General features: G+C 38.3%; 2 protein-coding genes across 6 annotated transcripts in view; one reads left to right on the top strand and one right to left on the bottom strand.

Annotated features, from left to right (window-relative positions):
• The window catches only part of PPM1H (protein phosphatase, Mg2+/Mn2+ dependent 1H), a 71761-nt gene extending 48435 nt beyond the window's left edge, over positions 1–23326 (top strand). The window contains exons 7-10 of the mRNA XM_008926569.3: positions 2834–2897; positions 4552–4659; positions 13168–13319; positions 19336–23326. Of these exons, the coding sequence (XP_008924817.1) occupies positions 2834–2897; positions 4552–4659; positions 13168–13319; positions 19336–19483 (472 nt within the window). The 3' untranslated portion in view covers positions 19484–23326. The remainder of the gene's footprint in view (positions 1–2833; positions 2898–4551; positions 4660–13167; positions 13320–19335) is intronic.
• A 38220-nt stretch (positions 23327–61546) lies between these two features.
• MON2 (MON2 homolog, regulator of endosome-to-Golgi trafficking) lies at positions 61547–120716 on the bottom strand. 5 transcript variants are annotated; one of them, XM_018080354.1, is made up of 36 exons: positions 120696–120716; positions 117345–117408; positions 112723–112850; positions 111783–111914; positions 110060–110189; positions 109421–109518; positions 108655–108780; positions 107722–107916; positions 106862–106986; positions 106329–106468; positions 104160–104313; positions 101425–101657; positions 100061–100142; positions 99214–99395; positions 97884–97996; positions 96658–96762; positions 96324–96404; positions 96163–96236; positions 95999–96089; positions 94624–94725; positions 92666–92668; positions 92346–92456; positions 91474–91649; positions 88708–88870; positions 88008–88301; positions 87050–87248; positions 85231–85859; positions 80108–80251; positions 79568–79585; positions 79173–79301; positions 77169–77359; positions 68348–68408; positions 66938–67061; positions 65944–66151; positions 65062–65144; positions 61547–63197 (listed from the first exon to the last, which is right to left on the bottom strand). In XM_018080354.1, the coding sequence occupies exons 3-36, from the start codon at positions 112807–112809 to the stop codon at positions 63034–63036; spliced, it is 4947 nt and encodes a 1648-aa protein (XP_017935843.1). In that variant the 5' UTR covers positions 112810–112850; positions 117345–117408; positions 120696–120716; the 3' UTR covers positions 61547–63033. The 5 variants fall into 5 exon arrangements, 4 of the variants coding, with proteins under 4 accessions (XP_017935843.1, XP_008924781.1, XP_017935844.1 ...); XM_008926533.2 differs by lacking the exon at positions 92666–92668; XM_018080355.1 differs by lacking the exons at positions 79568–79585; positions 92666–92668.
• Positions 120717–129434: the final 8718 nt, after the last annotated feature.

Raw genomic sequence — 129434 nt, forward strand, 5'->3', positions numbered from 1 at the left:
CCCTGTGCAGCTGCTGAGCTGCTAGCTGAAAAGCTGTCCTTCATCCTTCTCTTGCAGCAAACCACACACTCGTATATTATTAATTCTGTTTCTCTAGTAATGCAGGACAAGGGTACTTTTGGAGTGTGTCTCCAGTTGCTTTTCAGTGTGTCTGTGCCAGCTCTGCTGCTGTAGTTGCGGTTCTGAGCATTGTTTCTTCAGTGCTAATAATTTTTCAGGCAATAGCAACATCAACAGAAAAACATGTTTGAGTTGAGTTTGACACCCAAGTTTTGAGCCCAAGAGGTGACTTCCTGTGAGAAACCACAAAACAAATCACTGTAGCTCTCTGTACCTCCCTCACCTAGATGCATAGCTTCAGGAGGTCACAGCTGCTCTTCCTAATCTCCTGACGGAACAAGTTAGCTGCAGCCCTTGCAACAAGGCCTCTTCCAGCGTGCTTGCACCATTGTGTCACAGTTGAAGGCCCTAGAGTCAGTGCTCCTTATAATGGTTCCATAAAAGATGCTAGACTCAGCAGTGGGGACCATTCCTTTGAAGGACACCAGCCTAAATGATACTTTTCCTTCTTCCTAAAGTGCAGTAGCTGTGAGGTGTTATGCAGGAGAATGTAAGGAAGAAGGGGAGAGAGGTAAATAAATTTGGTCCGTGTTTTTGGCTACTTACAGGGCAGTGTAAAGTGAGGGCTTTGATCTTAAGTATTTGTAGTTATCTTGCAGATAATATAGTTTTTTGGTAAAGAATAGGTGTATTTTTCCTTTAAAAAGGGGACCGCAAATAGTTAAATCACATCATCTTAGTTTTGTTTCATATTTTAACAAATATGTACAAAATTTGAAAATCCAGTAGGAATGGTTGTCTTCTCGGGCTTCTGGTTTGATTAGTCATTTGACTCTGATGCCCCAAACAGACTCAGCTGATATTCTTTTTCTTGGTGTCAGAGCGCATCTGGCTCTATGCAAGGAATAGTTCAGACTCCTCAAGGAGGTTTTGTCAGGGCTCCTTGCCCTGTAGGTCCATCTGGAAGCTTTGGAACATGAGTAGTCAGGGATAGTAAAATCTTTGCTCCACATTCAAACAAGGGTATTCAAGTTAGTCAGTGAGGCAGAGATGTTAGCTATTCCCTCTTGAAAATAAAGGAAGGAACAAGAGCAGAGTCCATGACTGACTCATCCTTCCCAATAAAATGCTATTCCAGGATTTAAACATCAGGGAAGTATTATCATGTTGGCTACTTGTAGTGTTTTGTTCCTCTTTGTTTGGTTTAAGAGCTAATTTATTTGCCATCTCCAGTGCAAATTGCCATTTAAATGCCTTCACTGTATTGTGTTTTGTAGAGATGCCCAGGTATTATGGTTATATACTAAAATATTCTTAACTACATGATCTCCCATGAAGCACCCACTGTGTTTTGCAAACCTCACCTGGTTTTGTTTTGGGGTTTTGTACATAGTTATGTTTTGTAGTATGGAAGGAGAGTCCTCCACTACTGTTTCTTCTATGTATTTTGGTTGCTTTTCCCTTTTTTCTTGCCCTTCCTCTCACGCCCAAAACCCAAATAATGAGCCTTCCTGTGATTACTGGGAAATGTAAAGGTAGGGCTTAAATGTCTGTGCTGTCTCATTAAGCCCGAGGCTTGCCTGGGTGATGCAGCATGTACAGCTGTGTAGTACAGCACCATTTATTGATCACAGGGATATGCCATATTTTGGTGAAGCAGGGGGCAGTTCAATTACAATATAGGATTTCACCCTTAATTTTTGATTTCCTGCTGGTTTATGTCATGGTCTTAACATTGCTTAAACCTGATCAAATGTGACTCCCCAGAGCTCAAGCAGCCAACCTGGAGAGCTAGGGAGCTACACAGCAGGGGTTGGAAGTGTTGGCAGGGAACCTGCCACAGCACCTTCCTTCCTCTCACAAGTCCCTTCCACTTCTGTGGAGAGCACTTGCTCTGGGGCAATGTGCTTTCATGAAAGAGGCACCCCAGTACCTCAGCTCAGGTATGTGTTACACAAACCACAGGACTCTACAGCTTATGAGAGTGACTGTCATCTTTTTTTTTTTCCTCACTGGCAAAATTGTTAACCTTCTCACCTCATCAGTGTCAACAGCTGGATGTGTAAAAGGTAGAGTATGCAGGTATGCAGTAAACAGAATCAGAGCATGGGCATTTACTTCTCTTGTCTCTTGTCCATGGGAAAGCTGCTGTGAAATGTGAAACCTCTGACAACCTTGCAGTCAAGGTCAAATGAGCACTAAATATCCTAAGACTCTTCAGCACATGAAGCTTGTCTCAGTTTAAGTGGTCCTGGAAGGTGAGAACAGGATCAGAAAGCTGCTTCACACCATGACTGTGTACATGTCCTGTTGTTGCTCACCTTTTCACGTTAACAGTGTGAATATAGGCATTGATTAGTTTCTTGATGGGTTTGGGGTTGTTTTGTTTGTTTTGGTTGGTTGGTTGGTTGGTTGGTTGGTTGGAGTTGGTTTATTTATTTATTTATGTATTATGGTATAGCTGCTACCATATCTAACCATATCTTACCTCATTAGGATGTTATTGCAGTCCACTTCTTTCTTTGCAAGCAGTAGGAACAGCCTGGTATGTTAGATATTTCTCTGTCTTCACTTTTCCTTTAGGTGAAATGGATAATTATTTACAGAAAACCTTTCTACAGAAAAAGAAATTTACAACTTGGCTCAAAGACAGAGTCCCTAGGAAAAATAATGATTTTTTTTTTTCTTTTTCAAATCACAACTGCTTGTTTCAGGGCGCTGGGTCACTAATTGAGTGCAAGCTTTATAAGTGTTGTTTGTCCTCCCCCCACAGGGCATACAAAACCATTGAGGAAGATGACTTGAAGTTTCCCCTTATATATGGAGAAGGCAAGAAGGTGGGCATGTTTGCTTTCCTCAGACCAAAGGAAGAAGGAATTCTGTGCTGTTTACCACTCAGTTTAGCCTGTGGCAGTCCAGTGTTTTCCACTCAGTATCTCTTTATTTTATTGTTTTGACAGCTTTAAAGAATATTTTGATTCTCTCATAAATCAGTTTCATGTCTGGGGGCGGCAGGGAGAGCTCAACATACTAAAAAGCAATTTTATAGCAAACAGTCATTTGTTGTCAGTTTGCTTTTGTTTTTCTCTCATTGTAAGTAGGCTGCAATGAGATTGTCTTAATAATTGACTTAAAATGTTCCTGTTTCATTGTAAAAATAACTAGACTGGATGAAGATAGCGACATACCTTATGTTTGCTGAAACAAAGCAGGAAGATATTTAATAGTGCTTGAGATGCAAAACTCTAATTTAGGAAGGGGAGGGATCAGGGCAGGATTTGTAAAGTACAACACCCCTTCTTCAGCTAGTGCATGTGGAACTCACTGTTGAATTTTTCTGATTCATGAAGGTTGATGGTTTTTCTTGAAAGGGAGAAACGCTGTTCCATTTAGGTATACTTTGTTTCCTGCTCTGTGATTAGGAACAGTGAGATCATTAGTGCTGGTCCTAGCAAGCTTAGCTGGATGCAGCAATAGGATCAATATAAGGGCGCAGTGGTGTCAGTTTGCTAATTTTTGTATGCTTGCTGTGTTTCTAAATAGTGCTCCTGCTGCATTAGATTCTTAATTCATGGATAGACATTCTTCAAAACTAGTCAAAGTTTTATAGGTTCAGACCTGCAGCTTATCTCTGAATTTGGCTAGGTTTATAATTATTTGCAAAATGTTTCACGCACATCTTTTTAATTTACTTTCTTATTACCTTATGGAGCCAGGATTTAGTGAGGCAAAATGATTTCGAGTCTGTTGCTCGCTGCTATTGGTGCTGTGAACACCCTTGTTCAGAAGCTGCTGTGGCTAAGCTAGACTTTGGGGGAAGCGATAAGCAGGCCACAGAGAGCAGGGCTCACTGTGAGGCAGCTGCCTGGTCAATCTTTGGAGAAGCATGAATGAAATAGAGCCCAGCACCTCTTGGGAGACGAGTCATGTTGCTTGGGGGAGGAAGTAACAGACCTGGGGTACCTGCAGACCTGCTGTAGACTGACTCTTCACAGCACTATGGTCAGTGCCACTGTCACCTGTGTGTTCAGCAATTTAAGGTGGCCCTTGACACTTTTCCTTGGGGGAGGGAATATACAAAAATATGTCAATAGGAAGATGCCACAGATTCCTTATGTGAGTAATTAAGCTCCTTACCCTCTTTATAAAATCTGTTTGCTAATATAATTTGCTGAAGGAATGTTTCATAAACTACTGGAGAGTGGGGTGACTGGTTTAGGTTTCCACAGTCCCAATCCCTTACAGATGGTCACGGTCTTAAATGGGTGTACACAGAGCGGGATGTAGATGAATACAAAGCTTGGAATAATGAGGAAAATTGAGATGACATGAATGTGAAAAGCTTTGATGTTGATTAGCTCTCTTGAATCTAGAGTTTCTGGGAAATAAAATGGAATTCATCCCCAACTGTAGCAGTTACAGGGTAGGAATTTCCCTGTTGACACAGTGCATGTAACAAGATTTTATCCCATCGCTTTTCTTTATTTCCAGGCTCGGGTTATGGCAACAATTGGAGTGACCCGAGGGCTGGGAGACCATGACCTGAAAGTACATGACTCCAATATATACATCAAACCTTTCCTGTCCTCTTCTCCTGAGGTAAAACGGCCAAGGTTCAACTGTCTGATTTGTGAGAGGGAAATAAATTTACTTAGTGTGCTTATTTGTTCTTCTCAATTGTCCATTCTGATTGTGGGTCCAGTACAGGTAACATGCTGCCCTTTCCAAAGGTGCAGCATGACAGTAACATCCACATAGCAGGAGCATTGTAAGTTACCGAGCTATGTGCCCTGGCTCTGGTTGCTCCATATCCCTGGCAGAGCATTGATTCCTTCTTACTCCTGGGTCTGTGGTTATCTCATAGCCTTGCCATTCAGTGTGACAGGCACCCATCTCTCCCCCCACCTTCATGTGCTCCAGCTCCCATCGAGGCCTACATCATGGTGCCTTCACAGAAGATGTAAATCCGTGTACTCCAGATGGATGTCTTCCATGGCAGTGTAGTATCCTGCATTACGCAGATAAACTCTTAAGCAGGAAAATGCCAAGAGCCACAGGAAGCATACTTTATGCTTCCATCTGTCTGCTCCTTAACCTTCAGTTCTAAATTCATTATGATAGTTTTGTGCAAACACCAAATAATGAGTGTGCATTCCCAAATGCTGGTGTAATGAGAAGATTATGCAGTATTCAGGTTAGGGGTAGTTTTAAATGCCTCCTTCATTTTGAATTGCTCGTCACAAGCAATTCCATCCAGTTTTTGACCACCAGAGACCTTGCAGTGAAGGATATCAAGCCTTCCAATGGGATTTGAATGTATTTGTTAACAAGGAACATGCAAACCTTGCTCTTTTTTCCTTCTGTAACTGCATTCCTGTTCCTATGTCAAGGAACAGATGTCACATATTTTTCATAAAATATTAAGCAAGGGCAAACCAAACGATGACAGCTTTGCCTCCGTGGCCCAAATGCTGAAAACTGTCCACTGTTAACGGGCTTGCTGAAGTTTTAAACATACCCGGTACTTGACCTTGAATTTATTGCTTGCTATAGCAGTATGAGAGAATGAAAACACACAAATGACATCATACTGCTAGGAAGGAACAAAATCATTAAATTAACCTTGCTTAGAACATCTTTAAGACCAGTTTGTTGTGAAGGAGTGCTTTAGGTTGTTCAAAGAATTGCTGGCAAAGCTATTGACAAAAGCAGTTTAATATTAAAATAAAAGTGCAACAAAATTGGCAAGGTTCACTGTACTACTTACTAGATGGTTGAAACACACTGAAAAATTGGAATAAAATCTATAATCAATCAATCTAAAACTAAAGTCAACTAAAAATTACATATGTGGAGGCTGGAGACAAAATGGATAAGGATGAGAAAGGGTAAGGATAAAAAGGAATAAGGAATACCTTCCCATTGAGTCACAAGGTTCAGAGTGGACCCCCTTGCCAAACTTAGCTCTGGACTTGACCAACAGTTTAGGCCTAAAGGTTTTAACAGCACTTAAATTTAACAACACATAATAGATAGTCTAACTTGAACAATTTAACAAAACATTCTATAAAATTTACTATGAGCACACAGTAACTCACAGGCTTAACTTACATACAAATGTAACATACTTAAGAATCTAAGAGAGCAGCATTCATAGTACATTTCCTACAGCATATTCACACTGATACACACACAGACACAAAGGAATATGTACAGAGTATATACCTGTGAAAAATTCCTAAATTCAGGGAAGTACTCATGTTGGATGCTTTTGCATCTTCTCAGCAGGCAAAGGGTTGAGCCTTGAGGAGTGGGATTATCAACCCAGGCTCTGTCATTGGTGTTCAGCAATGGTCTTTCCAGTGCAGCAAACTTGAGAGTTCACTGGCTCTGAGAGGTCCCACTCAGAGAGAGATTGCCGGTTGCAGCCCACTGCCATCCCAGAAAGCTCAAAGGGTCTTACTGAGGACCACTGTTTATAGAGTTGCAAGAGAGCTGGCTTTAGTCATAGTAATTTTCTGTTCTGGCTGCAGTTTGGGTTGGTAACTTGTTATAATGTTGTTCCATTTGAGTTGTTATTCAGGCAAGAAAAATAAGTTTCCAAGGCTCTTTGAAAAAAACCAGCAACTTATTAGGCAGCGTAAGTTCCTGGGAGCAGGCAGTGTTTTTGATAAGCTCAAGAGGAACTTAACCCTGATACTGTTCAGCAAGACTGAGGCCTAATGAGCATTTCTGACATTATAATGTAGCCTGAGGAGGGGCAGGGAGGAAGGATGCACCACCACAATCCACCCTTTACTCATGGAGTGGCACTGTGGTCGCCTCTTGCCTCTGTGCTTGCAAACAGCAATATAAGAATTATGTATAGTTATTATATATAAATTATATTTGAAATTTCAATTGTAAAAGTAAAAATTAAAAAAATGCTGAGAGATTCTGGCCCTGAAGAAACGGCAGCGATCTACAGATAGCCCCTTCTTCATGTTTTCTTGCTATCAATCGTGTACCTTCCCTCTCTCCCTCTGAATGTGTGGTGTCCCTCACTTAAAACCTGCTCCTATTCTCCTCAGACAGACAGGCAGTAGTTCTGGCCTCATCACTCTGATGGATTTGCTTATTGCCAGAAAAATGATGCAATTCTACCTATTTATTTTTCTTTCTGACATGCTGAGACCCAGTGTTTCTGGGGTACATAATGGCTGCAGCACAGCATCCCTGCAGTATCATCTCTGCCAATTGCTGCTGCAGTATTTGTCTGTGTGTATAAACCAAAGCTTCTCATGGGCTTTTCTGATTTGTGTGGAATGTGTCCGTATGTGTTCAAATTCTGGAATATGACATCCAGTTTGTATGCTATCCACGTTTCAGGATCTCTTAACTGCTTTGTGAAAGGGAAGCAAAATTGGTTTTTTTCCACACCCCTTTCACAGCTAAATTCAGCAGAAATGTATGAGGGCAGGAGGAGGAAAGAGAGAGCACCAACCATCTTAATTTAGAGATACTGGCAAAAAAACCACCAACCCTGAGTATTATTAGGAAGTAGCATTATGTTCCTAGTTGCTTTCCATTGTACCTCCTTCTCTTATTCATCTTTTCCTTCTCTTCCCGGAAAGAGCCCCACTGCTTTAACTCCTCATGTTTTTCCCAGACATGTTTTGTCCATATGAGGACAGTGCACCTTGCACAGAAACCAGCATTAAGAAACTACATCTTTATGCTGCCATCTGGGAAGCTTGGCACTTGGAAGCAAAGGCAGTGGCATCAAGCAGCAGTCATATTTGGCCCTTGTGCAGCATTGGATTTCAAATTGTTTATATAGGAGTAGGGGAGCACATTGTGTGGTTTCCAGACCTGGAAAAGGGGAGGCACAGGAAATTAAGACTCACGGTGAGTCATGACAGAGGGAGGATCCAAGTCCTCTGGCTTCTGTTTCTGTGCCATAATTACATTGTCCTTTCCCAAGTCAGGAGCAATGTGGTGAGTTTTCAGAACAATTTACATCCAGGGTGACAAAGCTCTGGTATGTCATGTCCACCAAAATTTAGCTCAAGAAAAGGTAAACGTCTCTGAGACCGCATCCAGAAATAGGCATATAATAGTAATTTGAAGGTGGTGTGAAAAGATACTTTGATAGAGTGCCAGGCTATGGGAGGAGAAGTCATGTAGCCAAGACTGACAAATGTAATCAGTATTCAGTGGCTCAGCTGTTATGAGACCAGATTTGGAGGACTTCTGCAGGTGGGTGAGCTCTAGAGATTTGAACCTCTTATAATGAGTAGCACAAAGCAGGCAAACCATGACTGAGGCTCTCTGGCATGGAATTAAATATTTATTTTTCATAATGCTACAGTTAATTTGAAAGCTTTCAGCAGGAAATTCTGCTTTTCAAAACTTAGTAAGAGCTACCTTGTTGCAGCTGAAAAGCAGAATTTTATCTTGAAATTTTTTGAACGGGAGCTCAGCCATTTGGTGAGGAGAGATGTGGCTCTGATGGCAGCATTTGGCCCTTGCCAGCGATGAACCCGAAGCCAGCCACCACAGCAAATGATAAGAAGGTAATGAAGGAGAATTTTTCTTGTTCCATTATGTTCATAAAATCTTTCTGACAACTCTACAAATATGTTCAAGGAGACTGTTTTAGTTTCACATCTGCCTTCTGGAGAAATCTTTAGGAACTATACCATTGAAAGGAACAAATAAGGTAAGTACACAGAGAAGTACAGTATGATCAAAGGGAGTCAAGGCGGTTTCAGGAAGCAAACATCACACTTTAGTGGCTGGAGGTCCTTCAGGTTATGTCTACAAGAGAATTAAAAAAAGAATAATAAATGCAGTAGATGCTCTTGTAGGAGCACTTTGATTTCTCAGAAAACATCTGTGAAACTGCTCTGCATCACAGGTTATTAATATAAAAGATATGAAGCTACAGACTAAGTGGAAAGTTGGCACAGTCTGCTGGAAATTGGCTAAAGGGCAGGAAACAAAGGGTGGCAGTAAAAGCTAAAAGGAGATTAATTGGTGAGTGCTGCAGGGAGCAGTGTTGGGACCCACTTTTTATTATTTACATATAAATTACTTGGAGGGTGGTATTGAAAGATCTTGTCGTTTGCCAGCAGTGCTACACTGGATAACACTGTGCATAAAAAGGGATGATACAATTAAGTATGGGCTTAATTTATTGAAGTAGCCAAGTTGATCAATAGTGCAGGCGAGTGAATGCAGGCTCGAATTCCCCCGAGGCTGGCACCTCAGGTGGCTGCAGGCTCGCATGTCACTGTTGTGAACGGTTTTTGAGCTGCAGGGACTCTTAAAAACAAACCTGGCAAACGAACCCCAGCACCTTTGCAGAGCTGCCGTGGTCCCTTTCAGCAGCCAAAGGCAGGTTTTGTCCAGTGAGTAGATCCATTTGTAAATGTGAATATAAAACCAGCCCACCTGTTTGTTCATTGCTTGCACAGAGCGGTTTTCTCAATGCTCTTGACTGCACGTAGGTGAGTAATATGAGAAATAAATACCTGAATTGAAGAAAGACATTACGTGACAAACTGCATAACGCACATTCAGAAAGATGTGTGTGACCACGTGCTCCAGTGGTGTGTATCCACTGTTACCTATCAGCAGGTCTGTTAACTAGTCAGGTTAACCAGTATTGTCCTATATATAGGATATAAAGGTAACCCAGTGCTTGTATTCATGGTTGCCTCTGCTGGTGAGGTTCTGCTGTTTCTTCCTTATAGCTGGCTTTTTACATTTTCTGGTTACAAATGTCAAGTTTAGCTAGTTAACAGGTCAGCTGCTTTACATAAGTAAGACATCAGTGGATAGTAGAAGTATGGTGACTAAACTGGACTCCTTTGAGGACTGCCCTGATCCTCCAGAGAGATTAAGTTAAAGAGTGAGAAGCTTTGCCAGGGCAGCACAGAAGGAGCTGGTAGGCTGGACGGAGTTGCTGAGAAGGCTCTCAGGGCAGCATGGGAGGCAGAGGACAATGCACAGGTAGCCCAAGGCATTTGGGGCAGAGGACACAAGTTCAGTGGGCTACTGTCAGGATCGATGTCTGGCTGCAGAAGCAGTGATTCATGAGGGAAAGACTGAAGATTCATGATGGCATTGTTAGAAAATTTGTCAAGGGTGCAGCCTTAGTCAAGGAAACCTTTGCACTGCCAGTCATTGTCTGGCCAATTGTCACCTGCACAAATGGGGCTATTCAGTGCTGTTTTGCAGTGTGTGCAGCTTTGTGCAAACTTGTGTCACAGACAGAACATGGCTTAAACCTCACTGTTTACACCCTGAAATATGGCTACAGAAGGGAGGCGGTCATGGGGAAGGTTGACTCTAGAATTTAAGAAAATAAAATCGTCGTTTCCATTGCAGTCAATGAGCTGTGGGATGTGTGTGGAGAGGGTGTTCACTGAGCCCTGCTGGTCTGAGCTTCCACTCCACATGCCTTGGTGGTGCTGCCCAACCTATGTGCCTCCGACAGCTCTGCTGTCACACTGATCCATGTCCAGCAGAAGGCACATATCACTACTGTAAGAAACCCTCACTGAACCAAGTAAGAACTAGAACAAAGCTCCTTGCAGAAAAATAAAGGGTTAGGAGCTGGCTACTTTCTGTGCCTGAGCAAGGTGGTCTGCGAACATAAACTGTACCTGCAATAGACTGGACAGCTCTAACTCCTTTTGTTAGTACCATACTAGGGGCACCTACAACCGTATTTTAGAAATCCAAGGAAAGGACTTAAGGTAATTAGAATACAGACAAAGCTGCATTTCAGTAAACATTTTTTTGCATGTCCAACTGGTCCCTTGTATACAAGAATCTTACCTGAAGTTGCCCCAAGCTTGTCTCTTGTCACCTTGGCATTCTCTTTTCCTTAGCCTAGAGACCAGCCTAACATCCCTTATTGCTCATCCCACTGTTCCCTGCACCATTTCTGACATCTAGTTCCTTCTCAATGCATGCCTTTCTGGAGATGCTCGGTTCACAGAGCTTGTCCTTCTTGGACAGATTACCCAATAAATCTGTTCCCAGATTACCCAATAAATCAGTGATTGCATTTTTTTTCCTTTTCCCATAAAACAAAGCATGTTCTTAGTATTGCTCTTACCTTTCGACCTGTGGATTGGCTGCAGCTAGCTTTGACAAGTTTCTTATCTGCCCCAGTGCTGCTCTCCAGTCAGACAAGATTGTTCATTTCAGGAGGATTCAAATCAGTGATGCATGGCTTTAGTTTCACACCTTTGCCTTGGCTGGAGAGCCATGGCAGAAATTTTTTTCCCAGCACTGACGTTCAAAGCTTGGTTAGCCCTCTGAGGGGCTTGGTGCTGAGTGCATTCCTGAGCATTAACCCTGATGCTTTCTCAAATAGTTTCTAGTCCCCAAGAGATCTTACCAGAATGTGTGCTGCATATTGATGGTTGTGTTGGCCCACTTACCCTCCACACCCCAGTGATTTCCAAGCTGAAACCATGGGCTTTTAAGAGGCTGAACTAAATTCTGGGAATGGAGGCTATGACAGCTACTGATTTCCATGCAATGAGCTCGAGATGAGAGCTGTGCTGCATATAGGGATCTTTTCTATATTACCACTCAATCTGAATAAGGAGATATGCTCTAATAAAGAGAGTATCTTGCTTTGAATTTAATCCTCTCCAAAGGCCTTATTCAGCTGCTACCTTAGATAGTGAAGGTCATATTTAACAAATGACCTTCTTGTGCTTTTGAGTGAAAGGCAAACTGGTAAGTATTAGCAGCCTGGTCTTGGTGATTTTTTTTTATTTTTTTTTTCCTCCAGTACTTGTTGCAGTCCCATAAAAGCATAATTACATTAAAAGGTCCAGGCATTTTATGTGTATTGCCTGTTCCATGGCTCCTAAGGGGAGAGGGCACCATAAGAGAGAATAAAACAGCTCATATTTTCTAGTTATGCCAAGCGCTTGGACTGACAAATTTCCCAATTGCCACAGCTGTTTGTGGAGTCCAAGACTGGAGCAGGGTGCGTGACAAGGTGCACCACTTCCAAACTTCAGTACAGACGATCCTTTCCTCCTGTGTGCCTTGCCAAGGTTGTTACAATTCTTTCAATCTGTGTTTGTTGCTGGTGTAATTAAAGTGCTCCGTGAGTGCTTGGTGATTGCTCCCCATCACAACCTGGGAATTGGAGGCGGTTTGTCAGCTGGAGCACAGCAGGCACTGGAAGGGGAGTTACACCAAAGTAAAGACTTGTTTTAAAACACTTTCCATGGCCTTTGCTTGTATTCTGGATCAGCTGATGGCCTTGCAGCACCCCTGTGACTGCCCCCCTCCACTCCCAGCTTTCCCCAGCCTCTCTGGGAAGAGGATGGTTGAAGTTGTTTTAAAGGCAGGGTGTTACAGAGATGCCAGCAGTGATCACCCTGACTGGAGCTGCAGACAGACAAGTTGAAGTCAGTGGACAATTTAATAGTGTGAATAAGCTTCACTTTTGTGCAGATCTTGAATCAGTCTTTAGCTGTTTACAGATACATGTGACTGAGCAGGTAAACAGTTTTTGTCCATTTCATGGAACCACTCGCTTGCTCAGGCACGACACTTTAGTGCAGCAGGTGCCTCAGGTTTAGAAAAGTGAATGCAATGCCTGGTGCCACACAGATATTTCCAAACATGCAATTTATCTGGCAGAGTTAAATGGATCTAGACAAATAGTGAAAACAATTATTTGTGAATATTTTATTAGAAAATATCAAAAATTCATCAAATAAATTATTCAGCTTCCATATGACTAGTGCTGCCAATGATAGGGAAGAGCCTCACACACTGAAACAAGGCAGCTGGGTGGGGGAGGCTTCAAGCCCTTCTGGCAGCAACAGCAGCACTGTACTTTAGAGCCTGGCTTAGGAATGCTTGCATCCATCCTGGCTGGGGTTAGCACCTGAGCCATGCTGAGCTGCAGCAGGAAGGGTTGCCATGTTGGGAGCTAAATTGCAGACAGACTCCATTAGTGCCTTGGGAGGTATTTCAGTGCCTTGGCCGAACCTGCTAAACTCATAGCCAAGCCCAGCAATGTTTTGCAAACAGATCTGACAATCTCCTCCTTCATGAATCTCTTGGATTTTTGTGTTTTAGGTGAGAGTCTATGACCTCCTGCAGTATGAGCATGGGCCAGATGATGTTCTGATCCTAGCTACTGATGGACTCTGGGATGTGCTGTTAAATGAAGAAGTGGCAGAAGCTGTCACTAACTTTCTACCAAACTGTGACCCCGATGATCCCCACAGGTTCGTGCTCATTCCTGATTTTCTAGCTTCTCCATAGAAGAGCACTTTCTGGTAACATATTTTTGTAGAAAGTATGATATGAATAACATTCAGGAAATATGCAACACTTATAAGAAAACATTTTAATAAGTTGGATGGAGCCTCTACAGCAAACACGGGCATTTGGGGCGAGAGTCTGTTATAACTCAAAATTGGCAGCCTTCAAAGGAATAGGTGTGGGATCACAGAATCTTGGCATAGGATCCACTTTGTTGGCTGTACAAGGTCCTGTGAAAACTGTAGGAGGCTGAAGTCTTAGAAGATATATGGCAACAAGTCTGTTTAGAGCAGTCACAGGTTTCCACTTAACTTTCCTCTGGATAGTCCCTTAACACTAAAGACTGTTTCTCAGTAGGACATACTGAGTGTCTGTCTCTCTCTCTCTCTCTGTGTATGTATAAATACTGCATAGTGGAGTTCCTACTCATTCTTGCTCATAGTATAACCCTGAAACCCACCTTCAGCAGGGAATGATTAGTGCTACCAGGACAGGTGTGGTGATGGAAGAGGTGGAAAGTCTGACTCCATTTAATTGGATTCTGTTTCATTTCACAATTTTATTCTACCTCATTCTTTTCATTTTCCTGTCTTTATCGCCTCTTAAATTATATGTTTCTGTCTTTAAAACATACCACCATGCAAACAAGTTCCCAAACAACTATCTAGAGGCAGTCTGCCTTGAGTGAGTCCACAGGTCTGCCTGCTACTGAGTTCCATGTCACTATGATTTAAAATATTATGCTAGAGATCAGAAGTCTCTTGCTTGTAAATGGGAGGACTGTGAAAGTGGGAAGAGCTTTATCCTTCCCTAGGGACTGTTCAGGAAGGGAAGTTTGTGTTGCACCTGAATTCAGGCCTGTCTACCACTGTCTTCTGCCTCACCCTGGGCTAAGAGGGTGAAAAGAGATTTTACATATCCCCAGTTGGTCTGTGGAAAGCAGAGTTTCAGAAATAACCCTTCGAGAGCCATCTCAAAATGCTTGGTGTTTCTCATATTTCTAAGTCATCATCTTCACAGGGTCAGCCCCATTCTCTGTCAGCAAACAAGGAAGATAAGTAAATATGGACACCCTGACAGACACTTGGGTTTTAAAGTGAGAACAGCTTTGCAATAGCTCAACAATAGTATCTTCTCACCCTGACACTTACAAACATGGAATGCAAAAAGAGGTTTTGTTGCAATCATCAGAATGAATGATTAACATGAAGCTGCAACTGCAATATTTTGACCTTGCCCACCTCCTTGCGCCAAAGATGAGATGTGGCATGAAAGACAGCCAGGACTGTCTCTGCTTCAGCAAAACATGTAGGTGTGTCTGCCCTCTCTCTGGGAGGAGATCAGGCAGAATTAGGGAGGGCACTTCCAGGGCATTTGGTACTATGCTGTGCAGACATGCCATTAATTTAAGGTAGGAGGAGATGACCCATCCAATCTACTTTCAGTTATGCCCTGACACCATTCAGAGATGCAAGGGGCTTCTGCTCTCATTCCTGCACCCCTGAGTCTCTTCTTGCAAAGGCACTTCTTGCAATACCTCTACCCTGCTCTGTCTCCGTTTCTCATCCAGTGTTTGGGCAAAGTTGTGCCTGCCTACCATCCTCACCAGTCCTGTCTGTTGTGAATACAGTCAGGGTGTGTTGAGTCTGTCTAGTTCCTTTTGGTCTTTACTGAGCTGGTGATGGCCACCATGTTTGCTGCAGCAGGAAGGGGAATTCTTTGTTTGATCTTTTCTACTTTTTAGGTGAGTAGTTTTTTCATCCATTATAGAACACTCAGCAATCAGAAACACTAAAGCAAAATGAAATTTTCTTTGTTTCATTTAGATTTGCTTGTACCGGTTTAGCTCTAGTAATTGTGGGGAATTAGTTGCTGTTTGTGCCAACGTGAGTGCCACTCATTCCAGAACTGAGTCTGCTGTTTGTAACTTAGAACAAACACATTTATTGGTATTTGACCTGCTGGTCTATGAATGGGCATCTGAATTGAAAATCAATTTGTTCTTTTAAGCAACTTTGTGCTAGGTCATTTAGAGGCTTACAAATAGCAGGGACAAGACATTTCTCATGCCAGCATACAAAAGGTAATTGGAGCAGTCCCTCATATAGTTTACAATGATATTTATGAAAATTACCTTTGTGGAATTGCTCTTGCTGCTTGGTTGTAAAGAATACTTAAAGGTTTTAAAGTACTATGTGAGAGGTTTTACGTAATTACTTCACAGTGGTCTAAATGAGGTATAACTAATGAACTTACAGTAGCATAGCAGGTCAGGCTGTGGACCTGTGTTCATTCCTCTCAGTAGTCAGTGACAGGAAAATCTTGTTTGCAGTATTATCAGTGTTATGTTTAAAGGAAAAGTTATCCTAGAAAATGTCAGGTTCTGTGATGGGGGTAGTGACATAGTCTGTGGTGAGGTGATCAGCTGGAAATGTAATATCTCTAGGGATATAGAAAACTTGTCAGAATGTAAGAGACTTGCACTCTGGGTTTCCAGAGAACCAACCTGTGGAGCAAATCCTGGATCCTCCTGACCCAATAGCCTACTTACTCCCTGACAGCAGTATATTAACAAGGAAAAACAAACAAACAAAAGACAGGATTTTAGAGCTACAGAGTACTTATCTGTTACATAATTAGTTCCTTGTGGGAGCAATATTCCTCCCATTTGGATTAAAATTTACTTTATAGCCTCATGGGTAAGAGCTTACAGCCCTCGGCAATGCTCTTGGGACTCTCTCCTGCTGATATTTACTGTGAGTGTTTGTTGCCCACATAAAAAACATCTCTGAATCCTGTCAAACATAGCATATGCCTGGACATCTCCAAGTGCAGGGAGAGCAAAGTCCTCGGGTCTGTCTTCATCCAGCCATGCAGACACAACCTCAGGGGATTTGGAGCCTCAGTGAATGATAGGCACAGACTTGTTTAGAGAACAGTTCCTGGGTGACTACTGTGATGGAGTGAAGAGGCTGGGGTGGAGCTGGATTTCTTAGCTAGCTGATTTCTTATGGGTATTGTGGCAGATGAGCATTAAGGGGACTCTGAGTGAAGAATAGGTGGTAGTGACACACTGCTGCTTTCCATACATCAGTTCTCTGAAGAGGTATGAAGAGGGAAAAGCATGACTCTGCCCTTCTCCTTCAGTTGCACTTATGCAGGTTTACCCCCTGATCTTGGGAACCTTCTATTTCTCATCCTTCCTCTTGTCCTTTCTTGTTCCCTCTCACTTTCTGTCTCACACTAGGTAGAGATTTAGGAGGATGCTGGGGAGCTCCTCCACCTCTGCTGGGTGTGAGAAGATAAGCTGCTCAGACAGCAGCACAATTACCCCTGTCACCATTTCTCCTGCAGTACTTTCACAGATCAATACAGAAAGCTCCAGCAGAAGAAAAAAACCCCACATATTTATTCTTAAAACACAGAAGTTGTATTCCAGCAAGGCTATTCATTAGGAGGAAGTGGATACTTTAAAACTACTTCAGCAGTTCTCTAATGCTGTCTCTAGAGCTGAATCCCAATTTCACAGTGCTGGAGAATAAAACATTCGATAATGGACTGCTGCTCCTATTCATCTCCAGGTACAAGAGACTCACCCTATCTTCTCTAGTGCCAAGTTGAACACCATTGCTTCAATTCAGCTCTACACAGGAGAGGAATATGTTACTTCACTGCTGCCTTCACCTGTTCCTTTTCCTTTGCTTCATTGTGTTGGTTTTCTTCAGTATTTCACAGTCTGTCTATGAGAGAATTTCTGGTTTATTAAAATTCCTTTTTTTTATCTTGCCCTTTCCAAACACTCAGCAGCAAAACCCTAACACAATCAAAAGCAATACTCATTCCTTTGTACTTTTCAGATGTGGGGAGCCCTTCTTAATTAGAAAAAGCAGGAAAGCAAAGTTTTCTTGCAGAATGATGGGTGTTTCTCTCTTAAGTTGTGACAATAGCTGAAAAATCCTTGGGAAGTATGTTCTTGCCAAAATTCACTCAGAATCAGACATGCTGTGAATAAATATTTCAGTTTCTTGCTTGCCACATGGAGTCCTTTTGTTCCTTAGCCCTGCATCTGATTTGGGAACTGAGGAGTACAAGTATGTGTGTTTGGTTTTACCCCATTAGAAAAAAGGATTTGATGTTGCATTAGGGCAGTAAGGCCAGTGCTTCTTGTTATCTTGCTATTACAGCTCAAGGTTGTTGGTACAGACTAATCTTGGAACATACAGTGTGCATGTGTATGTGCAAGCGTGTTGGATTTTGTATCTTTAGGTTGTTCTCTTATGGCTAAAAGTAAATCATTTGTCAAAACTAGTGAAGGCTGGAAATTTTATCACTTGGTACCATTAGTAGCAGGGGTGCATTGCTGCTGTACAACATTACTTGAATTTAGCATCAAATCTTATGAGTAATCAGGTGTTGATTCATTTGCATTGAAGAAATCTTTCTAGTAGAGCAAATATATCTATTCCTGGTTCAAAGGAGTCATTTGAGTTAAAGCATCGAAATTCTAGAAAGAGAACATAATTGGGTATTTTTTATTCTTTCATCTCCAGAGACTGAATAAACTCTCTACTGATAGAAATTACCACTTAATAATGCATTCTGTGGTGAAAAATTCTGGGGTTATAACAGTCCTAGGTAACTGATAAACTTACACACACAGACCTTCTGATCATTGGAGTTATTGTTCTTTCCCATTCCTCAGATGAGATCTGGGCAGATCATTTCAGGTCAAGGATCCTCCTTAGAAAAGGAGATATTGAAATACAAACACTTCTTGTCCTTCCTGGTTTTTGGAAACTACAGAGGTGTGCTTTAGTTCTGGAGGCCTGTGTGTGTGGCTTCATAGAGTCCTGCATCATCTTGGAGATTGATACTTATGCTTTAAATAAAACACATGCAGACACAATATTGAACTGTTTTTTTTTCTTGTCAGTCTTTTAACTATTCAAATAATTTTTAATTATCTAATAATAGAAAAGTTTGCCTCCACCCAACTAATTCAGAAAATCTTGGACTGATGAAGTAAAAAGTGACAGTAGCTGTTCACCCATAATGAGATTTCTTTCAGAGGAAGTTTCTGAGTACACAGATGCGTTGATGTAGTAACAGCAGCTAAAGCAATAAGGGAGGACATATCAGCACACGTGACAGGGCACTGTCTATGCTCCACTTTCGGACTCTGCCCCCAAGCAGCATGTGGTATTTTTTCAGGACAGAAAAATAACTCCCATAAATCCAGTGACACTCAGCCCAGCACAAGCTCGGAGTTTTGAAGGAATATGAGCCTTAATATTTCACTAAATTAAGCACTTGACAACTCACATTCATGCAGTTTTCATTGAACTTATAAATGTGAAAGAACTGTGGGATTCTGTTAATCTGGCCATATTAACTGTAAGTTTCCTTTTCCAGTTTCAGAATAAAAGAGATTTAAAAATCATTCCTACAGTCAAGGAAAACAGACAAGTTAGTCTACTTGGCTTAAAGTGTAATTTGGATTTTATTTCTCATGCTCTATTACTTGCCTCCAAATTACTTTCTTTGTTGCAGTTCATCTCTGAAGTAGTTCAGATATGATTACCTTCAGGTGTGTCGGTGAACAAGTGTGTAGTTTTCAACAAGTAGTGTTATTTGGGGTCCTCAATTTTTCAGACTACTCCTAGAAAGCCAATTCGTTAAGGCAAGCGTGTTTAATATTTTTTTGAAGAGTGGTGAAGCCAGGCACCCAGAATGGCCGATAACTTTTGGTCAAGTGGTGTCTGTCAAATACCTTTACATTCTTATTCAGGAGCTGTCACTGAACTGGAAGGAGTTGCTTTGTGGGTATGCCGTGGTTTGTGTTTTTCCTGCCTGCTTCTAAAACACTGGGAAACATGTCCTGGTAGGTCACAACATTAAATCTGCCAGGCGGCAAGCTGTGAAAACCCACTCTCCTCACAGAGGCGAACACACTCTGGCTATATTCTGCCTTTTCCACAGGTACACGCTGGCGGCGCAGGACCTGGTGATGCGAGCCAGGGGAGTGCTGAAGGACCGGGGCTGGCGAATATCCAATGACAGGCTGGGCTCTGGAGACGACATCTCTGTCTACGTTATCCCTTTAATACATGGGAACAAACAGTCATGAAAGTAGCATCAAGAGTGATTATAGGATGGGGATCCTTTTGGGAAGGGCCTGTAAGAGACGTTATGGTTTTGGTGGTCTGACCAAGACACTTCCAATTGATGTAATGCTGGAGGGGTATTTTTCTGCCCGAAAGGTAGGGCTCTGCACATATACTGTATATGATTAAAGGTAACCCTTAAGATTCCAATTTCCCTATAGAAATGGGTTTGGTGCTTAACAGGAATGGGATTTAAATGCTGCTAGCATATTATGGATTCTGTCATCCCTCCAGGTCGGGTGGGGAATTAATTTTTTTCTCAGTTTACCATGTAGCTTGGAAGAGCCATTTCAGTTGTGAAAGTAGAAGTGGGTATCAGAAGCCAAGGAGGTTCCTGAAGTCTACCCCCAAATATTCAGAAGGTGGCTTGGGTCACATCTCATTTAAATATATATATATATACACGTACATATATGAGACTCAAGAGTTTTCTTCTTTCAAAAAGTTGTATTCATGACTTATCTATGGACAACTTCAAACTTGTGTAATCCTTTGAGCCCCCATTTTCCTCTCCCATCTCTTCTTCAGTAGATACCTCCTGTATTTTAGTAGGAAAACTGAAACTGTTTTCAGTGTGACTATGCCTGTTTACTGCAGCTAAAACAGCCGCCTGCAAAACTGTCCAGGAGAAATAGGTCACAGTCCTGTATGGCAGAATTTATTCTGCTGTGAGGAGTTATTCATCCAGATTCCTTGTTGTGTGTATACCATGATTATACAGAGCATGCAAACTCAGCTATATGTGATATTTACCTGGAGGCTGTGGGTTTTTTGGGATCAGAGATTTACATTCATTGAATGATTCTGCCTGCTTTATCCTGTTGAAAGGATCCCTGATCATAAAGTTTTTGCATCAGTTGGGATTTAGTAAATTTGTTTGGGCTCCTGGGTGTATTTTTAGTTGGATTCCTACTTGGAAGTGGTGGTATTGTTCTCATTAGCAATTTGAATACCCAGGTAGTGATCTATTTAAAATGTGTTCACTTCTTCCTGCCTCACTTATTATTCAGTATGCCTTTGCCTGCTTGACTTGGGTGATCAGAATGTGACAGCTTATAACTTTCTGTCCTTTTGGCATTGAGAACTGTAGTCAAGGATTACAGTATGACTGTGATAGATTCAAGTCCTTGGCTAGCTTTAGCAGCATTTTTCTTAGCAGTGATAAATCAATTTAAATAAAGAAAATTTGCATAAAACATTATTGAAGTGAAAGCAGTAGTCCGGGAGAGAAACAAGTGAGCAAATCTGCAGTGTAACCTTGCTGTCTAGTCTTCAAGCAGACAGCTCTCCTACTTCACTGGCAGAAATTTAAGAAAAAAACAAAACTAGAAGATTCTAGCCTATAGGCAGGTATATTGGCTGGAGAACCAACTTTCACCTAATTTGTCCCCAGACCACATTCATGTGGAGCTGCTCATCTGGTTTGTACTTCTTTGACAGGAAAAAAGGCAGGAGCTGATGTAATTGTACGGCACTGACTAGGGAGCTTACAAATGTTGTGTCCTTTCCAAAGCAGAAAGAGGATGCTGTGCCCTTTGCAGACTTTCTTCTGAACAGGTGTGACCCAGAGCTTGCCAGTTTTGTAGTTTATGATGTGCTGTGTAAACACGACGCAGCATGAGTGCGATGTAGCTGCCCAGATGCTGTATTTGATTACATCTTGAAGTATATGTGCAACAGTTTGGTGGATTTAAACTACTTTTGCTCTAAATCTCTAGACCCAGAATGGGTTTCAGGCAATGTGGAGTGTGTAACGGCTCAAACATGCAGCAAGCTGCATGATTTTAGCCTGAAAACTGTTCCACAAGTTCCCCAGTGCCTGCATGTGATAAAGCTGTGCAGAACACAGACGTTTTATATTCTAGAGCTTCAGCATAAATCAATGGCATATCTGATTATGTATTGTCATGCTTTATCTTTTCTTTCCTTATTTTTTTTTCTCTTCACCTCTTTTTCTGTGTGCATCTGGGTAAAAAGAGAGGTCTGGAGTCTAGAATATTTTTCCCATGGCCCCTCATATGTTTCAAATTTTAAGCAAGAGAACTTCTCTTGCACTTCTTTTTGGCCTAATAAACTTGTAAACGTGCTTTTCATGCTCTATGTAACTCCTGTTGTCTCTTCGCAAATGCAGCTGTATAGTCATCTAGCAATTCAGATCCTCTTTCACAAAGAAACTAGTGCTGGCAAATCTGGTGAAACTGTCTGAACAGCAAAGAAACTGGTGCTTGCTGGTACCAGCTACAAGCCTGAGTCAAATATTTCAGTGCTCATGCACTGTTGGTCTTCATTATTTGGTAACATGGTGTCAACACACATACCAGTCTTTATAAAACCACTGAGTACAATGTGGTGGAAATAGATTTCCTGTGTAGCATTTGCCAAAATTTAAAAGCAAAACTTCAAGACAACTACTCATTCAGGAGTGTTTTTTAAATGTACCCCTGAAGAGAGGGGTTAGCAGATTGCATGACTTGGTGGGAAGCAAACTGATGGGTGACTTCTCAGACCATGATCTGGTGAGTCCTTGTGAATCAGCCTGCACAGTGTTTGTTTTTCATCTGAGGCACTGCCATATGACTTCTCTGCAGTGGCTGGGCCCAGGTCGAGTTGTGTTCTCACTGTCAGCCTCTCTCCTGGAAAGGGCAGAAGTATAGTATTAACAATTAGTATCAATTAGCATCAATTAATGAATTCTGAGAACTTTAATAAAAGGTTTCAGTATGTGACTGAAACTATGCTGTGATGCTTTTTGTTTTGCTTTTTTACAAAGTATCTTTTACACATTTAGGTGCTTTTCTCCCTGGAGTTTCTGGTGCATCTCTGACCTGCTGCTTTAGTACTCGGGCTTTCACTTCTATCTGCTTTCTGTAGGAGCTTCTTACATCCCCTGCGCTGGGGTCAGTGCTCTGCTTCAAGGCATGGTATAAAGACATATACACACCTCAACCTCACAGAAATAGCAGGCGGGAGTTATTTATTGCAGAGGTATTGTGCAAGAAGCAAGAATAATTAAAAGCATTTCCAATTCCCTTTATAGGCTGAATTATTTTGTGAATCACAGCATTAGAAACCACTGATGGCAGGGAGGATCTGTGGTGCAAAATACTATTTTTCAGATAGGTGAAGATGGGTGCCACGTAAAGACTTGTAGGTGCTCCAGGACTCAGTGAAGCTCACGAGTTAGGAGCAGACAGCTCATGTCCTCAAACTGGAGCAAGTTAGGCATCAAGTCCAAATTTTAGATCCTTGGCATGTCATTTTAGTTACTACCTGAACTAAACCAGTGCTGGGTTTTGCCAGGCGAGTTCCCTTGGTATCCAAAACTGTGTAAGCCTTAGCAGCAAGGAAGCTCAGTCCTGAGTTACATCTGCACTCATATTGCTGTTGTGTAGTGCTGAGCCTTGCCTGCATAGGCATTGCTTAGAAAGTTGAGCAAGTTCTTATCCTTCCTTGGATAATGGCAAGGGAAGGCGCTAATAATGGAGTTCCAGTTAGCTGATAGTGCAGTGTAACACTGTTTTGTGGTGCCTAGTCCAGTCCCACTTCTAGAAAATCAAAACCAAGAAGCTTCTACCATTCTCCTATGAATACTGTTGAAGAAGATAGTACAGACATTTCAGACGCTTTCCTCTTGCACTACAGCCTAAAATTTTGTTTGTTTAATTTATTGAAGAAGGTGGTTAGAAATTTCATTTAGACTTTATTATGTGAGGCACACAACCATCCTTTGGTATGTTAAGGCAATAATGCTTCCTTCATCAACACAAAAGTGTATTGTCTGAGATGTTCAGTGGCATCATGATGGAGAGAGAGAGAATTTTGTTAAAAAATTCTAAAAAACAACAGGGCTAACAAGCTAAAGGAAGAGTGGTCAGAGTCTGCTGTTATCAGTGGATTTCCATTTACAGTTATTTCCATGTTAAAATATGATGAGAGGTCTGTGAGGTACTGTTGACTCTGTGCCTCCAGGATGTTTGGGCAAATTTTGGCTCTGAGCTTCTGCTAAGTTTTCAAAGAACACTACACGCTCTGAGCAAATCTGCTGTATTTCTTCCAGCCTCAACGTTTTGCTTTTATTTTATGTTTTATGTCCAAATACTTTCAACAGTTTTATATCAAACATGAATGGCAAACTGTGTGGAATTGTTGTTTGTCCCCAACATTTTAGGTGTGTAAAGTTTTCCTCCATGTGTCTTAGATGAAGATTCAGTGATGTGGCTACTACAGAGAGAGTGACCAAATGATGCTGTAACTGTGCTGCTGTATTTCTACCTGTGATGTACTTGAAGGAGGATGCCCTTGTCCACCTCCATGCTCATTTTGCTTTTTTTTTTAACCATTACTGTTGGTGTTCTTTTATAGGTGTCTTATTTTGATTTTATTTCTTTCTAGTAGCTGCCACATTTTTCTTTCCTTCATTGGACAATTCATCTTAGTATCTTAAGATCTGTACAACTGTCTGAGATTTATATGTTCTGAGGAAAGGAGGACCTGCTGAAGGAAGATGTTTTGGACCAATGTACTTCTGCTTTGTGACTGTGAAATGTTCATCTTTTTGTAACCTAAGAACAAAAAATGTTTAGTAAAGGGATATATTTTGTGTTTTTTGAAACTTTTCAGTGCAATGAACAAAAGAGGAGGATACTGAAGAAGTGTATGTGCAAAGTTTTAAAATAAAATTTTAAATTATATATTATATATATCCATCTAGATCTATAATCATTATTATTTGCCTTTGTCATGAAGATTTCCTAAGTCTCTTTATGTGTATTACCAATTGTGCAATATGGACAAGTAGCACACTCTGCTTTGCAAGGGAATGAATGATTCGCTGACAAAAGGTCTCACTCTTCAGTTAATGAAGTAAATTCCTGTGAGGTGCATTAGCCTATGGGTTGATTGGAAAGAGTTCAGCTGTAGATAGCTGTGTGCTGCCATTGGATTATGATTCATTGCTCAGACTGGCAGTTGCCATGTTCTGACTCAATGAAGAGCTGTGCAAAGTGATCAGCTACCAGCTCTCTGAGGCATTGGGTGTAATTTTGGAAATGATAACAGAGTTGGAGTAAGTTTTCCCTCATCCCCAATTCCTTAGGAATCACTGTCTTAAATTCTGTTCTGAGTTTACGTTCAAGCAAACCCAAGGATGAATTCGTAGATTCCAATGAAGCAAGCGTTCAAGGTTATTTAGTAACCAAAGATGCTTTTGAAGGTACTGAAGATGCAGGAAATAACACCAACCTTGCACTGTACCAGCACAGCCATGGACAATGCCCACCTGGGTTGCCAGCAAGAGAATGAGAGCTGGACAGGTATCTACTTGTTATATTTTGAAATACTGCATTATAGCACAAGCAATTCTCCTGCTTCTTATTTCACCTCACACTAAGTAGGAGAGCAGTGAGAACATCTGTTCCAGCACTACTGCAGTTTTTAAAGTGCTGCACATGTCCATTGTATTCACTGAGCATAATGGAGAGTGCAGAGAGAAGCAATGTGTTACTTTAACTCTGGTTCTTCTCACTCTCCTGTTAAGTCCTACAGTCTATTACTGCAATCCGACCACAGTGTCAAGCTTACAATTGCTGTGCAAATAAAACTTCAGCACAGCTTTACCTGGCTTGCTGGTGTCAGCTGAATAATAAGTGTTGATAGCATGAATTGACAGGGAACTGCTGCACATCAACTGAACCTAAAGGACCCTGCTCCACATCATCCTCTTGCTTTTGCATTTCCTATGCCCTAAATTCTGTAAGCTTGTAGGTCAAGTAAGGCTTGTTATTTTAATTTTTTTTAGGTAATCAATGCAACTCTTCAGATTTGGACATCAGTTTCTTTAATTCATGTAGGCAATAAATCAGTCTTTTGCCAAATAATACATTCATAGTATCCTACTGAATGTACTCAGTTGACATAAGGGAAAGATCCAAGTAGTTTATTGTATTTTGTACAGTTTCTGTAAAACCAAGGCCTGAAATTTTGTCTTCTTAACATATCCTGGTAGAGAGATGTACCTTCACAAAAAGTTGAATTCTTTATGCTATTACACTGCGGCTTTTACGGATTTTAGAGTTTCTCTTATGCTTTCCAGGAAGGCTTATATAAAGCAAACTTTTTGCACATCCTGTTCTTGTTAGGAGGAAGGATGAAGGCTTTTTTTAATCCCCCACTTTGCAAAACAAAGGATGCCATAACCTTTTGGGGACATAGAATGATTTCGGGGGAAGTTGTGCTTTGAGGGCGAGGTTATTGAAAAGGAGTTTGATCAAGATACACAAAATGTATCTACAGGTAGATAAAAGACACATGATTTGGAGACTCTTCATAATTTAACAACAATTAGTCATAAATTTGAAGCTGCAGAAATAGTCCACAGCACTCTACCACAAAATACTAAGGGGAGAGGGAGGTAGCTGCAGTAGAAAAAAGTAATTAAATTTTTAATGCAGTTAATTTAAGACTGATTATTTAGATGTGTAGACAGATGAGATCTCTGAACCTTCATGAATTTGAGGCTGCCTAAGATTAGAATTACATTCTTTTTCTTTGGTGTTTTAGTGCATAATGTCTTGGCTTCTAAGGAGTCAAAATGTCCCTCATCTTTACCCCCCAAGCATTTATTCCTTTAAGCAATAAAAATCAATCCCTTATGGCATTCCTCTGTCAAGACAACCAGCTGTACTGGTTTGGCATTGTCTCTGTGCTTCACAGTCATCCCTGGAGTTACCAGTCTGTTGGTTGGGTGTTCTGCTTGTGGTAATTTGAGGCCTTTCCCAACAGACTGTACTCCAACAGAGTATCTTCCTGGTTCATTTATGCTATTGGTGGTGGTTTTCCTTCCTTTCCTCTCCTTACTCTGCCCCTCTCTGATTTAAAACATTTTGGAGTCGTTAACTGCTGTTTGAGATGTACCACTGAGTCCTTGGCCATACACCTCCTCTCACCACTTGCTTCCTATGGGTGCTGACACCACCAGCATCACCAGCAGTGCAGGAATTACTAGTAGCTAAAGGGAAGACTCATAGAAAGGGAAAGGGTGTCTTCTTTAAGCTAACATTGCTTATTACCTCCAAATTAAAACTTCTGCAAGATATCCATGACTAAAATTACAAGAAAAGATACTGTTTTCCCATGAGAGTTACTGGAGAAGACAAATTACTAGGCAGTCACCTCATCAAGTAGCACAAATTGTTCCTAAACAAAGACCATTTCTCTGCCCAGTATAATATTCAATAAAGCTCAGGGATGTAAAAGCAGCTGACAACCCTGCAGTCATTTCAGTCTGTTCAGAATTTAGACTGACTCTGCCCATCCAGGTCTCATAAATGTATATCAGTTCAATTTTTAAATGCACAGCCCTCTGCAGCAGATGTGGGCTGAGACAGCTGCTTCAGGGTAGGGTGCAGTATCACAGCACATACTGGGATGAGGAAGGGGAGACAAGAAGCCAAATCAAGTTGCAGTTCTCCAGGATCTAAAAGCAGGCAAAGCAGTTATTTAAACAGGTAATTGCCATAGAATGCACAAAGAGCAGGGAATTGCTGCAGCCGCAAGCAGTTTAGGCCTTGATTCTCAAGAATCCTCTCATCCCCACATTGTGCCTGTTTACTTTCATTCCTGGGTTGGTACCGCAGCTAATTGCACCAAATGTCTTATTTCTTAGCATCCACCAGCTTTCCCTAGAGCTTTGTCAGCCAAATGTCAACAGCAACTCATCTAGCTGAGATCAAGGTACTCCATGAACAAGCTCCTAATACAAAGTTCTTATGCTGCATTTTCTGAGGATTGTGTTCACTGTGCTCCCAATTAAAAAAATAAATTTACTTTGCTGGTCTTTGTGCCCTCTCTTAGTGCTTGTTTTTCACCAGCCCTCATGCAATTGAATTTTACATCTGGGAATTTAGAATATGTTAGAAGAGCTGGTCTTTGTGCCCTCTCTTAGTGCTTGTTTTTCACCAGCCCTCATGCAATTGAATTTTACATCTGGGAATTTAGAATATGTTAGAAGAGCTGGAACATCATTCTTACTCCTTCTCTGCTTGAGCACCAGCATAGAAGCAGTTTAAATGAGCCAGACAAGAATCAAAACACAAGCTTCAAACTAAGTTTCATGTCCAGACATATAAGTATTCTATGAATAGGAAAAATATAAAACACAATGCTCAGACAGTAAATCTTTCTGTGGTAACATTTTTCTAAGAAGGGTGTTTTAGGGAAGGTCTGTTTAGTGCCAATAAAAAAAGGAAGGAGAGAAAAAAAAGAAAAATATTTACTGTTATGTAAAATTTCTCAGTCATTCTTTTCTGCTACCACTCCTGCAAGATTTCCCTGGTGCTGGCTTCATTAGGAAAGCAGGTAGCGTGGGACTCAGATACTCAGTCAATCAGAAAATGGGAAAAACAACACCCAACTAACCTGGAGTCCTGAGGTTAGCTATATGGCACAGACTGAGTTCTAATAAATAAGCTTTTGTACAATATTGAAATTGAATTTATAATAATTATATATTTTATATATGTGTGTATATATATATATATATATGTAATGTATGTATCTAGGAAAAAATAACTTTGAGCAGCAACTAACATATTGGAAGATGTGATCTGTTGGCGCCTGTTCCAGGAGCTGAAAGCAAGCGGTATTCTGTAGATACACCTCTTTTAACTGTCAGTCACTCAGAATACAGCTAAATATATATGTTTATGCTTTTGTTAACAAACCCTCTACCTTTTAGGAGGACTAGTGAGGAAGAAATAGCAAGGCAATCCTATCTCCAGGTGTCTCATACTCAATGGAGACAAAATCAAGTTTTAAAAATTGAACTGGGAATAACTCAATTTTGGTCATTCTTTGGAGGATTCAACAGCTACTTTTGTATTGAAAAGCCACATATATCTGCCACTCCTGGGAATGCACCAGCTTGAGCCAGTGAAGTTACCTGCCCCTGATCACCAGTAGCCTCCTGGTGATGAGTGGAGCCTACATTTCTTGGGGACCTGCAAGGTTAAGTAGTGCCTAAACAACAGATGACATAAACATCTAAGTAAAGAGTTAAATCCCTCAGAAAATAGCCTCTTTTTTTGTTGGGGAAGGGGATGAATGCTTCTATTTTGCCCCCTACCAAAACCAAGGCTCAGAAGGAAGAACACCAACCCTTGTAAACCTCTCAGTAGAGTCAGTGCTCCTCCACTATGGAAAAATGGAAATAGACTCATCTCTCCTGCTCTGGAAGCAGGAGAAGAGGGAAAAGTGTGGCTTTGCTAGCACTCAAGAGCCACCATAGCTGTTGCACTTCCAGTCATGGGTTGCCTCACAAATAGAGCTTGATAGAGAGGCTTGAGGGTTTGAGGTCTCCTGCTTGTTGTGCTGGGCTATAGTTGGCACTTAACAATGTTGGTTGTTGTCTCCTAACATCTGAGGTGGATTTCCTTGTCACCAGTCCTGTGTTCTTAAAAACAAAAGTGCTGAGGTCTCTGGAGAAATATTTATTTTTTAAATGTATCTAGGGCCATAGTGTGATGACTGCATGCCAGCCTCCCCCACCCACTGGTCATACTCTCCCTTGCCCTCTCCAGTAACATAACATGCTGTGTGCAACGAGCTGCTTGGTCCCAAGAAAGTGATTCATTTCTCAGAGGCATATTTGTAGGAGAAGAATGCTTTGAGGGTGTTGCTATGGCTCTGTGTGACCTGCATTGGGGATGAAGTAGAAACCTCAACATCGCAGATGTATCCAGGGTTGTGTTCACAAGGCACAGGGTAGCAGTGGGGGAAGGATGTGAGCAGAGCATGAGCTCTGTAAAAATAAAGTCTAATAGCAATTAAGAGAAAGGAGTAGGAAATTAGCAAAGCAGTAAAGATTTCTCAAAATTGATCACAAACCATTGGTTTATCCCTTGAAAAGCTCAGTTGACAAGGATTCTCTCATCCCTTTGTCCCCCTTTCTCTTTCAATAATCATCCTTCTTCATGCAAATATAGATGGAAAGGGGGAACAGTGAAAGGTTAAAATGGAAGCAGGCTATCTTTCATCGACATGGTAATTTTGCTGCTTGGCTCAATGCCAAACGCTTACTGCAGCCACTAGCTGCCATTCCAACATGAGTGAAAGGATCTTTAATAAGAGTGTAAATAAAAGCCAGGCTGAGAAATGAGTTTTCCATCCCAGCAATCACTGGCCTAACCTCGGCTGTAAATAGTCTCTCAGAGCAGCACAGATGGAGTACCAGCACCTGGGGATCAAGGCAATCTCTGCACAGTGCAATTTAAACAGCTGGGTACAATTGAAACATGAATTAGCAGGGATAGATGGAGGGATTCCATTTTGTGTGCTAGGTAAAAACAAATAATTCAGTCCTTTTTTTCCCTTAAAAAAAAAAGTGGTGTGTAGGGGGAGAACTTTTGACATGATCTTGTGGGAAGTGCTCTTCACTGCAGCTGTTAGATTAATTTAACCATGAGAATTTCCCACAAGGTGCTGTAAAAACAGAGCCCTAATTTACGATCATTGATTTAACAGCTTGAAAGTGATTTATCTGACCTCAGTAAAGATAGCGATGACACCAGAAGAATGATCGGTCATTCTGGGCTTTGGGTAGCTGTGATTGGCCTTATTAATTTAGAGCAGAAGGTCTGTTTCAATGTCCTATTGAGACAGTCAAAGGCAGTTGGCAACTGAACTATTTTAAATACTTTTTTTTAAGCATTACTAATGGTGCTAAGAACTAAGAGTTTATTCCACATGGAAAAGATTTTCATTAGTAAAGAAAAGGTAAGGCTTCATTTAGAACCATACAGAAACAGAAACTGGTCTTGGATTTGCAAGTTGTTTTTTCTTAAGTAATTTAAAGCACACTGTGAAATGGAATTGTTAAGCATTACAATAAATGAGAAAAGGCTTTGCAAGAGATAAAAGAGGTTGGCACAAGGGATTGCTGGCTCTTGCTCTTTTTTGAAGCATAGATTTCAGAAACATCTAAATGCTTCACATATTTTACTATTTTTATCATTCAGTCCTCTTTATGGAAGTTATAGAGATATCTGTTGACAAGTAAATATATCTAGGTTTTACTTCATAAAAATATGCTTTCAGTTAAAATGGTTGTAGCATCCACTACTGAAATGTCACAACTGAGTGATACAATTTCTTCACACAAATGAGAGGAGAAAGGATGAAAGGCAAAGGTGCTCTCTTTCCAGAAAGTACAACTCTTTTTAAGAGGAGTGTGAAATGAAATTCAAGTGCTTTAGAAGTTTACCTGAACCAGAAAATTTGAATACAGAATAAAGTGTGTTTCCACAACTGTGTGCACATGCGCAAAAATCACATTGGAGGTGCCAAAACTGTTTCTTGTATTAGGAGTGCTAACCAGGAAAATGGGCTGGAAACAGCTGAGTACCAATTTATCTTGCCACCTGGACTGACGTGTGGTTAGGCTAAATGTCACTGATTTGTATGGTTCTGCATTTCATTCACCACTGGATTACGCCCAGTTTTAAAGCCCATCTACAAGGATCTAAGTAATTGTCTTTTCAATGTGGGAGACAGAAATGCTGCAGATTGAGATTTCATCCACAGGGGTTGAATGCTTGCAGTCATTTCGCTGTCCTGATGAAATACTATCTGACTTGAAACTAAGATAGTCCACTTAATCTTCATGCAACAGGGGAAAAAAGCAGAAAACAATTCAGCCCTCCAAAATATGACATAATAGCAGTTATTTTAAGAAGTGAAAAGACTAGAACAATAGAATAAATGATGATATATGTACAACTTCCACAAAAATCTCATACACATTTTAAAGAGATTGTAGAATAAATACACAAACAGCTATCAGTCTCACTAAAAGGTCTGAGGGACCAATGGTACCTATAAAACCAACCTCAAAACCCCATACAAATAAAACAAAGCCAAAGCCCATGTTATGGGCCTGAAGAATACAGAAAGCTATATCTTAGCCTGTGCATCTACTTGCCATCATCTTGTGTTGCCATCAATACATATTGTTCCCTATAGCACACTATGGAGACATTATGAGAATTTTATAAATGATGTGCAGTATTGCTTTGCCTAAATTCAAATATGTGGGGGAAAAAAATTAATGAAGAATCACAGAATCAACTAGGTTGGAAAAGACCTCTGAGATCATGAAGTCTAACCTATGATCTGGCACCACCTTGTCAACTAGACCATGGCACTAAGTGCCACGTCCAGTCTTTTCTTAAACACCTTCATGGACAGTGACTCCACCATTTCCCTGGGCAGCCCATTCCAGTGCCCAATCACCCTTTCCGTGCAGAACTTCTTCCAAATGTCTAACCTAAACCTCCCCTGCGCAGCTTAAGACCATGCTACTTGTGGCTACAACTGAAAAGCCTGGGAGAAGAGCTGAAGACCGTTGTGTCCTATTTTTTTATATTTGTTCTCCTGTTCCTAACTTGGCAGAAGAACTACAGGAGACACCAACTTGGCTACAACCTCCTTTCAGGGAGTTGTAGAGAGTGATGAGGTCTCCCCTGAGCCTCCTCTTCTCCAGGCTAAACAGCCCCAGCTCCCTCAGCCTCTCCTCATAGGACTTGTGCTTGAGTCCCTTCACCAGCCTTGTTGCTCTTCTCTGGACCTGCTCCAGCACCTCAATATCCTTCCTAAATTGAGGGGCCCAGAACTGGACACAGGACTCGAGGTGCAGCCTCATCACTTCTATGGCCAAGTGCAGGGGCAGAATCACTTCCCTGGTCCTGCTGGCCACACAGTTCCTGATCCAGGCCAGGATGCCATTGGCCTTCTTGGCCACCTGGGCACACTGCTGGCTCATGTTCAGCTTCCTGTCAATCCAAACTCCCAGGTCCCTTTCTGTCTGGCTGCTCTCCAGCCACTCTGTGCCCAGCCTGTAGCGCTGCAGGGGGTTGTTGCAGCCAAAGTGCAGGACCCGGCACTTGGTCTTGTTAAACCTCATCCCATTGGATTCGGCCCATCTATCCAGCCTGTCCAGGTCCCTCTACAGAGCTCTCCTACCCTCCAGGAGATCAACAGTCCCCCCCGACTTGGTGTCATCTGCAAATTTGGTCATGGTAGACTCGATTCCCTCATCCAGATCATCAATAAAGATATTAAACAGAACCGGGCCCTACACTGCTCCCTGGGGGACACCACTAGTGCCTGGCTGCCAACTGGATGCAGCACCGTTCACCACCACTCTCTGGGCCCAGCCCTCCAGCCAGTTCCTAACCCAGCACAGAGTGCCCCTGTCCAAGCCATGGGCTGCCAGCTTTTCCAGGAGTCAAAAGTTTTGCTGAAGTCCAGGTAGACCACATCCACAGCCTTCCCCGCATCCACCAGGTGATCACCTGGTCATGAAAGGAGATCAGGTTGGTCAGGCAGGACCTGCCCCTCTAAATCCATGGGTCTGATCCCTGGGCCGTCCTGTAGGTGCTGTGTGATTGCACTCAAGATGATCTGTTCCATAACCTTGCTGGGCATTGAGGTCAGGCTGACAAGCCTGTAGTTTCCCAGATCCTCCTTCTGGCCCTTTCTTGTGGATGGGCATCACACTGGCCAGTTTCCAGTTATCTAGGACCTCTCCCGTGAGCCAGGACTGTTGATAAACAGTGAAGTGTGTCTTGGTGAGCTCTTCCGCCAGTTCCCTCATTAAGGTGAGTAGCACACTATCCACACGCTGTTTTTACCCATGACAAAAGTCTCCTAAAAAAGTAAAATAAACCTTCTCCTTCAGAGTAGTGACCTGCATACTGACAAATCTTTGTTCCTCCCAAAATAATGCTAGATATTTCTTCCCACTTAAAGCCCATTCTGGATGGGTTCAGATCTAATTCTGGAAAATTACAAATAAGCATCCTCAACAGCAAAGACATCACAAACACTTTGGAAGGAATTTTTAGCAAATAGTGGTTTGCCTTTTTTTTCCCTATCCCTTAATTTACCACTGACTTCATTCTAACACTTGACATAGATGTAAACAAGTCTTACAGGTTAGTTTAAAAGCACAACTATTTTTCATTTATCATCACAGAAACAACAACGTAAAAGGCATTCTCTTTTAGGGGCTATATTCCACATGACATCCTGGAGTACTGTTCATCTAAGACTTCTCTTGTTTAACATTCCTAAGGAAGGCTTAATTGGCATCTCACGTATAAACTATGATGTGACTTGTTTACTGCTGAAGCACCAGCAGTTCAGGACTAGAATAGAGATTCATATTTGGCACCTTTTTTTTTTAGGGGGATGGTGTTGGTTAAGAAAAAAGCTTCAGTTACCACATTCACAAAAATATTTGTGCCTTAGCAAGAGACAGAGAGACAATTTGACATGACTCAACCTTTAAAAAAAATGTTAATAACTGATGAGCCCAATGAGGTGATCTTTTACACATCCTCCTCCTCCATCTCTCTGAACTTCTAAGAACCATTTGCATGAAAAGGTGTCTTTAATTACTGCAGAAGTGATATGCAGACAAATATGCTGAAGTGCCAATGTGTTTACCATTAAGACCCTGAAAGAGACATCCTCTTCCTTTGATGTCACTTGACCTTCTTAGCTCTGGATCAACCCACGACCTCCCGCTCCTGTTTATGGTCTCAATAACAAAGACCAGAAGCAGACTTCTCTTGGAAAACACTAGAAGGAAATCACTGACTGCCCATGGCTGCGATTAAAACCACTCTTACATAGTTGCATACAAAACACAACAAAAACTGGTGTTGCAAGTCTCTTAAAAATACCCATAGCTTAAGAAAGGACACTGCTTGGGGGTTTGCTGGACTCAAATTATGTTCATGACCAAGAAAAGTCCAATTCTGCCTGAGGAATGCACAGCATAAACAGAACAGGCTTTGTGAGCACCTCTCTGCAATCCGCTAGTCAAAACACATCTCACAGCAAAGTATTCTGCCCGCAGAAACACGAAATGTACTTGTGAGAGTTAAAATTGCAAGCTAAAAGCACTGCATGCCCTGACATGGGGAGGTTGACAAGGTACAAGGAAGTGTTTGGAGTGAGGAAACGGCATGTGCGCTCAGTGACACCCACAGCTCTGGGCACACGAGCTCTGGCATGAGCCCACACAGCGCCACGGTGGCACAGGCAGAGGTGCAGGCAAATGCCACTGTGGAAGGCCAGCCACCATCACAGCGGGCAGAGCACCAGCAGCAGAGGAACCACAGAAGCTCAGAACAAATCTACCTGTGACAGCAAGCTGAGGTTGTGCTGCTTTGTGAACAAATCTCTCAAGCTAACTCCAGCAGCTGAAGTGAATGCTGTGCTCATATTCGCTTCAATGCTAAGAAAATTGCAAGAAAGAAGTTTATGGAACAAATTAAGATATGGGTGGGGTTTTATTTCTTTACCTTTGCAGAAGTTTTACCATAACTTGAGATGTCCCAGGAGAAGGATCAGGCCCAATAACTTACCTAGCCTGATTTGGTCATCAAAAAAAAAACCTGTTAATTATCGGTCAGGTGTACAGCATATTGCTTAGAAATGCAGAGGTAAAAAAAGTCTCCAAGTAGAGTCTTGAAGCTGCAGGACCATAGTAAGGAAAGTCCTTTATGAAGCCCCATTTTGCTCCCACGGGATTGAATGCATCACAAAGTCACTGGCAATTTTGTTCGACATTGGTGATGCTATCAACAGATATATGAGAGAAACTGGGAGTTTTGCTAGAAAGGGTATAAATCATCAGTTGCTAGTATGCAAATGCATGATGCTGCAGTACACAACTGGCTGGAGATTAGCAAACAAAGTGTGGGTTTGTGACATCAAAGATTTATGATCAATCTTGTTTATTTTAGGATGAAGGTGCTGATTCCATCTCATATGCAAAGAACTATCCATTGGATTATAGCTATTACCAACAGATGTAAAAGTGCTACAGTGTATATGTGTGAGTTATGCATAAAAACAGTATTGTAGATGGGAAGAAGAAAATAGATTGTTTACATGGAATGCACTTGTGTAACAGAAAAATGCTGAATACTGTGTTTCCTGCTTTCAGCCTCTTTCCTATGGAAAGGAACTAATTGCTCATTATCATCATTGATAAATACAGTCAGAGCTATTTAACTTAAATTTCAGTCTTTAGTGGAAACATGTTTCATCTGTAATGTCATTATCGCTACCATCATGGCATTCATAGTCATTTCTTGTGGCTGGCATTAGGCCACCTTCCGTCATCTGCACCGATGGGCAAAGGCAGACATACCGGTTTTCAAGAAATTACTCAGAAGAATTAAATTCCAAAAGTCATAACTTCAAAATAATTTCCCTGTGTTCTTAAAATCACACTTCATGAAAGGACCACCATGAAACAGTCTTGTTCACAACATGTTCTCTTTTCTCCTAGCAGCAGAATTTTTATTTTTGAACAGAGACTGTTTGGATATATGTTGATCATTCACTGCTGCTGAGAAACTCTATGCTAGTTTTTAGCATGCTTTTTTTCCTGTACGTACTTTCTTAGTTGGGGATGAGCAGTAATCCTTTAAAACTGGGACCAAGAATGATTCATGTGTGTATCCCATTAGTTTAGCAAAGCTCTAATTTCATGTGCTTTTCTTACACTACTGTTTCCAACCTGGTTTCCTCAGGATTTGTGCCTATAGGATGACTTCCCATGTGGATTTTAATTTAACTGACAAGATTGAGCCCTTACGGCCTTTCCTCTAGAAGGCTCCCTTTACCCAGTTGTTTAGATAAAGGCATAATTTTTTCAGAAACTTAGTATTTCTAATTTTTCTTCCTATTGGTTAAATCTGGATGAAATAGGCCAATGAATTCAAGGTTCATAAGGAAAGATTAGCAGATGCACAATCACATAAACCTTGTTTTCTTAAAAAGTCAGGTTAAAAGTGTTCAGCTATAGCAAAGTAATTGGTTAAAAAAGCAAGAAAAATTACCTTATAAGGCAAAACAAGCTTTTGAGGAAGAAAGAACAACAAAAGACCATGTGGTTATGGATTTATTTTACCTCTCTGTTTCAAGAGACCTTGGAAAGGCTGAAAAGCTTAAAAACTACCACAATGTTAAGTGTGTAATGGTGATATGACACTATGAAATGACAGTTAACAAAAAGAAGTTGTCATAAGACAAGATGAAGAGAAACAGTTAGAGACCATCTAGATAAACATTTAAGACCACAAAATAGGAACGGGCTTTTGTAAACCCAGATTTCTGGCAGGTTGTACAATAGCCTCACATAAGCTTTCTCACAAGTTTACAAAATGCTTCTTAAAACTAGCGTGTTGGGATTTTTTATCCTGATCCCAGAAGTCTGCCTAGGATGACTGTTGCTCTAACAGCACTATGCCTGTTTTGCTCCAGGTCACGCTCTGTGATAAGCTTTCATATCCTATGCCCTTCCATCCTCCTTCTATTCATGTAGGCATCGTTTGTACATAAATCTAGCTCTATCTCAACTTTATTGCCCCCTGCATGGGTCTAAACTGAATCTCATAAACTATCCATAATATTAGCATATCCATTATGAAATATTCTTTTTCTGTACTGTTCTCAGTAATTCATCGATCTTAGCACCAACTCGAGTTATCTGTTGATCATCACACTTTTGCCCTTCTTTCTTCAGGAAATGAGAAAACTCCTCTGGATGTTTCTAGGAAATATGTACACTTCTGTTCACTGGATTAGAAGTTTCAGATCTTTAACTTTTTTCTTAGAAAACATACTTCTGGATCCATTGTCATGACAGCCCATCCCTTTTTCTTCAGAAGGGAGTACCAGTTACGTATGTGTATGTTTTCTTCCTGATGCTAATTGAATATTCCTTAAATTTCCCAACTTCTCAGAGCATTTGTTCATCCATTCCCTTTCACAGTCCATTTATTATGTTTACTATTCCTTGGGCACCAGACATTATCATCACAATTTTTTCCTCTTTTCTGCAGATCCTGCCTTCTGTCCTCTGCTCATATACTTTTCATTCTTTTATCTCCTTCAGTAAAAGAAACTTGTTTAGCAACTTTATTTTTCCTTTGCTAGCCAGTCCTGTCAATTTGAATTATGCTTCAGTTATTCAAAACGTCACTTCCACTATTTGCTTGCCCTTTTTTCCCCAAGTGTTCTCTTTTGGTAAATGCCTAGAAAAATCTAATCTCTTTCACTTCCATCTTGCTGTTGTCTTCAAGAATCCATCTAAACCTATGATGTTGTCACAAGCTGTAGCTAGAATTTTTCTTGGAAGATATCTGTGCCTATAGATTCTACTGAGTCTGGCTGAGATGCAGTTAATTTTACCCACAGCAGCCCTCACAGTGCTGTGTTTTGCATTGGTAACTAGAAAGGTGTTGATAACACACCAGTGTTGTGGCTACTGTTGCTGTCTCTCCAACTTTCTGCCCCCCAGCAGTAGGCTGGGGGTGGGCAAGGTCTTGGGAGGGGACACAAATAGGCCAGCTGACCCAAACTAACCAAAGGGATATTCCATACCATAGGAGGTTAGCTCAGATATAAAAGCTAAGGAAAGGAGGAGGAAGGGGAGGCATTCATTATTCACAATGTTTACTTTTCAGAGCAACCACTACGCATGCTGAAACCCTGATCCCTAGGAAGTGGCTGGACATCACTTGCTGATCGGAAGTAGAGAATAAAAATACATTTATTTCTCTTTACTTGTGCACACACAACATTTCACTTTTGCTTTAGTAAACTATAAGTTGTGTTCATTCCTGCAACATGCTTCCCTATGTCATTAACAACTGTGAGTTGGAGCAGGGAAAATAAGATTTTTATCAGCATTATTTGAAACAAAAGAGTTAAAGTCTAGTCACTATAAATTCAATATCATGTTGATAAAGAAATACAGAATACATAATCATTGAGGTTGGAAAAGACCTCTAAGATCTTTAAGTCCAATCTTTGACAGATCACCACCCTGTCAAACAAACTATAGCACTAAGTGCCACGTCCAGTCATTTCTTGAACACTTCCAGGGATGCTGACTCCACCACCTCCCTGGCAGCCCATTCCAACGCCTAACAACCCTCTCCATCAAGAAATTCTTCCCGATGTCAAATGTAAACCTCCCCTGGCACAGCTTGAGGCTATGTCTTCTCATTCCATCACTAGTTGCCTGGGAGAAGAGGCCGATCCCCAGCTCTTTACAGCCTCCTTGCAGGCAGTTGTAGAGAGTGATAAGGTTTCCCCTGAGCCTCCTTTTCCCCAGGCTAAACAATCCCAACTCCCTCAGCTGCTCCTCATAGGACTTCCCCTGTAGACCGTTCACCATCTTCGCTGCCCTACTCTGGACATGGTCCAGCACCTCAACGTCCTTCTTGTAGTGAGGGGCCCAGAACTGGACACAGGACTTGAGGTGCCACCTCACCAATGCCAAGTACAGAGGAACAATCATTTCCGTGGTCCTGCTGGCCACACTGTTTTGATACAGGTCAGGATGCCATTGGCCTTCTTGGCTACTCTGGCCACTCATTTTCAGTGCCTGTTGACCATGCCCAGGTCCTTTTCCACTGCGCAGCTTCCCAGACACTCTCCCTCCAGCCTGTAGCACTGCATGGGGTCACCTTAACAAAAGAAGTCACCTTAAACAAACAAAAGTAGCTGTGATAGGAAGAAGTAACCAAATTCAGAAAAGGAGGAAGGGATTAAGTTATAAGACCATTGGATCAGGAGATATATTTTATGTTCATTACATGGTAAGGTAATAAGTTCCAACAAAAATAAACCCTATATATTTTATGCAAGATAAATGAGGTCATTAGTTTATGTTTGAAACTGATCTGATTTCAGTCACAGGCCTAGGATTCTCTCTAGTACAGTGTATTTTTGGGAAAAGCTAATGGAAACAGTCACATGGAAATGGTCAAAATAATTAAAAAAAATAAAAGGAAAATAAGATCCATCAGACAAAGGTGTGAAAAAGTGCCTGAATAGTTGTATTCATTTTAAGAAAATTATTTTCCACACGTATGTAAAGATCCGTCCATTTTTCAACCTGCTAAATCACTTGAGAGAGAATGGAAGTTACTTTTTAAATGCAAAAAGAAAAACCAGCCAAAATGGAAATTCAGTAAAGAAATGGAATTATTGCTGGTTTAGAAAATGATCATACTTCATCTTACATTTGTGCAGTTTTTAAGGACTTGCTTACTTACATATTTCTTCATATGAAATAGCATGTTCTTACACTAAGCAGTATTCAGTCACTAGCAAGTCAAAGAGTGTAAGAACTCCTAATTTCTTTCCATCATTTGCAAATATTGACATCAATGCAGTAATTTACAACCCATCCTGCAGATTGCCAAGTTGAGGTTATAGTGGATAAAAAAAAAAAGAAGGTGAGAGTGGGAGAAAATATAAGTGCATGGGTTGCTTTTTAAGCAGTTCCTTCTTTTGTTTTTGTAGATAACAAGAACAGGGATTTCTGATAACCTCCATAGGACAGTGAGACAGAGAGATTATTTGCTCCTTTACCTTTTTCCTGTATCTTTTAAGACAAGTAAAGCTTTACAGGCTCTTACTAGAAATACAAAGGCAGCTGAACAAGCTGTATTATACAGCAACACACCTGAACTACAAACGAGAAACCATGTTCTCAATCAGGTTTAATATCAGGTTTCAGAATACTGTCTAACAATACAGCAAACGCAATAGTCTGTGGTTTAGGTCACAATACCATGGCAGGTGGCTGCAGACTCATACGAGTACATACAGGTTTAACAGAAATGGTTAGTAATTTTTGGCATAGCATCAGACTACTTCCAAACCACCAGACCATCTGTGTACCACTGTGTTTGAGTCTCTGTTCTCTCACTGGTTTCCCAAGTTCACTTTGGGCAGCTGAAAAAATCTCAGTCCATGTTTCCTGAAAAATTCTGTGAACGGCAGTTTTCAAGTGTTGAAAAAGGCTGAGATTCAGTTTAGTTGGTTAGCCTACAGCAGACCACAGAGGAGGGTCCTTGGAGAGGAAGAGCAATTTCTCAGCACTAGGTTAAGAGAAAAATCTGTTGGCACAAACACAGGCACTTTAAATGTATCATTCCTATACAAAAGAAGGAGAAATCTAAGGAAATTAGCCTTTATCAAAACTTTTTTGATTTTGTTTTTATTGAAAAGCAGATCATAATGTAGATTGATCTAATGGCCCACTTCAAGTGATAGTTTCTTGCTGTAGCAGCAGCTCAGATGCTTCTGTAAATGGAGCGTATGATCTGTATTACTTCAAAGGGATACTGACTATACCAACAGTGGATCCATGAATTCCCTAGTTGCCTTCTATAGCCAAAAAAACCCATACATGGAATATCTCCTGTTGAATGAAGACGGAAAACAAAACCTGCTGGAATTAAGATTAGAACAAAGAAGGGAGAACAAAGGAAGTGTTTGAGAATACTAACTTTCCTGAAGCAGAGAACTCTAGTTTGTTTGAGGGGTTTTTTTTGCAGCTGTACTTGAATAAGCACCCCAAGAGAAGCAATGTGCTATTCACAATCAGAGCCAATGATGACAGCAAAGGAAGTGAAGCTTCAGTGAAAGCAAAGGAAGTATTCTGTTAAAGACACACCAAGACACTAAAATGATTGTAAACTACTTGTCAACACAGTCCCACTGTCAAGCAAGTGAGGTTTTCTCATAGCATAGAAACTCTCCATTTGTAAGAAGTGATTTTAAATTGTGACACCAACAAGTATTTACACTAGGTGTTCACCAATTATTAAAAAAAAAAAAACACCAAAACCAAACCACAACCAAAGAAACCCCAAACAACAAAATAAACAACACCCCCCCCCATTCCACCTACAGTCCAATCAGTAGTGCAAAGACTGTAACTTGTGGAGATTTTCTGATTAGCCCTTTTCCTTTAAGGTGACATCATAACACCTCCTGAGTGAGTTCACACTCCAGCATATAAAACCAGGCAAAAAGAGCTGCAGGGCTGTGAAAAAATGAACAAGAGGAGTGCCTTTCAGTATCAGCCACTGCTCCTCACCCTTCCCAGGTCACTAGAGCAGTAGCTGTGTAACCTTTTGGGTAAGTCTGCAGCAGCTGGCCAATCATGGCAGGGAGTGGGTTTCAATCACTACCACCCTATAGGCAAAGCCTGGCTTTTGGTGACAGGCAGAGGAAAATGAATTCAGTAGCTGCTCAAGAAAGGAGTGGAATAGAATAACTCTCTCTGTACAGATTAGGATGGGCAGACATTGCTACAGCTAGAAGGAAAAGACACCTAAGGACCCCAGGCTTCTGCTGACAAAGCTATGGCTGGGTGCTGTTGCCAGTGGGAGGCCGAAGGCTGCCCAGATGCAGAGAAGGAAGACAGGACCCAGAAATAGTTTGATGGTTGGACAACTCTGAGCACATTCCATGACCAACATACTTGTCAGATATCTTTAGATGACCATCGGAAGAGCTACGTACAGTAGAAAGGACAACACTAAAGATGACTCAGTGTCATCACAGAAAGAAGCAACTCGTTCTAAAGGCCAAAAGAACGTCCCTAGCTAGAGGTGCCTTGTAAACTAGAATCAGGAACATAAATTTAGTATGATTTCTAGAAATATGAAGGCAACAGGATGTGCAGCCAAGGAAACACTAGTTGCAGGCATGCAGTAACTGTATTTCATAGCGGAAACAGTGGTGTAGAATAATGCAAAAGTGCATTGTTCATGATTGGATTTTATTTGATCACAAGAGGAAAACAGAAAGGAAACCACTGACTTTGAATAATCAATAATAGCTATAGGCATTCTGCAGATTTGTGTACTACAGGAAGAGGAGAAGGACCATCACCATAGTAATTCTCTTTTTTGGACTCAGTGGACTACAGAATTTAAGTACAGCAAGGATGGCAGGACTACTGCCTCCTAAGAAAGAGCGGTCCAGGGCCCAGAGCACCAAGTAGAAAGAGCTGACTGTTTTGATGACCAGGCTTTGAAATCATTACAAAAGCTAAGTCACTAAGTAGCCATGGAGTTTGATGCTGAAGACAGTCATTCCCAGGTACTATTTTGGCCAAGCAGTACCACTGTCATCACTTGTTCTATACGACAGCCATGTAACTTTTTCAAATGTCAAACATCAAATGTGGATCACTGTATTGTTCAAAGAGACAGTTGTTAAGACCTATAGCATGCTTCAATTCTACTACTTTTCTGAATCAACTGCTCATATGTATAAATTAATAGCATAAGATACAGCTGCATCTTCTGTGACTTAATTATTATATATTATATATATTAATTATATATATATCTTATTAAAAGGTCACCAGAATCAGTGTACTTTGCCATATATGAGTGCTATATTATCTTCCATCCTTTTCTTTGATCTGCTGACTACGTATATTGTGTGCCTTAATAGCTTTTCCCCAAACACTTTATTATTTGAATTCTCTCCAATAGCCCCATTTTCTTTCTGAATTAAGATGATCGGTTTATCCATATACAATAATCAAGTGCTGTATGATGGGAAGATCACTTTGTTCAGCTTAATAGCTTTCTTTCTGTACAGTGAAGCTATGTAACAGAAGTCCACTTCAAGGGAACTACACCAGCCCCTTTTCTAAATCCTTGCTTAATGAGATGTAGTCCCTGTGGTGACTACCTTGGTCTGCGAGTACAAAGGAGCTAACACGATGCTGCCTTGTATCATATGAAATGTCAGGGTTACGAGCCAAGCAATTTCATCCTGCTTAATTGCACTGCAGAATAGCATATAGAAATGTGTGTTTTATAAAGAAAGCAGGCGATGCAGTAGCAAGTCCTACCCAGTTAAATTATTTGAAGGGTCACCTAGATCTTCAGTTGTATCCCTTTCTCATTATTTTATATATACAAAATATAGAACATAAATAACACTCCTGTTTTCACAGTGTTGACAAACCAAAATGTTGCTAATAGTGTTAACAGTATTTTTAGGGATGGGAAAAAAATTGAAATAGCTTAGAGATTCACAGTGTGAAGCCGAAAGGGATGTACAAGTGTAACAAGAAAGAAAGGGAGGAAAAAAAAATTGAATACTAAACAAATAAGAAAATGCCATTTGGTCTTACTAGGTACTCCCATACCAGCCACTATTAATGAAAAGGTGTGTCATCTTTCAGTCATTTCAAGCTCCACCAAAATATTATAACATCAAAGACATTGCTTTGTACCTGGTCACAAGGTTGCAGAAGGCAAGTTTTTGGCTAATTAAATAAGACTTGATTAACATAAAGAAAAAAAATCAGAAGGACTAGAAAAGAAAGAAGGAGAAACAAAAGCACAAAGGGGCAAAAGTAGTGAAATCTTAGTATTCTGAGTAACAGCTGGGACTAAAGCAGAGTCAGTAAAGATGGTAAAATCACCTCAGTCTTTGCTATCTTAGCTTAGTCTGAGAACTCTGGGATTTCAGTGCATCATGATTGAACCCTGAAGTGTGGTGACCCACACTGGTGTTCACTTTGGAGGTAAATGCTGCACATCTTTTTACTCAATTGACAAATTCCAAAGGAGATGAAGAGAGCGGAAGCCCTCCTCTTCTACTATTTAGGCTTAGTTTCAAGCCACTGGGTCCACTGCAATAATTTTCCTGTCAAACACTCCTATTACCCATCAAATACAATCTCAGTATGTTCTTTAAACCTGCAGGAGTTTTTGACTGAATTAATTCTATTTTTATCTTTTTCCTGACATTTGCAAATAATTTTATATAACAGACCGAGAGTTGCCATCTGTTACCTGAAACTACTTTTAGGTCTCTATACAACACATCCTGCAGATGTAGCCTAGTTTTTTTGCTAGTATATATGGTACTTATGGTTGGCAGTACTAAATATGTTGGACTGTGACTAAGGAAACAATTTGTATTGCTTTGCAACAGTAAATGCTCCATGTGTACTGTCCCATCAATCACTGTGTCACCTGTAGCAATGACTATGGATGGTATTCTCCCTTCCTGAGCATTGATAACTGGGATGAACAATACTGGCATCCATATACAGAACTGCAAATTTTAGCCTTGAGTAAGTTCTGCCAGAGTTGGAGTGCCAGAGTAGACAGGCCTTAGGAAACAGCCTTGTACACAGCTCAGTTCCAGTGGTTCTGCCGATTGTTGATGGTGGGCCCTGCTGCTCCACAGCTGCCTGCAATCCCTCCTGCCGCACAAGTCAACCGAGGGTGTGGAGGGTACCACAAAGACCTCAGAATTACCATAAAGGATTTTCTGGGCAAATGCCAAGTCTATCCTTGGCACGAGCTGACCACAGCCATCTGGGCAGGATTACACATGATCATCATGACCAGCTGAGACACCTACATTAGGGCTTCCTGAAACAGAGATTCTAATGGCACCTGAACTGTTTGTGCACTGCCTCCAGATTCAACTTCAGCTAGCTGCGGCTCATGTTGTGGCTGCTGGAGGCTGTTAGAAGCCATGAGTTATCCTAAGCATTCCACCATCACGTTGTTACATCAGCAGGGCCATAGGTACTACAAGGCTGGGAAGGTGAGGGGAGAACATACTGCATAAATATTTAAACACCTCTGCTCCCACTAGATTGATAATTTTATTTGTGTTTTGATTAACATCACTACTGTTTATCTATTTTCTTTAAGCCTTGATCTTCTTGCCTGATTAGACCACTTTTAACTATTCAACTATTAAAAAAGGATTGGTAAACCTAAGCACTTGTTTCCTCTGCCATCGTTCCCTATTTTCTTTTCTACTCTATCCTATAACCACGTACTAATGTAGCAAAGGCAGCAGCTGTGTACAGGACGCATGACAGACCATGTACAACATCAGAGACTAACATGATGACAAAGCAATCTTTCAGGTGCTGGAAAGAAGAAAGACATTCATGAAGCTGGGGAGTAGGGAAAAGTTAGGCCACAAGAGAAGGAAGAAAACCTGAGAGACTCGGAAAATAATGGCATCTGAGCTGGCAGACTGGCACACCTGTAAACATTTAAAGTGTATAGCACTGGTAGCTTTCACTTTATGCCAGTTTAGACCTACCTTCCTCCAGGCGTTCTAGCCAAACTTACGTGAGGTTATACAAAAGTCACGTACTGAATTCCTTGCTGACAGAAGCCTTTCTTTGGTCCATATTCAGGTTTTGCAGCATGAAAGGCCACCATGATACTGACGGCACCAGTAATGAATGTTACTAAAATGTTAGCTAAAATGATTGTTGTTACACCACTGCGCTGTATCTCTACACTGCCAAATATCAGCATCTGACTGAAATCACCGTGTAAATCAGATAGGGTTACATGACACAAGATAAATACGACAAGATAAATAGGATAAAAAGGACTGTGACAATGCATGTGTACATCCTGACAGCACTTACAATTATCATCTTGGAAAGAAAGCCTCTGAAACTACAGATATTGCATATTCAGTACAGCTCATTGCATATGTAGATACTGGCCACTAATAAGGTAAGCAGGTAGGTAAGGAAGTGATTTATCTTCTACTTAGCCTGAGAACTGTAGAGAAAACATCATGCGGTAAGTTTTTGCATCATCATGATACAAACTGCCCAGTAACATGGATTCAGACATCAGACATATCCATTCTAAAGTAATGGTCCACCAGGCGACCAGAATTAGATGCAGCAATCCTGAGTTGGAAGGGACTCACCAGGATCATCAGACCACTGCCTGATGAATCCCATGGTACTGTACAAAACCACAATTCATCTCAGGTATAACTTTCCTGGACAAGAGTGATATAGCTTTCACTTACACCTATCTAAGAAAAAAGGTCCCACTTAATACTTCAAATACTGAAATATAATTCACTATCATAAGCAAAGATTTTAATAATTAAAACATACTATTTTTAGGTTTATTTTAATCTTGCAGAAGCTTCCTTCTGGAAGCCCCTCAACTGGACCAACCCCCCCTTTAAGAGCATGGTGCAGAAACTCCAGGAGGGAACAAGACCCTTTTTAGACTGAAAACCAAGCTTCAGCCTGAAACACAAGGCCTCAGCAAAAAACACACAAACAAACCACACTGATTTTTACCAGATAAACCAGAAACCAGAGTTGAAAAAAAACAAATTTCAAAGGAGCTGAAAATCTGTTGCCATATTTTATTTGCCTCCATATCTACTCTTTTTCTTTGCAGGTGGCACACGAAAGATGCTCCTGCCTTTCTGGTCAAAAGCCTCAGCAACAAAGTAATGTTCCTTCTAGGAACATGTGCCACAGGTCACTGGGTTATAATTTGAACAGTCCCTCCTAATGTGGTACTTCCAAAGTTAACTATCAGCAGAAGTATCCCCTCTTCTCTTCCAATACATCCTCCACACAGAAGGTAGGCTCTTGCCTCATTCAATGAGGCATACCAATTTTCATACCAATTCCTTCATCTCATTTTTGTGGGACAAGGCTGGATAAATATTAAGCAAAATCCTCGCTTCTTGCAAAGGATGAAACAGAGGATAGATAAAGCACCCTTCAAAATGGGATGAGGAATACTCCAAGTTCTCTTCAGGTGAAAGGGGGAATTGGGAAACATCACACTACTTTAACAATGAGATGTTTAAACCTATTTTCATGGAAGTGAGAAGTACATAATTTTTTTAAAAAACATCAGCCTTCTTTCAAGTGGCTGAAAACAGTTCCTGGCTTGAAAAGTCAGTGTGGAAAGGGTGGAAAACAGTAATAAGGTAATCAGGGACCAGGAAGGGATCTGATAACCAGGCATCATGGATGTTATTTTCTTAAGTGGCCTAGAACAAGAGACTTCCAGCATTTACAAAAGAAGGTGCAAGACTGGATTTTTTTTCCATTTGTGTTCTGATGCACTGGCATCACTAAGTTCCGGATGTAGCTACTGTCATGCACCAAGATACTTCTTTGTTGCAGTCACTGCAAAACTTCACCAGAAGCCTAAAACAGGCAGGCAAACTGAGAAGATACAAGCAGTTTTGCTTGGATTGCAGGGTATACAAACTAATAAGGCAAGAACAAGAACTTCAGGTACAAGGAAAATAAAAGACAACAGAAATAAGCAGACTTATGAAGAGAAACTGGAAAGCCAGGTAAGAGAGCCTTTTCTGCTGGTAAAGTCTTGACCAGGGAGAAGAAACAGAGTTCACTTCCAGTCTTCAGATTTGCTTCCCAGAGCAAACACAGCAGCTTTCACTGTAGCACTTTCCATGTCTGAGGAAACACTCCTGACCCTTTCCATTAAATGCAAGCCTTTCACTTCAGAGATTCCACTAAATCCCCAGTAAAGTAACTTTTTCTGTTATATTTCTCCTTGCATCTAACACCTTCAGTGGCAGGACACATGTTCATTTTGGACAGAAGTTCACAAAGCCTGTACATTAATGTAGCTGCAAGGCTAAAAGCTAAAACCTCAGTTTTTCAGCTAAAAAGATTGACTACTAAAAAAAAATTATAAATTTGTATAAATTATGATCCAAATACATATTATAATGCTAATATTCAAGACATCCTAGAGAACTGGAATCTGGATACTTAAGACCAGTTTCCCAAATATTCATACTTCTGTTTTGAATAGCACTTCTATTTCTGCTATAGAATCTCTCTAGAGGCATAGACCATGTACATATATACATACGAGATATAAAACCTCCTCCAGAACCAATGTTCTAGAACTAATTTTTATAATTTCATTGAGCAACACTTAAACACAGGATAGTGGAAGATGCAAGTAAAGTATTTAAAGAATGTGGTCCACTTTCATTTGTAATTACTAGAGTAAGCATTTCCTTATGTTAACTTAGTACTCATTCTTACAGAGAAAATATCAAATGAAAAGCTGCAGACATGACTTATTTAATGCATTGATGCATTTTAACTGTTTATGTATTTACAGATGTAATTCTCTAGAAACTGGTATTTCCTCTTACTGTCTCAAGCTGCTTCCCAGTGTAAAGCATGAGGTCTCAGTCATTATTATGTGCATGGTTCAAGACCTACCAAAGTAGAAGACCCAAGCCAGCTCCCAGTGAAGACAAGTTCTCAAATATCAATTCTGCTAGCATGGGAACACAGCACTCTCCTTGGTGACAGAGAGGGCAACTGCACCCTGCAGGGAAGCAACTATCTTGAATCTAAGATTTTAGGTTGATGCATGCCAGTATCTTTAGAAGCGGCATTGACAGACAGTAGCTGGAGGGGTGAGCAGCTGGTGACTGTTCTTCACAGAATAGGTAAGACAATAGTGCAAAAAGACATCAAACCAGGGAATAAGAGCATCTAAAGCTTAATCGACTATGCTGTGAATCTCAATGCATTTTTATTATTCCGTGAGTCAAAAGAAGTGCTCAGAAAAGCAACAGAGGAACATTTCTTGCAGCACTTTCACCCAGCACAGCAAACAATACACAATAGGGATACTATAAACTAAGTAACTTTGCAGAGAAATTCTATCAACTCAGCCATGTGCCTGTTTTAGTGTTTCTACACAAATTTACACAAGAAGTTGTGTGAAAACCTCTGAAGAATAGAGGGGAAAAAACTTCAGCATGAGACAATGCCATAGACAACAATGTGCCAGCAGTACCGCTTTTTTAATTGGCGTGATGCAATTTTTTTCCCGACTAATTAATCACATCACAATAAAGAATCATTGAATTTGCAAGATACGGGCTACCCTTGCCATTTTCCGTGTTCACAGATTCAGAAATACCAGCTTTGACTTTTACGACCTCACTAAGATAAAGCTCTCCATTCCACTGAAGAATTAAATCTTTTTGCCTCAAAGCCTGATGTTGCAACCTTCTTCATATAAGTATGCTAAGGAAATCGGACTTAAACAGTAAAGACTGATACTTGACTGGACCAACATCTGTATTCTGAATCCAAGACTGAGTAGTGCTCTGAACCAAGAAATGCATGGATAGCCCCAGAGCAGAGCTAAGCATCTTGTATGCAAGTCCCCAAGAAGTAATTCACTTGTACGTACCTAAAACCTACTAAGCAATACATAATCAAGACCAATGTGGACATGAGGACAAACCACCTCATCTCACCAGTAGTCCCCCATCTGCATTATTTCAGTAGCACTACCTTACTTACTTTAAGTACAGGTTCTTAACATTCTCCTGAACTCTGAAGTCACCATCCAGAGCACAAAGAACTAACTGTTCAGGTGGCAAGTAAAATTTACAGGAGATAATGTACACAGAAAATAAAGCAACTAAGTGCTTAATGGCAGTATACTTGAACACATTTTCTCTCACTGATTCTCTCCCTCAAACCCAAAAAGCTACAAAGGGAGCCAAGATCTAGTCCTACCAAGTTGCCTAAGCATAAGGCAAAGCAACAGGGAGGACAATTTCATGCAACCCACCTACAGGCACTTAGCTGAAGGACCTTCACCTCCTTTAAAATCAACATACAGAGACAGGCTCCTTGAAAGGCCAATTCAGATCAAATAATATTAAGGTACTTAAAAGTGTGATTTGTATCAGCAATATATCTCTGCCTTCTCCACTGAAGAGAGAGGGATCGGTGGCCAGTTAAAATAGATGCCTAAAGGTAGATTGTGAAAATACCATCCTAACTTCCAGATCAAACCTCAAGAGCCTCTCTCTGCTTGAGATGTGCTGTTAGGATGTGAAAAGCAGGCAGCTATAGCATCCTTTTTGACCCTTCAGTTAAGCTGGGAAAAAACCAGGATATGCTTTAAATTTGCAGTCAGTCAACAACTATGATCACTATTTAACTTCAAAAAAACCTCTACTAGTAAGAATACTTAATGTGTTAGTTTATTAGCGAGCATGAGAACACCTAGCTTTTAAAAAGTTTAGTTTATGACAGAGCTTGAATTACCAGAATAATGCACTGCACAGGGCAGAAATGAAGCATCATCAGATTAAACTTCTCTGTGTTCTGCAAGGCACTTTACATTCAGCAGACGTACAAGAGCAACCTCTGCATGTCTTCTAAACACACAGAGTTCAAAAAATTAAAAGAGACAGTTAAACATCACTATGTTCTTCCCAATATTATAAATACATTAGAACTGTGAATTAGAAGCACTACTAAGGCACAAACTTAATTTCAAGTGTTTAGCTAGAGCTTTAACTTTCAGTATAAACTCAACAGATTAACCACAACCTGTTCATAGGTCTTATAAAGACTGAAAAATTAACTTTCATTTTTAAAAACATAGCAGACAGTTGTGCACATTTATTGTAAACATTTTAATATATTCCAAGTTTAAGCCATTATAATAACGATCAACACATTAAAATTCATATGAAAAAGATACCTTTAGCCATCACTATAAATATACTAGCAGTTTTAGTTAATTCACAATAGCAAATTCATGGCTTTGCTTTTCACAATAAGTCAAAACATACAGGAAAGGTATCTCAGAAGTTCACCTAAAAAACTGTTAGCACCAAGCAGTACAATGGCAACTATACTGAAAAGGACTCTTACCAGTGTAGGAAAGTAGTAAGTACATATTTTTGCTTTTCTTAGATAAATATTTAAGACTTTTTACTATTCAGGCAAAAGCACTTAATACTACACAAACAAGTTTTGCATATTAGAACATAGAAAATACAAGTCTGTCACTGATTTCCATCTTCACAAAACAGAAAATCCACCTCTTTCAAGGATGTCATGTGAATAATAAGGTCTGAGAAGAAATGCAGACACTTGCTCTTCAGCCCAAATTCAGGTGCCCTCCAGCCAGCGTGAAAGTAATGGTTTTTCATCCAGCTCTGTGAGAGAAGCGGCATCCTACTGATGCGGTCGAACACCACTACTCGTCTCTGTGGCCAAGGCTAGATTCCTCCTGCAGAACTAGGAGAAGGAATTGTTGCCACCTCAGCAGTATGCAATCTCGGAAAACAAAGGGGATTCCCACTGTCATTGTCTTCATCTGCAGCTGATCATCACCAGCACTAGCAAGGCAGTAGCTTGCGCAGTTATCTCCACAGCGGGCAATGTCACAACCCGACCAACAGCACAAACTACTACCTCAGCCAGGGCCCTGGTGCTCCCGACCCCTTCTGAAGGGGGAAACGAGCAGGTAGACAACACAGCAGCGATACGTGAAATTAGAAGGAAAAACAGCAGAAAGACAAAAGGGCTCTGGGGTCTTTCGATGATCCTCGTCTCCTTTATCTGTTGCAGACATCAACCAGACTCCTCTCGCCTGACTGTGAAAAGCAAAGGGAAACCCCGCCCAGCTCCCTCCCCAGCTTTGCCCTTTTCCTTGCATGACCTGAAACCGACGGGAAGAGCTTCATTTATCAGATACATTACAGACCCCAGCTGGTACAGTAAAGATCACGTTTAATTTCAAACAGCTACAGTTCCGCAAGCCTGTAACAGATGGGGCGGGGAGGGGAAGGAGGGAGGGAAGAAAGGAGAGACACGGGGGGGGAACAGAAACGCAGCAGACAGACACCTTCCACCCCCCAATCCCCCCAGCCGCCCCCCTCGCCCACCCCGCGGGCCGGCAGGGCACAGGTCCTGCCCGCGCCGCCCTCCCCGCAGCGCGGCCCCACCGGCGCGGCCCGGGCAGCCGCAGAGGAAAGGGGGTGCGGGGCGGAGAGGCGGCGGCCACCGGCCGCCCTGACCTCCGCCGTCCGCGGGCCGTCCCGCCCGCTGCCCGCAGAGCCGGCGGCCACGGGCCGGGGCGCGCCAGACACGGGCCCCCTCGCCGAGGTCGCGCTGTGTCGCCGGCGGGGCGAAAGGGCCGCGGAAGGACCCCGCCCCGGCCGCCCAGCGAGGAAGCCCTCGCCGCCTCTCCCGACAGGGAAGAAGAAGCCGAGCCCTCTATCGAGGGCGCTGAAGGGTCGGGGAAGGGAAGGCGCTCGCCTTGCCGAGGCCGCAGACAAAGAAGCGCCGCGCTCCGCGCGGCCCCCGCTTCCCGCCGCGGCTCCGTCCGTCCGTCCGGTCCGCCGCCGCCGCCCGTGTGGTCCGGCTGAGCCATGGAGAGCGTGTAACGCGGGGGGAGAGGGGCTCCGCGCCCACGTGACCGGGCATGTCACTCACCCGGCCGCCGCCATCTTGCAGAGGGAGGGGGGAGCGCTGCCCCGGCGCGGGCGCCAAGAGGCGCGGAGCGGTGCGAGGCCGCTCCTCAGCGCGGCCCCGCCCGCTCCCGCCGGCAGCGCGCGGGGCGTCGGGAAGAGCGCTATTGTCGCTCTCGATCGGGGGCGCTGCGGCCGGAGCGGGGCCCACGGAGGCGCAGGCGGGGGCGGGAGGGAGCAGACGCCCGCGAGCGGGGGCTTTTTCCGCTGGGAACGCACTCCGGAGCGGCGCGGCAGCGGCAGGCCCGGTGGGGCAGGAGAGGCGCCACCGCCCGGGGCCGCGGCGGCACCAGCAACAGGATGGCGCTGGGATGTCACCGCACAGTCCCGTGTTCAGGGAGGGGGATTGTTACAGCCTCAGCCCGAGAGGCAGAGCGGGCACGGGCTTTTAGAGTACCAACAGTGCCTGCCTTGGCTCTGCACTTTAACTTGGAAGCTCTTTTCCTTCTAAATGGAAACAGGCTCCAAGACAATTACTCCCCACAGAAATTGACCTCAAAGAAACACTGGGAACCTCATTACAGGTTCACCAAAGTTAAACTAACGTTCTGGTCGACCGTTCTTGCCCTTCACCACCAACTCATTTATGAACAAATTTATTGAAAAAACAACTGCCAGCACACAACAGGGATTAGACTGCAAGAGTTTAAAATAAAATGTGTAACTGCGTTTACAAAGACTGTATTAACAATAATCAGTGATGCAAAATATGGAAATAATACACAATAGTCTTGGAGTTTCCAGTGCAAAACTATTTGCAACACGGGTTAAGAATGAAATGCAATGCCTCTAATGACAACTTGCAACAAAGTTGTACTTGAGAAAGTCACACTAGAAAGAAGCCAAAACATTGCCACCTTAGAGACAAAGATAAAATTACGTGGTTTCCCATTTTTTAATTGCTACCTATCTTAAGCATCAGGCACAATCAGATCACTGATCGCTTGTTTAAAAGACTTTTAAACCAAACATTCTGTTGGAGAAAACATGCCAAGAGTTTCTGTATGCTTATGAAGTACGTATGTTTTTGATACTGCCTGGCACATTAAAGAACATTCTACAGCTGAGAAAATGGAAGTACCCAGTAACTCGGAGTCCTTTACTTCTGGTACTGGAAGGGACTGTTTGATCTCCTTCAGACCATTTTATCTCAATTCCTGTTTTCCTCGGTAAAGCCAGGTAATGCTATTTCTCACAGGGGCAGTGAGACTTAATTGTTGGGTATTTGAAGTCAAATAAGGAGAGGCAAAGTATTACAAATACAGACGCACCAAGGAAATGTATGCTCTGTTCCTACTCAGTTAAGTTGTCATACACATGAAAACCCAGTTCTGAAAAAGAAACAATTTAAAATTGGGAAATTTTAAGTGTTTATTAAAAAGAAAAAGCAAAAGCTAGGTATTATAATACTGTTTTTCCTATAAAATAATCAGATTTATTTTAACTATATTACAAAATATATCGGTAGTGGAAAAAATTCTTCCATATGTGGAATATTAAAGTTTTTACTTAATTCTGGGTTAATTTTTTTATGTGCTCCCTTCTGTTCTCAAGCCACTTCAACTATAATGTAAAGCAACTTTTACACAAGACTATCAGTATTTCACACTTCAATGACTTGTTTTCCTGAATTAAGGTCTCTTTTACACTCATTAACAGACTGAAACCCATCTTAACATCATGAAAACATTTAGAAAGTTTCTTAGACAAGAAGTTAGCAATTTCTATATTAGGAAAATCAGCACTTCTGGGCAAAAGTAAAATGTAAATTTAAACCACATCATTTGGATCAATTTAATTATTTATATGAAGGGGAGATAAACAACAGTAGAATACTGTTTCCTCTTGGAGGTTGTTAAGTTTATTAATTGAAGTATTTGTCATTTATCATGTACAGGCAGAAATTATAATCAGATATCAGTACAAAGTACTGGCAGATACTTAGAGTATATCAGAGTTTATTATATGGCAAATCAGAACACCTATACTGATATTTTCTTTCTGGATTTTCATTTATCTAAAAACAAGAACTCCAAGAGTCATTAAAGCAGATCCTGGAAAGCAATGAAAAAGGACCTAAAAGGTTAGGAAATATGCAAGGCTGCAGATGGATACAGGTATCAATCTGCATGCTTCCAGATCTTAAATGTTTGTTGGAGCCACCCACTTTTCTGATTCCCTCTCTCTTTCCCACACCCTGTAATGCAAAGCTTGAAAGATTTTGAGGATGGGAGCCCTTAATTACTTGGAGTAATTCAAGTCTTTTTAGTGAGAGTGTGAATGTGTAGGGGCTTTGAAAGAACTCACTCTTACTAGATAGTATTTCTCATTTTCCTCAAAGATGAGAAATTCAAATGACAAAAATAAGCTGTACATATCAGAAGTAACTGTACCCTTGCTGAAACATTTGGGGAAAAAGCAGCAGTTAAATGTAACATAAAAAACAAATGGAAAAATTCTCTGATGAGTGTACATAAGTGTAGCAGGACTGGAAATGTTTAGTTCAGTTTACTGAGTTCATGAAGACAATAATGTCACATACTTGTCCAGACTGGGGAAGCAATGGAAAACCAAGACAGATCAGTAGCAAGGAGAATTTAAAGTTCAAAAAGAGCTCAGTGTTCTACACTAACAGTAACTGTAGATCTCTTAACTCTTTGTCTAATTATTTAGACTAATGCCATGACAACAAGGAAGTCACAGCATGTTATCCCTTGCAGACACAGGGTACAACAAATAAATATTTAAACATGATCTCCGAGGGAGGGGGGAGGAGGGGGGAACAGGCAAGCCTTAGAGTAAGCCCCTTGCAAAGGACATATAAAGGTCCAAAATGCAAACAAACAAAAACCACAAAGATGCTGTTAGGGGAACTCAGAAAAACTGCAGCACCATCAACACATGGCAATAGCAAGGTCAACTGCATTTACTGTAGCTCTCTCATCTCCATTTTGAGATGTTTAAAGTAAACTTAAAAAAAAAAAACCATGAAACACCAGACATCTAAGCCTAAAGAAGTTTTCCTATGCTCTGGTAGCAAGCGCTGTCACTACCACATAGCAACTTACGTGACCTCTTTTAGGACAGAATGGTTCTCCTGCCAGGCCTGCCTATTTTGTCTTCCCTGATTGCAAATGAAAATCAGGTTATTTAATCTTGTGGTAGACCTCAATATTTTAGTTACTGAGATCTCAGAAAAGAAATCCAACTTGTGCATCTCAAAGCACATACTACTTACTGCCTCTCCTAAGTTTGATTACAGGAGGAATGATTTCTGTAAAAAGTTACTTCTTTTTAATAATGACTTAAATAAACAAAAACCTATGTTTTAAGCCCGATTTTGCATCTATATTTATCTCTTCTAAAAGATTATTGTTACTTCATTAGCAATTATTTCAATGTTTGTTTGCAATTAAATATAGTCACTTCACAACGATTGGCAACCTTTTAGAACTAGGGAATACATTTTTCATAGTTAAGATTCTATAGCTTATAAATGCTAAATGGTTACATTTTATCTGAAAATGTCTGCATACATTTTCTTATTATGTAGCACTTAATTAGTTTGCCAAGAGCTCTGTTTGGATGCAAAGTGCAGTAATACAGAAAATGGCACTTAAAATAATTTTTAGATTAGATCTGTTTTAAATGGATTGGAAAAATCCATGAAATACATTTTGTTAACAAAGAGGACAACTGATTGTTTCTGGTTGCCACTGCCTTCACCTTTTAGATAACAGTGGATTTTACCTTCATAGGTCTATCCTGTGTATGGAAAGAAAAAAAAACCCAAAACTTTTTCAATTCCTAACCCATTTCCAAATTTGACCTAGTTGTTTGAATTGAGCTGATTAAAGTGAAATTAAACTGCAAGAAACAGCTACTGCTATTAGACTGTAGTTTCATCATCATCATCATCATCATCATCATCATGGCCAGTCTTTGCGAACGAAGATTTGGGAAAGGTCATTACCCTTCGAGCCTGCGCAGTGGATTTTTTAGGTGAGACACAGTGTGCGCTGAACTGAGCCCACCCTTTAATCCTGAGGTTCATCTACTGGGGCCGAGCGAGCTCGGATGGTGGCAGCGAGGTCCTCAGGACGTAGGTTTGTTTAGAGTGACCTTCTCTTAGATGGATGGCCTTACAGGGCTGACGAGCTCCATCTGCCCGGAGGAGTCCCCTGACTGGGAATCGAACCCGGGCCGCGGTGGTGAGAGCGCCGCATCCTAACCACTAGACCACCAGGGGTCCTCTGACTGTAGTTTAGCACTTCAAGAACTTGCTTCCCACTCTTAACTCTGTAAAGAGGGAGGGGTTTGTGCTACTCCATCGGTTCAATGCATTCTCTTTGAGACTTTGGCAACACATAACTGCTTCAAATTTTAAGATATTATGGTGCATGCAGCTGTAACGTACATTATTAACTTCATATTTTGAAAGAAGATATTTAAGTCACTCTGTTCTAAGACAAATGTTTCTCTTTCCTCATTTGTTTTAGGACAGTACTTTGTGCAGACTCTGGGGGTCATTTTAGTGGTAAGGCAGTACCATATTATGCTATGCCAAGCAAGGAGGCATGAAGAGATGTTCAGTAAGTAAATCTGCAAGTAATACTTGTGATGTACTCCAGAAACCAGGTCTTTGTACATGTACATGCCAGCAGTACTATGCACTTAATACTCCTGTCCTCTTCATGTTTTCTTATGAGAGAGGCTGATCAAAACCAGACTGCTCTCTCTGCTCTCTGAATTGATGGCAATCCAGTTTTGGCTGCCATTTTTCTATGGAGCCTTTCAGTCTCTCCCCTCATGACCAGGCATTAGTTTGTGATGTGATGGGGGAAAGAAGAGTGAGTCTTCTGGCAAGGAAGCCAGAAACATAAGCTGTTCCTCGGCAACTTTAATAGTTCCAAGTAAGAAATAGTTAACATTAAAAACAACAGACTAGGCAATGTAAAGTTTGGACAAGTTTCAAGTTTCCAACTGTCACATCCTCACAAGCCTCTGCAGTCTTAAAGCTATCAGCTTTGGAGATACCACTGGCCATGGAGACTCCTGCCAAGACTAAGACAGATGTTCTGTGCACAGAGAGCAACAGGTATGACTCCACTTTGAAGATCAGAGTCTTCGGTAACGAAACTGTGAAGATGCCAAACCGAGACCTGATTTCCAAGGGATTTTCTTTCTCATTGGTAATCTCTTCTGAAAACAAAACAGACTGATGGGATGATGCCTTTGAGTATGCTTCAACATTGCAGTATTTTTGATTGAAGAAAAAGATGGTAGCTGTACTTAACTCATTCCTTCCATAAGGATATCATGCTTCAGGTAAAAAGAAGATAAATGAGATTTCTTATGAAGTTCTTAAGGCAGGCATCTGGACCACCAGTGGGAATAAACATGTTAACATGGAAAGAGAAAAGTTTATCATACTGATTTCAAAAATAAGCTTATCTGAGAGCTCCTTTAAACATAGATAAGAAATTCAAGCAATGGTCTCATCTCTTGCTAGTGAAGTCCTGCAGTTAGCACAGTGAACACACAGCTACCTTATCCTTTTTATCAAAGTTGTTTCCTAATCAAGACAAAAATGGTTAAATAAGGAGCTCAGAAATAGAAGGACTGTTTTTTAGCATGTTACTCACTAACTGATAGGACAGAAGGACATCACAAAGATGATCTTTAAAATGCTGAAATTACTCAGATTAGTTCTTTAAATACCAGGAAGAAATTTGTCCGGCTCAGTCAATTTGACAGGATATAACCATTTTCTATGCTGTTTTCCTTTTTCTAGGCAAGCTTCTTCAATCTTTCTCACTCATATCATTTGCACAAGCAATACTCTGGCAGTTGACAGTGACTTTTTGGATCAGTCATCACTGTAACAAACGAAATAATTCAACAGAAATTGCAGCTTTGAACCAAACACCAATCACCTGTTTCAACAGCCATATTCTTTTAAGTAGTCAGAACTTTTGTTAGTGCAAATCTTTTACTATTTATGCATTTATTCTGTCAGCTGACTGGTGTATCTCATCTACTTTCATCCCTATCTATTGACACTGTTCTTTGGCGTTATCTGAATTTCCACCTTCCATGGTCCCCTGCTCATTGTATTTGAATTCAATGAAATTCCTTGTTTAACTGAGTTGGTCTCTTATTACAGCTAGTCTGGTACATATTTTCAGTTAAGACCTTCACATCTCCAAGGAACTGTCTTATCTCCTCAGTTCCTCTCTTAACTCAAACTTGTCTTCTGTGAGATCTTCCCTATCAATTTTCTGGGCTGCCTTCTTCAAGTCCAGTCATTTTTATTTTGAGGTTCTCCCTCCTCCCTAAGAATCATGAGTATTGAATTTCACTTTCTTTCTCACACAAGTTGTCTTAAACCATCCATGCAGTATTTTGCTCACTTGCTGCTGCTGTAGTCATTCTTGATCCCAGCAACTGGTTCCTAGGCGGTGTAATGTTGTCTGTCTTGAATTACACAGCAGTCAGATACTTTGAATGTGACATAAACCTGAACACTACAACTCAGCTACGAACCCTAAAGAGTATGTACTCCCCAAATGAAATCTATCTTCTACATTGACTTTTTACAATCATTGTTATAGGACTTATACTTGCCCCGATATACAAAATGCTGTATAGACGAAGAGTCCCTGCCCCAAAAACTTACACCTGAAGCACACACAGAAAAGTACTGTCAGAAGGTAGGGGTGGAAAATCCATGGAGAAAGTAAGCTCTTTGCAGGGAATAAAAATATAATATCAATATTTTGCTGATGGTTAAATGGTTTACACCTACGGATATAGGCCATATCTATGCACAATTTTGGATTCCAAATTAAACAAACCCTACACACTAGCTGCCTTATTTGGAATTTTCTGATGCACCCCACTTTAAACATCCTTATGGGCCTGTAGCAGTCAGAATACGCGCTGCTCACAAGGCAGCTGTGGACAGCAATTCCTTCTCTCACTGATGACTAGTACTTGTGCTTGTCATGTGCTGAGGAAAAGACAGGCATTAATCTCGCTAAAAATATCTTGCCTGAAGAGTTCAAGGCCAGCTATGAGAAGATTTGCTGTTTGACAAGAAGAAACAACTCAACCCAAGTAAAGAAAGAACCCCATCTGCAGAATATGATGAAAAACTACTGAATTTCCCAGATGTACTCTTACTCTTGTAAATAATTTACAGTGACCATGTGTTTCATGTGGTTTAATGTCCAGTAACATTCCACAGTTCACCAATAAAAGAGGTGGGGAAGCAGGCTCATGTACAAGGGAACAAAACAGATTCCAGTTAGATAACCATCTCTGAAGATAAGCAAATAACTACTGTAGGTTACTTCTAAGAATAAGATGTTCTTTAAGAAGTTCCCAGCTTGAGGCCTCTTTCTTTTTTCATAATCAGTTACTATGCAATCTTAAATCCTTGAGTACATTAAGGCAATGGTCATGGCATTGAGATGTACAAGTTTTCCCAAGTAATCCAAAGTCTTGATATGAACATGCTATTAATGTAATAATTTGAATTCCCATCCATGTCTTTTTTAAAATTGTAGACAAGAAGGAAAAAGGTGAAGACTGTAATTACATTCAATAAGCAATTAATGCTTATCTTCTGACTTCCAGCTGACACATTTCTATATAGTCAGCTGTATCCCTCTTCTAGCTGCCTTCAGTGACACACTGCAGACCCCAATCCTGAAAAAGTCCATGGGTTTTACTTCTCGTGAATAAGCAACCCTACAGACTTGAAAAGAACTTGGACATGGGTCTACTCAATAGGTAATGTTAAATTAATTCGATTTCTTCCAAAGCAAGATTTACCTTGCTAAAAACATGTAAAAATGTGAAATTTAAACATTCAAAAATGCTGTTTGCATCAAAGAAACCCTAAGAATGTTTAGCAGAAAGTACAAAGAGAAAAAAGAAACTGATACTTCAAGTTGGAAGAAATATTTGAGTGATAGACAAGAAGGCACAGTAAAGGGAATAATTCTTATTCACAGACAATCAGTTCAATGAAAACACCTTTTCTAAGCTAAGTAGCTCTGTTTTTAGTTCTCAAAGTATTTATACCAAATAAAAGAAAGCAGTTTTACCAGTCAACCCAAGCTTGCATGTCCAAAACACACCTCAAATAGCACAAATATTATTAATTTTGTAATTAAGAGGAAAGAAAGGAAAGTTAGCTCATTGGTAGTTTATTTCAAAATTTTTGGAAGATTAATGTCTATAGGTGGTAAAATAGCCTCAGTTTTAGAGTCAGGAAAGACTAACGCATCCCCCTTTTGAATTACAGATAAAAATGAAGATTTACCTCATTGGACAAATGCACCTGTATTACCACTGAAAAATCAATTAGAAACTAATTAGAAACAAATTTACCCACAGCTTGGTCTGCACACCTCTTTTCAGAAATTCTGGTTAAGATAATATATTCCAAAACAAATTAATTCCCTTCTTTCCTGTTTTACGCTTTGTTTCCTTAATAACCTCATAGACTTTGACTTATCTTCCACTAATTAGGAGAGCAGTTGTGAGGTTTTCACTTTCAGAGTATGGATAATGTTGTTACCTGTATGCGAGACCCAGTTCTGCAGTATACTGGAACTGCTCCTCCACAGAAGGTATTTTGACATAAATTCTATTAATGAGAAGAACTTGTTTCTTTAATGTAAACTGTGTGTTCTCTTAAAACTATCCACGCTTCACAATTAAGTTCTATGCAACTTTGGTAACAGAAATGTGCAAGGTTTGAAGCCTCTTTAATATTTACTGTACTTTGAAATAGAAAGCTTTTAAAAAGGACCATAAACTGGAGCCTTGTGGGAGCAACCTGTCCAAAGCCCTGCTTGAAGAACATTATTCATGCAGGGCAGCCCTGACCAGTTCATCACACCTTCAGCTTGAAGCTTCTACAACTTTTACACCTGTTCATATGGACCAATCAATGTCCCTTTAGCCATGAAAGTGCAAAGCAAACAGATGTAATACCATTTCTTATGCATGACAATATCTTTTAATATCTACAAAAGACTTGAAGAAACAAACCCCTAAAGATAAGCTCTGAAATCCATAGGAAGGCACCTGTCTTTTTTTTATATATATATTTGGCCTTTGTGCTTTCACATCACAGATTAAAAATATGTGAATACAGGTGAAACATTACTGAAATCAAAATGAATTAAATAAGGAGTTTAAATGCTAGATCACAAACTTTAAAAACAGTACTATTAAAAGTGTTTTACTTCAATTGTGTATTACGTGAAAGTGAAACATTCACATTTACTTAATGACGAATTTTACTGCATTTCTAAATGAGTAACTATCTTCAAAACTACACTTCTCGCGGTTTTTATCAGACACAGTTTATAATTAAAAGATTAGAACAATTTGTTTGGGTTGAAAAGACATTACAAAACAAAGCACTTAGAATTACTGAACACAGTATTACAGCCAAGTATTTTAGATACTTGAAATCACCTTTCTTGGGTCATGATTCAAAGACTGTGATACTTGCCAAGAAGGCCAAAAAAGACTAACAATCCTCAAATATGTTTGGGTTTTTTTTTAAAGCAAGGCTGCAACTACAAAAATGGACAGAGTTAAGTAAAACAAACATCTTGAAAAAATATATTATGAAGTGAGGTATGGTAGTCTTGAAGTGCTACAGTGGATTTCTGCATATTCAAACTTAGTTCAGGTCAACTGCTCTGAAGTTTGAGATCAGCAGACTGTGACTGCTTGCTGCAATCTTTTGTTATATGACCCTTTGTAGATGTCCAATGGCCACAAAGAAGATACATTCAATTAAGCAAAAATTAATAACATGATCAGATATGAATGAGCATATCTGGCAATTTAGAAGGCAAACTGTAAGTAAAAATGCAAGCATACAACTTATTCATAATAAATACATTTTCAAGCATTTGACATTATCAATATTTTAAAAAGAATTTAAATAATAAATGCAACTATTTTATACAGAACTGTACCATTTATTATACACACAAGTATATCAGTTCCCTTTGTTTACAAAGGCTGGTTACAGATATATGGAATGTTACAGTACCATCTTGCATAAAATTTTAGTACAATTCGTACTTCAAAAAAAGGGTGCAAAACACCAGCCTAATAAATCTGACTGAATTGAAATATTTTTAATTACATCATTAACACATACACAACAAGCTGTACATAAGCCCACTTTTCAATCACCACTTCAAGATACTGTAGCAAGTACATTAGATTATAAATGATTCCAACTAGTCAGTTAAATTTATTAAAGGTTTGCACTGCTACTCACTCTGGAACCTTTGAGATATAGCCTATATTCACGACTTACTGAGCTCTTGTTAGTACAGTTAAAAGGCAGTCAGCACAGTTGCCAAAGTACTAGTCACAAGAGATTTCCTCAGAGAAACTTCACCCGGGAACAAACATTTTTGGATACTTTTTTTCCCTTCAAGAATAAAAAAGAAGTTTTATGGGGTCAAGACTCTCCATTCTGTACCTTGGATGCTGGTGGATGCATGAAGTCCTTAAAAGGAACCAGTGCCTCCTTCAGAGCAGAGCACACTTCCGAGGATGAGCAGGTAATACATTCTACTAAAGTCGGGTACAAGGCAATAACTTGTGCCCATGTGCTAGCATCAACTGCAAGGAAGAAAACAACAGACTGAATCACTTACTGCTGTCCAAATTCTTACAACAAATTTTTTTTCAGTACTTGTATAAATAAGGGCACACTCAGCTGCCTAAACATAGGTAGCCAGTGCTATACAGACACTATGGCATCCCCACAGGGCACTCAGATATAAGGTATGATTTCCGCAGGAGAGCCATATTCTTTTTTTGCAGCCACAACTGGAGGCCAGATGGGATAATATCCATAAAATGGTACTACACACCTGTGTTTCTACATATGAGTAATTCACTGTGTTTTCTGGATGAAGAACTGACAAATTTAAGATAATACTTTTATTAAATCTGTAATCTATGTGCATTTTCTGCCCGCTTTTCTCTGCTACAGACAGAAAACTGAACTGGACACATATCTCACTTCTGGAAAATTGTCACCACTGAGACTTGCTTTTGATTTCAGATCATTCCAGATTACAAGAGCTATAGAAAGCAGAAATAGAAACGCTGGACCAAGAAAAAAAAATATCCATAGTAAAGTTTGTTACTCCAACAAGTGAAATTAAACATTGAAGCATGAATCTTATTTATTAATCTTATTGCTTATTTCTGTTTTAGCTCTGCTTTTAAAAGAAAACAACCCCTGATTTCAGACAACATTAATAATTATCTTAAATAAATAAAATTATTACAAGGTAGAAGAAGTGGGAGTGAAGTGATTCTGTAATTTGTCTAGTGGTTCTCTTTATAAGAAAGTGCACAGGAGGTTTGGCAAGCACTGCTGCATATGTCCAGGGGAAGAATGCCTCTCATTACAGGAAGAGGGATGTGGGGAACAGTCCAGCTGAGCTGGCTACTCTACCCTTCTAAGAGGAAGACCCACCAAAGTAGTACTTCTGTTGCCTTCAGGGTTTGCCAAAAGGCTTTATGCATCCTGGCATAGTTCTGCCTGCACCCTTTTGCCATCAGCCTTGGAAAACACATTATCATAACTCTGGCTGCTCAGTGATGCTGTAAATGAGGCACTGCCTCTTTGCAGAAACCCACCTGCCTGTGTTTTTCTGGAAAGACTGGTTTGTTTGTTTATTTCAGGGTTGAAAAGGGGTTTTTTTCTGTTCTTTGTAATATCAAAAGCAGGGAAGTAGAGGGAAGTGTTGCATATGCAATTCTGCCAGAATTTCAGAGTCCAATACCAAGACTCATGACTAGGTTTTCTTGCAAGAACTCTCCACACATACGCTGTAGGTGCAGCTTACAGGAGGAACAGGATACATGATTATAAATGAAGTTGAGGTCTTTCATTTAATTCAACCTTTTAAATACATCTGTCAACCATTTACTTGGGCATCAATGAGCTAAGACATCTTTCTCAATCCAGGGCACATGAGATACTTAAGCAGGAAGAGAGCTATAGCAAGACCACAAGTTTAAATATCTACCAGCCTGTCTGTGCATTTAGCTTGTACACCCGCTTCAACTACAGAGGGCACCTATGTGAACAAGATCCATAAAGACCTACAAAGGTATCATGGAAAGAAAAAAGGATCTATCAAGACTTCATATATTTAAGAATTCCACTAATGTTTTATGGCAGCTTTTTGGTTTCTTTGTTTTTAGAAAAGGACACCACAAATTGAGGTTCTCTTTTATTAAATATATTTTAGAACCTTATGCTTTTAGGCATACTGGAAAAACTTTGTGGTTTTTGTTTCTGTCTACCTGCCACCTGCAAATACAAAGAATTACAAAACACTGAATCTTACAGACTACACTTTTCTTTCAAATTTCTGGGAAAATTACTACAGGAAATAATAAATATATCTTTGTGGCAGATGTAACATTACCTTGTTTAGAACCATGTTGTTTAACAGTAACTTACCATTTTCAGGTTGAGTTTTTTTAAGTGAATCTATGAGAGTGCTGACAGCTTTTAAAACAAATATGATTTCTGTTACTTGCTGCCTAGAAATGAAAAAATGCAAACAGTCAACTACTCATTTTTGCCTTAAGAATATAAGTTTTCTATGAAACTTACACAACATGAAAACAACACCCAATGGCAAACAGCTGCAATGAAGCCTGCCATTAAAAGGATAGTTAGAGATTAATGTTATCATTTTTCTTTAACTTTATCACCATCATTGCTGTTGTCTCAGCTAGGATAGCTTTAAATTTGATCCTCTAAACAGTAACACCATACACATCTCAATCTGAAAATACTCATATCAAAATACATGATTAAAAGTAACATAATAATCAATTTCCACATTCATGATCAAAACCTTCAAAAGTTAAGTGAATTTCAAATAAGTTCCTATTTTAAAGAATTTCTTAGTACTTCAGTCAAATTTTCCATTTCAAGAACAGTTACTTGAGTAATGATTCACAATGTTGCTATTGGGATATTTTATCTTATTTTTGGTAAGACTCCACATCTCAATTTAGTAACTACACATAGCTCTATTGGGAATAAAAAGAAATCAGATTTCAGAAGTATTATGCTATAGATATCAGATATGTTGTTTCAGTAACTGAAAATGTAAAAGCACAGAATACGACCATTATTATTTAAAGGTTTTTCAACAAAAAATTGGTACCAACATTTTCTTTGAAATGTCTTCCCCACAAATATTTCACTGGCTTTTACATTTCAACACACCCCCCCTTATTTTTTTCATGACTAAGTATTTTTTTCATGAATGCAGCCTTCCTCTCATAAAGTCCTGGTAATACCTTCAGTTCCTAAAGAAAACACACATACCGTGGAAGAGGACATTTGCCACTCAATCTCTCATCTTCTATGTAGCGATGCAATACATCCTGGGACCTTTTCAAGAGCACAGAAAGTGCCATCCTAGAAATGTAGCCTTCCTGAGGAGTTGTGACTTTATTACTGAATGAAAACTGGAGCAGTGTTTCAAAACACACCTTAGAAAACTCCTCTCTCATTCGAATATCTATTTCAGCTTCTGTCAAAGTAAAATGACATATCTAATTGTCCAGTGCGCATGATGTTGCATTTCAGTCGGTTTATTATACTTTGAAAAAAGGCTATCAATCCTCTAGTATTAATAAATATTAACAGTGATAAGAACAAATATTAAGAATACATTCTAATAAAAAATGACTGTGCAAAAATCACAATACTTCAAAAAATAAAAGATGAATTACGCAACATGCTCAGTAACATGGCATATACTTGACATTGCTTTAGTAATAAAATACATGAAATCAATTAAACACCCAGCAACCCCAGTTCTTCAGCATAAATACTAATATTTAGTACTGTACATTCCAAATATTTTTCTATGTAATGGTTTATGTTCATTTTTATCTTTCAAAAAAGACCATAGGTGATTTTTTCTTAAAGGCAGAGAAGGCATCTGGTTAGGTACACCATATAGTTATGCTAAGGTCATTTTGTTTTTCAGAACAGGATATTACATCTGTCTTACAATTGTCTGAAATTTTTGTTAAAACTGGCACAAAGTAAAATAAACTATGTAGAAACTAACACAAGTACAATATTATATACGATACTAGCCAAGCAGTAAGGAAATAATTTTTAAAAAATTGCAAGGAATGCTTGGCAACTTCCACAAAATATAGTTCATAAAAACAAGCTGGATATCAAACAGTCTATAATGAATACATGCCATGGAACTTAAAGTCTTTATCAGAGTAAGTACTCACAACATTTTAATTATTTTCTAGTAGACTTAAATACCATAGCTTTTGTCATTCAGGTACCATACCTGTAAAGGAGGAGGATTGAGAATGTATTGAACCTTTGTTGAGCATAGTCATTATTTGACCAACAAATTCCTTAGGAATAAAATTAGCATATGGCAGTATCTCTGTGCTGATAAGCTGCACCACCTAAAATAAATTAAATATATTTATATTGGCTTTCTGAATATTAAAATTGTAAATCTAGTATGAAGACAGAAACATTACACAAGAGGGACAGGCCTAATGAAACTACAAAATCTTCTATTGCTTAGCTTTTAAAATTTGCAGATACATCCCAAATTGTGGTCTTGCATGGAACATTAAACTTGAAATAATAAACCTTTTCCCCCCACTTCTGCCAGAGTTTCTGAAGGAGTTATCACTGAGATTTCCACTGACATTTGAAGTATATTCTTCAAATCAAACTTATGGTATTGAAAAGAGAAAATCTAACATTAGGAATTTCCCTCTCCCTCCCCACAATTCAATATCCTCAGTACAACATTAACACGCATATCACATGCTTACAGTGTAACATCTGCAAAGCAGAACAAGTGAGTTTATTGCCTAAACAAGCTTAAGGCAATACACATTAACTGAAATGCTTTCTATCCTTGTCTTGATACTCCCATGGAGGAACAAAGTGGGTTTAGATCTCCATAAATTAATGCATTAGATCAGAGAGTTCTGCTCACTGCAGGCAGAACCACTCCCGCTTTTCATCCAGAAATCTTTGTGTCCCAGCTGCCACTCTGGAAAGATGACAGGGAATCAAACCCATACTTCTCTGCCACTCCTTTTGCTTTGTACCCCTAATCCCTGTTCTACCACATCTCTTTGTCCTGGAGTGAAAGGGGACAAGTCCCTCTTCATTTCAAGTATCATCTTCTCTTCATTTTCTTCAGTCTTATCCAACCAAACATTATCTCTCTACAATTACACCCGTCTCTGTGCTGCACAAACACAACATCATTTCTTCATTTATGCAGAAGTTTCTCAGTATTGAGAACACATCTGAAGGGCAACGATTTCATTGCTGACTGCCCCCTTCAACACAGAAAGCACTCACTTCAGGTTTAATTGTCAGCTTTCTCTGTGGTTTACAATTACCTGTGCAATTGCTTGGCAATAACACAATAAGTAAGGATCATGTAATGTGTTAGAGGCAGAAACATTCTGGTTTAGCTGCTGTACGTTGCTTTGAAGTTGAGAGGACAAGAAGTAGTTTTTGGCATTCCACCTTCTACTTTTTGCATCACCCTGAAGCAGATGAATTTTGGGCCTATAAATTTCCTGTCTTATTTTCAAAAAGGAATACAATATCACAGAAAAAATACTGAAAGGGTAACTTTTAAAAAAAAATATTTCAGAACCAAATGCAACTTGTGAATGTTACTCTTTATGAGATTCAGTATATATTATAGGCTCCTTACCTCAACATCAATACTCTCATTCTTCTGAAATTCTTGAATTGAGAGATTATCAGGAGGTGTACTAAAAATAAACATACTATGTTATACTTTTAAATTCACAACATGTGTAAGGAGATAAGTATGGGAAAATGCATTGCATTTGAAGTCATTACATGCATCAAGTTGGTACTATTATATGGTAATAATTAATGATTGCAAGGCCAGGTTGGATGGCCTTTGAGCAATCTGGTCTAATGGAATTCTGTGATTGATATTTTCAATCACTGTGCAAGAAAGAGACTTTTGATTTTCAGTGGTACAACTGTAAAAAACTTTATTTTAATTTTACATTTTCTTCTACATTAATAAAACACTTTTCATTAATGGAACATTACTTTCCTTGATAACTGAAATGATATACTTGTTCTTATTCTTAATAATTTTTATTAAAATAAAACCCCATTTTATAAACAATAGTTTTGAAGAGATTTAGAACTTTCTGCAGTTCTTCCATTATATATAAAAATTTATTTACAGATGAAACGTCCAAAAGTGATTCAACCATGAAAATTACCCAATACTTCACAAGATCCTACCTGCTTGTACATTTGGAAATCTTGTATCATTTGATTGGAAATTTTATGCTAGCTCTCAGTCATGAGGTTTTCTCTAGTGACATTTTATCTCATTTATGGAGTCCTTCCATGTACTTACTGGACTACCCGTTCAGTGAATTTCCTTTACTTTGCTGGATTATGCTTCTTTTGCCTCATTGGGCCAAGTTCCTCAGCAGGGCAGAAAGAGTAAAGGCCTCCTACTTAGACAACAATCAACTATTCAGTTGATGTGCCTACATGGGTGTTTTACTTTGGATCAGACATGGGCTTTTCAAGTTAAATTTTCAGACATCCCCTTTTATAAACCTTGGTTCATGTCTGGTATTAAGAGTGCATAAAACTGGATTAATTTTCAATGAAACTAAACAAAAAATATACTCCAAGCTTTCATAGATGCTTGCCACTCTAGAGCTACTCTGAAATAAAGGTCATGGGTCCTCATCATGAACTGTTTTGCTTTACAGATATGCTTCTACTGCACTTTGAGGAGGGGAAAAAAAAAACCAAAATCAAAGAAGATACTTCACACAATACGTAAACTCTGAATTACCTTGCTTATAACCCCATAATCATAGGATTGCCTCCTAAAGTCTACACAGATTTAAGACACAGTTAGCACAATTACTAGAAGAAAAATGGATTATGAACTAAGGATAACTTGTGGTATGAGAACTTTCTGAGTTACATAAATTGAGAGACTAAAAGAACAAATCATGAAACTATTACAGTGTTGTCACCTTGCACCCTTCCTTAAGTATCCTTAAGGAATACTGATTTTACTTCTAACTTTTAAAAATAACTCTATGACATCTTCAAGCAGAGGAACAGTTTGGAAATTTGACCACTTGAAAGGAATGGTTAGCAATAGTGGAATTAAGATTGTCTGTGATACTTCAATGCACAGGTACTGTGTATGGCTGTGTGTTACAATGCATCTTAAATTAGACTGCCTTTTTTTTTTTTTTTAAACTCCAGAGAAACCATCCAATTAAGTACACAGGATGGTCACTGCTGAAAAGGAAGGAAAATGATAGGGTCAATCTGACAAAACATTCCCTGCCTAATTTATGGCAGAATAGGCAGAGGTAAGGAAAACAGTGCTCTGGACTGAACAAGGAACCAAGCACTGTTGTAGTGACAAGCAGACCAGCATCCTTTGGCTTACTTCCAAACTCCCAGCTTTTCCTCTACCCCATGTCCCCCTCCCTGGGAAACAACAGACGTGGTGGGTAGTTCAGAGCTAAGCACATGCTCACAGGCAAGGCAGCTGCCCAATATATGGCTGTGGACCTGTGCCAGCCTTGTCTCAATAAGGGTACTTACCTGGGCCTGTCTTCTCCATCCCACCAGTTTTAATGGAAGGTTTAAGAACTTTGGAGGTTTTGAAATCTCATTCAAATATGGTTAGCTTAGCTGGCGGTTGTTTTGTTTTACTACTTTTGATTTCTTTTCCAGTGTTCCTATATGTTGCTGACCAAGACAAATAAAATTTTTCCAAGATAACCTTTTTTCCCCATTTTCTGGGTGCTTAGCATAAGACATCTGAAGATCAGTCTGCACACGTACAGCCAATTTTCAGTTTAGACAATTATGACAGTATGTACCAATGTTCCTGCGTGAAAAATAAATATATCTCCCCTCCTCAAAGAGGCTTCATGTAGATAACGTCACCCTTTCTATGAAACAGACAAGTGTTACATGTATGACTAGAAAAAACACAAAATAAAATATGAAATACTGTATTTATTACCAGTTTGTATGTTAGGCAGACAAGAAGTTTGGGGTTATATGTTTGTGAGACACTGAAATGGTTTATGGCTGAAACGTTCTTAAAATCACTGGAAGACTTTTGTCCACTGTAGTAAACTGTGCAAAGAAGCAGCTGCTCACCGAAGCCTACCCCTCCCTGAATATGCCTACTCATTTGGACTGTGACAGGAACTTGAGAAAGGTGGTACTATTGTCTGGTTATCCTCTGAGAAGAATGTATCCACAGGTGTGAGTGACTGCAATGCTGAATCCAGTGTAGAACTCCCCACCCCAGGAGAGGTACTGACGGTGTTCCCACCAAGCCTAAGCCCAATAAGAAACCACACACGGACTTCACTCAACACTTGGTTTTCTTCCCTTACCACATGGGACTTTCCCTACCACCTTATACTTCATTTACCAACGGACTTCTCTCATCACATGAGACTTCCTTCACCGCCAAGGTCTTCCCTCACCGCCCTCGGCTTTGCTCACCAACAGACTTCTTTCCTCCCCACACAGGACTTCCTCCACCACCACGGGCTTTTCCCTCACCACCCTGGGCTTCCCTTGATGGATCCAGACTGCAGCTATCACTGACAAGACTGGGACTCTCTCCACTGGGAAGACCACAGGAAGAGGATCAGTGGCACGCTGTTGGAATCCATAGAGTGGTGATATTTTTACTTAATCTGTCTCTCTGTCTCTTTCTCTCCCCCCTCTCTCTTTTCCCTATTTCTTTCTATCCCTTTCTACCTCACATTTACTGCTATAATAAAAATCTGTACTATTGACTTCAGCATATGGTCTCATTTACACCTTTCTTTGGACAGAGGCATCTCTGTAATAATTTGAAAGAACCTGATCATAACAATGTTGAAAACAAAGAACAAAATAAAATAAAATGTTAAATAGCTGTTCAATCAGTACCTTTTGTGACAGAGTTGTCAACTATTAAAAACCTTTAAACAGTAATGTAGACTTATGTGTGGAAATGTGTGCCATGTTGAAATACATGGGAAGCTTTCACTCTGACACTTCCTTATCTATGACTAACTTTCTGAGCTGAAGTTTGCTTAAAGAGGTGTTAAGACATTTCTGTTTAGTCATCCATATCTGATCTGCCATATATGCTACAGATTAAGCTACATACTTGTTCATGTAGCAAAATACTCCCAAGTAAATATATTTTTGTAAGGTGTCTATATGAAACATCTGTCTAGGGGCGAAAAGCTTTGTTGGTTATGTCCAAACTGCACTGGGAAGGTCAAGAGGCAGGAAAGATAAGAAGCCATGTGATGCAGCAACTTCCATAGGTACGGAGCTCCCAGCCACTGCCCACTGTCTAGGCAGGGCTTCAGAGCCAACAGGCACTTGGAGTCCTGCTGTGCACAGCAGCACTCTGTTCAGAAGCATCTTTTGGGAATGTATTGATTTAATTCCCTCATGTGAGCACAGACTTCTACTCTAGTAAATTATATATATACACACATTCATTGAATTTTATTTTATATAATGGCTTGACATGGTTCCATGAAAGCCTCTGGGAAAATGGTATGAAATAATAAACAGACCAGCTTCTTACTAGAAGATAATTTTGTGTAAATTAAGTTACATGAAATGTATTAATTTTAAATGTCATTTTGATTTATAATAAAAATCAAGATTGTTGAGTTTCCTCGGCTGTAGCTTGCTTTAAAAAAAAAAAACAACAGAAAAACCAAAAACTGAAAAACCCTGAAACTTATTTCTTGGAAGCTGTTAATTCTCTAAGACAGTAACATTTTCCTTTTTCATTTACCTGGGCTCTTTTGGCTATATGTGAAATTTCTTGATGTACAAAGCTGCAGAGACCAATTCTGCTGTGCTTTTGTACTTTTTAAACATCAGTGAGTATCCCCTCTCATTCAGCTCCATACCTGGCTTGAAAGCCTGTTCCTGTCCCAAAGATACAGGTGGGGCCATGCAGAGGAGGTTCACTATTTGAAACACAGAGATTCACAGTGCTTTAATTCAAACCACAGTGACCTCTTGTCAAACCAATGCCAACTCAGTTTCACTGTCAGAAGCAATATTAGGCTATCTACACATGTGATTTCTAGGGCCACAGTGACTAAAAGAGTTACAAGTTAGACTAGAAAAACATTTAAAATATTGATTAAATATTTAGAACATCAGTGAAATAGTTTCATCTTAGCCAGGTAGAAACTTGGAAAATATGCATAGAAAAATGAGACAATATGCAACAGCATACTTTAATGAACACAGCTAAAGGTAAAAAACCTAACCAAACCTGTCATGCAGTGTTGCTAGGAGGACTGACTGCATTAAGGCATTAGTGACTTTCACTGAGATGCAGGTGTTTCATATTTAGAACTATCCCAGAAGTCCCAAGTCAGCTTTGAAGAATAAGGGTTTGAAGAGTAGGTACAAAAGGAAGCCATTTATCTAGCTTTGCATGAAGCCTGGACAGACAGTAACATGAAACATCTAGAACATTTAATAGTGGAAAGTGTGGAGTATGAAAATGTATCAAGAGTGAACGAAGAAAAATAAGGGGTTTTTGTGACATAACATTCCAGTTTCCTTGAAGTAAAGAGCTTAGGAAAAATTACAGAATGCCAGCATAAGAAAGACAATTTTCAGTTCTAACCATATTCAGGTCAAACTGATTATATCTAACTGTATTCCTGTCACAAGGGGTGACATGTTGGAGAATGCTAAAAATCCAGACAATGCAGTAATGCAATTACTCTGTCTCACTGCTAGCCTCTTGGGGTGTCAGCTGAATTGCATTTTCCAAATTCTTTGTGCTTCAGAACCTTTTCAACCCATGCTGGCCTTAGCCAGATTTGTACACTTCTGCACCTGATTTAATAACTGCTCTGTCCTGCATGGCATATTTGCAAGTCGGAAAGCCATGACATGACTCACAGCTGCAGTAAAGCCACTTGTTCAGCAGAGTCATTAAAATCAAGTCAAGTTTACAAGTCACTAAGAGCAGAGAGTGATCTCTGTGTTTTTTAATATAAATTAAACAGAAAACACACCAAAAAAACAGTTCTATACCAGCTAGCTGGCCTTAAATAGAGGATAAACTTGGATAGTTGGAAAAGAAAGTAGATTCTCATTGCCCTCTCCTAAAATCTGAAGGTTGACGTGCACCTCAACTCAGCAATAAATTTTATCTGTTACTTTCAAAACAGTGAATAGATTCTTCTAAATAACTCTGAAATAAGGCACCACTCCAATTAACATATATTTTCTATTAAAATTATAATAAAAAGAAAAATTGAAAGAACACTAAATCTGAAAATTCTGAATTAAATTTCCTTACAAATAGAACAACTACAAATTTAAGGGACTGACTGAATTGCCACCGCAATCCACTAGAAGACACAATTTAGAAAATTTCAATACAAAAGGGACAGGTTTGCCCTACTTGACAAAGCTAGTTTCATAGCACCTTGCAGAGAGTGCAGAAAGAGTCAACCAAAGGAAATCAGAAGAGATTACCTCAACATGAGGAACTTTGACATCTATCTCTAGAGCCCTCCTTGCATCACAGTGAGAGAGGCACGCTTCAGTAGCATTGTGGGGAGGAGGAGGAGGAGGAAGAGGATGAAGAAAAGGATAAATAACTGCTATAACTAATTGTCCTGATTACTGGCATGACGAATATGTACTCCCTTTTTAGCTTTAACTTTTTTTAGGATCACAAGACTGAGGCTGATAGAGGGAACAGAAAGGCTATCTATTCTAAAGCTACCAAGGGATAGAGCTCTAACTGTAAGTAGCAGAACTGTACAGTTGGGAAGACAAACTTCTATTTAGAAAAAGATGGACACTAGAGAGATAAAAAAAATTACAACCCCAAACCAGACATTCTGTAGCCATGCAACGTACAACTACAAAAGCAAAATTTGTCTATTCACAATAAGCGTGGAAAGAATAATTATAACGGCCATTAATTATAATAACAGGCCAAATTATCTTGCTGTAGCCATGTGGTTCTATAAACTGCCAGCCTGTTTTTAGTGTTTTAAATTATTTTGAACCTTAAAGCTTCTAAGTGAGAGAAGAAAAAAGTTTCCTACAACTTTTCTGAGAACATCGTCAATTGTGATGAAAAAGTTGATCCCTAAATCACATTTTGCATGTATAATTATAGAACACACTCTGGTCTCTAAAGAGGCAAAATCAGACTTAACTGAAGACAGACATGATAGGGCACCAAATATTCACACAAGTACTATTTTTCTTTTGCATCCAGAGAACATTTGCCCATGAATGACAGCTGGCAAAAGCTACTGGAATAAATATGAGCAGCGATCATTTCTAGCAAGCAAGAGAGTAAGATGAAATTTCTGTGGTCGAAATAATTTTCAAGGGAAGTATAAATCACTCACTGTAAATTAAGAAAAATGGACAACATATTTGGCAAAAAAAGGTCATGCAGAGGATAGTGGATTACCCTGAATTACACTGAAGATCTATGATAATTTTACTTCCCTGGATTTATGAATAATTAATAACAAAAAACTGTAGCAGTGCCAGTCTTGGTCAGCTAAGAATGTGCAAAAAGGAAATGTTTCATCTGTTTTGCAGATATTTAGGAAGAATTAATTTATAGCAAATAGTATGTATTCCCAAAGCAACTTCTAAGTGAACATAGATTCCTCTGCAATAACTCGCAAAACCTTCATTTTCATTTTGCAAACCAAACAATGATATTGATTATAGGGTGCTAACTGTTTCAGAATGCAAGCAGGACTACTAACTGCAGCTGAAAACAAACCCAAACAAGATACTGAGAAGATTATTATAAATTAAAGAAACAGGGAAGTATAAAAATAAAAACTTGGACATTGAAGTGTCTTTTAAGCAGTCATGATGATCTTTTCTATTTTAAGGTCCTCCTATTTAATAAAATTTTCTTTCAAGTAAATGCAAAAACAATGGAAAGGTTTTTCAGTTGATTGCCATGTAATCCTATTGGTGAAATGCCAAAGCCATTCTTTATTACAAACATTTTCATTAACTGATGTGTCTCTAAAATTAATTTTCATCGGTATTATTTTTTGTTTGTTTTGTGCAAGCTGCTATTTATCCATCATTAGTAAATACAGCTCTGTTGGGTTGCTGATTTTTGTGTGTTTAAAAACTAAATGCATACACATAGAAAGCATATTAGTGTAAGGCACAAAAACCCCTTACTGTTTTCTGTTAAAAAGAAAGATTAATTTGTTACTGTTATCAGCATATACAGAGAAAACCAGGGAATTAAATTTTTCATATTCCACCTTGTCCTTTAGTCCAAAACACTCTTACATATACTTAAACTACTCCTAAAAGATGCTTGCTCACAGATATTCACAGAAGATGGAAGTTCCATCCCATTCCTATGTAATGTTTTACAGTATCCAACCTTCCTCATAGTAAAAGGTTTCCTTAGTGTCTGTCTAATCCAGATAATCTTTGCTGTACTGAAATGCATTTATACCTATTGTCAAGGGACAAAAAAAATTCTTCTCTGGAGCAAGCTCTTACTATATTCTGAAGATTCACAATGTTCTCCTAATGATATATTCTTTTGGTTGAACAAATTAATAGATCCAAGGCCAGGTTGGATGGGGTTCTGAGCAACCTGGTCTAGTGCAAGGTGCACATGCCCATGGCAGAGGGGTTGGAACCAGATGATCTTTAAGGTCCCATCTAACCCAAACCATTCTATGATTCTATGATTAAGTTGTCTGTCTCTGTTATTATTTTTCACTTCCAGACTTTTTCAACCCATCCGCTGTACATGCCCGCATCTACAGTGTTCCATTCTTGAGAGACTATGAATGTACTTATACATATGTCTGTCTTTCTAGTTATAAATGACTATTTAGCTACATTTTTCATAAAGTATCATAAATAAAGTGTGGTTAATTATTAAGGCACAGTCAATTTATCTTGGGTAGAAACAAATGCAAGATAACTATGGGCTTCTAAGTGAACAGTAGTGTAAGAAATAATTTTCAAAAATTCATAGTTGGTGGAATATTTCAAGATGGAACTAAGGAGAAATACATATAGTTAACAGTGTTCACCTTAATTTAAAAAAAATTACTGTTGCAATTCTGGTCAAAGTGAAGAAAGGAACAAATTGAGTACATATGAGTAACTCTTTATCAAATCTATAGTAAATGTCCTTGGGAGTCCATACAGAACTCCTTGGCCTGTTCAGAATGATTATGCCTTGTATTGAGAATTCAGTTGAGCTCTTTCTTGCTTTTACATTTCACCTTCTGATTTAAGTTTTTCTACTACTTTCTAAAACTGTAATTTTTTTGAAGTAGACGTCAGTTACCTTTTCTCCATCATTCATTAAAATAATTTTCAGATATAAAATAGCGCTACTGACACATTTAGTGAACAAATTACTTATAATTATTCCCCTTAAAAAAAAAAAAAAAAGAAATTGTGTTTACCTTTTTGTGAATAAAAAGTCTTCAAAAGTATTTGCTAGCTCTGGCCACATACTGTCAAATTTTCCAGAAGATGCATGCTGCCTTGCGACAGGTAGTCCAATGGAGAGAACTTTGAGAAGAGAGGAAACAGCTAGCTTCCATGTGCTTTCAGAAGGACAGGAGTATTTCAGACTGAGAGGTATTCTTAGTGTCTGCAAAATGAAAGTTGAAACAAAAATTACAATTGCTCCGGCAAATCTAAGAGTATGGCAAGTTTCTGCAGAAGATCTTGGTGGACACAGTCAGAGATGATAGTACACATCCCTACCTTTTCTGCTCCTATATGAGATGGCCTTTTAAAAATGTAATTCTAAAGATGATTTACCATATACCAGCTGGCTAAAGCACAGGTGTGTAGCCAAGTACAAGGTTAGAAGTCAGAATTGATCCATTATCAATTATACTATGAAATTACACACTAATTTTCTTTTTCTGTATTGTCATCCACCATTTCTGCCAAGCATGACAAATGGGCTTTCCTAACATCTAAGAGACTGCAGGCAGTTTGTTACCATGAGTGTATTTTGGAGAATTTGGTCCCATTCCTAGAAACCTACCCCAAGTGCAAGTTAAAGTAAAAAAGTTAAATTAAATTTAAACTTTTCCTAACGAAGGTGAACTGTACACATTACCACTGCAAGAAACCAGTTCATTGCTGCTAAACCACATGAAATTTACAAGTAAGAACAGCCAGGGAAATTCTAAGACAAAGGGTGCAATACAACTCAAATGTAGAGCAGACAAAAACCTGGCAAATTTTAAGTCTTTTATATACAAAGTTCAATATCTATAAAACAAAGTCATTAATAAATTTAAAAATATTAAGCACATGAACTATTTACACTATATGTATCCCTTTTAGCATTGTTAGTCAAACTGACTTAGAACCTGATAGTAAGTTATCTTGGAAAACTAATTAAATTTATACTTCAAATACATAGTGACTAGGTTTGGGTACTACATGTATGCCCCCCATGCTGTTAGTGCAGTCTTTGATTTGAGGAAAGCAAAGGGAGGAAAGACTCACTCTGACTCTCACAAGGAGTCAATTATAATTAATTCTCTATTGCCAGCCCTATTTTAGAATATTTTTTTCTGCTGCTATTCATCGTATATGTCAAATCTAATTCCAAAATCAACATGGACTTAGAGACATGAAACATATTTCATCTACTGCAATGAATCACATTATTATCAGCTGTGAATGTTAAAGAAAAGTGGTGTTTATATCAGTTTCACTAATCCTATTAAAACAGAAGTAGAAAACAACTGCATTAGCTTTGAAATACAAATATTTAATTCATAATATCGCCTACTTTAAATACATTCACATTTCTAAATTTCTATATAGGAAAAACCTGATGTCAGTCAAGTTATTCCAAATAAACCTAGGTCAGATACATTTTTTTTCCAGACATTTCCTATTACTTCTATTATTTACTATTTTTTTTGCTGAAATGGAAACAAGGTCAAAAAAGTGAAAAGTTGGACAATTTCACCTTAAAGGTATATTTGCTCATCCGTAACATTCCATAGTTACATCAACATACAAAGTCATTAGAAGTAAATCAATAGTAATAGCTACAGCACAGGCTCCTGAAACATATGCCAGTCTACAGAAACTCATCTTTGGCCTTCGATGCCATATTTACTAAGAAGCCTACTTACCAGACTCAGGTGCATAATACCTTCAAAGATTAAAATTTTGAGGCCTAACACATTAGTTAATTTTTATCTTAACAGTGAAATACTGATGCTGACATTATCCAGCTAAGAACAATACATATAGCCTAATCAATAGCCTTGCAGCTTCAAAAGAAATTATTACCTGCTGCTCATCTTCATAAAATATCCATTTGTTTACTACAGCTTTAGGTTTCCTAGAAAGTGTTTATAAACACTAGCTGAAAATAAAACTCAATATAAGCTCATTAAATTCAGAGCATATGCAGGGCAAACTTTTACCTTAATAATGTTCTGAAGAACTTTCTCCGTTACCACAGCTTTATGGCAAGCTGTCTTTTGGTATAAGTCCACCACAACTTCCAAAGATCTCTCAGCAAATGGTACATAATTCAATGCTACCCATTCCGCCTAGGAAAAGAAATTAGTAAATTACTAAACTATATGTGAAAACATATTCATTAAGGAACAGAAGGTGTATGTTTTGCATTGAACTCTCAGTTTAATGCATGCAAGGTTTGCTAAGAATATGGTCCAAGCAACAAAACTGCAAATACAACGTAGTCTGGCTATGAAAATGTACTCTACATTGAAGTAAAGTACATTTAAGTAGGAGAAATGTTGCAGTCTAGGCAAGACAACTACATTAGGACAATCTTTAAGGAAATTTAACTCACCGGTGCAAATAGTTGTATCTAGTGTGATTCCATTGTGTTGCAGGACAAACAGAATAAGAAGAATTAATACATACGTAATAGTTACCTCTCCCATTACACTGAATCAGATGCTCATGCTTAGTGAACAGCAGCGTACACAGATAAAAAGAATTACTGAACATGTCCCATTTCTTTACAGCACGTGCAATTCAAAAATCTGCAGCTTGAGGGAATTTTCTCCATTCAAAATTATCATGTCTTTGTATTAAATTTAGTATCATGTGTAGGACAAATTATTTTAGATTAATTCACTGTACAAATTCAGACACATTCACTATGTCTGGTGTCCAGGCAAGACCTTTCCTACATGAAGGAATACAAAGTATAAAAGCAAAGAAGAATGTAAAGGGAGTAAATGAAGATAACAAAAGCATGTAAAAAAACTTACTACACAACATGCAGAAGTTTTTACAGATTGAATAAATGCATCTTGCGGAATAACCTGTATCTGAAGTTCAACTGGATTCACCAGCCAAGTGAAACAAATTTCTAATTAATTACCTGATTATACTTTGCATTTGCAATGTGCTTTGTTTCCAGCTGTCCATACTGTGGAGGCTTACATGAAAATTCTACAAAGGCCAGCAGTTGGTCAAAGATTGCAGGATACATTATCTGCATACTTTCTGAGCCCACACATATAGCCTATACCAAAAGAAAATACAAAAGCTTAATATATATCTTGAGCTTTTGCAGTCAACATCTGCATCAGTGCAAGGAACTCCCAATGAAAAATCCCCATATAAGACTATGCGAGAGTCATGCTGTATAAAAGACAGTGGATAGTTCTAACAGCTTAAGGAAAGTAAGTTTGTTTATTTTATTAAAGTAAATTAAGTGGCAAGATACCTGAGCATATATAGTTCAGTAAATACAGCTATCTCATCCAATAAAAGAGATATATTTTCTTTACTGACTTTACTTTGACATGTCAGTAAAATATAAGGCTTATATAAGTCTTGTATATAGATCTCAGCCACATCTTCTTTAAGTCCTACTTCAAGGAACATTTAAATCTCAGAAGTAAATTATACAAGCTTCAAAAAGTAGTTAAAATAGCATCTTACAGAAAGGAATATAAATAAATGAGAATTATATGATTTTGGTACAGCTGAAACTCATAATATTGCTTTAAAATGGAAAACATTTCAGGAAGGGTGTACTTAGATGATGTCAATGAAATATCATGTTGTCAGAAGCTAATGATTTCCAGTTGCAATATAAATCCCAAGGAAATCTTAGGGCATTTATTTTCAAAGCAAGATACAATGATTCTATGAAGTTACTCCAATTATATTCTGCCATTTTAAATACCTTGCTTTACTTCCCAAAGTCTCTCCTCTCAAAGCTTCAAGAAACAGTCAATTTATTGCTCTACAAAAAGACTTTGTGCTTGTACTGTCATTTTTCTGGGGGGAAGAATTAAACGCCCTTTTCATTAACCACAGATCATCCATGACAAGTTATGGTTGAACTCACTCAAGGTGGTAACAGCTCCAAAACTGTTTGAGTGCAGACCCCATGCTGGAGCCACATCAGGAGCTGTGTGAGTCAATGGGCAAGCAAATATCCTGAGTCCCCAGCCATGAGAGGGAGCAAGCCAACAGAGGCTACAGGCATTCATCATTACATCACCTGAAGACCTAGCTGCACCTTCAGGCAATGGACAACTTGCAGCAGAGCACTCCATGAATCATCAATGGCCTTTTTCTTTTCCTCACCTCATGCAATTTAAAATGCATGTCTAATGCTCAAAAAGCTTAATCAACATTATGAATATAATGCAGAACTCCTAAAAAAGCATACTCCTTTGCTAGTACTCAAGGTCAAAACTGTACTGAACTCTGAAAAGGATGCTTGGAAGCTAGGTACTCACCTGCACTGCAGAAGACTAAAGGGTTAATTGCTGATATAAAATTATTCAACACCCTGTAAAACAGCTTCATCTGATCTGCTGCACTAAAGTCACTGCACTAAATTTTAACATGTTAATGTGAGATTACATACCTATTTGAAAAGGTATAAAAATGATTCTAATATACAAATAAATGAAATAGAAAGGGAAAAAAGAGCATCCACAAACTCCTGGGTAATTTCTGAATAGATGTAACTCACTTGCACAGATGCAATTTACATTACTCGCAGAAGACTGTTTCAACATATCCCACCAGGGAGCATTACTGGGACCAGTTCTGTTTAATATCTTTACTGACAGCCTGGACAAAGGCATTGAGTGCACCGTCAGCAAGTTTGCAGACAACACCAAGTTTGGTGGGAGTGTTGATCTGCTGGAGGGTAGGAAGGTTCTGCAGAGGGATCTGGACAGGCTGGATCAATGGGCCAAGGCCAATTGTATGAGGTTCAACAAGGCCAAGTGCCAGCTCCTGCACTTTGGTCACAACAACCACATGCAGCACTAGAGGCTGGGGGAAGAGTGGCTGGGAAGCTGCCCAGTGGAAAAGGACCTGGAGATGCTGGCCAACAGCTGCCAAACATGAGCTAGCAGTGTGCCCAGGTGGCCAAGGCCAGTGGCATCCTGGCTTGTATCAGAAAGTGTGGTCAGCAGGACCACAGAAGTGATTATCCCTCTGTACTCAGCACTAGTGAGGCCACATCTTGAGTCCTGTGTCCAGTTATGGGCCTCTAACTAAAAGAAAGACATTGAGGTGCTGGAGCATGTCCAGAGAAAGGAAACAAAGCTGGTGAAGGGGCCAGAGCACAAGCCCTGTGAGGAGCAGCTGAGGAAGCTGGGGTTGTGTACCCTGGAGAAAAAGTGGCTCAGGGGGGACCTTACTGCTCTCTATAACTACCTGAAAGGAGGCTGAAGGGAGGCGGGGGATTGGTCTCTTCTCCCAGGTAATTCGTGATCGGACAAGACGAAATGGCCACAAGTTGTGCCAGAGGAAGTTTAGATTGGATATTAGGAAAAATTTCTTCAGAAAGGGTTGTCAGGCATTGGAAAAGGCTGCCTAGAGAAGTGGTTAAGTCACCACCATCCCTGGAAACATTTAAAAGGCACGTAGATGTGGCACTTGGGGACACGGTTTAGTGGTGGACTTGGCAGTGCTGAATTAATGGTTGGACTCGATGACCTTGTAGGTCTTTTCCAACCGAAATGATTCTGTGGACTAACCAGAATTGCTTTTCAAAGAGGTTTATATTTCTGACTGACACTATAACTTTTATCTAATCATCTTAAAATCTGAAAAAGAGCCTAACAAAGTGTGTGACAAAGGATGTTGAAAATACCTTTAAGAGCTGCTTATAAAACAGGGTGTTAGTTACTGCATTAAGTGCACTTATTTACATCTTAAGGAAAGGGACCCACATAAATCAAAAAGTAGTGGTCACACTACAACAAAACACAAACAAAATAAAATACTCTGCATATCCTTTTTGTTGCAAAAACTGACACAATACTTCAATTTCAGAAATTTATGCTTTAAAGCATTCTGGTACTAACCTTCCATTTTTTTAATAGTTCAGATTTATCTAACAACTCCCAGTGCAACTACTGGCATGGAGTACTCTTTTTTTTTAACTGCTCTCTGTAGCTAGGTCTCTATCACTGCTGTTGGTATATGCAAATACAGCCTTGAGTTTACCACACTCACAGCTAAAGAGGTTTGCATCCATACTGCCTGCAGAGGCAGAATTCAAATGTATTTGATCCCCATGTATGCACCTGTGTTCCCAAATCTTCGTTTGTGAAGCCTAGCCATGATGCACCTGTGTTCTATCTGATGAGCCAGCTGGCTCGCTGTAGAGTTGACCTAGAGTGAATGTAGGGAAGAACTGAGAATAATGAGCAAATCTGGGCTTGAGATAAAACTTTAGCTGAGCTACAGTGATGAAAGGGACTTACAAAAAAAACCCGAAAAACCAAAAAACCAAAACTCCAACCTTATACTACAGCAATAAAAGACTAGATGACAAGTTCTACTGAGAAATAAAGAGACAATGAAGGACAAAATAAAGAGTGCAAAATGGGCTCAACATATGGAAGCCTGAAAGGAGATCCAAAGCTCCCTCCCAGCCCCATGTTCTTGAGTTGCAATGTCTTTTCTTAGTGGAATCACATTATAAAATATCTTTATTAAACCAGTCAAGGGCTCATCTGAGAAATATCAGGGTTTTTTACGCTATTCAAACTGCAAAGTTGTTTCACAAGTTCTTAGAAAATCAGAACTGACCCAAGTCTTCCTGTATCACCAAAAAACCCGATCCTACATGCAAACACGTGAGAAACCTTTTGTTTTAAAGAAGATTGCAAATATTTGCATACTCTTCTTTAATCATCCACTAGCTTCTGTGTGTACTCCTGAGAGTATCAATTAGTTTCAAGAGAGAAAAAGATACTGTAGCCGGCAGCAAAAACCATCTGACAGATCACCTTTGCTCCACATCAGCACTGGCTGGCTGCCTCGTCATGTGAATTGTACTGTGTTATATAGCCAAGAGGAGCAATCACACAACTTCACAGAACTTACTGATGTCCAAATATACTTCAACTAATTTTTTTTAGGAACTTCAGTGCTGTTGTGTTAATAACACAACTATAGATGGGATGGAAGGTACTGTATAAGTTGAGGTACTGTCTTATGGAAGTCTGTATTTGCAAAGGCTTGTAACTGCCACGCTAATCATTCAGACTGGGAGTGGGGAAGAGGAGATGTCTCCCTCTCACAGGGAGTTGGTGCTTTTGTTACTGTTTAAGAAACCTTCAGCTAAAACAGTTTATCTCGACAAGAACAAGAGTATAAAAATGTGCAGTTTTTCATCATGTTAAAAACTCTGGTAACCCCCTCTTTAAAAGGCACTAATGCTTGCACCCTTCAGAAACTAAGATCTGGATAAGGAGACTAACACAGAAACAGAAAAATCTGAGATGAATAAATTGAGTGACTAAGTGGGGAAAACAGTATTTGGGCAGGACTGAGCTGCTGGAAAGGGGAGGATACAAAAAGTCGAGCCTGACTGGAAAAGGATGAAAATGTAGCGGACATGGTCGGTGTTAAAACTTCATGTTACTTATATAACCACATACAAAGCTGAGATTTAATACCAACTTCTATCCAAGCAAAATTAATTGAAATTCATGAAAAACAATTTACTCCAGACCACTGCTGCTCCTGCCCATGGCAGGGGAGGTTGGAACTAGATGATCTTTAAGGTTCCTTCTCCAATCCAAGCCTACCTATGATGCTATTTTTATACCTCTGTTTTCAAAATACATTCATGAGTATTTGTCAAACCCATAAACTAAAGGAGTGGCTGCAAAGATAATGATTCTGCCTTGTGGGACTGTTCCCCTATTTCCATGTAGAGATCTTCAACATCAACAGTACTTCAATACTAAATAGCCAAGTAAATGGCTACAAACACAGCACAATACTTAAAGTATTTCTGCAATCAACCAAAAGTATATTTCATAAAGATTACACCACTCCTTTCAATGAAGAGCACCTGGGTTGCATCAGGAATGGAGATCTGATTGTTCTAATACAATACACTGTGCAATTATAAATAATTTAAAAAATCATGTTAAGTCCCTCACTATAGTTCTGAGAAGTGAGACACAGTGTAGTTTACCTTTCACCACACATCAGAAGTTGCATTATTACCTTTTGTAAAACATCTAAAGCTGTAAGCACTGCTTCTTGTAAACTTGTCAAAACTGCTTCAGTGTAAGATGGAAGGATGAAAGGGGAAGCATCTGAACTGATTGGAACTGAAACAGCACCATGCAAAATGACACCCAGCTTTTGGAGATCATCCATGCTGAAACCAGTTTTGATGTGCTGGTAAAGAGCTGGGAATATTTGAATTAAAGCTGTAAGAAAAGGCTGGCTGGGAATGAAAGTCAATTTATCACAAGTAATTGGAGGCCTTGTACTTTCGGAACCAATCCTATACCAGCTGTTCCAGGCTGCCCACCAAAGATTCAAATCTTCAATCTCATCTGTTATTACAGGCAGTTCAGATCCATTATATCTTCCTATTCTTTCTCCAATGGAGTCAGTTCTCATGAATGATCTACCAAGACTAGTGGCAGTTGTTGTCCCTACCACCAGAGGTACAGAAACATTGATGGCAGGTGGTGTCTCAGGCTTCTCAGAGTCTCGAATGGGAGAAACAATTTGTAAGATCTCCTGGAAGCTTTTCAGAGCAGCCAAGGAAACCTCATTATTTTTGCTGAGTGCTGCTGATTGGATGTGATCAAGAAGAACATCCCAGGCTTGAGAAAAGTCTCCTATTTAAAAAAGAAAGAAAGAGGAAAAAATCAACTTGGAACTTGCTTCCTATTCCCATTCCCACCCACCCTGCCTTTCTAAAAGGTTGTTCATACAACCTTTACTTGTTACTCACACAAACAGAAATTTCAAGAGATTAGGTGTCAGCCCGAATGGCTTTTATAAAATATATCAGTTCAACCATAACCAGAAAGAATGAATGTGACAGAGAAACACACAAATATGAAGAATGAAACAATATATCTATGTTCATGTTAAATTTGCTAGCGAAAAATCACATACCACATCCCATACTAGTAAAATATGTTTTCATTATTCAGTATAGTGAAACAGATTTGTTCTTATGCATACCAGATGCCTGTTGATTTTAAAAAGGGTTAAGCACACACAAAGAATTAAGGGTCAAATCTATAGTCATGTAATGTATTTATAAAAAATTGATTTTAAAATGCTCTTATAATTGTACTGTGGAAAGATTTCATTTGGGGCATTTGAGTTTTTCATTAAATTTAGCCTTAACCTTCAATTTTCTATTATACTAATTACAGGGTTTGAATAATTAGTTTTAATTTTCTTATTCAGTTTTAACTCAAGTTTAATACAGTTTAAAATCTACCACATTTCTGCAAATGACCAATACTCTTGATAGCTATTAATATGTTGATATCACAACAACCAAAATGAAATAAATTACAACATATTTCTAGTTAATATATATTAATTGTATACTATAGGATGGTGAAGGTATATTAATGTAATGAGGAATTTGCTTTGCAAGCTATACATTCTAAGAGTACAATTAAACCTGACACACTGATGCCACAGAAGAGTTCCAGGCAAGTGTTGCATAACCTTAGAAAGACAAAAGGAAAAGTATGTTCTGGCAACCAAAAGAAGAGAAAAATTATTCTTATCAGGCTACTATAATTTAAACCTATCTGGCACCCAGAATTGTGACTACTGAGATTTAATCTCAATTACTCTGATACAGGAGACAAAATCTGTAGTTAAAATTTTTGGCTCTAAGGAGCATGAACTAGTAACTCCCTAATCATCGTAACATTTGAGGCGAGACACAACAAAACACACTTTTAAGTTAAGATTAAGATTCTTGCCCAGTACTTTAATAGAAAAAATATACAAAAGCGGGAAGTTTATTACTGTATCTTTCAGCAACTATAAATTTTACCTAAAGGCTGCAGTAAGTATCTCCTGGTGTTAAATATTCTTGCAACTCCAGCCAGTGTTAATACCCACGTCTCGGCCCACTGTTTCTCAGCTGTATCCCTTGAATGATGGATGAGAATGTTGCCTCCTCCTGATTCAATCTTCTCTTTGTCAGCTGTGGTAGAAGATTCTCGAACTCTATCCAACAGGTGAAATAAAACCTGTGATAGTCAGAAAAAAAGAGGAAAGACGCAACTTTTCAAATAACATAGTTCTATTCATAGTAAACTAACAAAAAATAGTAATTTTTCCATTATCCATTCTGTCACTGTGTCACTCTGAAAATTCCCTTGTTCTAAATAGTCTCCACAGCAGCCAAGATTATGAATCAGTCAAATGATGGCCACTTGAGAAGGCTTAGAAATAGCACAATCAACCCCACTGAGAACAGTGTTAGCACTAACAGAAGGCTAAAACCAGTGGATGTAAGATTTTTCACAGGTACAACAAGCAGGCTCAAATATAGCCTAATTTTTCCACAAAGAACAACAAACGTGACTGTGACTTAGAACAGGGCATTTGACAGATCCTCTCAAGAGAGTCAAAACAGATAGCAAAGCAAGGATCTATCTAACATCAGGTCAGCCCAATCACACGACCCTCAAACATCTCCATTTTCACACAAAGAAATGTCATTCATTCTTGTAGGAAGGAAACAGTCTTTTAATCCAACTTACAAGTAAGAAATAAATGATCAAGACATGAAAATTATATTTCAAGAGAGGCTTTAAAGGCCAGAGAAGAGAAAGTGTAAAAAACATTCCCAAAACCTGAGAAATCAGATTTCTGACACCATGTTATCTTTAAAAAGTCTAAATAAGTTATATAACTGATAATGGTCATTAACTGGTGAATGCTCAATTATTATTGAAATGTGAATGCTATTTACAAAACCTTCAGTGGAAGCTTACACATCATACCTTCCATATTACTGTGTGCCATGTTGAATGTTGCAATAAAGTTCCATGAGCACCAATAGTAGAAAACAATGTCTGTCCAGCGCTCTTTCTAACTGCAGGTCGGGGATCCACACACAGTTCTCCAAGTTTGGCATACAGGCATAACCAAAGACAGTCAAATGGTGATGCAGGATGAAAAGGTCTATTCAGCATCACTCCCTTTTCTTCTGCCTGTTTCTGCAACATTGCTTCTTCTCTGTTTAGCTCCTTTTCAATTATTTCGCCTCTTTGGAAAAAATAATCTGAAATATTCCACTACAAGATAAATAAGACATACGGTGTTGTACAATAAAAATATTGTACTGCTCTTAATGATAATTAAATAAATTGCTTCTCATTTTCACAAAGTATTTTGTAAAGTACATCACGATAATCGTTTCTCTACACTGATGAAATAAGATCAGCACATAAATATTGCAAAGTGCAAAAAGTATTTTTCTTATCCTCAGCTTTTAGGCCCCAGTTATACATGAAGCACCAGAAAGGAGAAAACATATTAAAAGACGAAAAATGCATACTGATGAAGAGCATGGTAATAACCCCCCAAAAAAGGTTGTGGCCTTCATTTGTATCATTGACTACAGATTAGTTTTCATGAAAATAAGAAAAGAAAAAAATGAAAGCCAGAAGCAGCATCACTGTAGGGTAATGTAAAACTCACCAACAAACCAATTGAAGTTAAGCTAATATTTAGCTCTTGATTGTGAAGTCCAAAGCTTCCAGCAACTTCAACAACTATCTGTAGACAAGTACATGGCATTGTTGGAAGGAAGTCGGTCACAACCAACTGAAGACACTGGAATGCAGTCCGTATTAAGGACTCACTTAAAAAAAAACAAAACAAAAACAAAATACACACACACACACTCATTTCAAATTTCTTCAAGAGCACAGAAATGTTTTGAATACAATACCCCAGGAGATAGTATTATTAAAAACAAAATGAAAAAATCAATTTAATGTTTTTGAGATGAGTTTGCAATATTTTAAATGGGGTTTTTTGAGATATAACATTAAGTTGAAGTTGGAATTCTGACTAAGCATTTTAGCCCATGTTAACTATCTAGTAGAGTTAAAGTTTAGACTTTCCAGTGGTCTTTAGTTAACTTTATATAGTAGAGTCTACTTCTCTGTTCTAGAGTTCTAAGACTTGTTAGTTCAAATGCGGTAGCTAAAATCCAGATTATAGATATGTCAATTACCTGTTTCAAAAACATAAATTAAATATTTTTTTCTGATTAATTAAAAATAAAAATCATGTGTGGGTTATTTCCACTGCATTGTAAAAGCCGACATGATATGGAATCCAGAAGAATGCACAAGAAACTTCACATGGACAATAATGGTATAACTAATAATTCGCTAATATGATGCATACTGCACAGAAACATCCACCCTACCACATAAGATCAAAGTATTTATCATTACTATACTGATGGAGGAAATGCTCACAGCAATACTTTCCCCCATATTCATTACAGGAGTCTATAAAGTGAAACACAACCCAAAATTGCTGCAGTACCCCCTCCACCCTCCAAGTTCCAGAGGTATGTCACCTTCAAGGACTCTAAAAGAACAGGGAAGGAGACAGGAAATGACAGTATAGTTACACTACTCATTTTGAAGCACTGAATTAATGGGAAAGTAATCTCTCTTTCTAAACTTCAAATGCAAGGTTACAAGAACAAATTTAAAACAGGTCATTTCCCAAATAATGTCCCACACTACTATGTGTTTGGAGAAAGGTTTTGACATCCTTCATGCAAGTGGCAATAGCAATACAGCTCTTCAAATTGTAAAACTGTGCTTGATGTTATAGGTGACCACAAAGAAGGTAAATATAAATGCAAGAAACTCAAGCTCAGTGAGAACTCTTCATATTGTACAGGGCTTTATCTATGCTTAAAATAAACAGGGGCATCCCGTTGAAAAATTCTTCAAAGACAGACTTCTTTTTGTTTGGCAGGCTGGTACTGTACAATCCGGAAGTGAATGAAGCATCAACGGCTCTCAAAAGAGCATTTTCTGTATTTGTAACAGCCTAGAAAGAAATTCTCCAGGGAGGTAAATGGATTTCTGTCCTGGAATCCAGGATATTCACTAAGCAGAGGGAAGATGCTTGTGATTGTCTCTGCATCTTGTGCTCACAGCTGTAACTTAGGTAAGAAATTCAGTTGTTTCTCAAGGAAAAGGAGGCTTGCTTAATTTTTTCCTACTATAGTTAATATGATGTGGGCAAACAGTGCTATTAGTTGAAGAAAAGTAGATTATTCTATATGCTTTGTAGGTGGAGACTAAGACATAACACAAGATGCTAGTAACATCTCGAGACATCTGCCACTAAGGTATGGATTTGAGATGTAACCGGATCTGTTACTCTCAAGACTGTCTTGAGAAGGAATCTGTGTTGGTTCTCATCCCTCATCAACAACAGTGAAAATCAAAAGGCATGCAGGAACACATTGCACCAAGTGTGGAAACAGCAAGTACCAAAGGATGCTCACAACCAAGAATGCCAAAATCCTTGGTGACATAAGAACTACTGCCAGAGAACACTGGTACAAGAGCAAAATCCTTCAAGCATTTCAACTGGCTTTAGGAGTTTTTTATGTGGCCAGAAGACTGAATCCACAGTGGGACGAAAGGAGAGATACACCAAGGACATTCTTCTGATACCAGAGTATGACCTATCCTGCTGCTAGTCTTGACTAGCACCAAAGAATGAATAATATGGTTTCAGTGTGTGGGTATAATTCTTGCTGCTTACAGTTCCAAAGTCAGATGTTCAATTCAGTGCTCATTTCAAAAAAAACTCCTTGCAACTACATCTCTCACTTTCCCTTGCAGGCAGAGGACCAGTCCATTAACATTACACCTCTGGTGGCAACAGAGTCAACTGTGTTAGTACGTCAAGGGATTCACCCACAGCAAGTAAATAATCTTCCATCCTTCTGCTACCAGCAACCATTTAGGGAGAAAGTCTTCAAGAAAAAGAGAGAGTGATCAGAAGATGACACACACTGGAGACTACTGGAAGATTTAAGAAGAAATAGAAACAACAGATAAACTGTGAGCAACAGCTGATTGATACAGAATTATCTGCAAGCAGCAGAGATGTGTCTAGCAGATGCTTAAGATCAAATGAAACGGCACACTGAGTACTCCTCCGTGTATACTAAATGCTGACCACAGGAGAGGTTAGAGTGGAATAATATTCTGGTCTTCTGAGAGATTAATTCAGTAAAATAAAAGTGTGCTTCAGGAAAAATTAAAAACTGTATTTTGCCGAGTAAAATTTTTCACAAGCTAAGAACTACAATGAAACTATGGTTATTATTGAAGAGGCTATTAAAGAAGAAAATATAAGCAGAATTCTTTCTACTGTTCTTATCTTATATGCTTTTAAAATTTTCTTTCCACCACTTACCCCTGATCACTTTGGATTGCCCCCATGACTCCAAGCACCAGTGGCCAACCAGGTCCTAAGCTGTCACCCTGACTCTGTAAAATCTGTAGGACACACTCCAACTGCTTGATCCTGATATCAGGATGACTAATGTTTGACAGCTCCTTTAGTGGATTCAATAAAAGCAACTGCAGTCTCTAAAAGCAAACAATAAAGCATATTAAGGATGCTAACATTTAACTGATCCTTAATTATTTTTATGTATAGTTAGTGAAAATATAAAGTACAAATTAAAGATTTATTAAATTAATTCAGTAGCTCACTGATTAAATGCTCAAATTCAGAGTCAGAAAGGACTTTCTAAAATACTGTTTATAAAGGATCTTAGCAGAAAATATACTTCCCTGGTCCCTGCTCTCCAGGTTCCTCAGGAAGCAGCTACATCATGCTGTTACAGCTGCATAAAAAGTGTCATGCAACTTTATGCTCACCCAGCAGGGCTACACTCAGCTTCAACTCAAGAGATCTTGGAAAAGTTACCCACTGAACCTCAATAAATATATCAGAATGCTTTATTCATCATGGATTGAATAGCTGAAGGTTAGGCAATGTATTTTTACCTGCCATGACATCACATACACACTTCTAAACACTCTGAAATTGTTTTGCACTCATGAGGATGACCCATAATTTGTTCTAAAAAATGGACATAATATGCAAACATCACCACTCTTTGTTAGGTATTTGAAAAAAAAGGAGGATAGCTTATTAGAATGCATGAGGTGATTCTCAAGAGTTACATTTGAATGTTACAGCTATAGACTTTATAAACTCAATAGTAAAGTTCCTTTACGAATGAAGGAGGAAAGCAGCTGCTCTTAAACTTACTTTACCTGATTTTGAGACAATGGAGGATCATGTCTGAATGTCAACCCTGCTTTAATGAGAGAAGTTAAAGCTTCTGCTCCCCATTCTCTCATTCTGGAGTTAGGATGCTGACAGACCTGAAAACACAGCAATGTTTTGTTTAAAGTCACTTTTATTTAACCAAGATTTATATAGAGATACATATTTTAAAAATTGCTATTTTAATTATATTATAATGCACATACAATATTATAATAATTTTAAACCAGAAAAAATAAATCTCTAGATGATAAATTAGGTTTAATAGTAAAAAAAAAAAAGAAATTGATCTTTTGGGCAGACATACCTTCTGCATAAGGAAGCAATAGGGAGCAGTGAAAGACACAGAAGGAAACATAATGAAAGTTACATACATAATTCAAGTCAATAAATTTTCCAAAATGAATATACTAACTGCTAATTCAGATAATGATTGGTTTAAAAGCACCGAACAACACTTCAGTGAATGCCTGAAACTCTCAGGTTTAACTTAGCCTTAAGCTACTGTAAAACTGTAAGTATCACACACTGCTTAACGCAATTAAGTGAGGAACATGGCAGCAGCCAACACAGAAAGTGTCTTCTATACTCTCAAATACAAAAAGTAACTACATATTGAAGCAAAATAAGCCTTACACTTCATTATTTTAAAAAACTTGACAAAACAATAGTGAACATTTTCAAACTTGAGTTTCAAACGTCTTCATTTCTCTTTGTCTCCTAATTATCTAAACCTAATAAATTCTGCCAATTGCTTTTTTTAGAACAGGAAAATTAAAAACATTTTGCATATGCATTGCATAGATAGCTAGTATGAACTGTACCTCCCATACCTAATACATTACACTCAAACAAATATGCAAAGTCTACAGTTTCTTTGACCTCTACATAATTATTCTCACTCATCCTTCGAGTCCTAGCTCAGATGGTGTGAGAACCCAAAGTCCAAAGCAGGATCATAAAGAAGGCTGATAGCTTTTGTTTGTGGACCATTCTTTTATCAACCACTAGCCAAAGTGAAAAGGAGGACAACGTAGAAGAGCTAGCTTCACAGTAAAAAATGCAGACAAGAAATAGCTACTCTCCTGATTTACTTATATTTTTGTAATCTTATATATTAAGAAAAAAAAAAAAAGAGAGAGAGAATTTGAACTACTTCATGATGCTCTGAATCTGTCCAGATAATCAGCTCCAGAGAGAGGGAACAAATTATTCCCTCAGGTCGTGTTTAATTAAATTTGCAGCCAATGTTTTCTCCTTCCTTATTGTACCTCAACAACTTAGGTTCAAAAGGAAATAAGGCAATACTTTGAAATAAAATTAAAGACTTTATTTCCTACAAAACAGTGGCAAATTACCCACTATGCACGGGTAACACTGCAACAGACTACTTTTGAGACGAAAACACACAATCTCAAGATGTGGATGGTAAAGTTTATTGTTTTGAAGAGGAAAAATAGACAAGAGAAGGACATGCCTGTGCTTTAAGTCTTTAAACCCCAAAGTATCCAAATTTTTTCTTCTAGATAAAACAATATGTGGCTTCCATAAATAGAGATGACCAATCCTTAATACTGTTTGAAATAATGCACTGGTGCTAAGGAAGGGTTTGATACACTCTGGAATATGAGGAAGAAAAGCTTTCTCCTTTACCCGTTCTAAATCGAACCCTGTTCTTGTATTTTACTCTTCTGCATATCTGTGTAGAGAATTGAAACTACAATTATATTCCATCACCTGTTTTTAGTTTTCAATTCAAAATAGAAGATTTTTTTCCTTGATGGAGCATATTTTTCACACTGAAGTTAAAATACTTAAGAAATTGAAATAGGATTATATTTTATATCTGTACAGTATTCTTCTAAAGAAAGCAATGAAATGTTAGCTTAAATGTTTAAAAAAAACCCCAACCCTTTGTTAGTAAATCTCATGGCTTCAGTCCATCTCAAAATCTTCCTAGATATTTGTACTGTGTGAAACAGTAAAACCTGTTTGTGTTACCTTAATTACAACACACATATGAAGTATAATAAATTGACCCTTTTAAACATTTCTGTGTTAAAAACACAAAAAGACTGATGGCACCATAAAGACAAAGTTAGTAAAAGATATTAAAATAGTGGAATTTAAATACGTACATTAACTTTTAAATTCAAATTGTGTTGCAAAAACAAGGTGCCTAAACCAAAACATGTAATTACAATTTAGATTTTTTTCATTAATACAAACTAAATTCTAGTACAACTGTTAAAAGCCATTAGTTACCTCCAGAAGATGACCGGTCAGAGGTCTCCAAAGAATCTCAATCCTGCGCATGTTAACTAGTCCTGTTTCCAGTAATTTAGCAACAGCAAAAAGCGATGGTTCCTTAATAAAATGGAATTTGAAACATGACTTTGAAGTAACCGAGATAATGTCCGAGCGTTTTGCTACATGATAATTTATGAATTAGGTGCAGCTCGTCTCCAAGCACAGCGTTTCGCAAGCTGTGAACGCTGGGAAGCTCCCGCAGAACCCGCAGCGCTGCAGGAGAAGTCACAAGGGGGCAGCAGCAGCACACCCTGAGGAACTTCCATCATTTTTCACATCGTTCTCCCCGAGTTTGACAACAACCAGAGCACTGATATTCCTTTAAAAACTCTCGGGTTTACATAGTCCTCTGTCCAATCAGTTTTATAACATACTTTGCTAGCAAAATAGCCTTTTTCCCCATTACAACTTTTAAAGTTAGAATTATATATGAACAATCTAGAATACTTCATTTAATAATCCTCTAATTCTTTATTTTCCATTGGCTTCAAAAATGCCCTGCAGGAATATGATAATCAAATACATATGCAAATATTTGTTATAAACTTCTTTTAATTTTATTTTTTGAACATCAATATATAGTCAAAATTACTATTGTGCTGGAATTATCGTCTCTTCCCATTTCTGATGATTCCTTATTCTAATTTTCAGCTGACTTTAAACACAAATTTTGTTTATTTTAATTCATTCTCTGTTGGTGTAATTGCCAAATATTATGAAGCATGCTTTCTGTCTTTGTTATCTCTAGTGTAACAGATGAATGAAAAACTTTCAGATACTCTTCTCTGGGATTAGATTATGATTAGGATCATATATATTCAACCTTATTCAATCACAGGATCTTTAACCTTTCTGGGTAAAGGTTGTTTACTGAGGCTGACATGAATACTATGGTTTTCCCAAGTAAATATGAATTAACAGGTTTTTTTAATATCTAAATTGTTGGCTTTCTCTGAAGTGCATTGTAAGAGAAAATTTAAATGAAAAGGAGCATCTCACAGAACATACTGTGCTATCAGAATCCCTAACCTCTGAAATCAGAAGGGCTTTTAAAAGTTTCATCCACCCACAATCTCATTAATGGAAACACACGACATTCCTTACTTAACAAAAAGCACAAAGAACACAATGAGAATCTTCACAGAATTTAGAAATCACATAACTATCACAAATGAGACATTCTCTGATTCATAATTTAATTTTTACTGTAGAACATCAAAGGTATTACTGTTCTTAGTATTAGAAACAGTTAGATTTGAGGATAAACACACAAGTCTTCTGAGTGTTTCACAAAACCATCTAAAAAGAAAGTAAAGAACTCTTCTTATACCTTATTGTTTCCATAGGCCATATCCATGGCTTCCAGAGACAAGGAGCAAAGGGCATTTATTAAGTGATGTAAAGACACATCATCAAGGTACCTGAAAAATAACTGGTATCAAAACACTGTTTGATATACACACATTATTTTAATTATAAGATAAGGTTTCTTACTGTGAGTTTTCAAAAAGCTTTGAAATCATGCTGGATATAGATGGCAGATCAGTCATAACTGCTGTAGTTAGAACCTTGAAAAAGATACAGAAATATGTCTTGTAGATTGCAATAGAAAATACTGTGTAATCATTAACTGAAAAACGAACAGTGGTGCTTACTGTACTGGGCCCTTCCACAGCTCTTCCAGGTTTTAATGCACCTCCAACACTAGGCTTCAGTCCCAGAATCCACACAAGATGCTGAAATACAAAAGGATCATTTTCAGCAGAAAACCCTTTTCAGGCAGAAAGGAAACTAACATTATACTCGAACTAGTCAGCAACCTTCCAGCCAAACAGAATTCAAGAAAATGCTACAGTACTTACTCAAGGCAATTCAAAGTACAGCATGAGAAGAATCAAAGCTTCTTCTCTTGCTCACAGACTAACTCAAAACCAAATTATGGCAAAACCTCAAGGCATAAAAGCAAGGCATAAATATTTCCTGCTATACCTGAAGAGTAGCCAGGACAAGCTGCCAAGATGTACCAAGAACGGCTCCATGGAAGTGAGCTAAGTTGAGTAATGTCCTCATACACTGGATATTTTTTGATGTCAACTAGGAAAAAAAAAAACAACCAACCAATCCACCACACAATTTTTATCATTCCACAATGACAGTGTTTCTAGCAATCTTCCAATTTTTACTAAGTAGCTTAAAGACTACATTTTGTTTGCACTGGAACAATGTATCTTTTTTAGAGATGTAGTTCAAGTATCTCTCCTCTCAGTCTTATCCTGTTGAATATGAGTATTCGAATATTGCATCCAGCTCCAGGGTCCCCAGCACTGGAAGGACATTGACCTGTTGGAGCGAATCCAGAGGAGGCAACCAAGATGATCAGAGGGAAGGAGCACCTCTCTTATGTGGAAAGGTTGAAAAAATTGAGATTGCTCAGCCTGGAAAAGAGAAGGCTTTGGGGTGACTTAATTGCAGCCTTCCAGTACCTGAAGGGAACTTACAGGAGAGATGGGGTAAGACTATTTAAAAGAGCATGTGGTGATCAGAAAAAGGGGGAATGGGTTCAAATTGAAAGAAAGTAGGTTTAGATCAGATATTCGGAAAAAATTCTTTACTGTGAGGGTGGTGAGGCACTGGAACAGGCTGCCCAGGGAAGTTGTGGATTCCCCATCCCTGGAAGTGTTCAAAGCCAGGTTGGATGGGGCTCTGAGCAACCTGGTCTAGTGCAAGGTGTCCCTGCCCATGGCATGGAGGTTGGAACAACATGATCTTTAAGGTCCATTCCAGCCCAAACCATTCTGATTCCATGATTTGATCGCTGCCCTCTTCTCCCAGTTTCACATTATTATCAAAGACACAAGTTCAAGTGCTCCAGCTTAATTGCGTCTTCTCCACAAAATCAGTCTATCTTAAAAAAAAAAATATGTAAGTGGACCTTCCCACACAGGCCCATAACAGAGCTAAGATCTAGGGTTTTCCAAATGGAATGGATGGGAACTTCTCAGCTAAAAGTCGGGGGGAAAAAAAAAAAGAGTAAGACTTCTTTGCAGTTAGAGAACTTTGGTGTCCTGGGCTGTCCCAAATTAAAACCTTAGGATAATAGTTTAGATGACCATTATTTGTAAGAATGCTGTTTATCTGTAGCCTATTTTTGAGACACACTGAGATGCAGAAAGAAGCAGTTAAGCAGGATAAGATCACTTACAGGTTGTACTTACCATTACTGTTCCCTGTGGCTGAAGAGCTAAGGGTTGCCCTACTGCTACAACTTGCTGATGAGACTCACTTGAGGGACTAATCATTTGAACATTCTGCCCCTGAATGGAATATGCTACAGGAAAATTGAAAAGAAAAAAAAAATCTAAATTTAAAATCCAGTACTACTTGTAGTAACAATCACCTTCTGGCAAATACGCTCCAGAGAATTTTTTTCACAGTATTAGCTTTAAGGTAGCTCACTTTGAGACCTTTAGTTATATTTAGATTATTATGTCATTGCCTTACAGAGTTAAAGAGCCTGCAATTACTCCCTGTCTCTAACTATTAGACATTGTTTGCAAAACATTAATATATGTTATGTTAAGACTGAAATATTTATGCTTAAGATACGAGCATTAGACTCAAGTCAGCTATTGGTAGTAACTGTGGGTAAACGGTATCACTGTGTGCTACCAGTGTACTAGTGCACTCAGAAAACAAGGGTGTCATAAATACTATGTCATGATGTTTTTCCAATATAGGACTTCAGGAGACCCATTTTATAACTCACCTGTAAAAAGAAGGACAACCTATATACATAACTTAAGTTCTCTGCTTTGTTTCCAGCAGATATTTGTGTGGCTCAGTCATGCATACATCTTCACAGACTAGGATCTAATAATACACTTAGTGGATTAGACTGAAGTAAAGGTGCTGGTCCTTGTTCCCAGCCTAAGGTAGTTTTGTTCTATATTAAGAGGTCTAATGCTAGATCCATCTGTATATTTTTCAGGTAGTTGCATTTCTCAGTAAACAGTAATTATTTTCAAAATTTGAAAGAGTACATCCTCAACTGGCATATCTCATGAATTACAACATTCTCTCAAGGTGTGGGAAGCATCAATTCAACTTTCTGTAAGCTGAATAGAGCCCAGTACTTAGATCTTGCACTTATGCAGTAAGTACTAACATCACTAGACAACTGTAGAAAACATTGTAGTACACCATAAATGCAGGATGTTCCAGCCAAAGCTTTAGTACACAAGTTGCCCAGAGACCTTTTCAGATTTTGGATACCTTAATTACATATCCCATCAGAGCCTTAGCATGGTAGACAGATCCTTACAATTCTGACATAGCCTAAGCATTCAGGAAGTTTTAGGTTGACTAGAATGATACTCAGCAGATGCTGCAAGACTAACCAGGAAACCCAAGTCCCGTCTGAGGATTCTTACATACTTTATTATAGCCAAATACTATAGTTGTGTATCTTTGGAATCACATCCTGAAAAAAACTGGGTTTAGAGGACAGTACATGGAAACACAATTAAGGAAAATTTCTGTATTTACATTTGCTGGATAGAGCTGCAGTTGTGCTGTTTAATACAGTAAGGGCATAGTGAGGAGGCAAGGATCCTTTGCAAATGGCAGTGATAAAGGCATCTCTTGATGTTACAAGACCCAGTCTTCCACAAAGTGCAGCCATGGTCAATTCTGCTTTTAGAATATTTTCAGTGGCAGCTTCATCAGTACTGAAAGAGTACACATTGTTCAACAAGAATTAATCCAGAGCACAGAAGCAAGTAGGTAACCAAAATCAAAAGCCCTGAGAACATACACTTTAAACCTGTCAACACTATAAATACTGAAGAGTGAGCATAACCAATCAACAAAATTCTTCAGAATCATTTCTTATAAAATTGGACTTTAGTTCTCAGAGACTTGGTAAAGGAGCCTATGAGGAGGTATTTAAAACTATTTTCAGAAAAAGATGTTTTATAACAAAAGGCTCTTTGAAGGAGACAATTAATTTACCATAGTTGCTACCTAGTAAATAGCTTTTCCACTTAAAAGATTAGATAGTACTAACAAGTACCAAGATATTATTTAATCTCTTACCTACAGTAATTAGGACATGGAATCACGTCAAAGTAAAAAGAAATAAAGATCATTTAAATACAAGTCTTCAAAAACGCAATTAATTGTTCTTTATTGAAATGCATTAAAGGTTGATGCTAGACGTCTGGAGACTTCTGTATCATTTACTCACTCAGTCTAAGCCACAAACCTGACTGCTCAGGTGCCATGAATGGCACTCATGCTGACAACTGTCAACTTGGCCAGTATCAAAAGTCAGTTCAAAATAAAGCTTGGAATGTCACCTTAGAAAAATCAAGATAAATGAAAGACCAGATACCTTGCATCAAGTAGGAGGGATAAAGCAGCCAGAAGACCACACCAACAAGCATTCACCATTTCTTCCCAGACAGCTCTGCTAACTTAAAAGAAATACATAAACTTTTTTATAGCAGAAACACAATATTTCCCTTAATAACTTTCAATTATATCACAAACAAAATGCTTGCTTGCTACTGCATCTTTTAATGTGTTTTTATATGTATGTTTACACAGACACATATATGTATATACAGAAACACACTCACACCAGTAGAATTTCAACACCTGCATTTAAAGTAACATTCTTAAAGCAAGAAATGTCAAGGCATTGCTTATTATAAACTGCACCAAAAAAAACCCCCACAAAGCAACTTATGAAGGTGTATATATAAGCATTTTTAATCTTTTTCTATAAAGATAAACTTTCAGAAGTGCAAAAATGAGGGACAAGAAACACACTAAAATTTTTCAGTGAAGGAAAAATACTCTCCCCTGGTACTCATAATTCTCCATTTCTGTTTTCCATTTCTTTTATTTAATAGGGAAGAAGTATTGGTCTAGCAGACGGGTAGCTGCTTATACCATTTCCACGAGTCCCCCTCCACCCAGCCGTGACAAGTCCCAGGGCTGAGCCGGCACTGCTGCAGCACCACGGAGAGCTCCCCACGCCCCAGGTGGCAGGACAAGCCCCTCTCTTTCCCTCCGTCTCCCTTCGGCAGCCCCGGTGCCTGGGCTCGAACTTCAGCCCTACAGTCTCGGCTTCCTCGTGCACAAGCCAAACTCAACCCTTCAACCACAAGCCCTTCTGTACGTACAGACCCCTATACAGACTTGTCATATATTGCACAAATAGAATCCTCAGTTCATATCAGTTCTGCTTTTAAAGAAGTTCTTCCCTAAATGCTTCAATCTTTACTGAAATCTCTCCATTAAAATGCTTATTGTTCTTTTTATCTTGTTACTAGAAATACATTTGTCTTCTAATGTGGACGTAAGTGCCCCATTTTTGTCAGTCAGGTTGTCTCTTGTGACCTTGGATCTCAGTATTAAGCAGAAATTAAGGGCATGGGAAGGCAGAATAGTATTTCACAATGCCTATTACCCCTCCCTCACATCCCACCTACCTACACATAAAACAGTATTAATAGACCATAAGGAATCTATGACTAAGGTGCTACAGAACAGAAGCAGAACATAGTCAATTTTTTTTAATAGGCTACTGATGTTCCATTACAAAAAATAAAAAAGCAAACCAAAACCACTTCATTAAAAGTTTTTATACACAAATAAGAAACACTAAATTTAAGCAACAAAGCATGAACTTTAAAATCCTTCTTTTTGTAGAAATGCTGTATTTTACATAGCGTTTGAATTTTCAGATACCTAGTTCTTTCTCTGATTGATCAGAAAGAGACTGCAAATCTTGCTGCTCTGAAGACTGCGGCGGTAATGAAGTTGTCTCTGCTGTGGTTGGAGTGACTGTTTCTGTGTCTCCCAGCTCTCCTTCAATCATGGTAGTGATACCACGGACAAGATCCAGTAAACAGTGAAATGCCACCGACATGGCATAGCCTTCAGGGATTGTAGGTGGCTCTACTTTGTCCAGCATTTCCAAACTAAAAAAATTGAAAACATGACAAATAAGTGTGTAGCAATACCATTGTTTTTAGCAACAATAATAAAAAACAAGGTTCCAAATGAATGTTAAGTACAAACAGGCCCCAATTACCATCCTTCAAGATTTACAGTAACTCAAGGAAAAAAAAAAAACTTAAGTCATTGAATAAAAGATTAAAGGAGTCACTAAATAAAACAGTAACTGAAAGGGTACATACACACTGAGTAGAGAACCGCAAATAAATATTTTTTAAAATGAACACTTACAAGCAAGCATCACTGAATGAATAATTCTACTTGTATTTTTATTTTTCTCTAAAGCCACTGCAACAGAACCTATTCAGAATACAAGTACATAGGAAAACCAGAAGAAATACATCGTAAAGTCATGACAGTGTGAACATAGTTATAGCCAATTGAGAACAAGTCAGACGTTCCATTATCATTATCTTTAAGTCAATATGATTGGAAAAGCTTGTAATAGCTATTATTATAGCTATAGATATTACAGGGCCAAATGTTCCTCACCTATATGCATAAATAAACAATGGAAATTATTTGTATGAAAAGGAAATATCTACATGATTCACTCCTGAAAAGCATATAAATAAAACATCTATGCTGGAACTAGAGCCTCACTGCCACTTTTCTTCATCTTTTACCTTAAAAGCACATAAAGTCCTGCTGACTTACAAATCTAACAGGAAAAGATTGTAGCTGGCATAGCAGCAGAATCTGCACAAGTAGAGACAGGTCATTACCTGCTATCTCAACCACCATTTCATTATCCTACAAACTACTCTTAAATAGCTAATATTCCAGCTAAAATATGCCAAAGATACTTTTACACTGTAGTGTCACCATTCTTTTCTGCACAAAGGATTATTCTTTCTCTCAAACATGCAACACTTCAGTTATCACCTCTAATTTCCTAAAGATAGCTGTCTCAGATACCTGGGAGCACAAGCACTACAGGTAAATCAAATGGTCAGGTCTCGTTATATACAAGTAAGTGTGAACGTATATACAGGTCTAATTAAAATTATTAATGGGTTTTATAGTTACAAACTATTTGTGACATAGAGGTCACATTCTCTTACTTTCAAAGTCAAGAAATTCTAACTTCTAAATAAATTATAAGTTGTTACAGTTACATGTCATTGGCCACGAAAAATCTTAAAACACTTACTTCCTCATGTGAAGAGGCATAGTAGTCTGGGAAGAGACATTGTGCAAAAGTATAAGGTGTGGCCATTGTATGAAAATCTAATGGTAGCAGAAGAGAATCAGTGATAGGATGACCCAAACTTACAGTTACAGCAAGTCATCTCCTTGCATGCAGGGACTATAGACAAAAGTACAAGATAGGGGAAAAAACTGCTGACCAGACATGCTTATGACAACTCCATAATCTTATACAGAAGAAAAAAAAATGCAAAAATTATGCACAGGAAATCATGGAGCCATTTGAGGTATCCAAAAGTAAAAGAAGCAAGCTCAGAGCAGGATACGAGATTATGATGGTGGTCGCAAGGTTCTTGAGCCAGTTAAGAACAGAAAGAAAGAAGACAGGGAAGAAAATCAGGAGGTTGTAGTAGCTGACCAAATTGAAAATTTGTATTTCCTGAGAACAGACAGGTAATCTAAAACAACATTCATGGTCACTGCTGGAACAAAAAGTCAAGTTGACACATACATGTTAACTACTGAAATCTGAAGACGAATTTTTCCTTCTGTGTGTCAACAGCAGAAAAAGGAGTTTTTCTACCCTAAAAAATACTAAGATCCAGGCTACTTGCAGATTTCACTGAATTTTAGTATGCCAAAATTTCGTGGTATACAAGTAACTTAAAGTTTGGAAGATATTAGTCATCAATTGTCACGACTGACATGAAAAACTTTCACTATTTCAAAAGTAACATAGTATTCACAGCTTTAAATTGAGAACACCATCTCCATTATACAAAGTCATGACAAAATAACTGGTCATTCTAAGAAGCATTCTGAGTCTAACCTTGGTATATAGGTCAACATATTGTTCGAAATGACAACCTGGCCAATATCCACCATAATATCCTGCTCAATAAAAACTGCAAATACAGTAAAGCTGGTGTAAGAAAGCTATTTTTCACTCCCATTATTCCCATTTGCTTAATGCCCCTAATGTTTGCCATTACACATTGCAGCAACAGATATTCCAAAATTGTTACATACTACAGTGAGGCCTAGAAGTGAAGAGTTATTACAGAAACAGTAGGGGGGCAGAAATCAACAGATGCTAAAACCATAGGGGACATTTGAATCAGAATCCAGGGCATTGAGACAAAACAGCAAAAAATCACAACACCTCATGGCACCAACAAAAAGAAAATTATTAATATACCTCAATGCCAGAGAAACAAAGACCTCAATACTCACTAGTAAAAAACCCCTTAAATCATCAAGTTCAAAATTAATTATATATATGTTATATACATTTTCAAAAGGATAGAGGTACTTACTATGTAGCTTTAGCGCTGCCTTGTACTGTTACATTCAGGATGGGTATCCAAGTGCCTCTGTACTCAAAGGCAGGTAATACAGTTGCACCTCCTCCCATTCCTAGCACTCCTGGGTTAGTCTGTGCTGAACCAGTATTCCCTGATGCATTGCTTCCTGTTCAGAAAAACAAAGTGATAAAATGAACCAATCTCATTTTAGTGATCAGCAAACATCCTCTTTCTACATTTAATTTTGAGACACCAGGAGTAATCTGAAGACACCCTGTTCAATAATGAAAACCACCACCAACACAAAAAACTATTTCTGAGCTCCCTCTGCTGTCTAAAACACGATCATATGTGCAGCTAATGGATGCCAACTGCCTAATTTTCAGTCGGAATAAAATGTTTCTGTGAAAGGTATAGCAACGTACATAACAATCTGTGAATTAATAAAACTTACATAGTCTTGATAAAACAATATATATTTTAGTGAAGAGTCAGACAGATATTTGAAAGTTAAGGATTATTTGAATAGTTGACCTAGAACTCTATAATCAGAAAAAGAGGTTAATTATTCCAAGAACAAACTTTCAAGATTTCAGAAATGCAAAAGCCACAAGAAGGGTCGAAGAGAACGGCAACATTTGAATCTGAACCATGCCAAGGTAGAATAAAACAAACTACATCAGGGAAGAACTGACAACATGCCCACCAACAGCTAGGAAGGAACAAATTTTGGTTCCAATTGAAGGAGCCAAGAAAAAAAAATTATAAAAGGAGAAAGAATGCTGTATATATACACTTCCTACATATAGACATCTATACTTACTAGGAGTAGGTCCCACAAGTTCAGATTCTCTCTGTACACACAACAGGGAGAGGGGGCAGAGTCCCCAGGAAGGCAACTCACATTAGTACCTAATACATCAGTGTAACAGCCATTTTGGTGTGCTTGCTTTTAATACAGAGGCACTAAACTACTAATTTAGGCAATATGAATAGACAAAAGCTTATGCATACATTTTAATACAGCAAAACTTAACAGATTGAAAAAAATCCCATGCTGCTAAACAGAAATGGTTAACCAAACGCTGCCACTTAACACACAATTACACTGGTGTCATTTTCTGTGATCCCACTGAGCAGTCAGACATATACAACTATTTTCATACCCACATAACTCAAAGTGGTTGGTAAACTTTGCAGCAGTATAATAAGAGACACAAAACTGCAGTAGATGCAAACTGCAATAGATGCAGCTTTCAACTTCTATCAACAGATACTGACACAAATTTCCTCATGCTATCACTGCTAACTCCAACATGGAATTCCAGCTTCATGAATGAACCCTGAAAGTGTAAGTCTAAAACCAAACTCTTTCATGTTTCTTAATTTAATAGTACATACGATAGATAATAATTGCACTTTGATTATCTGGTTTTTATACTGAAAGACACCATCAGAAATTATTTTTATGTTGTTTACTGCTGAGGAATCTGCTTCCAGAACCCCAAGAAGAAGAAGAGAGCCCTAACTTGGACATAAACATCAGAAAAAGTATTAACAAAAGGATCATTTCTTATTAAAATAAAAATATACCTAGTGAAATGCTAAAACCCTGGTTGCAAGAAAAGACAATCAAGTTTAGTTTCATTAAGTGTCTGTTTTCAGCTAAAAAAAGCAAAGATCATGAGTAAAATACACATTTTTCATTCTACCTCTTGGCTTTTTCAGTTCAGTTTTGACCCTGAGCACCCAGAAGAATTAGCGACTGCCTCCCAGGAACACCCACTGTCTTACTACTTAAACTGCAATCATAAATGACATCCCAGCACAAGGAGACAGAAATTGGATAAATTTTTTTATAGTTAGAAATTAGAAACAACTCTTCATAATTTCCCTCAGAAAAGTTGAGAAACAAGGAGCTTGGTCGCTGTAGAAACAGGAACTAATGCACCAGCACTGTTCTGCCAATGGGGGGCTATGTCTTCCCCACAACACAGGTAGATAAAATCCCCTGTTGTACCAGACCTGAAAACAGTATTTTGTCTCAAGGTAGGTTTTCACCTCAATGAACACGGAAGCACAGAGTTGTACAATGTCAGATGTATGTACTGAATCAAACCAGAATTTATTATTACAAGAAAATGATGGAAAAATAAACTGGTAGTAAGGACAAGGCTTTACCAGTTTGGTTTGGTGTTGCTGATGTGTTCCCTGTGCTTGGTACAAGAAATAGTGACTGGATGAAGGACCCCAATGCATTCACAATATCACGGAAAACTTTAGTGGAATGTTGCTTCATATCATACGATTGACAAAAGGACCTAGAAAATATTTTATAAAACAGAAAGTATTGACAAATTGCAGACTAAAAGCATTTGTAACAGCAACTTCACCCACGCACACACTCCATTCTGTAGACTAAATGTATATTTTAATGGCAAATATTCAGGTAAACACTAATATTTAATTTTAGGTAAAAGTTCCTTTGACACTGGTAAGATAGAGAGGGTTTGGGATACTCAACTATAATTCAGCCCCTCCTAGATAATAAGCACTGCATAACGCATCAAAAGAATTATCATGAAGAGCTTATTGCATCTAAGTTTCTACAATTTTTACAATATTTACAACCTTTCAAGAAGCATTTGCTATTAGAGAAAAATAGAAATATTTTTAACATTTTATATAAAAGTGAAACTCAATATATTTAATACCTTAATAGCTGAGGCTGCACACAAAGCCTGTGAATAGATTCTACTGCAACAGCTCTTAGCCACTGTGGTTTGTCTGCATCCAGAAACTTAACCAGCAATGACAGAAAGATTTCACATTCTGTTACCTAGAAGATATAGTTTATAGTAATTAAATCAAAAGAAAATGCTCCTACAAAATACTTTCTAAAAAAATCTTCTCTTTCATCCTAGGAGTCCTATCACAGCAAGTTGTGTACAGGATCTAAAAAATCCCTTGAACATGTATTTACTCAAAATGATATCAAAAAAATACCTAATAATTATAGGTATTACTTTTAACAAGCTAAAACCACAATATGCAATTGTACTGACAGAGTTAAATTCCTCACAGACATTGTAATAAAGGTCATACATTTGCTACAGTAAACAAAATGAAACAGAAAAATGTCTTTTTTAACAAATATCTAAAATTTGGGAGGTAAAAACAGCTGAACATGTGTTTTTTACACACATTCTGTAAACAGCTTTAGCAACTCAAGTCAAAAGCCTCATATAAGGTATTAACAAGGTACAGTAATCATCACTATCTAAAGCCAGGCAAACAACAGAAGATCAAGAGGTTCTCAAAACCTGAAAGGCAGTTAAGTACAGAAAAAACAACAGCTAATCTACTAGGAAATTCATACAAGTCCATGTTTAATAAAATCATACATTTAGAATATATGTTAAAAAAATACACCTAAGAGGAAAAGAATATTTAGGCTTTTCTTCCCTCAGTATATGTCAACAGTTCCCAAGAACGAATCAATACTATTACTGACCACAATACCGGCAAATACATAGAAAACAGAATTGTATAATGAAAATTAGCATATTCTTACCAGCAAACTGTAAAACTGTTTAATCAAAACAGAAACTACTCTCAGCAAACGCATACAGATGGGGAAGTATGGTTTTTCCACTGGTGCCGGGGAAGATGACGTGCTGGAACCTTGCCTGAATTTGATATTTGGGGAGAAGAGCTTTATAACTAGAGGGCATACCCTTTCTTTAAGAAGAAAACTGAATTCCTGATGCTGAAAAAGGAAACAGAACAAGTTATAAGTAGATATTCTTTAACTGCTATCCATAACCCTCTGATTATGCATCTTATTTACATTTACTGTAAAGATCGAGCAGTCCAAAGTCCTGTAAATCTCGGTATAAATTACATACTCAGGAAATGGAAGGGAAGAATTGCAGACACCATTGTAAAACTACCAAAAAGTATGGTGAAATGACAACGGTCAGGTTCAGACTATGTACCCTTCCTGTTCTATTTTGCAAGTTGAAATAGGCTGCTAATACACCACTTATTAGGTATCTAAGTTTTTATTTTAGCTACTATCTGCTAAAACATGTTACTGTAGGATCATGGTGTATTTACATGTAGTAGATAAGTGCAATTTACAGACATGATTCTTACTGTACAAGTGGGGTAAGGTTAATGTTTTCATAGAAATAACACCTAAAGTTACAGAGTTGTCATAAGTCAGGCAAGATAAGAGAATACATCTTTGGAGGAAATATAAATGGCAAAACAAAAAGTGAAACAGAGTAAAATGTGCTCTACAAAATGCACACAAAGTGTTTGGGAATAGAAAAACATGGTCAAAAAAAGTTGAGAACTTTCCTATTACAAAAAAAAATACGTAAAAGCTACAAGTCCTTCTGAACAATAGTATTCATGCTAAACTAAAGAGGAGTTAATGAAGTGTAAATTTTACTACCTATGTCAACAATTCTTTCTGTTTTCCCCCCCAAGAACTACTCACTTGTAAAAACACTTGTGGAAAGTCATTGAGGACTGACTCAAGAAGTTCGAGGCCAAATGTCCGGGTCATTTCTGTCATACCCACAAGCCAGTAAGGAGCATCGGCATTAACTAACTGACAAAGATCCTTAGAAAGAAACACAGTAACATTTACAATCTCTGTACCATTCTGTACCAGCAAAGTTTCCCGAGTTAATAACGAAATCTACACATTCTCCCTCTTTTGTAATGAGTAATTTTCCAATTTCAAAATAATTTTTCCTCAAATATTTCTTTTACATAAATTATAAAGCAAAGAAAACTTTTAAAAGAAATTTTAAACTTTGTTAGTATCCTTGTAGCAATTCTGTTCATTCTTGCCCTCAAAAATATCTCACGACCAGTGAATTTGCTAAGTCAAGAAGATTTTTATTGGTGTGACGAATACAACTACTACTTTTCATTATATACTTGCCTTTAATGTACAATACCAAGCATAAGAAACAGGACTGAACTGTAGTAGCACTATTTGGTTCACATAAATAACAATCTCGAATTTAATACAGACATGTATGCCTAGCTATTATTTAAGATTTATAGTAAAATGTTTTCCAGGGCCACTATGATGATTTCCAATCATCACCAATTACAGTAAATACACATAAGAAAGCCCAAGGCTCTGGTCAAGGACCTTGTCAATATGCCAACAGCAAATTTTTGAAATTCCTTAGAGATGTAGAAGCACCAAATCTTAACAGCAAATATATAAATATATGCTTCCCAACTACCTGAAAAAGCATGTATGCATCCTTAGCACATGGTTTCAGTGTACTGACAGATCTTCTGTTACTATTTCCTTGAACTGCAACTGGTTGGTCAATAATATCTGTCCAAAAAAAACCAAAACAGAGTTTTGTGAACAAAGGAACCGTTGAAAATCAAGTATGTAATCAGTGTTCTTACAAAAAGATTCAAAGAGAATGGCTAGGTAATTCTTCTCCAACTTATCATGTCTATGGAAATGAACACAGATTGGCTACTAAGATCAATACCAAGCACTTCTTTCCAATAAATGTTCTCTTCAAAACTACTACTGCCATGTATTTCACTCAGCAATCTAAGGTACCTTCATCTTAAATGACACCCTCACCTCAAATCTCTTCACAGTACTAACTTGAAGACCAGTTCTCACAGCTTGAAAAAAAAATCTGGACTTTTATATATTGCTGTACTGACTTGACAGACACAATGTCTGATGACTTCATCTCCTTTAAATACAAGTAAAGGACAGTTAAAATTAACCATGTCTGTGATTTTTTTTTAACAACATTTATAGACATTTTATTACTTCTTTATCTGAAAGAGAAACATCTGATGGATCAAAAAAACAGGTCAATAAAAGTAAGCTGAGTAGGCAGTATGCCCACCTTTATATCGTTCATCTTCAGCAACCACTCTCTCAAATACAACAGTAACCACCTGCCGCACTGTAGCTGCCGCGGTGTTATTTGTGATATTATCTTTTGTGAAGTGCAATCGAAAGCAAAGTACAATTGCCTGAAAGGAAAAAAAAAGGAAAAAAAATCACCTTACAAGAATATATTTAATCTTTTAGCTAAGAGTCAAGACGGTTGATTGACTGAGGAATGCTTTCCACTACAGTTTGTCAAAAGGTTGCCTAAAAAAAGATAATTTTAATAATGTTAAATTTGAAGAACCAGAGTAAGTTCTACAGATTACTCTAGCCAAAAAACTCTTTAGTAATTCTCCCCAGAGGTAATCTAAAAGTGGCATTAACTAAAGACATTACCATGTGTCAATAAAAGTACAGTCATCACACCAATTATGACTTCCATCACACACAGTAATCACGTAGTCAACTTGTATGAATAATAATGTCAAAAGGACATTAGAATTATAAGGTTAATCATAGAAAGGTCAGTCAACTCCAAACTAAAACGCCATTCATCTCCTATGCTAAATCACAATACTTTCACAATCATGTTGCCCTGACCGCTATTATTCCTCTCTGAGTCACACGTTTTACCGTGTCACTGTGCTGGCAGTGACCTCAGTTCTGCCTCCCATTGGATTTCATTACTATCTCTAACTCACAGTTTAATACTTACATATTTTATAATTAATTTTGAAAATTAACATCTCCATGTGTAGTGAAATCTGTATTTCTTGTTCTTCTGTCTTTATTCTGTGTTCTTGCACTTGCAAGAATCTCAACCACACCTGGCCATAGCACTACATGCTCTAAGCCATACAAGAATTAGAATTTTCTTTCGTTTCTTTTTCCCGTACATTATTTGTGGACTGTGCTCAGATGGTATTCACACGTCAGTTTGAAATCTTACCACACAATCACATACTTCCGCACTTTCACGAGACACTGCATGATTCTCTATGTTAATCTAACAGCAGTGCCTGTATTAAGGGGTTTTTCAAGATGGTTTACCAGTAATTTTCTTAATTTAAATCAGTCAAGCTAAAACATGAATATGTGATACATGTCTGGCTCAAACTAATTTTCTAGAACATAATCTAGAAGAGGAACTTACCTTAAACAGAGTTTCACAATTCACATATGAGTAAACAATGTTGCTTCTTCAAAGAAAAGTATCTTATAATTTAAATTAAAATAGACTGGAATCCTTATTTTTTTGTTTTAGTTAAAATATAATATCCAAAATGGTTCTCATTTAAAATTACGCAGTAAAGTTATTTCAGTTATGACTGAAAGAGCAATAACTGGACTGCTTTCAAAAGAGATTTAAGGCAGGGTGAAGGGCAGCTTCTTTTAACATTTGCTTTATTAGTGAGAGCTTACACTGTGTTATGCACTCTGATTTCAGTTCAAAAACATACAACAAATATAGCAGATGAGAATTAGCATTAGCTCAGTGTTTTTATTTCAAATCCCCATTAAGTCAGAAATGTAGTATTGTGAAGGAATTACAAAACAGACTGAAAAAGAAGCTAAAAGAAATCCTGTTTTCAGAGTCTAGTCATAAAGACAATAGAGACACAACAGAATCAAGAAAGCCCCCTTTTCCACTATTTTCATACACCACCTATGTAAAGTTTCCCCATTTTTCCTCTTGGGTGTTTTAAGTACTATAGTTGGCACTAACAAATTCTTACCTTGGACAGTGCTTCATCATGCACAACAGTGTTGGTTGTTAAAAGTACAAGAACTGTCTGGAGCAATTTAAGTTCTTCAAGGCTATTCTCCATCAATTGCCAAAGCATATTAATAATGTTTCCTGCTGCAGCCTACAAAGAAATAATTTTTTTCCAACAATTAAAAGTGTTTACATACTAGTATATTATGTGTAGATAGTTAAGAATATCACTGTCATAAAGACACATCATAACGGAATGTTCCTGATTCTCTGTACCATAGCACTGCACTGAGAATATAAAGCCATTTTGTCACAAGTTTCCCAAAGTATTTTTAAAAAACTGACAGCAGAAAACTCTTAATGTGTAGTCCAAAGTGTGTACTACATTTTCTACTTGGAAATATAGCAGACACAGTAAAAAGATATTTTACCCTCAGTATTCATTCACATCAGAGAAAAACCAGTGTAACTTTACAATACACAAGCACAACTGAAGATATATTTTAACTGCATTATTTTCACCAGCTTCTTAACATGCTATGTATACACTATCATAATATATCATTACATTTACAGCTACAGAAAATGTGCAACCATTTAACCTAATTTTTAAAAGTAAAATGTAACAAAAACATGATAATGTTATTGCACAGAGTACATTTTGTACACGCACAAGGTTCATTACATCTTCAGTTCCTGCAGTGTAAGAATGCAAACTAAATGATCTGGTTTCAATTTTCATTAATTTCTTTCTAGAAGTTACTAATGTTTCCTTAGTTTTTTTTTTAATGTTCTAAAAGGTTTTCTCTTAAATTACTTAAAAAACAGATATGAGTAAAATATCTTGCAGACTATGTTGATTATAATACAAACAGCCTCCTAAAACAATCCATTCACATTCAGTTTGAGGCCTGTATTTGCCACCCTGAAATATTTTTTTATATAAAGACTGATCTTACCTCTGAAACAACTTCATGGGACATGAGCCTCTGTATGGCTGCTAGACACAACTGAGTGATCTTTGGTTCCTTTGTCCCACAACCCATGAGAAAAGGCTGAACTACTTCTGAGCTGTTCTCTTTCAATGCTTTCAAAAAGAGATTTAAAAGCAGTCAATGTTTAATACTTTGAAGAATACAACGTAAAATTTGTTAACCACACCTATTAATAAAAAGCAATCTCCGGTCTTGGAAATTTGGGATTTACATTTGCACCACAGGGAAAAGCCAAGTGAACACAGACACTGGGCTGACACAGTTCACTTTCACAATTACCCTGGCTGAGGTTCAAATCCCAAGCAACTTCTCTCTTACACACTCAAGTGACTTCCTCTTTCCAAATTCAAAACATCCACTTAAAGAGTCCCTTTGGTTAGCAAGGTGTAAGGTTCTGCCAACCCCAGAGCTTTCTCAAGCCTTGCAGCAGGGTCCAGTCCTAGGCTGGTAGGTTGGTAGCATTCTCCTTCTGCTCTGCTTCACCTCAGCACCTAATGCAAAAGCAACAGGGTGGCACAGAGCGACATACCAAAGCACAAAGGAGAAGTTTGAACTGCCATTGACAAAACAGGAGGAGAAAGAGACTGGACTCTTTGTATCCTGCCTACATTCACCTGGCTGCGAATTTGTCAAATAGTGTTTTAGTGACAAAGGGTAGCTTCTTAAAATGAAGTTTTGCCAGGAGAAAGCATCAGTTTCATGAACTTTTCTCCCTCCACACCTTTTTTTCGTTAAGGAGAAAAAGCTTCATAATGAATACAACATTCCACACTGACATTTTAAAAAGTTTTTCCCCATAAAAGTAATTTGATAAATCTGATATAAACTTCATAAAATTAAAAAATATTAAAACATGAAAAATATTAAAAATATGAAAGGAAAGCATGACTGACTGATGAGTGGTTTTCCATTTACAGATGTGGTTGTTGATTCATGCAAACTTTTAAGATTTTTTCCGCTCTTCACCATTTCAAACACTAAAAATTTCCACACAGTTGAAAGTTCAATGTGTATTCGTACACTGAATGCCATACACTGTTTCAGTCTATGTGTAATAGAAGAAATGTGTTCATGAAAAGTTCCACACATTTTTCCGAGCACAAAACTTACCACAAACAAACAGAAAATACATTCTCACATAAAAATGCAAACATGATCTATACTATTAAGTATGATATTAAGTATCACTGCAACCAATTTGGAAAAAAAAGAAACATCAAGGTAAAAGCTACAAAAATATACTTTAGTGATAATTTTCAGCTGAAACATGAAATAACATGATTCAGCAGTTTCTATGAAAAGAGTTGGCTAGTATAAATTATAGATGCCAACTATCTATAAGATAGTTCTTACAGGGTGATACCAACATATATACAGTCCAGTTTCATCAGCCTCTTCAGAGCCAGTAAGGCTCTGTGTCAAGTTGACAGCGGCTGACCTTGCACCAAATGTCTAATCAAAACCAATGACAATGTCAGTGTAAATGTGAATGAACAAATAGGTTCACTGTCTTTTTAACAATCTGCTTTGATTTCAACAGGTTTTGTAACTTAACTATGAAACAAGTAAACCTGTTTTTTAAATACACAATATAAACCTTATCTTCCAATACCATTCTTTTATAATGCTCCATGATATTCAAATTAAAAAAAAAAAACCACAAACAACAACACAGAAGTTTTTTCCCAAGACATGTAATTTAGGCATCTAATTAATTGTCAGTGTCTACATGTGAGCTAGATGTCTAAGTTCCTTTTATAGTCTATGAACACCTACAATACAAAGCTAACAGAGCCTAGGTAGCTCACTAACATAGGCACAAATGCTACTTCACTCATACAAATTTCAGAACTCCCACTAAATTCTAACCATCAAGTAAAAAAATGCAAGCAAAATTTTTCAAAAGATACCACAAAACACTTATTCTTAACATGAGACTCAAAATATAGTTCTGAAGAGCAAAAATTGCATGAGCTAATAAATAACAAGCCAAAGAAAAATTTAAGCCTTTTACAGTATTTTTTCTAATCTATTAAAAACAATAATCTCACAACAGAATCTATACTATTATTTTTACTTTATGAAGATAAAAAAAATAATGTTTTGTAGATCTGGTTTGGTGTCAATCTGATTTGGTGCCAACCAGGCACATGCTGTAGTTCTTGTGGCTGTCCTGTGCAGGGACAAGAGTTGGACTTTGATGATCTTGGTGGGTCCCTTCCAACTCAGAATATTCTGTGATCATGTGATTCTGTGACTGTATTAGCTTCAGTCTTAAAATACACAAAAATGTTATTGTAGCCAGGTCTGCCTTCGTTTGGCTACCAATTTATGGTAGAATATTTTCAAAAAGAAATCTATCTTACTGAACCATAATAAAAAAGAAGTTTTGGGAAAGTAAAATTCTTTCATTCCCTCAGTAACATTATAATTCTGATTTTCTAGAAAAACTTCTAAAACTGAAGTTTTTGCACTTCTGAAAGCCATGTGGAAATAATTTCTCACATTTATCTCCTGTGAATTAAAGCACAAGATTTCTCCTCCTTTAGAATTACTCAAATCCTCATAAATAAATTATAAAGCATGCACAGATTGCCAAGAATGAACACTTTGAAACTGCTCAACTTTTTCAAAAGACAGAAAGAAGTTAGTTTAAGGACATTGGAGTTCTGGCAGGTTAAACACATCTCACCAGAAATAATAATGTTTTCTAAGATTCTAATAACAATTTTAAGACTGCATCTATTTTCCTAAAAATAATAATCCTACACAATGCAATGCTTCAAGAAGGTATTGGATCAGCTTATTCAAAACAATCTGCTAAAGTTGAAATGACAGTTTACGTAGACCAAAATATTAAAAAAATATTATCCTAATCAAAATATTTATTTGTATTAGTAGAAATTCTAGTAGATGTTCCTAAATCATCTAGCAGTCAAAAAGTATCCACCTCACTAGACTTCACAGTTACAGTAGCATTTTGCACCTTTATTATTACTAAGTATACATAGTACTACATAGTATTACAAAGTATACATACTATCTTCCTTCAAAAAGTTTTAAAGAGCAGATAGGAGACAATATCTTGGCATTAACTTATCTACAAGATTAGGTTACAACTGATACTTCAAAAAATACAAGAGTCCATTAAGAATTAAGACTGTGTAATAACATTATGTCTAAACTGTGGAATGTTAGGACAACATGCAGGCAAAGTACACTTTCTCAGTATGAAACTGCAGAACAGAGGGGAACAGTTATTATCCTATTAGCAAAGATTAACTAATCAAAATAACTTTTAGGACCTGCAGGTTTTCCTAACCTCATAAAAACAAATCCGTGCAGTTTTTTTGATTAACAAAAAAAAAAAAAACAAACACAAAAACTGAGTACATTCTTGTTTAAACTTTCCAAAGGAAAAGTATTTTAAAAATTTGACCAACTACCAGGAAGTGTTCCCTCAAAAAGATAAGAGTAAAGACTGCCTACCTATGCATAAATTCAATGATCTTTCATGTCTCTCCATTTTGAAATGAAGATTAAAAACCAGAAAATTTTGCAGGATTACAAACCAGCTTTCTAAAATACCAGCTTCTTTACACATTAATATGCCAAAGAATGTTGACTGTGAAGCTTCCCAAATGGCTAACTAGAGCTTTCCCTTGTTCATTTGTGTATTTTGATATAGCTGACATTACCTGGCATAGTTTTCCCACTTATGTCAGCATTCATGACAGCAGAAAAAACAAAGAAAATAAACAAATAAAAAAGAGGCATTAAAGTGAAACACTGAGGAGTGGGACTGTTGCTTCAAATAATTCTAGAAAATGCCTCCTTAACAATATTTAATTTACATACATCAAAACAAGATATGATTTTAGACCTGTATCATTGGACCTTCCAAATAATCTAGCATTTCAAGGATTTTGACTACAGCTGGGGTAAAGCACTCAAGTATTAATGCAGGGACATTCAAATCTGGCCGAAGACTTTACCAGCAATTGCCAAGAAGTCATCTATTTACGTACTATTTCATAAAGCTTAAGACAGAGTTTGTGTTTTAAGCACTTACAAAGCTGCAACTCACAAGATATCTCCTGTCCCTCAAGGCATTGGTACATCTTAAATTGAATGACCTTGTCTCAGTCTAAGATGGATTTTTGCCTGCCAGTTACAAGTCCCCAAAGGCTGGACTCTCATATTAAATACACAGATGAGGATCACACTGCAGAACTCCACACAGAGCACTCAACAACAGTTGTGGTGAACAAAGACAGTGACTAAAACACTGAGAATGTGGGGTCTAAATATTTCATGTTATTTTTCTAAGTGGATGATTAATTTTGTAGAACATCAACTGAAAATGGAGCCCTTCCTCAGCAACAGTATAGCATGAACATGAAACAGAAGTAGTATTAAAAAACTTTTATGCTAGGATTTTTTGCTAGGAGCTCAAAACTAAAGCATCACTGATATAGCACATACTAAAAAGACATGTAGTATTACCAGACATATCCGAGACATCTTTTTAACATTTTGATCTGTAACTCTGCTTTATTTTTCCCCATTGTACTGCAAATAATTACCTGCCAAAATATCAGTGTTGCGTGCAGCTATTGTTTTCACTTTTATTATTCCTGATTCAGCAGCCTGGAAGAGAAGAAAATAAGTAGTTTAGATGCATTATATGTCATACATCAATATCTGCAAAGAAATAAGAATACTGCAGAGAAATAAAAAGGTATTGTCTCAGAGCAAAAAATGTTTTTGTAGTGCTTTCAGTAAGCAGAGCTAATGCAGAAGTGAAATCTTTGTAGCTGCTGGAATTCCTTTCCAGAATTCCACGGGAAGGGTTATATTCAGAATTTTTATAAATCATGATTCTCCTTGTGTTACTTTCCAGTCCTATGAATGCAAAGGAAAATCACTGGTAAGCATAAACACTGTTAAATAGTCTCTGTGCCGTTTCAAACTATGAGTATAAAAATGAAACCCATTTTTCCACGGATTTTGTCTCCCAAATGCACTATACAAATTATCCCAGGATAGTAGCATGAGGCTGGCTTTCTAACAATACTCTCTGTTCTCCCCAGCATGCCATACAATCCACACCAGCAGACAGACCCACAGTGTTCCCCCTCCCTCACGCACATCTCCAGTGGGACGGGACCCACACGCGCAGGGTGGGGAGCACAGGCACAGCCTGGCTGGATGACAACCAGGTGCTGCAGGGCTGCAGGCCCACCGAGGACATCACACACTGCTGCCAGGGAACGGCAGTGCTCTCTTCAATTATCTGCAAACACTTCCCCACATAAGTCACTGAAGTCATGTTCTCTAATGAAATCAGGCCAAACTAAAAATATAACATTGAGGCTTTGCATTTCAAAACTATGATTTCTGACAAGTTTTGTGTACAAAACACAAAAATGCATTATACATGGTGCCATTTTTTTAATTCTGTTAACACACTACAAGCCCCTGGAAACAATTAAATAAATGAAAATAAATGCAATAGGTTTTCCCAAACGATAGGATGCAAATTGCTGGAAAATACTGTTCTGCCAAATTTGAAAGAACACTTCCCCTTTTATTTCAACTTCGTATTCCTGCGCACTTTCCACACTAAATATTTCTATTTTTCCTCTGATTTAAAGATGTGTGCTGTCACTACATAAAACAGATTAGAGAAGCAGACAAGCTGTGGTAGTAGAAATATGAAAGTGACAGTTCTACCAAGTATTAATATTCTCTCTCCATCAAAACACTTTTCCAACAAGATCTCCCAGAAAGTCAGGTTAAGGTGACTGCATAAATTTGTAGTCAAATATTTTAATTGAGTTGATATACATATTTCTCAAAATAGCTAAATGAGAAATGTGGAGCTGAAATTTTCAACTTTTTTTTTTTTTAATTTCCCAAAACAACATAGAAAGACTAAACACTGCCTTAATATCATTTAAGAGAGAAAGAAATTCTGGAGAGTTATTTAAGTTTTCCTGAACACAGTGCTTCTACTTCAAAACCAAAGACAATATTATCCAAAGTGTTTGGTTAACATACAACATGCTCAAATGAGCACAAAACAAGATACACATATATATTTTGCATAATTAAAATGAGGAGATGAGGAGTGTCAAACATAGCTCTCATCTATTTTAATTACATTAACTTAATGTGTTGAAGTTCTTGAGTTTTAAGTCAATCTCTATTCCGGTTCATTTATAAATTGTCAGCTAACTGGCAGGGGTTTGTCACAACATCTTAATCATTCCTATTAATTAAGATGAAGGATTTGTCACAGTCCAACTTCAACTCAAACATCATGGCTAGGCTTTGCATACAAAGATTTGGGAAGTGTGTGCCTTTCCAGTCCAACTGGGGGGAGTGGGAGGGGGTCCAGTGGGCCATGGGGACCCCGGGTGGGTAGGAGGGTGGACAGGGCAGTCCTGCCTGGAGGGTCGCGGGTGGGCAATGCGAGAGAAGTCCTGTAGTAAAATATGTCCAACTTCAACTACCTTCAAACTAAAACTCATCACATCTACTGGCAATTGATTTCTTTCTTGCCAGGAGTGACAAGCTGAATCATTCTAATTCAAAGAACGATTAAGCCTGCTCATATGAGTGGCAACCACGAATACCATGCACTTGGCACAAAAAAGGAAAAAATTATTTCCAATATGTCTTTCAGTTGTTTCCATGCTTGCTTTATATAAGAGAGTATATTTTTTTTAAAAAAATAAGGTCAAACAAAACAGCAGTCATTAGACTTTTTACTACCTCTCTGAATTAAATAATTTTTCTCCATGAGATACAGGAAGTTCTATGATTATCTGCATTATGCTATGGTTTCTATTCAGAATCCCAAATAAAAATGTTTACAGTTAAAAGCTAATTACACGGCACACATCCTACAAAAGAAAAATAACATACATACACCACTGTATATGTAAAGAGACAACACATTAACACAAAAAAATTACCTCAGTTGATCACAATTAACCAACAGAAAAAATGAGACCATACACACAGTCATCTGTCTATTCTGTATACATGAATGTAAAAGTGTGTTTGGATTGCATTAATTTAACTGGCAAATTAAAACATATATAAGAGATTTTAAGCTTACAAATTTACATCAAATACTATAGCACTCTGCAGGACACTGCCCCATTAGAAAAAGATCTTATAAAACATGAGAACCAGCATCATATTGGGTATTTATGGGTACAATTATGATAATATGATAAATATGATATTTACATTCACATTAATATAAGGTACCATGTTTTTAAAGCAGTCACCACTTTTAGATGTAATATTATCAGTTTCCCTTAGCACTGCAATTAATAGTGGTCTGATGAGCAAGGCAGTTGTCCTTTATCTTTAAAAGAGGCAAATACATGTAATTCCTGTAATAAAACAAAGCTTGAGTGTACCTAAAACCTTCAGTCAACTAGATTTCCTATTCTGCTGCTTTAATAACTGTGAAATGAACGTATATAAAATGCCTCAAACACACACTTCCCTTTATTGACTTTTGGTTCATGTTTCTGCTGAAGCAGCTTAAGCGCCCAGTTTGGGGAGGGAAACATTGATGAAGAACAGAAATTGACTCTCTGCGAAAGCACATATTCAAGTCCTTATCTTCTGGTACTTAGATTTGGTTTTAATCAAACAGCCAATAATCTCACAGCAAAATTCAACAGGACCCTCTGGGCTCAAACACTTGCCTCATCATCTTTCTCCTTCCTTGGAATTTACCAAATATTTGCTGATTATACCAGGAGCAGAGTGATAAGTGCATTTGAAAGGCACCAATTCTTCAAATCTGTCTTCTGGGGACACTGTGGGAGTTCTCAAACCCAACTGCAGTGGGCAGTCTGCATTACCAAAAGGTATCACTGTAGCTAACTCCATGATCATAATGATGTTACCTGGCAGCCCAAGAATGAGACTTGTCCTGGCAGCCCAAGAATGAGACTTGTCCTGGCAGCATGAGGAATAATGGTACAGCGTATGCTTGAACATTTAACTCTCCCAGGCCAAGACATCTTGCAATGCATATGTACAGGCAAGCAAGGTACCAGAGGGATCACATGGGATGCGATCTGGCAGTACATCAGTTGCTCCACAGTAATTCCTATGGATTTGTCCTTATCCTGGGGTGAATATGAAAGAGCTACCCTTCCTTCACTGAAAAATAATAACATAGTTAACAAGTTTTTCTAAAGGAACAATGACACAAAATTTGAATCTAAAGTGAAAAAAGTCAGCACCATGAAGATATTTAACGCAACAACCATGTGCTAATTTCTACTAAGAACTGATCTAATGTTAAAGATATTTTTGCATGAACTTCTAAATTTGACAGCACTGTTACTGAAAGTTAATAAAATCAAGAATTTCCACTGCTAGTGCTTTTGAATGATCATTTGTGTTTTGGTTGTACATTAGAGCAAATTGGAGAAGATCTCCAGAGACACTAAAATTGCTGTAAGGTTTGCAGTTCTTACTACACAAGCTATTGATTTCTCTATTCTAAAAAGAAAAGCATTCAGGAACGATGGTTTGCTTTGGTACTTACATTAAACTGTTTGCCAATCTTTTACTAAGACTAGATGAGAGTAATATATATTATCTATGGTCATTTCATAACTATTACATGAAATAAAAAGAGAATTTTTTCTATCCATCATTATCTGCCTTTCCAACTAGAACACTAACCCTATATCCAATAGTTTAGATCTAACTGTACTTTAGATCATCTGGTCTAAAGTACAGTTTCACTTCATTGTTATTCTGGCTTGCTTTGCAAAAGCACATTCTGGACCATTACTGTACTGCTAAACTATTATTTGGAAATGGACACACTCACAAAAAGCTTCTCACTAAACCAGTCTCATGAAAGCACTCAAGTATACCACATTTGTTTGAAAAATTACTGTAGTTGCCTTCTGTATTTTTATCTTCCTCCCCACGAGTACAATCCCTGCTCTGACTCTCCTTTCTTCTATATGCTCATTCTACCTGTGATTTAAACTGGTGAACTGCCAGTTTTGATCTGACATTGCCGTGCATTCACAGGGGTTTATTATAGTGAATGATTTATTATCATTATATTAGAAAAATTATCATATAGAAAAAAATGAAAGCATTAACTGATTCTATTACACACTTTCTACAATACTGCAATTTGTGGTTTTTATTTTTCAAAACACAACCTTGTTAACTTCCAGCTTTAGTACAACTGTATTAGTTGCTCTCATATTTAGAGTGCTCTTTCACTTGACAGAAGTGACCACTCCTCTGGCCCACTGATCTTCCAAAATTGTCAGTCTGGAGTACCAGCAGCCAATTCAGAATCCTGAAGGTTAGCCACCAATAATGCCAGGAAAGGTGCCAGTGTTATCTAAAGGGCTTCAGAGCTGTTGCCTCTGGAGCTACCTCACTTGACGTGAACATAAAGATAATTAAATACAAATATTTTATATTACAAGTTTTCATTGCATAATCAAAATGCTACACCTCAGCTGGAAAAACCATCACATATAAATTAACAGAAGAAATCAGAATGCATAACAAATTAACATAATTAAAATAACATAAAACAACTCATTACTGAACAGCACTAATGTAGACAGAAAGACGAAAAAGCTAACCATGACTTGATAGAGAAGAAACACAGCCACTTAGCAACAAATTCTTAAGTTATACTTCTCTCTAGTTATACTTCTCTCTTCCACAGACAGATAGAATAAGGATGTACCCCATATTTTGTATTATATTCTATATAAATTATACATATATTTTTAATATAATATTAATATATACAATATATTTGAGATATATGTAGTAGATATATATGTATGGATATCCTGAGAGAGCCCATGTCTACAGTTATCAGATTTCTGAGTGATCCACTCAAGCACCACACAACTGATTTTCAATCAATGAAATAGAACACTTGTACTTGAATTTTAATGACATACTTTTGACACAACAATCATCATTCTACACTAAAAATAAAACAACAGCCTGTTTCAGAGCTTTAGATGTATACTTGAAGTTCAAACTAATTTTGCCTTCAGCTTGTTGATCACAACAGATGGGACCAGGAAACTTTTGAGGCTTTGCCACAAGTACTACATTTAGAGTCACCCAGTCAGAGACAGCAAGGCCCATTTGCTGGGCACTTGGTAAAGAGAAACAGTTGACAGTCTGGGCACCAGTTGAGAACTGGAGTCACCAAGAATTCCCAACTTCTGCTACAGTTTCCTGTATGATCTTCAAGAAGCCATGGGAGGCAGATGGGGATTAAATCAGGCATTAAGATGCACAAATTTAAATATTTAGACTCCCATTACAATGGAGATTGTCTCTACTGAATGCTCCTTAATTCTTAAAGCCTCTCCTTAAGCTAATTCAGCTGACCTGCTAGTAGGGGCTCAATTCAGAGGTCTAAGCTTAGGCCTCTGTATCCAAGACAACTACACGCAGACACCAGAAGACCCATGCTCTCCTAGGCCAGATGCTGGAAGCCAAGGAAGAAACATTATTGCACTTCAAGTGGCAATGTAAAACACCTAATGTCTAGGTGATAGAGGGAATCAATTCCCTGGCTACATGATGCCCTGAATAGTTATTTGGATCTGCTGACAGTACTTCCATAACAAACCAAGCCTGCACAATCAATGAAGGGAGCTTAGACATGTGACATTAGTCACCTTAATCCTGCACTGAAATGTGTTCCTTGGAAAGTGTACAGACAGACTGAGGTAGTGGAACTTTTAATCATTTTCTTTATTCATTAAATTGCAAGGCATTACATGACGGAGAAATTTGGTCTGTGTGCATGATGTGAATCCCTTCTGAACATATGACATTTCTTCTCAAACACTAAAACGATCACATGAAGCTTAGAATGCATTTGAATAGATGATGGTCCCCTAGAAACATAAGAGATCACTTTTAAAAACATAATTTTGAAAAAATACTATGGTATGCAGATCAATATTGAATAAAAAACACTGTAAAATTAATGGATTCCAAACACGAAGTCGGCAGACACAGCAAGTGGTAAAGATCAGGAATTGTAATAGGAACTGAAGGAAATATTAGCAATCAGCCATTTCAGGTTACCAGCTCAGCTTTAGGCTGGCAACTCAAGAATGCTACAGAGTAATCTCCAGTCACATGCACAAAACACATGCTTGAGTGTAAGCTGTATAAGTATGACAATATGCATTTTACAGAGCATAGTTTCTCTATTTCAAAAGAACCTTTAAAACATAAGTTAAGTGAATACCCATTAAAAGCAAATAAAAAACTCTACAGTATTTCATCCTTCTGAACTAATGTTGTGAAGACCTGAAAAGAAACCAACCTGGAAAGTTCAGAGTAGGTTAAGGTCCCTGTAGGCTATAGTGTCAGAATTATTTAATCCATTTTATTAAAAAAATTAAGCAGAAAACCCAAAAACTTGGTTACTCCTACAGAAAATGGTCTATGTACAAAGGCTTGTTCTTTGTTAGGTTCATTTGGCTCATCCTTTTACCACTAGAGGGCATGAACACAGCACTCAGAAACCATTCAATGACAGCAGTACATCAAGTGACTCAGACGTCCAAATCACAAAGCATTTCAGCATGTCATTTTCTTTCTTGGCCTTCTCCAATTTGTGCACTGCACTAAGTTCAACAGAATTTCTGAAATATTATTACTGTTACAGAACACACATATAATATTCACACATTTTTAACCGTTCCTTCCAGTTGCATTATGAAACCTAACAACCACTTTGACATTATAAGCAAAATTAACTGATGAGTCTCTTTTTAATGTATGTTTAACTTTTGCAATACATCCTCATGTTTAGTTTCATACAGCTACTCAATGACATCAAAGATTCCCTAAAAAGGACAAGCTTCACAACTATTTGTCATTAACTCTAAAATGTGTTCAGGATTGGCATATCATTCCTAAACAAGAATGATTTAACACAGGGGATTACACTGTTATGTACATGACTCAATACAAATAAGACAGGACTCCAAAGGAAGAAATGTATGAATAATGCCTGTCTTCAGACAACACAACGCAAAACAACACACAGACTCTCAGAAAGGGCAAATCCTATCTCTTGCCTTAGTTAGTCCACACCACTTCTACTGTAATTATGTAATTTAAAGTCTGCTTTGTCCAGAAGTCGTTCAAACCCAAACTTTTTAACTTTTACCTTAAGAACTAAGGCTACTTGCCTGCAAGTAGAGTTCTCATAAAAGAAGAAAAAATAAGATTGCAACATTGGATTCTATTATTTTTCCTAGATACAGCAAATCACTATACAGTTTCAAAAATATGTCTGTATGCCAAGGGCACACACAACTCAATAAATAGCTAAACAAAAGCAATGCTGCTGTTTCAAACAAAGATCTGGTAAAAAACCAGCACAGTGAGGCTATTAAAAGCTTTCTTCCAGGAATATCAAGGGAGCATTTCAACTGACTGAAGTATTCAAACTTAATTCTGTGCTGCTTTTCCACGTGGAAGCAAGTAGAATACTACTTCTTTTCCAACCCTACTATTCCAAATCACCACAGCAACAAATATCCTAAAATATACAGGCACCTGCAATCAATGACACAACTGCCAAGCAGAGGGCATGCCCTGTCCCAGGCCAAGATGATCCTGCCAAGGGAGGATGCGGTCCTTGCCTGCTCCAATCCCACCTGCCCTTTCCCTTCTCCTCTCCTACCAGCACAAGTTCACCTGTAACTGTGTAAGAGTTAATTTTTTTGTGTATTTTTTTAAACTCATTTTGCTTTTACTGCTATTTAAAAGTCAAGAAAAAACCTGAGTCAACATAAAGACTACAAGCCTACTAGAAAGCTGAGACAGCTTGACTGGATCTGTGTAAACAACAGTTACATACAATTGGAATTCACGCTGCAAGGAACTTTCGGGAGGAACTTACTTCCCTTTTAACTCTATTATTTCTATTAATTATAAATATTTTCCCCTAGTATTTCTAAGGTTTTTTTATGCAGTCAAATTATCTGGTTTTTTATGCAGTCAGATGTAGCTTACCGAACAATATTCCCATTCTGTAATAAGAAAAAGCAGGCAACCTATTTAGCACACTAAACTATTTTCAATTTTGTGATAAGACAAAATTCTTACACCAGTTCACTAAAGAGAGCACCACCAGCTTCCCACAAGCACAGCACAGGAGATCAAAACTCCAAACACTAGCAGGTTAAAATACTTTATAAAGCTCTTTTCAGGCTGCATGTAATTTGGGGCAGCGTTAGCAGCACTACAACACTTTATAGTACAAAGCAAATCTGAGAACCCACTGTATTAAAAACAACAAAATAATGACCAAGTAGTATTGTTTTCTAGGAGAAATGCCAGATTACTTAAAATAACATGAACACAACTGATGCCTGTACCAAAGACTGTTTCATGCTCTGTAATTTCAAGCTCCAAAAGATACTGTTTAATTTACATTTGCCCTGAGAGCTTCTATCCCATCCACAGTCTCTATTTTTCTAACTGGGCAACAAAAATACATTGTGAAAATACAAACACATTTTTCAGCAATGTGGTTATTTGTATGTCTGCCGGTGTAAGCAGGCTTGGCATATCACAGACACAACCATCAAATTACCTCTTGGTCATAGTGTATAGCTTTCATGCCTACTATACTTCTGTAGTTGGTGCTGATCTGAGGAAGTATCAAAAAGAAAAACCACCTAGTAACAAACAGATGTGTCTGAAGTGCAACAGTAACTGGTATTCCCCATACCCTTAAGAAAAATAAGTCTGTTGCACTAGTTAATCCCTAAACATCGTCAGTAACAAGCCTACAGATTTTTTCTGCAGCTCCCATTCTTAGAGCGTTAAGTGGCATAACCAAGGAAAATCCTACTCAGGTATTATTTGTCACACAGAGCAAAAACGAGGTATGGATGCTTTGGAGCCAACAATACATCCTGTTATTTCTTAGTTAAAAGCTCTAAGGGGAAGGAAGTTTGCCACATATTTTTCTGTCAGAAGTTTAACACTGAAACTCAGCAATTTCAACGTTTCTTAACAGATTATCAAAGTCAGAAAAGTCAGACTCCACTGTTGTAAGTAACTGGACTTAGAACTATTTGATACCTACATAAATGTAACCCACTTAGTACAGACTCAGAAGTAATAGAAAAATATGAGATGAAATTGCTTAAAACAGTGAAGAGTTCAAGCTCCTAACTGAGAATGAGATCTAGATTTCACAGTTGGCTGTCCCCTTCTCTGCTGCATCCAAGCCCCACTCTCACCCTCCCCCGCCGAAAAAAGTCCCATAAAGTTCTTTAGCTGTGTCATCTACATGTCTGTTCAAAGAATCGTTCAATGTTGTTCTGGTTTCCCTGTACCTAATAGATATTGCTTACATATACATTAGAAAGATGTTTTAAAAACTAAATTAGTTTGAAACTTGGTTTGAAAACTAAAACTCTTTTAATAACATGAAATCTAATTTTTTGATCATACAACTATCTAAAATCCTACAGTATTAATTAAAAAAGGACTTGCTAAAGTTAATTATCTGAGCAACAAGCAGAATTGAGAACTACATTATTACTTTTATGAGCAGAAAACCTATCAGTTTGTAGAATTTTGACACTATTAATATAAAAACAAAACAAAAAAGAACCAGAACAGACAAATCATTTTAGAAGTGGCTGATGATTACAAATAACTGTGAGCAAAGTTTTCAACTATGTCACATACTGGAAAGATTATTAGAAGCAGTTTACCTTCTTAAAGCACCTATCAAATCTAACAACTATGATACATCTAATAACTATTAATTTTGGACTATGAGTTTTTCAATAGCTTTATCACAGTATGTTGAATTTATTAAGTGACATGAAAGCACAGACATCAGCTGCAAGATAAACTCATAAATTACAACACGTGGTAGCAATGAGGAGTCTAGTTACACTGCAAGTAGAAAAGTAAGACTGTAAGTAGTAGGAATTTGTTTTAAAAAGCCTATGTTTAAACATAGTTTAAAAAATGGTGCTGTTCCAAATCAATAAGAAGAATTCCTCTGATCACTCTAGCCAAATCTAATCATGATCAGATCAAATGCAAGCAATTAAAATATCTGTTTAGCAGTTTAGATTTGACAAAAAAGAACACCCATTTCCTTTAAAACTAGAACAAAAAAATGGCTTCCAGAAGTGAGGAAGTAAGATCATTTCCTATCATACATCCTACTGTAGGAACTCACAACTTAGCAGAAAGTCCCACCTCTTTTGTTAACACCGTCCAGCACTATTCCATAAACCTATCCAAATTCCAGACAACTGTGAAAAAACTTTGTTTTTAATGAAGAAAGCTAAGCAAATTGCCATCAAGATATAAAACGGAATAACACAAAAGTCAAACTTACACAAGAATATGATAAATGTGCTGAACAAGTATCAAGAACTGCACATGCAGTAGTTACTAAATGGTCACCATGGCAAATGTAACGAAGCATTACTAAAAATACTAGCTTAAGGGTGACACTGCCCATCTCCTTTGCAGATCTTAAAAGAAAGTAAATATTAACCCAGTGGGGAAACTTGTTCACTAAACAACTTAAGAGTCACACAGTAATACACAGAAGAAAGTGGAAGCGACACCCCCATGACCCTCCAAAACACACAGGCAGATTTCTGTTCACCTGACCACAACTTTTTCTTATTTACATGTGACTACACACAGTTCCTCAGTACTGATCACAACTTTCTCCTGTTTTTCTGTGACCACACAGAATTTCTCAAACAGACCAGCGTTCCTCTGCAATCTACAGTCATACATAATATGCTCTATTACAGTGTGTCACTTCATGCCTTTCAAAACAAGAACAGTCATTAGCTTCAAGTCATCTGTTAAAGGGTATAATACTACATACAACACTAAATATGCTATTACTGAATTGGAACTCAAGTCACATTCCATATGCAATTTCTTTCTTCTGAGCTTCTGGGTCTGCAGTTTAATCTGAGTTAATGTATTAGTATTTTTACTCCCACTACTGCATAGAAAACTACCATTAGGGAAAATGTTAAACTGACCGTATAAATATAATAGAGAAACATACGGTTAAAATGTATACTGCAGTTAGCGAAAAAAAATCTGACTGCACTTCAATTAAAGTAATCCGGCTCATCGAGACTACTGAGGTCCCTGGCTGCACAGCATAAACGGAGGTTTGAAAAATAAAACATACAACCTTACTCATGAGTTTATTAATGGGATTTTGTAGAAGGAAAAAAAAAAAGTAATCCAAACTTCTGTATCTCCCAAGCTTCCTCTGTAGTATCAGCTGGAACTGATACAACCCACAGTGCTGGAACCCAAACGACAACCCCAAAACGACGGGGCACGCAGCGACCACCAGCGACCCGCACAGTTCTCACGGGCAGACACGGATGTGCAATGGTGAGGAATAAGGCGCGCCGACCCGGGAGCAACAGCAGCGTGTGCGCTCGTCGGAGGGGCACGGCACAGACCCGAGGGGAGACCTGCGCGGCCCCGGACCCCCCGGGAGCCGCAGCGCCGGGGCTGAGCACAGTCCTCCTCGGCCTGTCGGGCTCCCGTTTGCTCGGTGTCCGCCCGCCCGGGCGCCCAAG

The sequence above is a fragment of the Manacus vitellinus genome, unplaced genomic scaffold (genome assembly GCF_001715985.3).
Source record: "Manacus vitellinus isolate BGI_N305 unplaced genomic scaffold, ASM171598v3 scaffold_5_pilon, whole genome shotgun sequence".
NCBI lineage: Eukaryota > Metazoa > Chordata > Aves > Passeriformes > Pipridae > Manacus > Manacus vitellinus.

Coding starts and splice junctions, on each gene's coding strand:
- MON2 (XM_018080354.1), bottom strand. CDS start 112,809: ATGGGTTGTGGGACAAAGGAACCAAAGATCACTCAGTTGTGTCTAGCA. Junction 106,469..106,861: donor GTGCAGCCTCAGCTATTAAG/GTATTAAATATA, acceptor AATATTTTCTAG/GTCCTTTTGTCAATCGTATG. Junction 97,997..99,213: donor TGCAGCTCTATCCAGCAAAT/GTAAATACAGAA, acceptor ATTTTCCTGTAG/CATATTCCATTCAGGGGCAG.